A 141,767-nucleotide genomic window follows, 5' to 3' on the forward strand; every position below is an offset into this window, starting at 1 on the left:
GACAGAGGGTGAGCCAGGGCCAGGCCAGGTGGAAGGAGGTGCCCCAGGACCTCTAGCCTTTGGGGGCCTTTCGGTGGCAAGGGCTCTCCAGAGCATTCCAGGGAACATCCTGTTTTCCCAAAGTGGGTCTTGAGGTATAGAGGTGTACAGAGGTGAGGTAGCCTCCGGGGACCCCAGCACCACCCCCAAGGGTGATGCCCATCCCTGGCATTGGGTCCCCACATAGCCCACCTCCACCCCCTGTACTCCTGACACCCACGGATCCCAGTGCTCAGGGAGGCGGAGGGGAGGGGCAGGGGAGGGGCGCCCTGAGGCCGGTAATGGGACAGTGTGTGCAGTTAGTTACGATTAGTTACATGCTGGGTTACACATGTGTGGTTAGTTACTCACCCTCGGGGCAGGTGGGCAGCTCTATCCGAATCTGTTATCATGTCAGGACGAAGGGGAGGGCCAAGGACAAGTGCAGGCTGTAGGGAGAGGCCTGGGAGGTTCCTGCCTCGGGGGGGGGGGGGGGGGATTTTTTTGGGAGAGCCCTACTCTGTGGTATGAGAAGGGAGGCATCCGAAGGTTAACTGTCCTCCCCAACTCTAGCCGCCCCCAGCCTTTCCTTCAGTGATGCCTAAAACCATTAGTGATTTGTTTGCTTAGAATGTTATTCCCCAGAAGGGAGTGTTCATGGGGCGGTTTTAGGGAGATGCAGAGGCCTGTGTGGCTTCCCCAGTGGACATGGAATAGTGCCTGCTTGGCCCGGGGCCCTGGGGGAGTGGCAGCACCTGAGGAGGACTGGCACTCCCCGCCGCTCCCGGGCCCGGGCACAGCTGACGTGGAGCTCACGGGCGTGCTTGGGTGTGAACTGCGCAGGGGACAGGGCCGCTCGGAGAGAGCTGACCGGCGCACGGGCCGCGCTGTGTCACACGGGTTCCTGGTAAATGCTCTTAGCAAGGGCTTCTGAGTAGACTGTTGCTGAGTGTAGACAGCCCAAGCCATCTCCCAGGGGAGGCCATAGCCTCTGGACAGTGTGAGCCCTTGGAACTAGAGGTTTCTAGAAGTGCTTGGTTTGTTTTGCTTTGTGTTTTGCCAGCCACCCTGACAGCTGTGTGTCACAGACCCTGCTTTCTACCCGGAAACAGTAACCGAGAGAGTCCCAGGCTTGCCCATGACGCTGAGGGGTTGGAGACGGAGCTCCACCTGCACGGCTGCTCTGGGTGACGAAGGGGCCAGGGGGCGGGGAGTCAGTGCAGGAAGCAGAGCCCCACTGTCACCTGCTCCTCGCCCTCAGTGCCCCCCTCCTGCGCGGTCCCACAGGTGCCACACAGACTTCCACCCATGCCTCCGGGCAGCCGGGCCCCCCCCTGCAGCTCAGCCCTCTGCGGTCTTGGCTTCTGCAAGGTCCTTGCTGTCCTTCTCAACAGCCCCTGTGCGGGCACTTGGGTTCCTGCTTCCTCTGTTCTGCGAGGTCAGTCAACCCAACTTAGGCCACCTTCCATCTTCCAAGCAACATCTTGCGGGCTGCAGCTCTTAAAAGAAGGGGCAGGTGTTTTCGCCAGAGGGGCCTTTGGTCTTGGGCAGACGAGGAGAGCGAGGCCAAGGCCCCAGTGTCCCTGAAATGTTCCTTCTCCCGAGTCAGCTTCTCTCAGGTGTGGCCCACAGCAGATTCAGAAGGTCCCTGAGCTCAGGTGGCTTCTGCCTGACCTGCATCATTATTATTATTTTTTTAAAGATTTTATTTATTTATTTGACAGAGAGAGACACAGCGAGAGAGGGAATACAAGCAGGGGGAGTGGGAGAGGGAGAAGCAGGCTTCCCGCGGAGCAGGGAGCCCGATGCGGGGCTCGATCCCAGGACCCTGGAATCATGACCCAAGCCGAAGGCAGGCACTTAATGACTGAGCCACCCAGGCGCCCCTATTTTTTTCTTTCTCAACTTTTAAAACATAAACTGTCTTGAAGTGTGCTGTACGTATAGAAAAGTACGTGAGTCATCAGTGTGAAGCCCTGGTGCTTTTTCATGGGATGAATACATGGGTGACGGGCACCAGCCCCAGCAGCCCCCTCGGAGCTTGATGTGCATGGGATCCTGATTAGATGTTCTTTCTCGCCTGGCTTTTTTAGCTGCACGCGGTTTGGTGAGATGGGTCCTCGGGGGCGGTTGACTTCGTCCAGTCTCATGGCCGTGGGGCTCCCCTGGGTGGGTACACTGCAGGGCAGGTGGAGGGCAGCCGGCTGCTTCCCAGTTAGGAGCCACTGAGAACATTGCTGCTATAAACGCTCCTGGGTGTGCCTTTTGGGGTGAGTCTGTAAGCATGTCCGGGAGGGGCTGCACCCCGGGAGGAATTCCTGGGCGGGGGCACGCTCTGCTTTCCCAGGCCTACGGGACCTGCTTCCCATGTGGCTCTACTGAGTCTCGCTGCCGCTGCCCACCGCTCAGAGTTTCCCCCGGGTCACAGCCTCACCGGCACTTGGCGTTTTCTGCCTTTTCATTTTAGCCATTCTGGTGGGTGTTCGGCGGTGTCACACTGTGGTTTTAATTTCCCTTCCCCGATGACGAATGAAGTTGAGTGTTATTTCCTTTTTCTTACATTTATCACCATTTTGGAGATCCTTTTTTGTGAAATGCCTCTTCGAGGCTCTTGCCCATTTTTTCAAAATTGGGTCTTTTGACACTTTTGATTTGTAGGAGTTCTTTATATATTCTGGATATGAGGTCTGTGCTGGGTACCTCCATCTATCTCTGTATCTGCACGTAACTGCACACACACACACACATTTATTCAACAGATCGGTGCCGAGTGCCCCCATGCACGAATGTCACAGTCACGGGGGCATAGCAGGGAGCCTGAATTCTCCCTAGAGGAGACTACCGAAGAGGTAGAGGGAATGTGTGGGCTGTAGAACCATGAGGAGAGAAGTTCAGTGGGTGAGGAAATGCCGCAGCAGAGGTTAAACTCTGTAGATCTGTCACCGAGCACGTGACAAGTCGGTCAGGACCTCCGGGGAGAGCAGAGCAGGCGGAGGGAGGGCCGGCAGGCCTGCGGGGGCTGGCACAGAGTGAGCGAGGGCTGAGTGGAAGGTGGCAGGCCTCCAATGGGGGCAGATCGCCAGGTCACTGGGACTCTGGCTGTCATTTCATTGGGGGTTCTGGGTAGAGGAGGATGGGGCGTGATTCAGGACTGAACAAGGCCCTTGGCCACGGGCCGCTGTCTTGAGCAGGCATGGGTAGAAGCAGGGACACTGGTTAGGAGCTTCTTGCCGTAGGTCTAGCCTCCTGTCCCAGGGTCCCATCTGTCCCAGGTGTATGCACTGGTGAGGATGTCCAGGGTCACCATCATCCCAGACTCAGGCTTCTCTGCTCTTTGCCATCCTCGGAGTGTCCTGTCATGGTCATGGGATGGACACACTGTTCTTGGCCTCATGTGCATCTCCCATCATCTGGGGCATCTCTTCCTGTGTGCCTTGTCTTTCCAGAAGCCCCCAGTAGATGTCTACTGGCCACACCACACCTGGCTCATTATCCACTTTCTTAAAGCCAAATCTGGCAAGGTAACAAGATTCTTCTGTCAGTCCCCACAAGCCCTCCCTACAAGCTCTTACTCCCTGCACCCAGCCACCCCCCCCCCCAGCTTCAAGCAAAGGAACAGCCCGCAGGGGTCAGCCCAGGCATGCCCATCTCCCTGCCTCTTTGGGCACCGGGAGGGGTATATACACACGAATGCTGCGGTCACACCCGTGAGCAAAGGAGAGCATGCTATCTGTGTCTGCAAGGACATTCCCATTGTGGTGACAATGGGCAGAGAGGCCCTCCTTCCTCCTGGGGAAGCATCTACCTTATTGAGATCCTTGGGGACGCTGGTGAAATCTGTGGGTGAGCACCTAGGGAAACGGCTCTGTGACTGTACAGGGAGGTGCCGTGGGGCAGCTCAGCCACCTCCTCTGGGCTGTACCATCTAGAGCAGCAGAGGAGAAGGCTTGCTCTGGGTGTAGGTGGCAGCAGGGGTGTTAACTGCCCACATGGACTCCCTGAGACCACACCGTGGCCACCTTAGGGCCCAGATGTCATGCAGGGTTGTGGGCCAGAGCTGAGGACCACACGGAGCCTGGCAGGCTTCCCCAGGGCAAGAACCCAGTCCTCACCTTTCTTGGTACCCTGGAACCATCTGAAGGGATAGGGTGGACAGGCCCAGGACTCAAAAGCCAGGCTAGTCCCAGTGCCACAAGTCACCTGCCAAGGCCACCATGAGCTTTGTATCCTCCAGCTGGCCTGAAATGAGATGCAGAAGCAGCAGGGGGAAAGGACAGTGCGAAAGCTTGGAGGGCTGATGCGCCAGTGGTCTGTGGCCCTGGCCATTTCTGCCTGGTGCTCCTCCCTGCCCCCACTGCCCACCCACAGGAGCCGCACGAGGCTGTAGTTAACAGTGCAGGTGCTGGAGCAGTGAGAGCTGGGCTCCAGTCCTAGCAGAGAGAGTGAGGGAGTGGTGGGCAGAGCTCCAAGAGAAAGACACCTGTTTCTAAACTGCTGCATCCTCTAGGGGGAGGTGGGTGAGTGGACCCTGCACAGCCCCTAATTACACAAGACAGAAATAACCGTCCCCGGGACTCAGCCTTGTGGCCAATCTTGGGATGGTTAAGAGAGCAGGCAAACAAGAAGGGGTAGCTGGGAGGAGAGATGGCTGTCTCACCAGGCTGCTGGGCAGAGGGTGGGCATCCTGGGACTGGTGTGGACACAGACAGAGTCACCTCTGCCCAATCTTGCCCCAGGGCTTGCTCATGAGCTCTCTTGGGCTTGTCTCAGTCTCTCTCTGGGCATCCCGCTCTCCTATCATGTGTAAGCTGAGAATGTCCCTGATCCTCTCTAGTGGTGACTCTCCCAGAGTCCCACCCCAGCTTGGTCTCCCAACTCAGCCTCTGGGCTCTCCAGTTCCAGATCTCCCGGGGAGGGTGCTCTTGGCTCAGTCCATCTTTTCCATCCAAATTCTCAGCGCCTGGGTTGGGGCCCACCGCAGGCACACGATGGAGGGGTGACCTGTCACCTGACAGGATTCCTTCGCAGTGCTGGGGCTTCTGAGGGTGGAATGATGCCTCATTGTGCCATGTGTGCCAGGACAGCCCCACGCCATGTCTCAGATTAGTCCTCCCACAAAAGCAGCTGCCGTATCCCCTGTGTTCACTCAAGGAAATGGAAGAACAATGATCGGTGTGACGCTTGAGACCAGAGTGAGCGCCCCGTCAAGGGAAGCATTCAAGCCAAATGCTGGCCAAGCACCTGCTCTGTAGTGGATATCTACGATGAGGTGAGGTCGCAAAGGTGGAAGAGATGCCCAAAGGGAGGAGATGGGGTCACAGCGGGGCTCTCCGCGAGCGGGATCTCACCAACACATGTGCTCGCATCCCGCACTGAGTCCCGACCGACAGAGCACCCCTTCGCCCGGTGGCACATAGGCGCCCTGCAGCATCGACGGCTGGTGCGGCCGACCGACTGACGCCACGGCCCCCTGGCCCTGTACTCCCAGCGCCCCGAAACCCAGCACCAGGCCCGTGCGCCCTGCCCTCGCCGCGCCCCTCGCCGAGCCCCTCGCCGAGCCCCTCGCCGAACCCCACCCCGTCCCTTCCCCGCCGCCCTCCGAGCGGCGTCCCCCGCCTCGGGCCCCCTCCCCTGCCCCGCTCCGCCCCGCCCCGCCCCGCCGCGGCACGCCCCACTCCGTCCCCTGCCCCCGCCCCCGCCCCCGCCCCCGGCCTAGGCTCGGTCCCGTTTCTGGCTTGACCCTGCTTTCCCCCAGCCTAACCCCGCCCCTGGCCCCGCCCCGCCCCGCGCAAGGCTGTGAGCGAGCCGGAGGGCAGCGGGCATGGGGAAGCCCGCGGGCGGGGTCAGGAGGCGGGAGCTTCCTCGGCGCTCGGGGAGAGGGGCGGCCGCTCGCCGGGCGCTCGCAGCGCAGGGGTACAGCGCGGCGAGCAGGCAGCCAGGATGTTTCTGGAGCCCCAGGTAGGGCTGCGGCACGTGGCGGGTGCGGGGGGGCGGGTCGCGAGGCGGCGACGTGGGTGCGCACGCAGAGCAACCCCTCGGTTCTTGCGCCGCGGAGAGCTCGGGAAGAGGTGCTGACCTCCGGCAATTAGTGAGACCATCCGGAACATCTCTGGCCCCGCTCGGCTCCGAAGGAGCCTGCCCTGGGGAACCACTCCCTCTGCGCGTCCCCACTGGGGCACCTGCTGCCAGGTGGGCGGCGCCAGGGCTCAGAATGGGTGGATGGCTCAGGCTGCCACTGCCCTTCCTGGCCTGGCTTGCTGATGCCAGTGATCATCTATGGCTGGAGGGCACCTGCAAACCTAGTAGGAACCCCTATGGGGTGAACAGGGCCAGGGAGGCAGGAGACAGCAGCCCCAGCAGCAGGGCCAGGAGGAGGGTCGCTGCCCTGGGACTGGCGGTCAGGCTTGTTAGAGCCAGGACGACCCTGGATCCTTTCCGAGACTTGAGGGGCACAGAACCACCTGTTTGCCCGGAGGAGGTGGGGGAGAGGAGGAGGTCTGCGACGAAGTGCCCGTGGGAGGTGTGTATGTGTGTGTGCCATGTGTGGGCGAGAGTGAGAGTATGTGAAAATGCAGGCATGTTTATATATGGGGTGTGTATGTGTGAGGGAGAGAGGGAGGAAGAGGTGTGGGGGGGCAGGGTTGTGCCTGTGGGCCCACAAATGCCTGTGTATTTAAGGAGAGTGAGCTCCAGGGTGAGGGGCAGCTTGCTTTCTGCAGGAAAGGAGACTGAGAACATGTCCTGGACTTAATCCGGAGCATGAGGCAGGGTGTTGCATTTCCATGGCTTGTTTATTAGAACCCATCCTTTTGAGACGGACTGGCGGTGTGATTCAGGGACAGGGTGCTGTCCCCGTTCCCAGTCCCCTTAGCATGAAGCTGACTGCACAGACCTGAGAGCTCGGGCCCAGTGAGGGCGGGGGGCACAGAAGAGGCCTCGGCTGAGCTGGCCAGCCTGGTGTGCCGAAGATGCAAGGCGTGTTTGTTTCCTCATTCATCACTTATTCAGCACACATTTACTGAACGCCTGTTGTGGGCAGGCATTGTGGCTGCAGCAGGGAACCAAACACCACAGTCCCTGTCCTCCTGGAGTTCACCTTCTAGCAAGTGAGACTGGGGGAAAAGCACAATCAATAGATGCCACATGAGGGGCACCTGGGTGGGTCAGTTGGACGAGTGTGCAACTCTTGATCTCGGGGTCATGGGTTTGAGCCCCATGTTCAGTGTAGAGATTTCTTTAAAAAAAAAAAACTTAGAAAAAAATTAAATACAATGCGGAATGTTGCATGGTGGTAAGTGATAAAGAGAAAAAGTAAAGCAAGAAAGAGGAATAGGACATATGGAGGGTACGTCGGTCAGAATAGTTTAGGTTATCTGCAGAAACAGAACAACCCCACCCCCCAAATCCAGTGGCTTTTAACAGCACAGTGCAATTTGGACCTTGCTCTTGGGGCGCCTGGGTGGCCCAGTCGTTAAGCGTCTGCCTTCGGCTCAGGTCATGGTCCCAGGGTCCTGGGATCTAGCCCTGCATGGGGCTCCCTGCTCCACGGGAGGCCTGCTTCTCCCTCTCCCACTCCCCCTGCTTGTGTTCCCTCTCTCCCTGTGTCTCTCTCTCTCTCAAATAAATAAAAAAAAAAATCTTAAAAAAAAAATTTGGACCCTGCTCCAAGCCTTCTTCACTCAAGCTCCCAGGCTGACATGCTCCATGGCAGAGCGGAAGAGAGGCTCCTGCCCTAGAATGTTCATGTCCCACCTGTCACTTCTGCTTGTTGCTCTTGAGCCAGACGAGTCACATGGCCCCCTCAGTATCACAGTAATGACAATCCTGCCCAACCTGGCAAGTCGGGCCCAGTGTACTGACCACCACTTTGGGGGTGCTGTTGGTGCCTGGGGTAGGCAGTTAGGGGAGACCTCGGCGTGTGTGGCTGCACGCGTGAGGAGCTGACAGAGGCGGAAGGGAGCTAAGCGGCATGGGAGTGGAGGGGTACACCAGGAAAACACGAGGCAGGGCTTTGAACAGGAAGCCACCTCTGTGTCCAGAGGCCAGACTGGAGGCTGGATGTCAGGAGCAGAGCAGGCAAGAGGGAGAGGAGGGGGGGCCCGCACCGGGGCCCGGGGGCTCAGATCGGGGAGATAGCGGTGGAGGAGAGAAGGGCCGATCCAGACACGCTCTGAAGTAAAGCAAGAGACCTTGCTGAGGGCCAAGATGTGCCGCTGGGGACAGAGAGAGGCAGGCTGACGCCAGGAGGGAGGACATTGCCCTCAGTAAAAGGTGGGAAAGGATGCAGGGGGAACGGTTGGGGGTGGGCAGGAGGCAGAAGCAGCTTGGCATCCCCTGGGGAGATGTGGCCCCGCAGTGGGCGGGCAGGCTGGAGCTTGGGGAGAGGTCTGGCAGGGAGTGCTAACTTGGAGCCCCGGCTTGTCCTATCCTGTGGGCCCCTTGCTGCCTCCTGGCCCACCGCCTACACCTCTGCCTGCTGCCCTGGCGCAGCCTGCCCCAGGCCCCACACCACCATCTTGCTGGTTCTAACCGCTGGGGCGGGGGCCCCTCATGTGAGCTTCGCCAGGGGCAGCGAGGTGGGCTTCGGGAGCTGCAGAATCTCGTGTTGACCTGGCTGCCGTGTGCATCTGGGACTGGCCAAGGGCAGGAGTACTGGGGACAGCACTGGCTGCAGGTCCCGTACCTACTAAGCACGGGACCACAGTGGTGCGGTCTTTAAGGGCCAGGCACTATGGAGGGCTGCTTGGGGGAGAGAGTCACATGTTGCTTTGGAAGAGGTGAGGTTTGAATCAGGAATGACGTGGCCTATGTTGGAGCTGGGGTACCTGTGGAAGCTGCCTGTACCTTCCATACCTCTGGCCTTCTGGGGCCTCATCCTCCCGGGTAGCCGCTGGTGAGTGACCCGGAGAGGGCTGGGTCTGTCAGGACTGCTGTGTCAGCCAGGAGACCAGTTCTGTTTCCTTGCTCTTTCTTCTCCTAACCTACTGGAAAACCCCTGGTCATCCTTGGAAGCCCACCTCAAAATCACCTCTTTCAGGAAGCCCTCCTTGACTTCTTCCTATACAGAGTTAGTCCCCCACCCTGTGCTTCCTCAGTATTCAGCACAGACTCTGGTCCTGAGCTGCTCACGCTGCGCCGTGGTGTTATGTCCGTCTGCCCTGGCAGATACCGAGGTCCATGGTTCTTCCATCTCCAAGTGTGCAGCACAGATCTGTAAGGCCTCATGGATGTTGGTTGACTAAGTGAGGGAAGGAAGGAAGGAACAAACACGAGGACTGAAATGGCCCATGGAGACTGCTTAGTTCTATCTCCTTGTTTTACACATGGGGACACCGAGGCCCGCAGTAGCCTGGCTTACTTGAGTTCAGGAAGGAGCTCAGGGGCAGAATTGGCTCCCAGACCAGGATTCCTCCACTGTGCCGGGTTCTGGGCTGGCCGGGTCCTTGAGGGTTCCAGGACAAGGGGGGATCCCAGAGGCCGACAGGTTGAGGGGCCCTGGGGTGAGTGGTCAGGTGTGAGCATATGCATGAAGGCATCAGGGTTTTGGAGTCTCAGGAGAAGGAGGGCAGCCAGGGACCTTTACTGGGGTTCTTCGGCCTCTCCCCTCAGAAGTCCTGCGGCTTGCAAGGGCTCTGGCCCTGTGGCCTCCTGTCACAGGTGGGGTTTCTCTGGCCAACCCACTGCCCTGCCCCTCAGCCTCCAGTGGAATAATCGCGCCCTGACTGTCCTGCTCACACCCGCCTGCTTGACTGGGGCCAAGCCCACGGCATTTCCCAAATGTCAGTGTGGCTGCCCCACCAGCCGCCCCCTGCCTGAGGGGTGGGGCTGGCGAGTGTGAGTCAGAGGACCCCGGGGGCCAGCTTCTGGGTCTCCCTTAACCCTCAAGAGGTCGCTGTGCCAGTAAGACAAGTGGAAACCCAGTCTCCAAGGTCAAAGGCTGCGGAGCTGACCTTCATCCTGGGGCTAACTGATCCCAGAGCCCGGCCTTCCTGTGAGCACCAGGGCCATGAGCAACATCCTTAGAAGAGGGCTGGCAGGTTCCCAGAGGAGGCTGGAAACTGGCAGTGCCCGGCCCAGAGGGCGCAAAGGGGTGGGGTCATGGCTGTGTGGTCAGCAAAGCGTGCTGTGCGCCAGGTGGCTGGCCGGGGTGGCTGACCTGCGTGGACACTGTGTCCCTGGCCAAAGGCTGGGACACCCGCAGAGCTGGGAGGTCCCAGGGCATGGGCTCACACACACCTCTCCCTATTGCTGCCGCTGGAGTGGGCATCACAGCCCCTGCTCCACGTAGACTGAGTGGGGATATCTTTGGGGACAGGGACACCTGTACCCAGGGGAGGTAGATAGGTAAGCTATTCATTTTTTAAAAATGTATGTTAAATTAATTGATAAGTGAACTCTCTCTTACTAGTTTGAACAGATTTTCAGTTTGGCTTCCTGGAAAGCCTAAGAAATTAATCAGATTATCTGCACATAAGGAACATTCTAGCTCTTCATTTCTAATGTATCTTTTATTTATTTTCTTATCTTATTGTGTTTTCTGAAAGGGGCAAAACAACATTAAATAATGGCAGTTGTCCTTGGCTTGATCTTCATTTTAATGAGAAGGCCTCTAATGTTTTACTAAGTCTGAAATTGGCTCTAAATTTCAATAGATATCCTTCATCATGAACAGGATGCTCTTCTCTTTCATTAATTGCCAAGCGTGTACACCAAGAATGGATATTAAATTTCATTGAAAGCTTTCCTATATCTAACAAGATCATCAAATTCCTTTCCTCCTTGGACCTATTAATGTGTTGACTTATTAGCTTCCCTGAGCTAGATCATCCTCATGTTTCTGGAATAAATCCCACTGGGTCAGACTCAATTGTGCTTTAAAATGCTTCTGGGTTCATTCTACTGATAAGTTGCTTAGGGTCTTTTTCATCTATATTCATAAGTAAGAATTTATCTGTACTTTTTATTAGGGGATAGATTTGTCACATTTATAAATCATAGTTATGTCAGCTTTGTAAAACGAGTAGGAAGGGTTTTCAGTATGAATTGTGTGGTTGAAATAGTTTAAATATCATATAAAATTATCTTATTCTCCAAGGCTTGAAATAATTAATTTTAGAAACTGTCTCAGCCAGGAGTTGGTTTAATTTTTCCCTACGGTTTGGTTGGCTGTCAACTTACTTTAATTTGCACTATGGTTATTGGTCTTTTGGGGTTTTAAGCATTTTTCGTCTATGTTGGTTATATATATTTTCTAAATAATATCCCAGTTCAAAATGCTTTCAGATCGTTTAGCACAGATTTATATAGTCGACTCTTTTAAAGTTTCTTCTCCATATCTGAGGCTAGATTCCCTTTTTCATTCCTAGTAGCTGTATTTTTGCATTTCCTCCCTCCTACCATCTTACCCCCCCTTCCATTCCCTCCCTCCCATCCTTCTGCTTTCCTTCCTCCTTCCCTTTCTTCCACCATTTTGTTGATTAGAACTACCAGAGGTTTATCTTTCTATTTTGTGTTTTGAAAAAAAAATGAGCCCTTGAATTCAATCAGCAAGTTCTATTCTCTGTTTCATTAAATACACTAATTTATCTTTCAGTAATTCCTTCTTGTAGTTTGCTTTGCTGCAGGTCTGTTTTGTTTGGAAGCTCTTTTTAGCTTTTTGAGTCAAGTGCTGAGTTCATTTCCATTTTTTCTTGTTTACTTAAAATATATTGAAGTCTATGAATATTTCTCTGAGAACAGCTTTGGCCATATCAAATTTCATGAAGAGTTTTCTTATAAGGGTTATTTCTCTGATGTGTCTGTAATTGGAGTTTTGATTGCCTCTTTAACACAGACATGATTTAGGGAAGTTTTTTAATCAAGTGGGTAGACTTTTCATCGTTTATTAATATCCAGCTATTGTGTTAAGTTGTGTCCACAGAGTTCGGTCACCCATACATTTCTGTTTGGGGACTCCTTTGGGGTTTCATTGGTGATAGGATGTGTGAACACTGCAGGTGAATACTCTGGATGGAAGAATATGGCTTTCTGTTTTGATAGCATGGTTTCCATGTACTGTCTCCTCATGCTTCCATGCCCCTGGTTCAAGGGAATGCACTGCACTCTATTTATTCCTTTCTACCCCTTGTCTCTGGGTATCCACCACTTGTCAGAAACTGTAGAAGGTTCTAGTTGTTGTTCTGCTGTCTGTCTGGTCCATGAAGGGGAGCTCACTGCATTGTGCTTGGACTTGGACCGCTGACCCATTTCCTGGGCACAGCAGGGCGGGTAGAGTCTCCTGTTTGCTGGCGTCTGCCAGCAGGATGACAATTCAAGTAAAGGAAATTGATTTTTATTTGTTTTTTAAACACAAAGGAAAATCGTTGCTCAGCCTAATTAGATGTCATTTAAAAATAAAGGAACTGCGTGTTATTTTTCCAGAACCCAGCAACCCCAGGCAGCCTCGGAGGTGGAGGTTAACAATCATTCCTGGAAAGAAAGGTCTGAGCCACAGCCGGTCCCCCACCCCACCCATCCATGCTGAGGGGTCCAGCCTCCCTGCCTCTCAAGGACCCTCAGCTCTGATGCAGTCCCCTCACTGTTGCCCTCCTGGAACCTGGGCTCTTCCTACCTGACAGGCGGAGCCCTAGTGACGGGACAGGCTCTGAGTGCCAGCCTCTTGGGTGGCTGCTCCGCGGGGAAAGGGGGCCCTAGAGGAGCGGGTGCAGTAGAGGTGGGCATCTGTGCCCATGGGGCACCTTGAGAGGACTTTCCAGAAATGACAGGCCTGGCTCCCAAGTAGATCTCAGTTTGCGCATCCTCCTGTCCCAGCCTGCACCTCGCTCAGCCTCGGGAGTCCAAGCCGCCCACGGGCAGGAGTGCTGGGGTGACCCCTGTGGAATCCAGTGGAATGGGCCAAGGGGGAAGGAGGCCAGAGGAGAAGGGGCGAGTGGCCCGGGTGGGAGGCCAGCGTGCCAGCCGGCCGCCCTGCGGGAAAGGGCAGCGATTCTCTGAAATCCTACCTGCTCTGTCCCTGGGCCTCTCAAGGCTCAATAATGGGATGGTTATTGGTGGACAATGACATTTTGTCTCCCGAGCAGCCACCAGAAGAAGCTGACTAGACAGAAAGGGAGAAAAGAGGAGGGGGGGAGAAAAAAACAAGGAAAAAAGCCGGGCTCGGCGGAATTTGTATTTAGGAGTGTGAAGACGAGCTGGCAAGATTCCTTCACTCAATTCAAATAGTATTTGGTGCTAGGAAGGAATTCAGAAGGAAAAAAAATGAATCCTGCGTCTGTAACAAAGCTTTAATTATCAGCATGGCCCCCTAGGCCGGGCCTTTGTCGAGGCGGCGCCCCGCGAGGTGCTGCCTGGCTCTGGTTCCCATGGCAGCCGCCTCCTGGCTGGAGTCCGGCCCGCAGCCCTCCGCCAGGCCCGCAGGGGACGCGAAGGTAAATATGGCCCTTCCTCACGGCTTTCGTGGTGTGATTTCTTGAAGCTTGGCTGATGTAAAAAATTGTCACTCCTTGCCCTCCAAGAGCTCCTGCTGCGGACCTGGCGGGGTGGACAGACAGGTGGGAGCGGCAGGGTGCTCCTGTGGCCCGACCTGCAAGGATGGGACCAGCCAGGTCCTCCCAAGGACTTCCCTGCTGGAAAGTCCATGGGAGTGCAGAGGGAGGAGGGCTGAGGACCTGTGCACAGGGGTGTGTCACCCCCTCCACTCCCCCAACCCGGGGCAGGGGCCAAGCAGCCACCCCGAGGCCAGAGCCAGCTCTGAGCCCCACTTGCCAGGTCAACGGATGTGTCTGCCTGGAAGCAGGACGTAGCTTCTGTCTACTTTCCTCCTGTGGGCAGGAGGGGCCCGATGCTGTCCTGGGCATGGGGAGGCGACAGGGACCCCAGAGGTGGGGTCAGGGAGATGCCAGCCCTGGCCCCCATAATCTGTGTCTAGGAAGGCAGCAGGTAACTGTGATGACAAGTCCACCCAAATCAGCAGGTACTGAGTATGTCCTGAGCCTAGTGGCCTCGCTGCATGCTTACTGTCCCCGCTGTGGTTTTTTGCAGAGGAGGGTGTGGCTCTAGCTGGTGGGGTGGTCAGACCTCACTGCCAGTCCGCTGGATGCCCAGCTCAGGCTTGCAGCCAGACCCCATATACTTGCAGCATGTGGCCCCAGCAGACAGGACCGGGCTCCCTGGTGCTTAAGGGAGACACGCTGCAGCTCAAAGTTAGGAAGATCTGAGAGCTGGGGCTTGGGGAGGGGGAGGACAGCCCCCTCTCCCCACCCCGTGGGAAGTTCCTGCCTTAGGAGTGTCTGAATTCAGGCTGGGGGCTGCTTCTGTCCCGCTGCTGTTGGGGGCCGTCCTCCATCCCTGGGGTGGAGGAGCCGGAGGATGGGCAGCAGGTCTGGAGGAAGCAGCTCCCCAGTGGCCCGGGATCCAGCCCCCTGAGCCAGATGGCAGGCCTGGGGCCACTCTGGGGGCTGGGGCCACGTGTGGCTTGCAGGGTCTTGGCTCCTGGAAGCTCTCGTACCCACCAGAATCTATGGGAATGACTGAGCTAAGCAGGCCGACTCTCTCAAGCAGGTGTTACCTGTGCCCTTTGCAGATGACGCCCCGAGGGCTTGGCCACTGGCAGGTCACCCGCCGTCTGTCTGCCGGAAGGCCCCAGGAGGGGAGGGAGGCCACCCCCCCGAGAGTGTTCCAAGGCCCAGCGCACGGATGCAGCCCCAGCTCTAAGGAACTGGAGTGGGAAGAGGAGGAGAGGGAGGGAGGGACTCTGAGCTTGTCATGAATAACAGGGGTTTTAGGGTGGTGGGGAGAGGGGGGAGGACCAGAGAGGGGAGGTGGCTGCCCTTGGGGCAGATACTCCCCCTCCCCCTGTCTCCCTTCAGACTGCCCCACCCTTGCCTCTCCCCACTCCCTGGCTGCAGGCACTGTGCCCCCAACCCCGCCAGCCCAAGGGTCTAGCACGCAGCTGCTCCCAGCTAGTCTGGGCTCTTGGGCTTGGGTTTTCTGCCAGTTAGTGGGATCCGGGCACCCTCCGGATCTCTTCCTGTCCCCCAGCACCCTGCAATGAGGGTAGGACTGCGGAGGCCATGGTGAAGTGACCTGTCTGTCCCCTGCGGGCCCTCCGGCTTTGCTGCCATTTTCTGGTCTGTGACTTGGGAAACAGAAGGATCACAGGATAGGGGAGATTAAGTGGGATGATGGGGGGACTAAGGAGGCCCTGTCTCAGCCACCTAGCCTGTCTTGCCTGGGGCTGAGGTCTCAGTCTGGCCCTGTGCTTCCCAGCTGGAGGGAGGGAGGAAGCCCCAAGATGCTGGCCACAGCCTCCAGGCACAGAAAACACAATGCGTGTGTGTGATCGCCTGAGCTTCAGTACAAACCAGGAGGACTCCGAGACCGCCCCCTCCCCCTCCCCCAGGGGTGGCAGAGCCGGGAGGTGAGGTGGGCCCCTTGGCTCACCTGCTGAACATGCAGCTTTCTACTCCTCCGCCATCCCCAGTGGGCAGATTCTTAGTTATAATTTAGAGTCATAACATTCCAGAGAATCGAGGCCACCTTCACCATCCTGATGGCCTTCTCTTGGCAGGGGCAGCCCCCTCCCACTGCTGGCCCCCTTCAGGTGCTGTGACTTGAGGGGGTCCAAAGAGTAGGCAAAAATCTTCCTTGCTGCAAAGGATCCACTAAAGGTTTACCAAAAGATTTTGCATGTGTGCAAGGAATCCTATAAAAGTGTTGGGGGGGGCATGCATTTAAACAAGCATTTTTTTTTTTTAAAGATTTTATTTATTTATTTGACAGAGAGAGACAAAGCGAGAGAAGGAACACAAGCAGGGGAAGTGGGAGAGGGAGAAGCAGGCTTCCCTCCGAGCAGGGAGCCTGACGCGGGGCTCGATCCCAGGACCCTGGGACCATGACCTGAACCAAAGGCAGACGCTTAACGACTAAACCACCCAGGCGCCCCTTAAACAAGGATTTTATTTACAAATTTGTTTTGTCTTGCAACCTCCTGCTCACAGTTCCCTTCTGTGTAAAGTGAGGGTCCCCTCAGCCATTCCTCTTCCCAGCCTGCATCCCAAGGGGGTCAGCTTCGGATCCCAGGAGAGCCTCCTGGAAGGGGTGCTTCATCCTGGACAAACGCCAGAAGAGTCTCCCCGGAGCGCCATGTAGGCAGTGGAGGAAGGCGGGGAGGGCGCCCTGCCCACTGCAGCCCCGCATAGAGCCGCATTTAGCGTGGCTGAAAGATAATCAGGAAAATACTTGTTGGGAGTGAGCAAGCAAGACATGCTCCAGGGAAGATTTCCAGGGAGGCAGTGCGATGGAAGACTCCTAGGTCTTGGGGCCTGGAGGCCTTGGCACCAGCCCTTCCCTCTGCTCACCGTGCTCTTCCTTTTCCAGAAGTCTCTTTTAGGGAGGCCAGTCTCTCCACCTGGTTAGGTTACCATCTGCTCTGTCCCCACACTCCTGATCCCCTTCTCCTCTTCCTCTTCCACAGCACCGATCTCCTTCAAACCCCTAATAGCACACCCATAGATATGGATCGTTGTGCATGGCAGCCACAGTCTGCTCCAGTGGGGGCCCCGTGGGCACCCCCGTGGGCACAGAGAGCCTTGTTTCCTTCATTGGTGGATCCCCAGTGTCTAGGCAGGTCTTCGGTAACATTTGTGGTTGGATGGATGGTTGGATGAATGGGCAAGGAGTAAGGGTTCTGTGGGACACCCCACCTCCTACCGCACCCCAGTGCAAATGATTTTAGAGAAGCAGACAGCCCTAGAAGGGTGATGGGGGCCATGGTGCTCCTGCCCAACCTTGGCTGCCTCAGAGTCCCCAGCAGGGCTGGGCTCTGTGTGTCGCTGGCCCTGGTCCAAGTAGCCAGCATGATTTTCTCCCCAGTTGCAGCCTCTGAGTGCCAATGGGGCTCCTGCCTGTTCCCACCAAGGCTGGATTTTTCTAGAACCAGGATGCAACCCAGGATAGCTCCCTGAATGCACTCATTCTGAAATCTCTGCCAAAGGCTGCCCTCTTGGTTAAGTGGCCCACCAGGGTGGCCCACAGGGCTGGTACCCAGCTCTCTCTAGGAGCACGTTCTCTCTCTCCCTCTCCCCCTCCCCTCCTCCGTCTCTCTGTCTCTCTTTCTCCTCCAGCCAAAAGAGGGGAGACTGGCAAGATGTGTAATTTTCAGTTGCTAATTGTGATGCCCTGCAGCTTGCTGAGCTAAAAATAGTCTTCGTTTTTGTTGAGTAGGTTAAAAAATAGAAGCCCACGTGCTGCCTCTAAAAGAAGCATCCCTTGCGAAGCCTGGCTAGGCGAGGCCGGCGGGGGCCCCTCTTCCACCGCCGGGCACGTCCCTGGGCACTCATGCGGGATGGGCCCCGAAGGCCATTTTGTTCCCGTTTTCCAAGAAGCTGGGATTCTTAACTTCGCATCCGTAGGTGAACTTCTGGGAACCCATCAATCCCTGGAATTACATGCAGAATGCCGTGGGAGTGTGCATTTATCCACGTGTCCAGGGCCAGGGCCTCCGCCTTCCTCTGACGCTCAGAGGGTCAGGCCCCAGCCAGGGACATTGTTGAGCAGGAACGACAGTCCTGAGAAGGAGCAGGGATGTGGGGCTGACAGAGTCACCGCCACCTACCTGAGCAACGTTATACAAGTGCTGCGATGAACCGTGGGGGTCTCTGTGCCTCCCCCTGGCTTAGGGGGCATTGCATCATGTGAGATGTGTGATGCCCAGCCTCTGGCCGGGCTCCAGCTCCTCATGACAAATATTTGAAGGTTAGTCAAAAGAAAGCTTATCCCCGCTTCTGTGTTTCTCAGAAATTTCCAGAATTGCAGACTCCACAATCGGGAAGGGGTTCTAACATTCTGACTGTCCTGGGAACCTATCCCCGTTCTCCCCTTCAGAGTCGAATGGAGGCCTGACACTGTTCCTGTCCTGCTGTGCAGGGGACTGTCCCCTCCATGGGCTCTTGTCCCCACTATCGGCTAGGGCAGAGTTGGCTCTGTCTGAGGTTAGCCAGTTATCTTCTGTGTTCCTCCCTTAGTCCCTCTGGGGCTGAAGGAAGTGCTTGCTTCCTGCAGATGCCCTGGGTCGGGTGGAGCCCTGCCTCCCGTTGCCCAGGACAGGCCTTGGGGACAGAGCTGGTGTGGGGAGCCCCGCAGTGGGGCAGGCCACTGCCCCTCCCGGGATGAGGCTCCTGCCGCATCTGGCGGCTCTGAGTGAAGCCCCTGGGGGGTGCAGCCATGATCTAGAGGCTCCCTCCAGGGCTGGGAGGCCGGGGTGAGGGCCTGTTCGTGGGAGAGCAGACCATGGGCACGCGGACATCTCCAGGAAGGTGGCCGGGGCTGCCCGGACAGCCGTGAACGCGGACGGCTCGGCACACAGCGCAGTCATTGGATGTTTCTCCAGAGTCAGTGTCCTTTATATTCCCTCCCCGAGTATGTTCAAGTAAACTGTCGGTGAGGACATCAGCTCGTCCGCTGGGGGAGTGTTTTACGAGACTGCTGGGCGGTGTCAGGCTCCCCTGGGCCTCGCGGGGCGGCTCGGTACAGGGAGCAGGAAAAGCCCTCAGAAAGGAGGGTGACCCTTACCCAGGCCTGGGCGGACATGGGTGTATGGGACACGCAGTGATGGGCGCATTTTGGGTGCTCACAGCAGGCTCTGGCTGTCGTAGTGAGGCCCTGGCCTAGAAGGATCTGGGCCTCCGCCAGAGCTGCAGCTCCCAGGAGTCCGGGGGGCTCTGGGGGAGACGGCCGTGGCGTGCAGGGTCTGTGAAGGCCGTCTTGGGCACCGCTGGGGTTTGTGAGTCGAAGGACTGTGGCCCAGGTTACAGAAGGTGCACACAGGTACGGGGCATGGCTGTCCCTCCCAGGGCACATCTGGCTTTTGCACACGTGTGGCCCTCTATGTTTTGCTGCCCGAGGGAGGGGCACGCACCCTGAAGGGCCCCAGTTTGCTGGCGCCACGTCAGGAAACACTGTGGCAGTGGGTGGCACTCACATCTCCAGCGGAGGTCTCTTGAAGAGGCTGCACGAGGGAATTTGATTCATAATCCTCTACAGAAAACGAAAACTCCTCTTTCCCCATCTCCGCCAGGTCTCTCGGGCCACCGGGGCTGCCCGTGTGCTCACCCCTTAGTCTCTCCAAGTCTTTGAGACCAGCTGCCCCCACCCGCTGTGCTGCCCTCTCCTCCTCCTGGGCCCTCAGTGCACACTCTTGATGCTTTTGTCCTTTTGTCCGTGCGCGGGGAGGGGGAGCGTGTGCGAGAGGCGGGGCAGCTGCAGCTACTCAGAAGCGAAGTACTTTGGCTGGGTCCCCAAAAGGGGCCTTCGATCTGAGTTGCGTGGATGCAGAGCTCCAGACCGCCCCAGGCGTCCAGGACCACGTGCAGGCAGTCGGTGGCCGGGCGAGCAGAACCCGGAGACCGGGGTGATCTTCTGTACTCTCACGGCCTGGCGTGCGAGCCCTTGTCCTGGGCCGGAGCCGTCCTCTGGGCGTTCTCCCCTGCACTCCCCAGCCCTGCTGTGAAGTTCTGGGGCCAGTGCCCTGTCCCATAAGCTCGGCCATCAGCATGTGTCTATTGTGGGCGTGGCACGGGGGGACAGGAACGAGACAAATGGATGCTCTTCTCTGAGCCCAGCTTCCTCAGAGATTGGAGCGTGAGCCAAAGCTTACGTGTCTGCCACCTACTGGGGAGCGTGGTCCCCAGGAAGCAGGCGGGAGGGGATGGATGCGTGGGGTGCCTTCCTATAGGACTCCCTCTCACTGGATGTCTTTGGAGAGGCTCTGTAAAACTTTTCTAACTCGAACAGTCCATCTGGGGTGAGGAAGGGGAATTTAGCTCTGCCTCCCATGTCCCATTGATCCGAGCTCACCCCTGCGGTGTAACCTGGCCCCCCTGACTTCCGGGTTGTGCGTGGAGCCTGGACGGATGCACAGAACGTGGCCTCAGCGAGAACCCACAGCTGAGGGCAGGAGTCATGTGGCCTGCTGAGGGGTGAGGCCCTGGGCCAGGGGCTGGAGGTCAGAAGCGGTGGCAGCCAGTGCTGGTCACTCAGGTATCACTGAGGTCACTGAGGTCAGGCACAGAGGTGGCGGCCCGTGGTGGCATCTAGCACTGCTCCCGGGGCTACTGGCTTTCATTTTCTCATCTAGCCCTCACCACCACCCTGCCAGGGAAGTGGGCAAGAAACTATACCCAGTTGAGAGCAGAAGAAACAGGCTCAGAGCAGCTCAGAGGCTTCCCCATTGTCCTTGAGACAGTGTGTGTCTCCTGACTCCATTCTGGACTCTCCCACTGAAGTCCCAGACCTGAACCCCCATGAAAGGACCTGGGCAGGTGTGGGTGGGTGGTCACGGGTTGGGGTGCAGACGAGGAGCATTCAAGGAATGGAGTGGCAGGAGGCCGGGGGTTTCCCAAGGTCATGTCCCTTGTTGGGCCTTGGAGGGGGAGCAGAAGTGAGCGCTGAAGCAGGGGTAGCTGCAGGACCCCACTGTAGCCATTTCCTGTTCTGGGGAGCAACAGCACGTATGGCAGATGGAGCGGAGTGGTGCGGGGAGCCCCGGGAAGGGGCCCAAAGATGGAGAGGTTGACAGTGCAGCTTATTGCTTGGCCCACCTGGCCTGCCTCACCTACGGCCAGCCTCCTGGACACGGCTGGTGGCAGGTAGCGGAGGGTCCCTGGGACCAGCCCTCCCTGCTTGCCCCCATCCCACGCCAGCCGCCACGGTGCCACCCTCCCAGGGCAGGAGCAGTGGGCGTGGCCTCTCTCCCGGTCCCCTGGCCCCCCGGTCCCCTGGCCCCCTGGTCCCCCGGCTCCCTTTGAGACTTGGGGCCCAGGTGCAGGCAGGACTCCCCCGTAGACGCTCCCGGAGAGCAAGTAACACCAGGCGCGAGCCGGCCCGCGCTGGCCCGTGGCTGCCGCCTCTACACTCGGGGCCGGGTCTCTCCCGCCTGCGCCTGGGTACCGGGGCCCCGGGCCTGCCCTTGCGCTCACCTGGCCCCGTGAGGACGGTGGGAAGCTCGTGAGGCCCAGCTGCCAGGAGGCGGGCAATCACTTTCACCTGCCTCTCTGTGAGCCACGTCTATAATTGGCAGGTGCTTGCCTTCCTGCCCGAAGAGGAGGAGCCGCAAGGGGCGGAGGAGGCGGGGAGTGTGAGTCCATCTCCCACTCCCCGCAACAGGCTGCTGCTTTGTCCGGGTGGGCCCCAGCCTCGGGCCCCAGGGAAGTCGGTGTGGAAGGCTGGCCCACCCCGGCTCCGTCCTCCCCCGTCCTGGGCCTGGCCTCAGGAGGCTTCCAGAGCTCTCCTCCGAGTGTCCACAGCCTCCGGTCGTGTCTGGGTGTAGCCAAGGGCAGCAGAGGTGAGCGAGAGGCCCCCTGTACCCCCTGCTCCCATTTTCCCCTAGAAAACCCTGAAAACCGCCCGGCCAAGTCCGGTTAAGTCAGGATTGCTGGGGGCGGGTGGGCAGTGTTTTCTTAAACGCCCCAGGTGCTTCTGGAGTCCGGCGGCGGGACTGACCCGGGGGGAGGCAGGCTCTCCTCACCTGCAGGCGAACGCTCTCCAAGGCCCAAGCCTGTCCCACAAAAACGCCGTCTTGACGCGGCAGGCGGGCCGGGGCTGGAACCCGTCCTGCATTTTTGCGAGGTGGCCGGTGGAGGTGCTGCTGGTTGAGCCTCGCCTGGAGCAGAGCCGCTTTCTGAGAGGATCGAAAACTCCCAACTCCCGAGGACCGGTGAGTCCGACCGGGGCCGAGGCACCCCGCGCACCAGCCCCCTGGTGGTGCTGCTGCCGAGCTCGGGCAGCGCGCTGGCCTGAGGGCATCCGTGCGGGCTCGGGCTCTCTGAGGCCCCTGGGGACCTGTGCGTCCTGGGCAACCCCCACGGCCTGCGCCGGGTGCTGAGCGGGCACGTCTGTGGAGTTGGCTCCTCCTGGACGGGGCGGTGAGAGCACGTCTCACGTGCCACACTTTACACAAGTGCCCATTTCATCCTCCCAGCAAACCTCGGACGTAGCCCACCCTGTGCCCATTCCCCAGATGAGGAAGTGAAGGCTCCGAGAGGTCGAGGACCCTGACAGAGCTCCAGGTGGCCGGGCCACGCTCAGGTTCAGGTCCCCCTGACTGCCTTCACGGCCGTCCTGGCACTGCCGCGACCTAGCTGTGTGACCCGGGCTGGTCTCCTAGTCTCTCTGTGCCTTGTCCTCATCTGCAGCGTATGGAGAATAATGGGTTTTGTGGGGGTTCTTGTGGGGTCCGTGAGGATTAGCGAGATGACTCGGTGCTCACATTGGTGTCACTGATGGCTCGTGTGATGGACTCTGTCTGAGCTTGGTTTCTCATTATGATGACACTTGCTGTGTCTCCCCCACCCGAGACAGGAGCCACTCTGAGTGGCCCTTCCCCGAGAAGGGGGCCAGTCAGGGACAGTGGACACACAGGAGTGTGGCCAGTGATGGCAGTTCCTGCTCTTGCTGGGATGGGAGGGGAGGACGCCCCGTGCAAGAACAGAGGGGACCACGGGGCCAGGTGCGGTGGCCCGCGGAAATGCCAGGCAGGTAGAGGGCTCCGCAGGGCTTGTCCCCAGCCCCACTTAACGGCTGCAGAAGTGGAGGCTGGTTAGACTTGGCCAGGGGCAAGGAGCTGGCTGTTGCAGAGTAGGCTTCAAGCCCGAGGGTGCTCTAAGTCTTTGCCCACTTGGCATTGCACCTGGAGACCCCTCAGTGCTCATGGCTGCGGTGGGGGCTCTCTTAGGGACTGAGAGGCCCCCAGGACGCGTGAGCTTGGTGCACAGAGGAGGGGAGAGAGGAAGACATGTGGGCAGGCAGCATCCCTGGGGGGGGTCCCCGGGGAGGGTAGATTCGGGGGTGGTCCTGTACAGCCCCTGTGGGCCCTCCCTGTTCTCTGAGTGGGTTCCAGACCCCTGCCTCGAAGCCTGCCTCTTCTGGGGACCCACGGTGGTCCTTCGGCTCCTGCCTTCATCCACACGCCCAGCCCTGGACCTCATCCTCTCTAACATGCCTTTATAAAAAGTGCTGGTTTCAAAACTCAGCCTCTTTGCACTAAAAAAAAGTTATTTTAAAAGTGACAAAATGGATGTGCCATTTAGAAAAGTTACCAAAGGGCGCCTGGCTGGCTCAGTTGGTTAAGCGACTGCCTTCGGCTCAGGTCGTGATCCTGGAGTCCCAGGATCGGGTCTCGCATCGGGCTCCCCGCGCAGCGGGGAGTCCGCTTCTCCCTCTGACCCTCCCCCCCTCATGTGCTCTCTTTCTCTCAAATAAATGAATAAAATCTTTAAAAAAAAAAAAAGTTACCAAATAGCTTGCAAATGTATAGAATGGAAAGTGAAAGTCTCCTCCTTCTCCAGCTCCCTTGTAGTAAACTCTGTAACTGGTGTGGTGGATGGCCACATGTTTCTGGGCGTTTATGTAAACTTATATTGATGTCATTGAAAAAATGGGCAATATGGGATCTTGTGCAGTTGGGGAGTCCAGTTATGGGGTCCTCAGCCCAGCTGCTCCCTGAGCCGAAGGGATGAGCCTCTCCTGGCAGCTTGTTCCTGTGGCCTTCTGGGCTGGGCAGGGCGTAGGTGGGGTGCACTGGAGGACTGAGACCCCCGTGAGGGTGAGGAGCCTTGGGGGAGGAGCAGGGTGATAACTCCCGGGCTGGCCACGGGCAGGTGGCTGCCGAAGACACATGGACTTGAGCAGCCTCAGAAGCGGCCCCCCGCCCCCACCCCAAGACAGCTTGCTAAGGCACAGATCAAGGGCTGCGCCTGAGTTTCTGACTTGGCAGGGCCTGAGAATGTGCATTCTGCCATGTGTTGAGCGGTGTGTTCTGTGAGTCTGAAGCCCCATCCCAAGTGGGGCAGCTGAGCCTGGGGACCAAGGGCATGTCAATCCCTCGGGCTTTCCTTGAGCTCTTACTCTCCTTACAGAGGATTTTTTTGAGACTCCTAAGGCAGCCTTCGGGTGACTGGCAGGTAAGCCTGTGTTATTTGGGCCGAGGGCACTTTTCCCCTCAGGTGAGGCTCAGCTGATGTGCTGTGGGGTGGTGGTCGGATCTGCTTGTGTAGACCTCAGAGCACACTGGCCCCGGGCCCTCTCATGACTAAAATAATCATGACTACTGTTTGCTCGCACGGTGGGGAAACTGAGGCCACACGGGCTCAGAAGCTTGCGCCAGCTTGGGTCAGAAAGCAGGCTAGGGCCGGGAGCAGCTGCAGCAGGGGTGAGCACTGGGAAGCCCACGGAGGGCGTATGCGGGGCGGCCTCCACCTCTGGGGAGGCAGGGCCTCACGGCTGCCTGGGGAGGCCGGTGCGGGGCGGTGGTGCCTGCTGGCCAGTGCTCACCAGACACGGGAGCGAGCACAGGAAGCCCCGCTCCTCCACTCTGACCCAGACCGGCCTGCCCTCTAAGCGGGCAGATGGCGGGACTGGTCAAACCAGTAGCTCGGGCCCCTCTGGCTGTGGGAGGGAGAGCACGCACGTGGGCACTAGAGGCCTCGGGCTGCAAATGTGCCTCACTCATCCCCGTGCGGCGCCTCCCAGGCACTCCCAGCTGCGTGGGCCATGGGAAACTGAGGCCCAGGCGGGCTGCAGACTCCCCTAGACCTCAGGAGGACTTCCATGAGGCTCTGCTGCAGTGTGAGGCCAGGCCAGGACCCTGTGGGTGGCCCCAGCTCTGGGGGCACTGAGCACCCCCCAGACTGCTGTCTGACATGTCAGACTAATAGGCGTTTCAAATTCAGCATGTCCAAAAACAAGTTCCAGATCTTGCCCCAAACACCGCCCTCATATTCTTCCCCGTGCTGGTCAATAACTCAGGCCCAAGAGCATCCTTCACAGCATCCAGAGTCGACCCTGCTCCCCTCCTCTGCTACCACCTGACCTGAGCGGTCTCTTCCTGGGTTATGACAAAACCTACCAACTGGTTTTCAGATCCTCCCTTGCTGGGTCTCCACACAGCAGAAATACTGACCGTCACCCTGAGTCAGGTCATTCTTGTGCTCGGAGTCCGCCTGCCTCCTGTCTCACGTGGAGGAAGAGCACATGGCTCCCTAGCCCCCAGGTGTGCATAGGCTGGTTTGTTACTCCTCAGACGGTTCTCTCTGCTGCTTCCCTCCAATACACACTGGCCTCAGGACCTTGGCACCTACTAACCCTTATGCCTAGAATGTTCCTTTCTCATTCCAGGGTGCTGCATGACTAACACCATCAGTCTATTCCAATGGTATCTTAGCTGAGGCTGCCTTGACCACCCGTACATTGCTTCGTGTTCTCCTCCATAGTTTCTCTTCTTCCACCGGAATGTAACCCCAGGGGCAGGGTTTTGTGTGTCTAGGCTCCAGGAACGAGGCCTCGTATGCACAGAGCAGGTGTTGAAGAAACATTTATCAGACACCTGGTGGCTGCAGGCCAAGGAGCCTGCCTGCCCACCCGAGCTGAGCTCTAATGCCCACCCTTGGGTGGGGTGCCCCTCCTGGCCCTGCTGGGGCTCGCACTGTATACCTGCACACACTCAGGATGCAGGCTGGCCCGGGAGGAGGAGGGCCTGGCGGCTGGGCCTCTGATGCCTTTTTCTTCTTCCCAGGAAACTATGCCCCAGACGTCCATTGTCTTCTCCAGCATACTCGGGCCCAGCTGTAGTGGACAGGGGCAGCCCGGCATGGGGGAGCGAGGAAGCGGGGCCAGCAGCTCAGGGGACCTCGTCTTCCAAGAGGGACGCCTCATCTCTGGGTCCCTGGAGGCCTTGATGGAGCACCTGGTCCCCACAGTGGACTATTACCCGGATGTGAGTCTCTAGGGCCTGGAGATGGGTGGGACTGGTGGGGGTCACCCAGGTTCCAGGGGAGGTTGCTTCTGGGATGGGGAGGGCCAGGCCATCAGGGAGCCTCAGCCCTACCTCCTGCCTTGCCCCTTGCCCCCAGCCTAGGGGAGAGGAGCCTGCAGTGACTTCCGGGCTGACCCCGGGCAGCTGGGAGAGAGCCTTGATGGCACAAGGAAGCAGATACACAGGGGGTGGGACAGGGGCCTGAGCTCTGGACCGGGTCTTCAGGGAGGATGAGGAGTCTAAGGGGAAAGGCTGGCGCCTTGGGGTCCTGGTGAGGGTCCACCCAGCATGTGTCCTGTCCCTGAGCTGGGAAGTTTGTTTTGTGCATGAACTGCCATAGTCCAGAAAAAGGGGAGACAGCCCCGCCATGCCTGGCCAGCATGCAGACCCCAAGGCACATGGCTGCGTGGGCAGGACTGGCCTTCGGCAGCAATTCAAATCCTCCCTCTTCATTTCAAGATGCCATGGGCACATTCTTAGAAAGATTCCCTTGTCACGTGTGGCTTCCCTTTTGCCTCTGATAAGGGGCATCCCGTAGCAGCAGTGGTGTTGGGCCTGCCCGCTCCCTTCGGAGAGTCAAACTGCGAAGGCTTGTTATCTAATGGTGCTGGAGCCAACTCGGTTTCTGGGTGTTCCTGGCCCCCCCCCAACATGTCAGGCGTCCTCCCTCCCTCCTGGGGCTCTGTCTACTCCATCCTACTAGAAAACCCTCCCAGAGTTGAGCCGGGGCTGCTATTGGTGGTGCGGACCTGGCAGCTGGGGACCAGTGGCAGAGCCGGGGAGAGCGGCGCTGAGGCCCTGAAGAAGCCTAGGGCAGGGCATCAGCGCCCGGGGCTGGCACCTCCAACCCCAGCACCGCTCTGTGGCCTTGTGGGAGGAGCTACTCCTCTTTCAGGTCTGTCCCAGCGGAACCTCCTCAGCCGTTACCCAGGATTATCGCCCAGACACTATGCCCTGGCATCACAGCGGCCTGCCAGGAGAGCGTAAAGGGGTGGTAGAGCAGAAAGGTAGGGCTGGCGAGCCCAGCTGGGCACCAGCTCCCACAGCCTTCCCCCACTGCCCCTGCGCCATGTCTGTGGGCAGCTGGGGATGCATGCGCACCAGTGAATCTCTGTGCTCCTTGGAAGTGCAGGGCTCCTCCCTGTGTGCTCTTCTTGCCTTGGCTGAGAACTCCAAGGTGTGATGCCTGGGTGACTGTCATCACACTTCTGAGCCATCTGCTTAGAAGGGGGCCACCGACCAGCTGAGATCTCTGAGCACCCGTGCCGCTCAGCCTGGGGACCGGACACGGGAAATGTGTGTGTACGTGGTGGGGTGGGGGTGGGGGCGGTTAAGAGGAACCCCTGCTGTTCCCAGGAGAGTTTCCTCCAGTGGCCTCTGAAGGCTGCATGAGGGCAGTGAGGGCCTGAGGCCCTGAGTCCTGTTCCACAGGCCTGTGCTCTCAGCAAACATGGCCCAGCTTGCCCAGACCTGCCCCTTTGGGCCCAGAGTGGAGGCAAAGGTTCCTAGGCGCCCCCCAGCCTGCAGCAGCCATGTAGGGGTAGAATATCCAGGAGAGCCCCAAACAGCTTCCCCCCACTCCCAAGTTGAACCCGTCCGTAGGCAGGGGCCAGTGTGGAGAGCTCACAGGTGCTGACCCGTGTCCGACAAAGTGCTTCAGAGAACCCTGGGCCCTGCTCCCTTTTAGTTCAGATCATGAGGACCCCTCAGAACCTGACCCAGGCAGCCCAGTGACAAGGGCACAGGCTGTGGGACAGAGCGGCCCGGGTGTGCCAGCGGGGAGATAAAGCCCACAGCTGGCTGGTGACTGCTTGAGCGGTCCCCTATTGCCGGGTGCTGGCTCCAAGAGCGCCCTACCCTGCCCCCGGCTGGCCCCCCGGGTAAGGCCAGGGGTGACCTGGAGAAGCACGCTTGGAGCCTGGCCCTGGGGCACTGTGGACTAGGCGACAGGCTCACCCAGGTTGGGAGAATCCCACCAACATCCAGGCTTGGGTGTTCTCTCCCCTCGTGGGGAAGGACCGAGGGTGGGGGAGAATCCCAGCAGAGCAAGACTGCTGGGAGCTGAGCTTGTTAGGGGCGCACCCCGGAGCTGCCGGTAAGTGGGATCTGATCTGTGCCTTGTGGGGGGCTGGGGGGGGCAGGACTTGGGTAGCCGTGAGAGAAAAGGGCGTTCGAGGTGCAGCAAGGCGCGCAGGAGAAGGCGCGGCTGCTGGATGGTGCCGTTGGGCCTGGGAGGTGGCTAGCCAGGCTCTGAGCAGACCTGGAGGGGGCCACACCGGCTATGACCTACTCTTCCTCCTCTCTCCTGGTCTCTTTTCTTCAGAGGACATACATCTTTACATTTCTCTTGAGCTCCCGGGTCTTCATCCCCCCTCATGACCTGCTGGCCCGTGTGGGGCAGATCTGCCTGGAGCGGAGGCAGCAGCTGGAGACGGGGTCTGAGAAGGTAAAGGTGCTGATGGGGGCTACCTGTCTCTGCATCCCCGCTCCCCCCGGCTCACGCTGGGGAGAGAAGCAGGCTCAGAGTACGCCGGCACGATGGGTCTGGCTGACTGGGCCGGGTTGGCTTGTCTCTGGCCCGCTTGGCACCCCGGGGGCATGGCTCCCGTGGGGCATGGGGTACACACAGAGCCAAGCAGTCTTCATGGGATGCTGAAAGTGGCTGCTCTCGGTGGGCACTCACACCTCTTCTCAGGAGTGGCCCGCAGCAGACAGCCCCGCCGGCAGCCCTGGCCAGCGCCAGGCCCCCAGCCGGCAGAACAGCCACCACTCTGCGGGTGGGAGTCGGGGGGCAGCCCTCGCAGGCTGACTCCTGCTCAGAGTGGTTTTCAGTGACTTCGGTAGGGCTCTTTGCCCCTGTTGTCTCTTCTGATTGAGCCAGGCTCTGGGTGGCCAGGACGGCTGGGGGCGTGTGCTTCGGATGAGGCTTTTAGAAGCCCAGTCTGGTGCAGAAGATGGGGCGGTAGGTGTGCGGCCCGAGAACTGGCAGGGCCGAGTCTGGGCTGCGGCAGAGCATGTCCTGCCCCTGTTTGCTGATGACTTTGTCCTCTACCTTCCCTCTCCTGTCCCTGCGGGTTTGCAGCTCAGGCTTCCGGGCTAAGTCTCCTTGTCAGAGGAGGCCATCCCAGGGTGGAAGGAGACAGGCACTGACCGCAGAGGATTAGGAAAGGCTCCTGAAGAGACAGGTGAAAATAAGGCCAAGTGGGGTGGGCGGGGAGATGAAATTATAGGTGGAAGGTCAGCGTGGGGACAGTAGAAGCCTGAGAAGAGCCTGGGGTGAGCCCGCCAGGCTGTGTCCATGGTGACATGCACTGTAGGGCCTCTTGAGTCCAAGGCTCTAGCTCCTGCTGAGTGTGGGGTGCTGTGGTCATCTGGGGGGAGTGCCATCAAGGCCTCCCGGATGCTGCGGGCACTGGACCCTGGCGAGGAGGAATAGCTGCAGGGAGTGAGGCGGCCAGCTGGGAGAGGCCTTGTAGGGCACGAGGTGCCATCGCTAGGGAACCAGCTGGGTACGTAGCCAGGATCAGGCCGGCTGGAGGCAGCTCAGCAGGGGTGGGGCAGATGTGGACAAAAAGATGTGGGGATGAGTGGCTAGAGGCCCCCAGGGCAGCAAGAACCGTCTGGATTGGGCAAGTACAGGCAGGCAGGGAGCTGGTCAGTGCTGAGGAGCTGTGGTGGGCACGGGAGGGGTGTGGGCACGTGGTCATTTCAGAGGGACAGTGTGGGGTTGGGCACTGAGAACCAGCTGGGACACTGCGGCCAAGGCTTCGGCACACCTTCCTCAGACCTTACATGTGTGTGGACCCAGGGCAATAGCAGGGGTGCCTGCCCATCTCTAAGGACATGAAGCCGGGAGAGGGATGCCTGAGTGTCTGCACCCCTTCCCAGGACTTGCCAACCTGCTTTTAACTGAGAGGGGGCAGGCAAGAGTCTCTCATTGTTAATAATTTTGCTTGGTTTTCATTGTTGTTCTTTTAAATGGGTAACTTCTAATTACAGCAAAGGAAACTAGTTTTCTATGTCATGGTAGTGAGGATGAATTTTTTGAAAATGAATTTATTTAAGTGAAAGAGAGGTGAACTAAGGGGAATAGGAAACGAAGCGGGTACAAGAAAACCACAGGTGGACAGGGTGGGGGATGTCACTACCTAGCACCCTCACCCCAATGCCGGGGGGAGGGTAGGTCCTGCAGGTGGTAATGGGTGTGGGGGAGATGGGGAGGCTGGTATCACTTGTCATCTTGTTGTCCGTTCTGGAGGGTGACTTTACTCTATGCCCTGCTGCCCCAGGCCAAGCTGAAGTCCTTCTCAGCCAAGATTGTACAGCTGTTAAAGGAATGGACAGAGGCCTTCCCCTACGACTTCCAGGATGAGAAGGCCATGGCTGAACTGAAGGTCATCACCCACCGGGTCACACAGTGTGATGAGGTGAGGTCTTCCTTGGACCCTGGCAGAGCTCCTTGGGTATATGTTGGGGGGAGGGGGTCGACTCTCATAGGAGGGTGGGTCTTCTGTGCTGTCACCCTTCCAAGATGACTGCTCGGTGGCTCCATTTGTGTCCCTCCCCACAAGAAGACTGCTCAGCTGTCCAGCAATGGGCCAGGCTTGCCCTCGGCACCCTCTGCATATGGGAGACCCTGTGGCCTGAGTGGTGAGCTGGAATGAGCCCAGGCCTCACCCTTTCCTGGGTTTGGGGTGAGTGGAGTGGGAACCTAGGAAGAGGTTGTAAGAACCTGCCTGCATTTCTGGCCCCCAGCACACTCCTGGCCTTTTGTGGAGACAGGAAACCTGGGAAGTGCTGTGTGCTCAGCAGCTTGTCTGGCTGGAGGGCTCAGAAAGCCCAGGGAGAGCTCTGGGCAGGGCCAGGGCTGCTCCCACCCAGGGAGTGAAGGTTCCTGGTCCTGCAGGAAGCCCTTCCAGATACTCTCTTCCCTACTGTGGACGAACCTCCTCCCCCCCCCACCCCCCCAGCTGTGGGAAGGCCAATAGTAGCTTCTCAGCTGGACACCCCTGGGGAAAGCCATGGTTTTCAGACCCAGAAGCCTACCCCTGGCTTTGGCCTGGCCCTCAGCTCCCATCCCCACAGGGTAGCCAGCTAAGCCACCCTCAGCTGTACTCAGAGCAGCTCACACTGTATTTCATTCTGTCTTCAAAGGCCCAAATGCTCATGGCAGGTTTGAGTAGGGATGTGGGTTCAAAGTTAGGCATATCCTTAGGAGATAGGTTCCTTGGGAGAGGTGCTGGTCTTGTCAGCCCACACCAGCACCTTCACTGTCCCCTGCCCCCACAGGAGAACGGCACAGTGAAGAAGGCCATTGCCCAAATGACACAGAGCCTGCTGCTGTCCCTAGCTGCCCGAAACCAGCTTCAGGAGCTGCGGGAGAAGCTCCGCTCACCAGCCATGGACAAAGGGTCTGTCCTCAAGGCTAAGCCACCAGCCACTCAGAAGGACATCCTGGGCATGTGCTGCGACCCCCTGGTGCTGGCTCAGCAGCTGACTCATATTGAGCTGGTCAGTGCTGCCGTGTGCCCTGCCTCGGGTGGGGGTGTATTCACCAGTGCTCACTCAAGGCCACTGGACCCCACCCCCCCAGCATCTTTTTCAACACAGTGCTGCGGGGCCTCCCCAGCTGGCCAGACGGGGGTGTCAGGTGAAGCCCACTTGCCAGCTCCAACCACCGCCTCTGGGTCCCCGGATCACAGCAGCCCTGTGTACATGGGAGGGGCTGGGGTGCTGGGAACTGCAGTGGCCCCTGGATGGAGGACTGGCCCAGGAGGTGAAGGGCTTGGGGGGAGAGCCAGTTCCCCCCACCGTCACCTCATCTTGCCTGTGCTGTGGGCTGGGAAGGTACCCTGCACCTAGCAGCCACTGCCCCAAGGCTTCCGCCTCAGTCCCATGAAGCGCCGTTTCCTCCCTTCCCAGGGGAGGGTCTTTCAGACCCCTGGTGGGGGGTTACACTTGGGGGGGGGGCAGGCAGGGCCTGCCCATTGGGTGGGTGCTCTGACCAAGGCGGGGCTGTGGTACTCGCCTGCAAGAAGGTCTTGACTACTACTCTGAATGTGGCCTAGACGTTGAGTGTGGGGCCTGCCCAAAAATGGCAGGCTTGTCACCCTCCTGTGCTATCTCCTTGCCCATCCTAGGAGAGGGTCAGCAGCATTCACCCTGAGGACCTGATGCAGATTGTCAGCCACATGGACTCTCGGGACAAGCACAGGGTGAGGGTCTGCTGTGTGCTCTGGGGTGGCCTTAGGGTGGGCCTGGTACCTATATATACCCCATGGGAGGTGGGGGCCTCACAACCAAATGGATATGGGTCTGTCCTGGTACCTGCTTCAGAGGGTCAGCAGACAGCAATGCAGGGTGATACATACTGGAAGGGGGCCAGTGTTCCCAGGAGCCTGGGGAGGGGGCGTCCTGGGAGACCTGGACCTGTCCAGCTGCCCACACCCCACCATCGTCTTCAGTCTCTTTTGGCCATGGCTCCCGCTCATTTCTGGGGGTAGGACTGGGGTTGCACCTGCTGGCAGGGTCCTCAGACTCCCTGTGACCTGTCGTGTTCCACCAGTGCCGAGGGGACCTGACCAAGACCTATAGCCTGGAGGCCTATGACAACTGGTTCAACTGCCTTAGCATGTTAGTGGCCACCGAGGTGTGCCGGGTAAGCGCTGCGTGGCCCATATGGGTGGGGTGGCACTGTCACTTCTCTGAACCCACAGGGCTGCCTGAGGCTCTGACTTCTGTACCCCTTGGATGATGAAACTTTGGAAGTGGAGACAGAAGCCTTCATTGCCAGGGCCACCAACATCCCTGTTACCCCTAACCCTCCCCCCCGCCCCCGGCCAATCCACAGTGATTGTGAGACCCCCATCCGTGGAGTGCACCAGCACGGTCCGGGAGTCCATGTGGGGCTCCCTTAGTACTCTCACACTGCTCTCCTGCCCCTCTGCCCAGCATCGAAAATGCCACAGCTGCATTCCTGCCTCTGCAGCCCTCGAGCATCTCCCCAGGCCTGGGTCGGATGGCTCAGGGCCCAGAGTAGCTCCTGTCCAGGCTGCCCTTCAGGGACAGGTGGTGGAGGGGATGCTCCTGTGGTGGGCTCACCCTGAGGCTGTCTGGCTGCTCTCAAGGTGGTGAAGAAGAAGCACCGGACCCGCATGCTAGAGTTCTTTATTGATGTGGCCCGGGAGTGCTTCAACATCGGGAATTTCAACTCCATGATGGCCATCATCTGTGAGTGTCCAGGCCCCAGGGGCTTCCTGTCCAGCTTCTGCATGGCTTGCCTACCCCCGCCCTGACCCTACCTGCTGTTCCCTGCAGCTGGCATGAACCTCAGTCCTGTGGCGAGGCTGAAGAAAACGTGGTCCAAAGTCAAGACGGCCAAGTTTGATGTCTTGGAGGTAGGCACCTCAGCCTCGTCCTACATTGGCCTGAGGAGGGGTGGGCCTCCCATCATGCTCTGCCCCCTTGCTCAGAACCCACTGCACACAATGCCATCTGGTGTAGGGCAGGTTGAGCTGGCCTGGCTGCTCTAGGAGGTGGGTACCTGAAGCCCTCCTCGGCCTTTGGAACTTTAGTCATAACTGGCATTGCCTAAAGCAAGTTCTGGAGAGTGCTTAAGAAACAGTTTGACAAAAGTGGGCCTGTGAGCCCTGTGCTGGGTGATGCTAAGCCAGCTGGCCTTTTCCTGGCTTGAATTCCTGTGGTCCTGGATCATCTGGGTGGCCCAGGAGTGGACAGGCAGGTTCACTTGCAGCCTTCCCCGATGTATTTGATCCCAGAATCCACTTTCTGCAAACGTCTCATGGAGCCCATCAGGTTTGGGAGGTGCTGGTCCACGTAGAGGGGCAAGGAAGGTTTTGAAAGGAAAAAAGGTGAGACCCAGGCTCAGCAGGGCAGGGGAGAGGTGTGTGTGTGAGTTTTGAGACTTCTCTTTAACTCTCCTGATGATGCTTGGACCCAAACCCTGTACTGAGCCAGGTGCTCACTCCTAGAAAGGAGGCCTCTTCTGAGGACAGTCCAGGGCTGCCCAGTGGGGAAGGGCCTTCCCCATCACTTTCCACTCTGCAAAGGGGCATTCTGAGCAAGTCACAGGTGCAGGGAGAACACACTGCCCACCGCGTCCTCCTGTCTGCCCACAGCATCACATGGACCCATCCAGCAACTTCTGCAACTACCGCACCGCCCTGCAGGGGGCCACACAAAGGTCCCAGATGGCCAACAGCAGCCGAGAGAAGATTGTTATCCCTGTATTCAACCTTTTCGTTAAGGACATTTACTTCTTGCACAAGATCCATACCAACCACCTGCCCAATGGGCATGTTAACTTCAAGGTGAGCTCAGCCCCCCTGTGGTCTGAGGGGAAAGGGGGCCAGACTGCCCAACCCAAGGCAGAACAGACCCTCAGCCTCATCCTAGGGCAGGCAGAACCTGGGCCACCAGCACTCCAAGGCAGTGGCCCTGTCGCAGAAAGCCTTTAGGACTGAAAGCTCCAGGGTGGGTTCCCCAAATCCTTCTGGGTGGAAGATCTGGTTATAGGGCTTGGAGCCACAGGAAATTTGTATTTACCCAGGATCCTGGTCCCCAAACTGACCCTAATAGGGAGACCGAGAAGGGGCTGCTCCTGGAGGTTTCATTAGGCAAGAAGGGACCTGAGCAGGGAGGAGGCGGCGGCAGATTTCCAGATGGAAGCGAAGGGTGGAAAGTAGGACAAAAGTGACTGGGGAGGTGTAGGGGAAGTGGGGTTGTCCAGGGTTGACCTCACACAGGTAAGGGTAGGAAGGCGTTAGGGACCCTTACACAGGCCCTGAACAGAGATCATGGCATGTTCTGGTTGGTGCTCTGCTGGGTGTGGCTGGCATACCTGCCTCAGCCTGGAGTCCCAGATGGGGCCTTCTTGGGTCTTGCATAGGGGAGGCACAGACCTCGCTGCAGCCTGATGGCCTAGGCAGGACAGAGTGGTCTTAGGGACACTTACTGGCTCTGATGTTGCATCAGGTGCTGCCGTGGCCACAAAGTCAGCTGAGTAGGGTCACTGTCCCATCTTGCTGGGATGCAGAATGAAATCAGAACCTATATCCCTTGTCCTAACCAAGGATTTCAAGCTTAAGGTGACAAATGAACAGCCAGTTGGTCTTCTGTTATCTTCAGAAATTTTGGGAGATCTCCAGACAGATCCATGAGTTCATGACATGGACTCAGGTAGAGTGTCCCTTTGAGAAGGACAAGAAGATTCAGAATTACCTGCTCACGGCACCCATCTACAGCGAGGAAGGTAAGGCCCAGCTCTCCATGGCAGCACACCCACCTCCCTACACTGTACATGTCACCCTGACTCCCCCACATCCAGGGCGTCTGCCCTCATGGCATTGCCCTGGGAGGCAGGCCTGATCACTGTCCCCATGCTACACAGGGGAAGCTCAGCCCACATGGGTGAGTACATGAGGGTGGGCTGTGGGTAGAGAACAGGATGAAGACGAGAGATGGGGCTCTGGGAGGGAGCCAGAATAGGGCTGGGTTCGTGCTGTAGAACCAGGAAATTTCTCAGTCCCTAAGCAGGAAGCTGGGAGCTCTAGACCTCATGGGGCCTGGAACCCCAGGCAACAGAGACCTGTGGAAAAGCTCAGACCAGAGGTCACTGTCTTTGCCTGGGCCCAGCTGCTCCCCTAGAAAGGAAGGGATAACGTGTGGTAGGCAGACTGACTGTACGTGCACATGGGTTCTGAGGAGCTTTTCATCTCTCAGCTCTCTTCATCGCCTCCTTTGAAAGTGAAGGTCCTGAAAACCACATGGAAAAAGATAGCTGGAAGACTCTCAGGTAAGAAAACCCCAGGGACAGGCCTGTGAGCCTCTGAGACCAGTCCTATGCCTGGGCCTACAGGAAGGGAGAGGACTGGGGAGCATGATGGATCTGCCCTTCTGAAAGGCAGCCAGGGGTAACTCCACACAGGCTGCCAGTCAGTGGGAGGCCGAGGACTTGGGTCTGAGTGTCCCTGACCCTTCCCCTGATGGCTGGTTCTTAGAATCCCGGTCCCCCCCAAATAGCGTGGCCTACCCTCTGCCTGCTCGGGGAAGGGCCTGCCAACCCAACCACCTCACCATTTCCTTGTGCCCTGCCTACCTCTAGGACCACTCTCCTTAACAGAGCCTGAAGGCACGGATGCAGCCTGCCGACGCTGGATGAAGCACACACATGCACTGAGTTTTAATCTTGATTGATAAGGGTTGAGATGAGGAGGCCTCACTGGTTGGGGTCCATTTTGTATATAACTTTTATGGAAAAAAAAAATTATTTCATGCATCAACCTTTGGCACTTACAAAGTTTTTTTTTTTTTTTTTTTGTCGTTTATTTTAAATAACAGGGCAGGGCCCTGCTTCGGGGAGGGGTGGGGAAAGAGTATCATGGGAGATGGCATCCATGATAACATCTTATTCTAATGAAATGTAGATTTTTATTTTCTACTTTTGATTATTAACATCTTATGAAAAAATATTAAAAAAAAAAACCCAACCAAAACCAATGTGAGCCCTGCCTGCTTGGACGCCCTTCTAGCCAGTGTCTCTGATGTCGGGGTTAGTGCCTTAGAGAGTACTGGAGGGCCGGTCTCCCACTCCGTTCTTTTAGCCCTCAGGCAGCCAGTGCCGCCGGGGAAATGCCAGGAAAGCTCTGCCCTGGGCCACAAGGCACCTGCCCTCAAAGCCTAGGCCAGAGGGGTTCCAGCAAGAAGGGCTTGGCTGGCCAGGGGGCCTCATTTGCATACTTCTAGAAGCAAACCTTGAGTACAGGCTTTCCAACGTTTACATTTTCATTTTCCTTTATCAGGGATTTAGGGGATTGGGGAGGGGCAGGGGGATACCTGGCAGCATATTTTCTGTTGGAATACGTCTGGCAAATTGTTCAACTACATTTTAGGAAAAGAGAAAATCTAAAATAATATAGGGGGAAGGTGATGGAATTGTCTGTTTTCCAGGCTGTAACAGGTACACTGAGCTGTAATGACGAGCATATGAGGATGGGGACATTTAAAGCAGTTCTTCAAACTCCACTACAAAGTGAAAAGAAGCAACTCACAAATTGGTATTCTAGTGGACTGCCGCCTCCGTTCCTCTAGGTTGGGGGGCTCCCCTAAGGGAATCTGAAACAGAAAATTAGACCGACTGCTGGAGCCCACTCACATAAAACTGCCCAGCATTTGGAAGTATTTTCCACATCCAAACTTGAGTACACTCCCATTTTCTGTCTTTCTGGCTGTGGGATGGCGAGTCCTGGTTCCTCAAAAGCCAGAGGCGGGCCACCGCTCGGATTCTCTCTCCCTCACAGTGGGGCTTTCATTCTGCACAAGCAGATTTGGAGCTACGCACCCTTGTTGCTCTCCGCACACCTGGCTTCCTCCCACAGGAGCCTGCAGTTAGTTGCTAATTCCCAAAGCTCCTGGGAGAGCCTGGAGATGTGGAGGTGAGGCCTCAGGAAGGGGCGCCCTCAGCCCTGGGTGGAGCAAGAATATTTACACTGTATTGTCACAGTGTTTTCGCACTTTTCAGACATTCTAGATAGTACATATTGTATCTTGATAGGACATATTGCTTTATGTATTTGAGACAAAGAAAGGCTAAAAACTTGAGAATATATATTTGGAATACAATGTTAGAACACTTTCCGTCTTGCGTTAAGGAGCTTTCATGTCAGTGTGCGTTCCACTGGGTCATCTAGTACCTATGGGATACAGTGTCTATGTTTGCTACTTTATTTTCCCAATTTGATACACACCCTATGATGTTTTGGTATTTTGAGATGAGCTCTGAGTACAAAGCTGTACCATAATGCAGGATGTCAGTTGTTGGTGTTACTGGACCTACTTGCATCAATAAAAGAACATGTTGCTCCCCTTGCCTGCCTGCTCTCTCTGCGTAGCTGGCGAGGCCTGATGGCTTGGCTGCTGGCAGGACATGTGGGGATGTCTGGGTCCTCCATGGCCTTTCAAATGAGCAAGGAACTCTCATCTACACAACACATTCTGACAAAGGGCTTTTCAAATAAATAATGCAAAATAAGACAAAGTGTACAAGAGGCATGTTCTAGTCTGCTTTCCTCAAACTAAGATCCAAAAGTGTATCACAAGCTGATTGTATCACATGGCCCTGTAAGTTGGGGAAACCTAACTTAAATAAGATCGTAAAGGCTCCTTTACTGCAGGACTGGTCAGAACCGTCAGTGTCCATGGGCACTGTGGGTCTCTCCTGGGGCAGGGGAGGTTGGGGACACCTCCTGACATCTTTCTGCAGAACAGTTTGCAGAATGCAGTTCTAGATGGTGCTCTTTCATTGTGATGAGTCACATTCAAGAACACTAAAGAAAGGGATTTGTTGAAAGGCACACATGAGTGTGGAATTGAAGGAAAAGAACTGAGACACTAGAATGGAAGGCAAACTCCTACCTGTTCCTCTCCAGCCTGTTCTACTACCACTCCATCAACAATGCTCAGGCTGCATGAGATCTACTCTACAGCTCAACGACCCTCACCCTGCTCCCTTAGAGCTAACTCAGTGCATTTTTAAATGCCCATTGGACCAGCACTGCCCAACAGAAAACTTTCTGTGCTGGAGTGCTCTGTATCTGCCCTGCTATTTACATATAGGTACTGAGCACTCAAATGTGGCCAATGCAACTTGGGAATGGAATTTCTAATTTTATTTAGGTTTAAATAGCTAATGGCCACTGTATTGGACAGAAGGCTAGGCCGGTGGAGCTTTGTCACCTGCTGCCCTTCCAGTGGCTTGTGGAGTGGGTGGCACACAATAGGTGCTTAGGTGTTTGTGGAGCAAATGAGACATCTGTGAGGATGCCTAAGTGAGTTTTGGGTAAATGACAACATTTTTTAGGTCTTTATAATTCAATGGAATTCTTAATTTCCTGGTAAAGTTACTTTTGGAAGTTTCTACCTAGCTCAGCTGAAGAAGGGGCAGCCCATCATTTGGTGTGGGCCTTGGCCATGGAGCTGGGGCTGGGAGTGGGTGCTGAACTCACCTGGCTAGCTGTGGTGCTCTCCTTCACCCACGGGGTGGTCCCTCCAAGGCAGTGCTTCTTAAGTTGTGGCTCTTCGACAGCGGTGTCAGCAGCATTGGAAACTTGCTCAGACTGTTCTCAGGGCCCCACTGCAGGCTCGCTGAAGGGGAAACATGGGGGTGGGGAGTCCAGCACGTTTGGGAAGCTCTCCTGCCGACCCTCACAGACCGCTGCCCCAGGTACAGCCCACTTCTCCCAGGTGCAGTCTGCTTCACAGGCACACTGAACCTCCACGCCACCATGCACCTCCTCTAATATAGCATGGTCCCGTCCGCACGTACATTCTTCCAGAATCTCCTTACAGCTTCCCTGGTGAGCGGTGCTCCATGCTCCTCTGGGCCCTACCTGTTCTCTCACAACACATCACTGGCATCTGTCTCCCCCATTACTCTTGGCTTTCTGTGTAGGAGCCCCTTGTGCAGCTGTGTGGCCAGCGACTAGCATGGTGTGCAGCTCCTACCACACCATGTGATGACTGAATGCTACCCGTCACTTCACACAGACATTTCAGGAATAAAAATCTATGTTACAGTATCAGCTGTGACAGGAAATAAGCTAAGGATCTCTCCTAAGGCCATAGAGACTTCTGTGACAAAACTAAGATTATTTGTGAAATATATACCCACTACACCTGTACATAAAGTGTATGTCATGTTCCCCAGGGAGGCAAGACAGGAGAAGCATATGAGCAAGGAATCAGAAGTTAAACTATTTGGATTTGAGTCCTAGTTTCCTGTTCCTAGCTGGGTATCCTGGAAAAAGTTGCTTACTCTTTAAAGCCTCCATTTTCTCAGGGTTAAAAGGAAATTACAATATTCTCTGTCTCATGGGGTTGTTGTAATGACACATGGCAGAAAGTGCAGTACCTGGTTCATCAGAGGCAGTCAGGGTTAGCTGGGTACTAGCAGTGGCACCCCTGATGAAACCGAACCCCACTTCTCCTGCAGAAAGCAGAATCTCCTGGAAAAAGTGAAACAAAGAATTATAACTGATCTTCTCAAAGGAACAACTGAAGTCCTGGTCAATAGAAATATATTCTAACATTACTAAAGAGTCACTTGTGTTAAATTTAATCAGTATATAAACATATATGGGAAGAAATTCCTACAAATTTGGGATTCAAAACTACTTTCTAAATGAAAAACCTACTACCCACATATAGGCTAGTAACTTTAGATCATACCAACACAATTTCTTTTTTTCTTTTTTAAAGATTTTATTTATTTATCTGACAGAGAGACAGCGAGAGAGGAAACACAAGCAGGAGGAGTGGGAGAGGGAGAAGCAGGCTTCCCGCTGAGCAGGGAGCCCGATGCGGGGCTCAATCCCATGACCCCGGGATCATGACCTGAGCCGAAGGCAGACGCTTAACGACTGAGCCACCCAGGCGCCCCCACAATTTCTATGTTTATTCCCAAAAAGGAAGTCATGATACTGCAAGGAAGGTGAAGGGCTGCCATCCCCCTCTACCAAATATGTATTGTAACATACCTTAAACTCTTAGGTATGGATCTTCAGCAACAACGTTGAGGAAATAGTGTTGTCAAGAATATAAGAAAATTAGGCACCTGGCTGGCTCAGTTGGTGAAGCATGTGACTCTTGGTCTTTGAATTTTGAGTTTGAGCCCCACCGTGGGTATAGAGATTACTTAAAAATAAAATCTTAGGAAAAAAAAAAGAATATAAGAAAGTTATGCACCTGTTTCTGGCAGCATCAGACTAAGTAAGTGCTTGCCTGCTGAAATCAGCTGCTAAAGTTATGCAAAATGTAAATATCCAAGCAAAAACCCAGAGAGGTAAAGAAAACTCTGAAGCCAGCTTTTGCCCTGAGGGCTAGGATTATGAGCTTCCATTTTCAAGTCCACATGGGGATAGAGAAGAAAGTGCTGGGCCTGTTCAAGAAGAGGGGTCAAATAGGAGACCCCAGCCCATAAAGCTGACATCCCAAAGAACCACCCCTCACCATAACAGTGAACTTGAAATAAAATGTTCCTCCCCCAACCCCACCAAAGGGTTAAAGAAAACTGCCTGTTTTTTACCTTGGCACTGAATAGAAGTTGGGAAAACTTATCACTGATAATTTGTAACCACAAATCAGTGAATTTCATTAAGTTTTGCAGCAAACATCACACTGGTCAAAAAAACGTTAAGCTGAAAATCTAGTTTAACATGGCTCTGGACTATGGGTACCATCCCTAAGTTAGCCAGTAGAAGCAAACATTCTGAGATTCTAGTTTAAAAAGTCTCTCCTTAGCTATGTCTGTTTAATCCACCTGTTGGATTTTTAAAATTCATTTTCATTTCTTGAAGAACCAAATAGAGGTTCTTCCTCAAATTCGTTTGGTTGTAATTCTGAAGAAATTACCAGAATGTAACACAGAGAGAAAAGACTGGAAAATATGAAATGGGTTAAGAAACATAAAGGGCATGGTGGACACAACAACAGGTCTGACATGTTATCAGAGCTTTTGAAAGAAAGAGAGAATGATAGAGACAATCAAAATATAATAGCTGAAAATCTTTCAGAATTGATAAAAGATAATAATTCAAGGAACCCAAAGAATCTCAAGCAGGATCAGAAAAAACAAACAAACAAAAAAAGCCAGCACACAGACATATCATAGTGACACAGAACAGAAATAAAGAGGAGATCCTGAAGGCAATCAGGGAAAAAGGTTGATTACTTTCAAGGGAGTATCAACTGTTAAGCTGGTAACTTACAAGGGAAATAATTGAAGCCAGAAGACAGTAGAATAACCTCAAAGTGCTAAAAAAAATAAAAAATAAAAATCCCAACCTAGAATTCTATACCCTTCAAAAAATATTTTTTAAATGAGATAAAGATACTTAAAAACCAAATAGAGTTTGCTATCAGCAGACCTTCATTAAAAGAAATTCTAAAGGTTGAATCATATACTATATACAGAAATTATTTCCAGATGCATCGTAGATCTAAGTATGAAAGGCTCAACAAAGGTGAGAAAGGGAACTTATAGACAATAAAGTGTCTAAAAGAAAATATGAAAATTTCTTCTTTACTTTGGACAAAGTTTTCTTTGTCAAAGTTACTTTAGACAAAGGTTTCTTAAATTGGGATACCAAAATCACTAGCCATATAAGAAAATGATAAAATGGACATTATTAAAATTAAGAGCTTTTGTTTATTAACACATTCATTAAGAGAATGAATAGTCCCCTGCCTAGGAGAAGATATTTGCAATACATAAATCTGACAAAAGACTCACATCCAGAATATTGAAGTAACTCCTACCAGTCAATTTAAAAAAAGGCAATTAAGGGGTACCTGGGTGGCTCAGTCAGTTAAGTGTCTGCCTTTGGCTCAGGTCATGATCCCAGGGTCCTGGGATCAAGCCCCGCATTGGGCTCTCTGCTCAGCAGGGAGCCTGTTTCTCCCTCTCCCTGCCGCTCTGCCTGCTTGTGCTCACTCTGTCAAATAAATAAATAAAATCTTGAAAAAAAGGTAATTAAAAAAAGGCAAGAAAATTTTACTAGGCATTTCACAAAAGAAGATACTCAAATGGCCAATAAGCATATGAAAAGATAATTAATATCATTTCCCTAGTGATAAACTAATAAAACCAAAATGAGATAACTGTACACACTCAACAGGATTAAAAAGTCTAAATTGAAAACACTGAAAATACTGTGTTGGGACAATGTGACACAACTGGATCCCTCATATGTGGCTGGTAGGAATCAGTTATTTGAAAGGACTGAAAAAACTGGCCAGCCTCTGATAAGGTTAATCAAGGAAAAACAAAAGGCACAAATAAACAATACCAGGAATGAAAGAAAGGCTATCACTATAGATCCTGTACATATTACAAAGATAATAAGAGGATATTGTTAAACAACTTTGTGTATTTCATCTAAATTTTCAAATTTATTATAAATTCCTAAAAGATTGCACCTTACCTAAAATAACTCAATCAAAACTGACTTTTCAAAAAAAGATTTAAAATGATGAACCAGAGAGGGAGATAAACCATAAGAGACTCTTAATCTCAGGAAACAAATTGAGGGTTGCTGGAGTGGAGGGGGGTGGGAGGGATGGGGTGGCTGGGTGATGGACACTGCCCAGTGCTGGGCTCGATCTCATGACCCTGAGATCATGACCTGAACCGAAACCAAGAGTCAGACGCTTACCAACTGTGAAAGCCAGGCACCCCAAAACTGACTTTAAAAGAAATAGAAAATCTGAATAGTTCTACAATCATTAAATAAATTGAACCAGTGATCAGAAATCTTCCCATATAGAAAACTTCACGGTCAGGTGGCTTTCAGGTAGTTCTGCCAAATACTTAAGGAAGAAGTAATTCCAGTCTTAAAAAACTTCTTTAGAAAAGAGTAAGAAAGAACACCTGTAACTTACTTTACAGGCTAGCATAACCTTAATAAAAAAAGCCCAACAAGCATGAGAAGGGGCATTCTTACTCATGAACACAGATGAAAAACACCTGAAATATATATACATGTACACACCCATCCACACGAATATATACACAGATATGCAAATGAAGTATGTGTGTGCGCATATGCACAAACACCCCGAATCCAGCAATGTATAATAAGGATAATATATCATGAAAGATTGGAGTTTACCCTATGAATGCAAGGATACTTCAGAAAACTAACTCAATTTAACATATCAAAGATGGAAAAAAATCATATGATCATCTCAACAGATACAGGGAAAGTATTTGATAAATGCTCTTAAGCATGATAAAAACTCACCAAGTAGTAATATCAAATAACTGTTAACTTGATAAAGGGTATTTATAAAAACACCTCCAGCAAATATCATACTTACTGATGAAACACTGAGAATGTTCCCCTTGAAATCAGAAACATGGGCAGGAAGTCCACTATCATCACTTCCAATCAACACTGCACAATAAATCCCAATAAGCACAGTAAGACAAGAAAAATAAAGATATAAAAATTGAAAAGAAACAAAATTTTCACTAATATGATTGCATAACAGAAAAAATACAAAAGAAACTAGAAATACATTACTAGAATTAAGCATTTTGGCAAGGTTGCTGAACACAAAAGCAACTGGACTTCTAAATACCAGCAACAGACAATATAAAAAAATAAAAGATAGTTACAATGGCATATAAAATGCAAAGTATCTGGGAAAAATCTATAAAATAAGACATGTAAAACCACTGTGTGAAAAAGTATAAAATTTAATTGAAAGACAATAAAGACCTAAATAGACATGTCATGTTCGAGGATTAGAAGACTCTATCATAGATGTAAATTTTCCCCAAAGTTATCTTATAGATTCAATGAGATTCCAAATTCAGGAAAGTTTTGTGAAACTTAAGTAGCTTATTCAAAAATTTATGTCAAAGTACCAGGGCTACAAAGAACCATAACAATCTTTAAGAATAAGGCAAGTGGACTAGCTCTCAGAGACACTGACTTGTACAAAGTTATAGTAATTTAGACCATGATGTAATGGTATGGTGATGGACAGAAAGCCTGATTGAACAGATGAGAGCCCAGAACCAGACCTGTGCATTTGGACATCTGATGGGTGAGAGTGGTTCTGCAGGTAAAATATGCACCATGTTGTAAGGTGATGATGGAAAAAAGTATAATGCAATCCTTACCTCATGTCATACACAAAAAGTTCTTCCAGTTGGGTTAAAGACCTAACTAGGAAAAGCAAAGCTATATATGAGGTATTCAGAAGACAATATAGAACAATAGCTTTATCTTTCCTTAATATATCATAAATCAATAATAAAAAGTAGAATACATAAAAGAAAAAAAATCAGTCACATTAGAGTTAATGTTTGTTAATGAAAAAGTACCATCAAGAATGGGAAAAGACGAGCCACATCCTGGGAAAAGATACTTAACCAATAAAAATTGGTATCCAGAATACGTGAAGAATTCCTAAGAACTGATAATAATGGGCAAGAGGACTGAAATGCAAACTGTAACTACAATTCATGCCTAAGGTCTATTAGATTAGCAAGAATTAATAAACCTGACAAAATTAAGTGTTGCCAAGGATGCAAAATGAACTGTCTCACAGTGCTAGAGATGGTCCACTTTGGAAAGGAAGCTGAACGTACACACAATCGATGACCCAGCATCATTACTCTTAGAGAAATTCTTGTACACTTACAAGACACATGTAAAGCAGTATTCATGACAATACTGCTTCTGATAGCAAAAGTAAACAACAAAAAACTATGAACAACCCAAATATCTATAAAAAAAGAATTACTGAATTTTCAGTATATTCATACAGTGGAATACTAGTCAGTAATAAAAACGAATTTTGAGACTAACATGAATGAACATCAAAAATATAATCCTGAATGAAAGTTAGAAAATATATAATGAAATAATGTGCATATAAATTCAGAAACAGGCAGAACAGTCTTTTGGGTAGAGGTACAGACACAGTTGGGAAAACTAAGAAAAACAAATGAAAAACTATCACAGAAATCAGAATGGTTACTATTATGGAGAGTGAGGGTGTGTGATCAGGAAGGGGCATGCAAAGGCCTTTCACTGATAATGTTATCTTAGTCTTGGTAGCTGGTGCACTTAATCTGCATAGCTGTTTGCTTTCTTACTCTTTTTTTTTTTAAAGATTTTACTTATTTTTTAAGAGAGAGAGAGACAGCGAGAGGGAACATAAGTAGGGAGAGTGGGAGAGGGAGAAGCAGGCTTCCCACCGAGCAGGGAGCCCGATGGGGGACTCAATCCCACGACCCTGGGATCATGACCTGAGCCGAAGGCAGACGCTTAACGACTGAGCCACCCAGGTGCCCTGCTTTATTATTCTTTAAAGTACACAATTACATGTTATATACTTTTTTGTATTTATGGTATTTTGCAACATAAATTAATTTATCACATTTTCATTTAACTTTTGGTAATAAAATACTTTATTGGTACCGTTTAATGTCAAAAACACAGTATACACTGTTTCCATTGCTTAGCTTTCATCTTTAAATTAAAAGCTCATTAAGGTAAAGTCATTTGATTCTGTCAAAAAACAAGCTGCAACTTACCTTTGCAAATAATTAGGTTCTCTCACTTTAAATACCTAAACTCACTGGTCTTCATAATAAATAATTGTATATAAAAGGAGATATTGGCCTGAATAATTCTGCAGAGAACATTTTACACATCTTAAAAAAGCCTAAATGCTACCCAACTTAAAACTTGTAAGAATAATTCATTAAGAGTTACTGTAAAATGAATTCATGTAGCACCAAGAAATTTGGGATTTATATTTCAGATGATATGATCTACTGAGTAAAAAGAGTAATGATTTTTCTTCTGTGAATTTTCAGGTGTTTATATACAAATAGAAAGGATACAATATAGGTCCTTTTTAAAAGCCAAAGGTTCAAAATCTGTGCATGCCTTTCACCATATCTCCCAATTTCTGGATCTAGCAATGGACCTATGGTAAAAGATCCATGTGTGATAAATAACATAGTACAGTCCTATCTGAATATAACTTCTTATTCATCTTGTCTCATTAACATAATTTATACCTCAATTAAAATTTTATTCTATCTGCAAACAATATATTTCTTTAAAATATTTTGCAATTCAGATTTCCATTCAGACCATCTTCTCATCCACCTCTTTTCTCAAATCAGTGTAATTTTATGGTATACCTTATTAAATTGTTTTTTCTCCCTTTAGTGAAACTCTGTCAACTCAAAGTATCACAATATTACAAACACAGATGTAGCATATATTAACATATTAGAAAAAAAGGATAATAAATACATATGGATCCATGCTAAATAAGACAATGCAAAGCAAAAAACACGAAACACCATGTGATGTTGATCTTTTCTGAATCTGTAACTACAAGGAGGCCCCGACAGCACCCTGGCTCATGTAAACTGATGTTCCCAGATATCACTAGTGCCCTGTACTCCAACATAATTAAATTTTCTATTAAAGACATTTCCATGTTTATTTGTTTAAAACAATCTACAGAAACTTTGACTACTAATCCTGATAATGGTAACAAAACATTATAGTTTTAATCAAGTCATAGATTCTGAGCTAAGTATTTTCTACTACCATCCATTTATTTAAAAACACATTCAGGGAGCTAAGCAACATTCAGTTTAAAGGGGTTTTTATTTCTGATTTCTTCTGATTGTGAACTTCAGATGTGTTATTTAGTCATCCTCTGCTTCAGTGAAAAAGAATTCTTCAAGCAACTGACTAAAGATCTTAATTTAAAAGCAGGCTGACTCAGTGGTCAGCAGGTGAAGAACCCATGTCTATACACTGCATCCATAACCCTTTCCTCTCTGCAGGAACTGGATGCTCCTGACCTACCATGAGCACAACGCATTCCATCCTCAACCCAGATGTAACCAGGGCACATTAGAACATGGGTGCAGGGTAGAAACTAAAAACTACTTTTGGGGCAAACACCAGATTTCGATTTGTCAGCGATTCTGTAGTACGGTATTCCCACAAAACAGGCTTTGCATTGAAACACTTGATTTTTCTTCTCATATCAAGTTAAACTGCTAAAGTAAAACAATGTCAGAAAGAACACAAAAGATAAGCATGTCTTCTCCGAAAGAGGCACTGCATCTGGAATTGGAATTAAGGCTAAATAAATAGTGCTGGTTTGTGGTTCAGACTAATGTGCCAATGATTACGTTAACCAACAGCTTCGCTATTTGTCCTGTATGCCTGTTTGTGAAGATGCATCTCTATCTCCTCCCTGAAGACCAGCATTCCCAGGTGTGAGTGAGAGGCCTCGTTCATGGCTTTGGATTGGATGCACATACGGTACTGCTCAGGAGTCAACTCATCAGCACAGCGTTTCTCATGCCAGAGGTGGAAAAGACCAGGAACCGGAGTCCGAATCACAATCAGGTCACCATGTAAGTATTTTCGATAAAGATGAACATCTTCTCCACCCCAACCTTTTACTTCCATGTCAAATCCACCTGCAGGATGAAAATTGACACTATAGGTAAATGCCTGACAGCCAGAGCACAGTCAACCCTGATAGAATTAAGATGTTCTGCTTCAAATGAGATGGCACAGTACAGCCTAAAGACACCTGATATAGAGGACTGACATCTGGGTTTGGAAGTCCAGTTAGGAGCTGACATCTAGGAGCTCAAGCCTGTTGTTCAGAGTATCAAAATGAGATTAAATACTTGAGAATGCTTTGTAAATGTCTAAGTTACATAGAAAATCTAGAGAAAGTCAAAGGAGAAGGAAATATAATAATTTCACTACCATTAATATTATAATTAATACAGTTATCCTTTGAGATACAAGTTTTTCTGGGTCACAGACAACTTTCCAGAGGAGAAAACAGAAGAAATGGCTAGGCTGAACATCTACATTTGAGAATGGGCACACAGGTGATTTAAAGCCACAGGAATGGATGAAATTACTGAAGGAGTTTAGAAAGAAAATAGGACCCAGATCTAGACGCTAAGCAATACCAATATCTACAGGTTAAACACGCAGAGAAAGATGAATCAGCAAGAGACTGAAAAATAGCCCCAGGGGATGGAGAAAATTTCGGAGAATGAGCTATCAGAGTAGTCAAGTGAAAAAAGTGTCTTCAGGAAGAAATGGTCAAGTGTATGCTGCTCAATAAAGAACTTAAAAACAAAAAAACAAAAACAACAAATAGACCTGGCAACATATATGTCACTTATAACCTTACCTACTAGAACAATTCTGATGGAGTGATGGGGCAAATGGCTTACTGGACTGGGTGAACACATGAAATGGGAGATAAAGTTGAGACTATTTTCAAATTGGCTTAAGCTGAACAACAAACTTTTTTTTAATTAACATATAATGTATTATTTGTTTCAGGGGTACAGGTCTGTGATTCATCAGTCTTACACAATTCACAGCACTCACCATAGCACATACCCTCCCCAATGTCCATCACCCAGCCACTCCATCCCTCCCACCCCCCTCCACTCCAGCAAACCTCAGTTTGTTTCCTGAGATCGAGTCTCTTATGGTTTGTCTCCCTCTCTGGTTTAGTCTTGTTTCATTTTTCCCTCCCTTCCCCAATGATCCTCTGTCTTGTTTCTCAAATTCCTCATATCAGTGAGATCATATACTTGTCTCTCTCTGATTGACTTATTTCGCTTAGCATAATACCCTCTAGTTCCATCCATGTCATTGCAAATGGCAAGATTTCATTTTTTGATGGCTGCATAATATTCCATTGTATATATATGTACCACATCTTCTTTATCCATTCATCTAACAACAAACTTTCTAAAGAAGCATAGAGAACACAAACCATTTGGAATTTTTTGAAGAATCAGCAAAGATTCTTAAAAACTGAGAACAAATTAATTCTTCAATTAAGAGCTAGGTTTCCAAATTATGTCTTCTAATAATTATATGCCACTTAGTTTCATACTCACAGCATGACAACAATCCCGAGATCTCTGAAAAATATTACCTTAAATAGTTACAGCTTTACTAAATGCTATGTCTAATACATATTGGTTTTTCTTCTTTGTAGACATAAGGTCTTCAAATATTAAAGATGGTGTAGATACTTAAAATAAATGGGGGACTTCCAGGTTCTGGTCCAGCATATACAGAGCTTAGAAGTCATATCATCCTAACAACAAGTAAAAAACCAAACAAACTGAAAAATAAACAGTTCCCTCAGAGAAATAAGGTCACAGAGCAAACTGCCACCTCCAAATTGGAGAGAACACAGAATCACAACTATTAGAGCAGAAACCCACCACTAGATATATATATACAATGGAATATTATGCAGCCATCAAAAGGAATGAGATCTTGCCATTTGCAACAACGTGGATGGAACTGGAGGGTATTATGTTGAGCGAAATAAGTCAAACAGAGAAAGACATGTATCATATGATCTCACTGATATGAGGAATTCTTAATCGCAGGAAACAAACTGAGTGTTGTTGGAGTGGGGGGTGGGGTGGGAGGGATGGGGTGACTGGGTGATAGACACTGGGGAGGGTATGTGCTCTGGTAAGTGCTGTGAATTGTGCAAGACTGTTGAATCTCAGATCTGTACCTCTGAAACAAATAATGCAATATATGTTAAGAAAAAAAAAAAGAAGAAGATAGCAGGAGGGGAAGAATGAAGGGGGGGAAATCAGAGGGGTAGACGAACTATGAGAGACGATGGACTCTGAAAAACAAACTGAGGGTTCTAGAGGCGAGGGGGTGGGAGGATGGGTTAGCCTGGTGGTGGGTATTGAGGAGGGCACATTCTGCATGGAGCACTGGGTGTTATGCACAAACAATGAATCATGGAACACTACATCTAAAACTAATGATGTATGGGGATTAACATAAGAATAAAAAAAAAAAAGAAACCCACCACTAGAAATCTCTAGGGGAACCAGTACTGGGGTAGGAAAAAAAAATCTGAACTATAGATGATGAATGGCTAGAGGTTTAGTGGGCCAAGTCTGAGAGTTGAAAACTCTGGGGGAGGGGCAGTCATAGGAGGGTCCCTACAATTGTGTGAGTTTTACCTTTAGGAGCTCTAGCAGGTTCTCACTGTGAAGACTGGAGCAAAATCCCCTAGTGCTTTCAGCAGGGGCAGTGGGAACATAATCATTCTGAAACATGCCAGAGCACTTTCTTCTTCTTTTTTTTAAAGTTTAATTTATTTTAAAGTTTAATTTATTCATTTGACAGAGAAAGAGAGAGAGCACAAGCAGGGGGAGTGGTAGGCAGAGAGAGAGGGGGAAGCAGGCTCCCCACCGAGCAGGGAGTCCGATGTGGGACTTGATCCCAGGACCCTGGGATCATGACCTGAGCCAAAGGCAGCCGCTTAACCAACTGAGCCACTCAGGTGCCCGCACTTTATTCTTCTTAAGAAGGCCTGCCCTCAGGAGAAACTATTTTACTAGAGTCAAACCTACCTGGGGGAAGGACATACCCAACTCCAGCCCACTCTAGCCATCCTGTCCCACCTAAAGTTGGTGGCAGTGTCTGAGAAACACTTGTGAAGTTAACGGTCCAGATACATAATCTCACTAAAGGACTGAGACCTAATCACAGGACTACAGAATGCTTCTTCTTTCCCCACACCTCACCACCGATTACTAAAGGCTTATTTACTGCAGTTTCCTTTGCCCAATACATCATATTCAGCTATGAAGAAAAAATGAGGCATACTAAAAGACAAAAAACAGATTGAAGACACAGAGTGAGCATCAGAACCAGACTCAGATATGGCAGGGGTACTGAAATTATCAGCCTGGGAATTTAAAACGACTATAACTGATATGCTAGGGGCTCTAACAGAAAAGTAAACAAGTAAGAACAGATGGGTAATGTAAGCAGAGAGTGACAGATTCTAAGAAAGAATAAAAAAGAAATGCTAAAGATAAACAATGTAACAAAGGAAGAATGCCTTTGTATAGGCTGAGGAAAGAAATCTCTTGAGCTTGAGGACATGTCAATAGAAACTTCCAAAACTGAAAAGGCAAAAACAAAGAGGACTTGGGTGGGGGGAGCCAGATCAGAACAGAATTTCTAAGAACTGTATACAAAAGGTGTAACATATGTGTAATGGGAATATCAGAAGGAGAGGAAAGAAAGGAACAGAAGCCCCAAAATGAAAGAGGCCAAATTCCAAACAAGTGCTGCTGAGAGGCCAGGGGCTCCCTTTCTCATCCAGCCCATAGTCATAAGGTAGAGGACACACCCCAGAAGGGAGTGGGACCCCTGACCCTCCACCCCATGTCCTACTCATAATGCAGGGGTGTTACTCTGAGAGAAGTGTGCCACTATCTCCATCCCCAGCTCCAGAGAAGGCTCAGCGATTCTTCCCAGGGGAGGAGCCAGTGCAGAAGAACAAACTGCTTCGAAGCTCTTCCCAGAGGAACTGACTTTATTTGAAACAGTGTACAGAAATTTAAGCCTAAGGGGGCTCTTGAAAATAATGGAGATTTTGGTGATAAGCAATTAAGAGAAGGCTGATAGCTCCATTAGAGCAATAAGCTAAAATGTAGGCGGGCTAGTTTACTGGAGAGAAACAGGGAAAGAGACAGATAAGAAGAACCTTACTGAGGTCTGAACAAAACTCAAAGATGTGCCTCAAAAACTACCTTGCAATAGGGTTCAATTTAATTGGGTCAGACTGTGGAGCAATTTATGCCCCAGAGCATTGTCAAAAACAAGAGAGCAATGAGTGGAGCCTAACAGGTGGGAGTGTTACCAACAGAGGCACAGAGACAGTAAAAGCCCTACTAGGGGCGCCTGGGTGGCTCAGTTGGTTGAGCACCTGACTTCGGCTCAGGTTGTGATCCTGGGGTCTTGGGATCCATCCCTGAGTTGGGCTCCCTGCTCAGCAGGGAGTCTGCTTCTTTCTCTCCTCTGCCCCTCCCCCTGCTCCTGCTCTCTTTCTCTCAAATTTTTTTTTAAAAGAGAGCCCTACTAAATCCATGTCATCCCAGGGTGACTGTGCACATGCCCTAAGGAGTGACCTATTGCTGGGGAATGGGGAGATAAAATTCACTAAAATAGTAAAGCCAAGTCAATAAATAAGCAAGCAAAAAACAGAACAAAAAACAAGCCCAGGAGTCAGGGGGTAATCAATATCCAGACTTGCCACAATATATTACCTAAAATGTCCAGTTTTCAAGAAAGAAATTATGAGCCATATAAAGAAACAGAAAAGTGTGACCCATATACCAGAAAAAGTAGGCCACAGAAACTGTCTGTGAGAGGGCCCAGATGTCAGTTTTTACAAATTTTTCAAAACCATTATAAATATGTTTAAAGAATTAAAAGAAATCATGCTTAAAGAAGTAACAGAAGGCAAGATGACAATGTCTCATCAAACAGACAATATTAATGAGGAGACAGAAATTATATATATAAAAAGAACCAAATGGAAATTCTGGAGTTAAAAAGGACAATGCAAATGAAAAATTGATTAGAGCAGCTCAACAGTAGATCTGAACTAACAAAGAATCAGCAAACTTGAAGACAGATCAATTGAAATTATGCAATCCAAAGAATGGAGAGAAAAAAAATAATGAAAAATGAACAGTCTCAGAGAAATGTGGGACACCATTAGCTATACTGACACATACCAAATAGGAGTATGAGGAGAAAATCATGAGAAAGGAGCAGTGAGAAATACACAGATTAAAAGGCAGTGATGTATCCTTGCTGTTTTATTAAGCCAGAAATCAGGGAAAAGGGCATTAGTTTATTTAATAGTCCTTTTATTGCTATTTGCTGTTTCCATGATTTAAATGTTACAATGATAAAGAGACAAGGTGGAGGAATTTCCAAAATAAGTGGCTGATTATAAAAATGAATGTAAGATGGACCTAAAAAGTACACAAAATATATTCTTTTTTTTTTTTTTTAAGATTATTTACTTATTTGACAGAGAGCGTGAGCACAAGCAGGGGGAGTGGCAGGCAGAGGGAGAAGCAGGCAGAAGCAGGCTCCCCGCTGAGCAGAGAGCCCGATGTGGGACTCCATCCCAGGACCCTGGGATCATGACCTGAGCCGAAGGCAGACGCTTAACCGACTGAGCCACAAAATATATTCTATTATAAATATAAAATATATTTATATATTTTATAAAATATATAAAATATAAAATATATAAAATATAAAATAAACTATAAAATATAAAACATATATACAAATATATGCATGTGTATATATAGATGTGTATGTGTGTGTGTGTGTGTGTATACACACACACACACGCATAAATATATAAAATATATTCTTATATACTGTGGAAATGTAGCCACTGACTGATCAGGAGACATAGAATCTGGTTTCAGCCTGCTTTCTTTTTTTTTTTTTTAAAGATTTTATTTATTTATTTAAAAGAGAGAGAGAGAACAAGTGGGGAGGAGGGGCAGAGGGAGAGGGAGAAGCAGGCTCTCTGCTGAGCAGGGAGCCCAACACAGGCTTGATCCCAGGACCCTGGGATCATGACCTGAGCCAAAGGCAGCCACTTAACCGACTGAGCCACCCGGGCGCCCCTCAGCCTGCTTTCTTAAACTGTACTCTGAAAATGTATTTTTTGCTAGGTAAGGCTGAAGCTAGAGTGGGGCAGGAGGCTTAGACCTGATTCTTCAGGGTCATTCTGGTTTCAAGGAGTGGATGACTAAGCCAATGACTCCAAGTCCCCCACTCCAACTTCAACCAGAGGTAGAAAGATCAGCTGTCATTTCATTTGTTTTAAATACTAGTATTTTCATAACAGTTCAATAGAAAATTAAAGGAGGTTTCATCTCTAAATAAAAAAATGCAAAAGCCCTTAGACTAGGTAATCTAACATTATTTCCAGATGTAACAATCCATGAGCACAACACCAAAGTTATGTAGAGATCTTTCGTAAGAGTATTCAAAACAACTGCAAATAATTGGTAACAAGCCAAACAGATGTTTTTTAAAAACTAGTGTTTTGATTTTAAAGAAACAAGTAAATGGTCTATTTTACTTTTTTTCTTTATGATCTCATTTTTGCTACTTAGAGACATTAATTATAAACTTACTTTGCCTTTCACACCTCTAGATACCTCTTTTTAGCTATTTCATTCATAATTTAATAGGAAAACACTCGATTCTGAGACCTTTGAGAAAAATGCCATAAGGCACTACAGTAAATATGTACAGCCCTATCCTTCAATGTAAGGTATACTTACCAATGGTCAGGAAATCTGATCGATACTGACAAGTCATTCCAAAGCCAAAATCTCGCCAAAAGCCAGAATCTTTTTTGTGAACCTTTGGTTAAAAAAAAAAAAAATTCAATTTAATCCCTTAAGAACTAGAAGAAGTTTCAATCAACAATGAAAAAAATTAAAATACTTTCCAAATAATTTTTCCTGTCATTTATGTGACTGACAATGGATCACAAGCATTCACATGATTAAATCCTTACAAAACCAACAAATATACAGTACTCCCCATCAGCAAAGGGTTCTAGCCACATTCAATTTAACTTAAGGCCTGTACAAGGTGCAAGCTGAGGTTACTAATAAACAGTATGGTGCCTGAGCTCAAGGGAGGATTCCATTCTGGGAGGATAACTGTTGCACAAACTCATACTATAATACACTGTAATTACTTCTACATAGACCTTATAAGGTGCCTACCCTTGGCCCTTACCTGACTGTATACAGTTTTGCTCTGGTAATTACCCAGCCCCATGTAACCCATGAGCTTCAGGGAAGCTCCTTCCACCTGTACCTTTAGATTAGACCATGATTACTCTATACCAGTGGCACAGTGTCACCCACTTATTGTAGGAATTGATTCACTAATGGGAAGTAGACAAAATTCAGGCCAACATGGTAAAAGGGGAGGGTCGTTGGGAACTCTGGAAAACAAAGCCCCTTCATTCCTCTGAGAGAGCGACTAGAAAAGACACTTGCTTTTTTTTGGATGGTGTAAGGCAGGAGTCAGCAAACTACAGTCTCCAGGCTAAATCTGGCCTGCCGCCTGTTTTTGAAAATAATTTTATTGGAATATAGCCACACTCATTTGTTTATAACCTGTCTATGTATATTTCATGGTACAGTGGCATAGCTGAGTAGTTGCAATAGGGATTTAACTATATGGCCCGCAAAGCCAAAATATTTTCTATGCGGCTCTTTACAGAATAAGTTTGCCAACTCCTGGTGTAGGGTGTAGATGTGAAGCTTGGAACTGCTACAGTCTTTTTCTACCACAAGGGAAACAAGCTTTAAAATGAAACTGTCACCACTGAAGTCCAAACAGAGAAAGAAAAAGAAAATCAGGGCTTTGATGATATATAGCCCCAGAATCAAGTAAAAGTTGAAGTCTGATAAACCTTCTTTATTTTATTCATGCATTTAACAAGAGTTTTAATCCATCAGACATAGTACTGAGAGCTGGGACACAGCAGTGGATAGAGATGACAAAGTCTCTGCCATCACAGAGCCTCTGTTTTGATGAAAAAATAGCAAATAAATAAATATATATCTCAGGTGGTAATATACATGCTAGGAAGAAAAATGTAGTAGGACAAGGGGAGAGCATGAGAGAAAGAAAGCCTATTTTGGACATAATGGCCATACGAGGTCTGAGGAGATAATGTTTGAGCAGGGACCCTAATGAAATATTGAAGTGAGCTGTGAAATATCTAAAGGAGATCATTCCAGGCAAAGAGGGTAACATGTATGATGGCTATGAGGCAGGAAGGGAATGAGTGGGTCAAGAGCAGAAAAAACAAGGGCAAGAGCAGAGGAATGAGGTTCTGCGGACAAGAAAGGGCTATTAATATTTTTTAAAAGATAATTATTACAGTGTTTTTGTATGCATATGGTAATGATCTAGAAGAAGCATAATGTTAGGATAGAAGAGCATGATGGCTGGCTGGAGGGGAGTCCTTGTTTAGGCACGAGGGATGAGCTCTAGTTCAAGAGAAAAGAACAGGCTGGCCTTATGAAAGGACGTGCGCAGTTCCTCCACTGGGAATGGAGAGGCTGATGGGTCTCATGATAGAATAAGGAAATGAAATGTCTGAATACTTCTCTATTCTAAGTGAAATACGAAGCAAGGTTTGTGGAGAGTGAGTAGTAGTGAGGGGTGCTGGGTTGGAGGACAGTGTGGCTGGCTTGCAGGTTGGACAGCGGGCAGACTACGGTCAGATGCAGATGTCAGGGCAGCTGCGGAACCTGAGGTCTGTAGTCATGTTTTTAAAGCAGTGGCCCTATAGTGGGGCTGTGTATTTCTTACCCTCCCTGTTCCACTGCTCAGGGGCCTGGGTAAGAGTTGCCCTTAACCAGACTGGGGTTCTTTTTTTTTTTTTTTTTTTAAGATTTTATTTATTTATTCATAAGAGACAGAGAGAGAGAGAGAGGCAGAGGGAGAAGCAGGCTCCCCACTGAGCAGGGAGCCCGATGCGGGACTCGATCCCAAGACCCTGGGATCATGACCTGAGCCAAAAGCAGACGCATAACCATCTGAGCCACCCAGGCACCTGGGCTGGGGTTCTAAGAGAAAACACTGGATGGGGTGAGGGATGAAGGTGAGTATAGCAAGGAGGCTGTGGATAATGACTGACTATAGAGTTGGAATTGGGTAAGGAGAGACATGAGGATGCGGACATGAGAAGGATGACAGAAAGGAGTGAGTTACTTCATCCAAAGTGCAAGGTTCTAAGACAGCCTCCTCTGAGAAAAGAAGTTGGAACTAGGATCTGAGAGATAAGCAGGAGTTAGTCAAGTGAAAGATGTGCTGGGGGAAAGTTCTAGACAAAAGAACAGGTTGTGCAAAGACGAGATTAGAGAGAGCACTGTGGGTGAAGGATGGTGGGACCACATTAGAAACAGAGTAGAGGTGCCCACAAATGTAGGCCAGAGCTCAGCAAACTTCTGCAAAAGAATAGGCAGTAAATATTTTAGGCTCTGCAGAACATATAGTCTGTCACAACTATTTAACTTAGCCACTGTAGTGTGAAAGCTGTCATAGACAATAGGTAATCAAATGAGCATGCTGTGTTCCAATAAACTTTATGGCTGCTGAAATTTGTATTTCATGTAATTTTCATATGCCATGAAAATTATTTTGAAAATATTTTTCAACCATTCTTCATTCATGGGCCATAGAAAACTAGGCAGTAGGCTGTTTGGCCAGCAGGTCATAGACTGATGACCCCTGGTCTAAGAGACCCAGGGGGCCACATCAGAGAGAACGGGATACCTGGTCACATATTTTGGCTCTATCCTAATAGCAATGGAAATTCTCTGAAGAGTCAAGGCAGAAGGAGTAATGTGATCAGGTAACATTTCTGAAAGATCACTCTGGCTAGAGTATAGAGAAGAGATATAAGAGGGGACAAGAAGGGAGGCTGAGAGGCTGGTTAAGAGGCAACAGTTATAATCTGGGATTGGGAAGCTGGTGGTTTAGAATATCATGATATATTCGGAAAGAAAAAATTGCATGGGGGTAAAAAAAAAAAAAGACTGAGGACAAAGAATTGATAGAAGTCAGGAAGTGACTGAATGGGCAGGAGTTGGGGTGAGAGGGAAGGATCAACCAAGGGCGACAGCAGGCTGCTGTCCTGACTAATGGGTATGTGATAGTGCCATCCCCCAAGAGTGGGGGCACTGAGGAAAAGACCCAGAGCTGAACGATGCAAAGCTGGGTGCTGAGCATAATGAATGTGAGTGATCTGTAAGGCAGCCACATGGAAATTACTGCAGATAGCAGGAATGAAGGGAATATACAGGTCTGTAGAGGAGGTAAATCTTGAGAGGAGTGGGAAGAAGAGTCTGAAAAAGCTGCTGTAGGTAATGGGAGAATTGGCTGAAAAATAGAATAACAAGGCAGCCCTGAGGACTCAGCTTAAGTTGGAGCTAATAAAAGAGGTATGCATTTTCCTTTTTTTTTTTTTTTTTTTTTGCAGGGGAGGGCTTTTTCCCCTTCTAGAATGTAAAGCTCCTGGAGGGCAGGACTTTTTGTTGATTTTGATCACTGTATATCCAGAGCACCAGAACAATGCAAGGCACATGGTAAGCTTTTAATAAACATTTGTCAAATGAAAAAAATTTATAGAGGGCATAATTTCTGTGGCAAAACCAGGTTCCAATTTTCTTATCTCCTTAGTCAAAACATAATCCTGGTGCAAAGTATTAAAACAAAACACTCCTCCTCACCCCCCACCCCCCGTGCGCAAATAAAACACTCACTCTGACATTTCTACCCTACGACAATTCTGATTTTACAAATATCAAGACTTCCTTTATAACTTAGTTTCTTTAAAAAAAAATCTCCAAATATTATCACACTTGGGGAAAGGAGTCATTAGTTTTGATTTTTAAGCCAACACATTTCCACTGTCTATAATCCCTAATTGTTAATATTTTATTGCATTTTTATCTGTCCCTCTCTTAAGCACCTGGGGGATGCAGCTATCTACACGTAACCTACATCTCCAGCCCCCAGCCCCTCACAGGCTGCCAGGTTCACAGATCCATTTGGCAACTTGACACCTTCCCTTGGAGGTCTAATACACAACATACACAACCATGCTCAAGTTGAATCCCTGATCTCTTGTTCTGCCCTTCCTGTCTTTCATTCCTCACATCTAATCCACCAGCAAGTTCTGTCAGCCAAATCATATCCCAAACTTTCTCCACAATTACCATCCTTACCCAAGCCACGGTCACCTCCCTGGTGCACTGCAAAAGCCTAACTAGCTATTTGCAGCTGGAGCTACACACCATCCGTTCTCCACAGAATCAAAACCCTCCCAAGGTTTTCTATCACATGGAGCCTAAATTTAAACTCCTTATAACTCTACATGACTGGCCCAGCTTTGTGCCCTGTTGCTCACTGTGTTCTAGCCACCTTAGGAAACCCATTACCTGTTCCTTCTGCCTGGAACTGCCTTTCCCCAGTCACTAGGTAGCAGGTTCTTTCCTGTTATTTGGATGTCCTCTCCAACAGCCTCATCTCAGAAAGGCCTTTCTGACTAAACACACCACAGAAACACCTAATCACTTTTCACAACTCAGCCTGTTTTAATGATCTGTATGGTATTTATTAATTGACTTTATCTTCTGTCTCTTCCTACCAGAATAAAGATTCTTGTGAACAATAACCATGTCTATACCGTTCTAGGTGCTGGGTAGTGAATAGTGAATAGTGGCTGGCATAGAATGAACCCTATTGGATGAATTAAGGTAACAGAGGCAGTTTGTGCAGTGGATAAGAATGGAGACACACTGCCCTGGCTCCTGGCCCCATCCTTGCCCGCTGTGCGTCTGGGCAGGCACTCAACCACCATATGGCTGTGTCCTCATCTATAAAATAGGGGTAATAATAGCATATACCTCAGAGGTGTAAGGAGGATTAAATGAGTTAACATGTATGAAAACCAGAACAGTACCTTACAAAAGAAAAGGGTGGATAAAAAATTAGCTATTATTAGCATTAAAATATCATCGAAAATACACATATATAATTCCGCTTTTTAAACATTGTATTTTCCTCTACATTTACACTGCTGTATATATCTACATATCATGAACATTTTCCTCCTGCTACATATTCACCATCATATGTACTATAATTCAATTTATTATTTTATTACTAGAGTTTTACTTGCTTCCAATGTTGTCAATATTATTATATGTATTGCTGCTCTATGGTTCTGTTTCCTCAGGAGAGACTCCTGGGAGTGGAGATTACTGGATCAGAGGGATGAACCGGTTTGAAAACTCCAGACCCAGAAAACTTGCCTGCATTCCTACACAACCAGCATGGATGGAAGAACTCCCACCCCACCAGCCTCACTTGCATGGCTGTTTTAAAAACTGATTTTCAGCAGCAAAAAAGTATTGCATTGTTGTTTTAATTTATTCTTAGTAAGGCTGGTTATTTAAATATCTTTATTGTGAATTATTACCGTCTTTTAGCCTTTTTTTTCTATTGGTGTATTTCCTGTTTATTATACATTAAGAAGAGCAAGTTTTCGTGTTGTTTTAAGTGGGATGATTGAAGTTTAGAAAGGGTAACTTGCAAAGGTTACAAAGTAGTGAAACTACAACTTGAAGTGGAAGTATTTAAACTTTTGTGTGTAACATCTAGAATGAACCCACATTCAAATCATTCTTCTCCCACATCCTCCCAAACCAGACAAGAATATTAGCATGCTTTAACATTCCTCTTCACCCTCACATATTGACTCCATTTAGCACTTTGTTTACCAAGTAATTTTTTTTATAAATAAATTTTTTATTTTGGAGTAATTTTAGATTTACAGAAAAGTTGCATAGTAAAGAGAGTTCCCATATACTTCTCACCTAGTTTTAACTTTCCCTAAATGTTATTATCTTACATTGTTGTGGTACATTTATAAAAACTAAGAAACCAACACTAGTATATTACTATTAACTAAATTTTATTTTATTCATTTATTTTTAAAGATTTTATTTATTTGAGAGAGAGAGAGAGAGAGAGAACATGCATGAGGGAGAGGGAGAAGGAGACTCTTTGCTGAGCAAGGAGCCCAATGCGGGACTCAATCCCAGTACCCTGGGATCATGACCTGAGCTGAAGGCAGATGCTTAACTGACTAAGCCACCCAGGTGCCCCACTATTAACTAAATTTTAGACTTTATTTGGATGCAATTTTTCCTTTAATATCCTTTTTTCTGTTCTAGGATCCAGTCCAAGGTACCACATTGCATTTATTTGTTATGTCTCCTTGGTCTCCTGAGAAACTGTCATAATTTCTCAGTCTTCCCTGTTTTTGATGATCTTGACACTTTTTTAAGTTTATTATTATTTTTTTAGTAATACCTACACCCACCGTGAGGCTCAAACTCACGACCCTGAGATCAAGAGTCGCGTGCTCTTCCAACTGAGCCAGCTAGGCACCTTTGACCTTGACACTTTTGAGTATTGGTGGGGTATTTTGTGGAATACCCCTCAATCTGGGTTTGTCTGAAGTGTTTCTCATGATTAGGTTTTTGGAAGGAAGGCCACAGAAGTGAAATGCCCTTTTTGCTACATCAAATCAGGGGTGCATAGTAACGCTGGTAATGTTAACCTTCATTACTTGGCTTAAGGTGGTGTCTGCCAGGTTTCTCCACTGAAAAGTTCTCTTTCCATACTCAATTCTTTAGAAGTGAGTCACCTAGCTCCACCTACCGGAAAAGAAAGTATCAACATAAGTTATTTGTAATTCTGTAGCAAAGATTTAGCTTTTCTCCCTTATCTACTCTTATCTAATCAGTTTATTATTATTATTTATTCACTCGCTAATTTATTTATATCAGTATGGACTCATGGATATTTATTTTATGCTTGGGGTTGCAATCCAGTACTATGTTATTTATTTTGTTGCTCAAATTGTTCCAACTTTGCCATTGGGAGGGAGTTCTTTCAGGCTCGTGTGTCCCTTTGACACACCCTCATCCTTTTGTTTTTTTTGAGTACTGCCTTCCTTTCTGGAGCTTCAGGCTCCTTGATTTCCTGTCCCTGCACTAAGATCTGGGAGCTGTGTATGCTTGTTACTCTTACCTGCTTCTAGGTCCTCTCAAGGGACAGAGCTAGGTAATACACATTTGTGTGTACCTTTGAATTTTAAATCCCCAATTGCTATTCATTTCTTTTTTATTATGTGTCTCATCAACAACTATTTAAACAAAAGTTTTACTGGGGTTTTGGTGGTGGTGACTACTGTTTTATTCTCAGGTCTTCTTTCAAATGGGTTCATTTCTCATTCTGCTGAGGAGGTCTGTAAGAAGTAAACTTTGAGTCCTTAAATATTCAACAATATCTATTTTGCCCTCAAATAGGTCAAATGTTACAGAATTAAAGTTATTTCTCTCACAACATTCAAGGTATTGTTTTATTGTCTTCTAGCACCAATATCATCAAAAAGGCGGCAAATGCCAATCTGATTCGTACTCCTTTGTAGACAAATTCTCAAATGCCAGACTTGTCTTTCCTTAGCTCTTTGAAGTTTTCTTCTATTTCCTCCACTGTCTGTTCTCTCTTTTCTCTCCCTTCTGGAACTCCTGTTAACAATTTTGGGAGCTTCTTGAGTGATTCCTCATGTCTCATTTTTTCTCTCACATTATCTCTTGGTCTTGTGTGCCCAGGTGGCTGGTCTTCTAGTTTACAAGTTTGTTTCAACTGTGACCATTCCACTATTCAGCCCATTTAGTGAGTTTCAGATTTTCACAATTTCCAAGTTGAACTTTTTCAGCAACAAATCTGGTCATATGAATTTAATGTTTTCTCTCTCTAAAGACATATTTATCTTAAAGTTGTTTTCATTCTGTATTCATATTCTCATGTGTTCTCTTTTCTGTTTATTAAAATTTGGTGCCTCTCTTTCGTAGTGTTGGTTTGGCTACTCTCGGTTAACTGCTACTGATTTTTGTTTCAAAAATCATTGTTCAGGGGCGCCTGGGTGGCTCAGTCAGTTAAGCGTCCAACTCTTGATCTCAGCTCAGGTCTTGATCTCAGAGTCTTGAGTTCAAGCCCTGTGTTGGGTTCCAAACTGGGCGTGGAGCATACTTAAAAAAAAAATCATTGTTCAAAAACCCTTGGCTGTTAGCTATGATTACAGGGGCCTATCTCCAGTAATAGTGGAAGAGGGGCCGAATGTGGTCTTGGGCACAATGTGCCAGCAGCAGCTCCTTTTCAGAGCCCGGGGCTCCCTATCCAACCTACAACTCAATATTCCCCAAACCCTACACTGCCTTTCTTGTTCCAGGGACCACACACACTGCCGTAGCCTGCAGTCCAATCCCTGTGATGCCTGTTTCTTAGCACACGCCCAGAAAATAGGTACTCCACCACTCTCTTCTATTGAGCTCAGAGGATACAGAGCAGCCCCATCTTGTGTTCTTCTGAACATGTTCAGATTCTTCTTTCCTCTCTCAATCCTATGCCAACTACTGCCATCTTACATAAATTTCTCAAAATTTTCTACCAATGGTACTTCTCTCATTTTCCAATGCTAATACATTTTTTTCTTTTTAGTAATTCACTTTTACAAAGGATTTAGTGTTAGATAAGGCAAATGTGGGTACTTGGTTCTCCATTTTGATCCCATTTGTGTCTATACTCCTAAGTAATACTGGCCTGCAGATAAGGTAGAGGGGTGTGTGTATATAGACACTTTGCCAGGTGTTGATCTGAAGATAATGTTGGCTTCATAAAATTTATTAAGTAGATCATGTGGTACTAATTTAACCTGTTCTTCGAAAGTTTGGAAAAACTCACCAGTAAAACATCATACCTATGCACCTGCAGGGTAATTTTTTTGGTAACTGTTCTAATTTTTTAAGTAGTTCTTAGTCTTTTTAGAGCTTCCATCTCTTCTATTTATAAAATGCTAACACAAACTTTGCTTGTGTTAATAGTTTATAAATTCTCAAATCTTTTATTTATTATTTTTAAAATGTACCATATAAAATTGATTTCTCTCAGTTGTATTTTCCTTTTTACTCCAAATCTGCTCACTTTGGTTAAAAAATTTTTTTGCACATAAAGAATAAGCTCCTATATATTAGTCAAACTATTATTTTTGGTTCATTAATTTCTGCCTTTATTTCTTTCCTCAGTTATTCATTTTTTTAACATCTTAAATTGACTTCTTAGTTGTTTCCATTTTTATTTAATATTAACAATAAAAGACTAAGACTTTTAGCCTTAGACTAAGTGCAATATAGTATTCTGGACTGGAACCTGGAACAGGAAAAGGACATTAGTAGAAAAACTGGTGAAATCCTAATCTATAGTGTAGTTAGCAGTAACTTGCCAACGTTAATTTCTAATTTTGACAAATCATTATGTAAGATATTAATCGAGGGAAAACTGGGTGAAGTACAGGAACGCTCTATACTATCTTTCCAACTTTTCTGTAAATCTAAATTATTCCAACATAATATGTTTATTTAAAATAAAAAAAACTTATAACTATCAATAACTGTTAAGTTGTTACGTGGCATTCCCACTCCATGACTTTTTAAGTAATTTCCTACAGAATATTATTCCTTATTTTGTAGTTTTAATTTCTAGTTAATAAGGTTTTAAAATTAAAATTTATTTTTAGTATTACTGAAAATACACTGGCAGAAGTGACTGTAAAATCTTCATAGTCTAGAACTTTAAGTTTTCTCTGTGGCCTTAATTTTTCCTTCCCCCTCTAGAATGATATTTAATTCTAAAACAGTAAGTGGGAAAGCATCTTATGGGATACTATGATACTATGAAAATGTGTTTACAATAACTACAGGTTTTTGGGGCTCCTGGGTGGCTCAGTCTGTTAAATGTCTGCCTTTGCCTCAGGTCATGACCTTGGGGTCCTGGGATTGAACCCCGAATCTTCTCCCGCTCTCTCTGCTGCTCCCCCTACTTGTACTCATTCTCTAATAAATAAATAAATAAATAAATAGATAAAATCTTAAAAAAAAAAAACAACTACAGTTTTTTTTTTGAAACTTTCTTTTCTACTTGTGAAACAAACATAAAGGAACCTAGCAAGGAGCTTTGTGGCCTTCCGTAACTGACAATGAGTCTTACCAGCTGTTGCTCCACAGGTGGTGGCACATCCTGACTGGCATAAACAATGGCAGGGTTGTAAAGACTGAACACCACAGGGTAAAACACCTTTTTACCTATAAATTAAAATATATGGTTATATCACACAATGAAGTCATAAAACGAAAGACTGATCAGTACTGCGTTGTCAATATTTAATACTGATATTTCTTTGGTCATATATGATGAGTTTATCAATATTGTATTTTGTCCATTTTCAGGCTACCAAACATCATGGTGATTTGATGAACATGATGATGATTTTATAACATATCAGTAGGCCAACCTACAAAGTTATAACCTAAAATAGACTAAAAAACAGACTAAAGGGTGTAACACACATTTACTCCCCTTGACTTTGGAGAGACACAAAGGTGTTTGCTCAGTTATTCAACAGGTGAGCTATTTATTACTCATCATTTCATCAAATTAGCAGTGACAGATGTAGGTTACCTTCTGACAATCACCAAGAACTTAGAAACATCTGTTAAATCCACCCTTTGAAATGAATCATAGAAACAGTAAATCCAAAGAATACGTACAATGAACAGATTTGTACAGAATAATTAAAATACAGAACTGCAGATAGATTTGGTAAGATGTGGAAAAGTTGAGAAGAGTTAAAAAAACCTGATCTAACAGACTCTGCAGAAAATCTTGTCATTAGTATTCAAATTGAAGCAGTGAAGGTACCTGTAAAGACTCAGGAGCCCATCTCCCCTCCACAGAGAACTCCTTGCTAAGACTGGCCTCAGTCAGACATGATAATATGAATGCCAAGTACCTGTGGTTTTGGCACAGGTGTGCCATGTGGCAGCCTCTCTATTACAAGATCGCTACTAGATGCTCATCTCACCTTTGTTAAAACTCACTTAGGGATGGACGTTCAATTCTCAGTGACAATGTATTTCTTTTACATTGAGCAAATATGTTTCCCTCAACTTCCGCATTGTGAACTTCATACTGTCTGGTGCAACAAAAGTAAACCTAACCCTCACTTATTCACTAGGTGCTCCAAGAGTTCCTGACAATTATCCCTCATGAAAATAATCAGTAGGGTAATAATTTGCATAACATGAATAGTTCTACACAAAAAAACATTTACTAGGGGATTATTTTTGGCACAGAAAACTTCCTTTTCACATTAAAATAAGATTTGAGTTATAAAAATGTCATTTGCTCATACATTTTCAAAAAATACCTACAACATAAAGCAAAGTATAATAAATGATCCCCAAATACATAGTATGGATGCCAAGCACCGTCTGTATCTGTTTCTTCATGTGTGTGTGCCTCTGTGTTGGCATCACCTGCCTGAGGTAGAGTGCTTCTCTCACACACTCCACGTTGTCTGCTTGGCTCTTTTTCTGATAAGTGCTGCTTCCTCCTTGTCAATTTTAAGACATTTTCTTTGCTTTTGTTTATTTGGATTCAAATTTTGGCAATGGAATTTGGCCACAAGAGAACAGGGGTATGAACTGCACAGAGGCAAATTTTCACTTTTCTGCTTAATATTCCAGTTAAAGCATGCCTATTATAACTTTAAGAAAACATAATTAACTGGATTCAAAATATGGGACGTGCTGACACTGTTCTAAATTTCTACACTCAGCTCATCTACCAACATTTTACGCACCTGGCTCAGCATTTAACCGGCAGCTGTTAAGGAATTCGGCTGAGAAATATATATCAACATCACAGAAAAACATCAAGACCTCTCCCTTGTCCCAAGCTCTGGCACCCACATTTAGTCCTCGTCCACGATTAAATTCTTCATTCAATGAGACCAAAGTGTAATTGTGAAAGTTAGACTCACTAGGAGGAAAGCATATACAACAAAGGATAAGTCTCACTTAAAGATTAACAACTCTCTTCTTTCAACAAGACTTACAAAATATGTTTTATACTTCAAGTATTTTTTTATTTTGGTTCTACAGTCATACAGGGAAAGGAAATCATCAGATTCACATGTATGATCATCATCAGGAACAGATATTACTAAATGCCCATATCTGAGGCAACATGCTGGTGGTGTGAGTTTAAAAAGTGTTAAGGGGTCACTGCGCTCCAGGATCTTAAAAACTTATCGGGGAGATAAGAAATATACTCATGGAAAAATGGCCATGTTTGGTAATAAACAGTGCATTTCATATGAATGGTACATTCAAAGAGTGCTCTTGTGTTTTTCGGATCTTTGCTCACATGTCCCCTTATCAGAGGGATCCCCCTCGTACCATTTGTGAAGTTGCCCCGAACCTCCTTCTCTTTAATCTTTATCTCCCTGCCCAGCTTTGCTTTCCTCAGCACCACCAGACATGTTTGTTCGAGTGTCTCCTCCCATTGGAACGTAAACTCCAGGAGAGCAGGGATTATGTTTTGTTCATTACTGTGGATACAGTGCACCTCCTCAAAGAGTAGGAGTTCAATAAATATTTGCTGAATGAATGAATGAACAGCAGCTCTGAGAAAAAAGATTGCTTTTGTCTGAGAGTAGTTAGAGACTAGAGATGTTAGAAGCAGAATTTAAGTTATGCCTTGATTAAATTCCTGAATTCAGTAGTGAGTTTAAAGGTTATTCCAATTAATTATTCTCAAAGGCAAAGAGGTAAGAAAGTAGAAAGCATTTTAGAGAACAGGGATTAGACAAACTGGATTAGAACAAAGGGATCCTAAAATGGGAACAATGAGAGAAGACCAGAAAAGGGTCAGACTGAGGAGTGCCTTCTGTTAGAAGTTAAAGAAGTTGGTCGGTGTCCTCGAGGCAAGGAGGAGTTTTTCTGCCAGGGCAGTGGTTCTCATAGTAAAGTCCCTACACCCACAGCATCAGCCTCCCCTGGGAAAGCATTAGAAATGCAAATTCTTGGGCCCCACCCCAGACCCCTGAATCAGATACTAGGGGTGATGCTGAGCATCTGTGTCTCTCTTGGGACAAGTCACTCCAGGTGACTCTGATGTTAAAGTTGGAGAACTGCTGCGCTAGGGTATGGCCAGATCAAAAAGGGACATTTTAGGAAGATTACTCCTTATAACAGTATAGAATGGGGAATGGAGAGATGGAAGCAAAGGCTCAAATAGTTTATAGAGTGGGCTCCACATGCTCTGAATGGCCACACTGCCCTTCTCATGGGATATAAATCTCTCCCTTCTTTTGGCAAAACTGCTGATTACCACCTCACACTCCCAGCACCTGGTGGAGGAACTAATCATAGAATACCCCAACCACAGTAATTTCCTAGGGGCGGGGACCAGACTAAAGCTGGGCCAATCACAATACCCCCACCCCACCTGGCCATAGTGACCGGCTCAAGAGTGGGCAAAACTCCTTCCCTGGGCTTTTCTCAACTGGATCTGGGAGAAAGCTCTTTCCTCTCTGATGGCAAAGCTGAGAAGATGTGAGCCCAAAGCCGCCAACAGCCATATACCTCACATGTGGAAGAAGCCAATCTGCAACAGGAGAATGAAGTCAACATGCAGAGAAAAACAGACAAGAAGACAACAAGAGAATTTTCATGGTATTCAAGTCTCTGGTTCCAGTCCCTAAGATATCAAAGCTGTTTTGGTTTTCTTCCCCAAATTTGGCTGTAATAATCCCTTTAGTTTGGGAGCTATCCAAGATTCTTCCATAACACTCCCAGTTTCCTTAAGCAAGTTCAAGAGGGGTTTCCATCATGTGCCACAGAGGAGTCTTGGATTAATGCAGGGACAGCTTCAGTAATAACAATGTAAGTGCCTGGCACTTAGTGGGTGACCTGAAAATGGTAAAGAGGGAAGAGAAGGAAAGAAATGAAGGGAGGGGGAACCCGGGTTAGGGTGGTGGCAGCAGCAAGGAGAGGACAGGGAAGAGGTCCTGTGCAGTAAGCAGGAACTGACTAGAGGTAAAGAATGAAAGATGCTAGCTCTCAGACATTAAGCCCAGGGGATCATGAGAATGGTCTTAGTCTGAACTGAAAGAGGGCCACCAGGAGAAGCAGCTAGTGTGTAGGGGGAAGAAAAGACAATATTTGTTTTTTACACATGTGCTGTGAGAGTCCCTTCAGGGGAGGGACTGTAACACCCTCTTCTGTGCCCATCTATTCCAACCACCCCAGTCAGACTCCCGAGCAGTGTACCTGGAACATAGTTGGTGGGACTCAAGGAATGTTAGCTGAACGATTCGAGAAGAATGGCCGGCCAAATCTGGACTCTTAGGGAATGGCCACAACTAGCAGAAAGGTAAAGAAGCAGGTAAAAGGATACAGAGTTGGCTTGGTCCAAAAAGACAATCAACCTAATATCTTACATTGTAACATATTTACATTTACAAAATATATACATTTTACAAACATCAGAGGAACATGTCAAGAAGGAAGTACTGGTTAGGCATCAAATGTAAAAAAGTGATCAAAGACGATGACAGAGAAAAGGTTGAATTTGGCAGTTAGGTCATAACTTTGGGCCCATAACTTAGAGATGAAAAGGCTGAAAAGCTATAGAATTAATAACAGAGTATTAAGGAATTACTAATTCATTCATTCAAACCTCTGAGTACCTACTATGTGCCAGGTACTATATGAGTTGCCTGATTAGAGAACTATTGCTCTGTGAGGTGTAGCTATGAAAGGACAGAAACTTACCAGTAGCTACTGCGTACTACAGAGTCAGTTGGTGGTGGCTTAAGGACAGGAGAGACCTAAGCATCATTTGCAGGGCAAGAAGAAGGAACTTGGGAAAATGGAAAGAAAGGTGACAAGTGAGAGAAAAGCTCAGGAGATGGTATCAAAGTGCAGGGATTAGATTTAGAGAAAGGGGAAGAGTCCAACAGAAGGGAATGAAGAAGTAATAAATGGAGGCAAATAAACAGAAGGTGGGCGGGCCACAGAGTGAGAGGGCCCGGATAATGCCAGGCTGTCTGCCAAGAGAACAGGGAAGATGAATCATTTAGAGTTGCATGAGTGAACTGAGGGGTGAAATGAGGAACTTATTAGCACCACCACTCATGTGCTCAGCCAACTTTTAAATAGCAGCTATTAAAAATTAACTCATTAAATATGTGAAATTCTCATTCTTCTAATGTTATATATCAAGGACTTCAATTTGGACATGGCTCACCAACCTTGTGACAGATTCTAGGATAGACTTGACTTTAGATAGTCCTTCTTTACCAAAATATACCACTGTGAGATGAATTCTCTTGTCCTGATGAATACACACATCCCTAACAGAATTGAAAAATAAAGTTCATTCAAAAAAATATATAAGGCACTACTCATTCAGAAAGCAATCACATGGAGCTTTAACAAAACAAATGAGGCATTACTCATATAGAATGACACTGCATGAAGCTTTAAGTAAATATAAAAGTGGTAATATTGCTGAATTATTAAAGGCATCAGAGCAAACGAATAACAACATAAGCACATGAATATAGCCCTTGGAGGTCCATGGAAGTTGCCATATTTCAAAATATTTTTGGAACTTTTGCTTTGGTATTGCCTTCAGAAGCAAATTACAAGCTACTCAAGGAAAGAAGTCTAATCAGTTCAAAACCAAATAAATATTCAAGTTGTTGGTCAAGAGTTATTTTGTCTTTAGACTGGCTAATTCCAGAAATTATACCTATCATCAAGGAATAAATATTTGTCATGGCTGAGATTACTTACTGTAAAGAATAATGTAGCATCTGAAAGCAATTCCAAGAAAAGCAGTAAAAAATGCTTTAGAAAATCAGATCTCAAGTGAGCTATTTCAAACAGGCAAAACTCATTTGGAAGCATGATTTCTAGATAGTCTACAGAACAGCTACAGAACAGCATTAACTTTTAAATCCAATGATTTCAATATGAGAATAAAGACTGAGATTATAAAGAATCAAAACTAGCATATTAAAATATTAAAAGCATGGCAACTGTTAAATTAAAACAAAAAGGTAAAACTTTCCTCAAATAGCTACCCTAATATATACTTAATTTTTTAACACTTCAGCATTTTAAAATATCCAAATTTAATGACAAAAAAAGGAAAAAATTCCTTTAAAAATTGTTAAAATCTCTGCTTCTCAAGATGGAGTAACTCTCTCATTTTTAGTTAAATGTTTATATTTCTAAAATTTATTTCAATTTTAAAATTCCAATTGTTCTCAAGGGAATTTTATGGAGAAATAGCAATGTCCTATATGTTGATTGGGAAAGCAATTATGAGTGTACAGGTTTGTCAAAAGTCACGAAACTGGTATCCTTAAAATATGTGGGTTTTATTGTATGTAAATTATGCCTCAATAAAGTTATTTTTAAAAATTCAACTCATCCTAAAATGAACTCACACACAATTATAAAGGTCATCAAATGTAGTTTCTAATAGTTGTCACTCTCAATTTACTTCAAAGTTTAAACTGTCAATAACACAATATATTATACATGCTTTAAAAAAAGAGAATATCAAAAACTAAATTACCCAAAGCCTATAAAATTACTCTGTAATTCTAAGTAATCACACTCAGTGAAGATAAATTAAGTAAATCTGCATGAAATGTGATTTTTTTAGGAGTGCTTAGCCAAATCATTAAGTCCTGAGAGTTACCTGAAGTTCTGCATGAACTGCACAAATGCTTCAGTTCTTTCAGCAAGTGGCACAATGATATTAATAATTGATCTAGTAATGTCAATCATCTCGCTCTTCACTTTCATGAGAGGTCCAAAAGGGCGGAAGAGGGTCACATGTCTATATTCCATAAGGTCTGCTTTCTTAAAAAAGAGTTCATACTGTGTGCCCTTATCTCTCTCGGTGCGATAATAACCTAAAGGAAAGAGTTAGGGACAAAGATGTCTCCATGTCAAAGTTTATAATTTCAATGTGAATATTGATTTTACTCAAAGATCAAAAGTGCAAAACCAGACATGTAGTGTTTTTAATCATTTTGTGAAAATAATGATCTCCATTGTACAGTTGTAAACAATAATTTCTTTAAAAGGAGAGGTTAAAAAAAACGTTCACTGCTCTATTATTAGTCAATCCATAAATATGTTCCAAATCACAATTATTCCTTTTTACATATGACTTTTTTAGTAGAGCCTATCAACACAATAATCATACGATGAAAATAAATTACTTCTACCAATATTAAATTCTAGACCTGAGCGTCAAAACTTCTATTGCTTGGTTCAGTTCCATTAAATGAATGGAGTGCCTTCGTGTCACTCACTGGTGGTATAAAGAGGGCTATATAGTCCCGGTTTTGAGGAACGGTCAGTCTAGTGAGAGAGACAGAAAAATAAGGAAATAAAAACAATACAGTGATATATATTTCACTCTACAAACACACACACACTTTCTCTCTCTCTCTCTCTGAAGAGAGTTAAGTCAAAGAAAAATTAGTACAGATTTAAATATGGTGACTTGAGATACCTCCAGGAGAAAAGTTTGGCAGTCTACTGGGCAATCTGATTTTTAAGTGTGACATTCAGGAAAGAAGGAAGACCTATAGATGTGTGAGTCAGTCAATATCTGGGAATAAAACAATGAACAAGATAGACCAATCCACTCTCTCCTGAGGCTTAAAGCAGAAGAGGAACTACAAATCAGGAAATGGGCAACACCATATACTACGACAAGTGCTATGAGAGGGGACACAAGGTAGAGGTTACAAAAGAACACAGGAAGTACTGTTATCTTAAGACTTGCAGGTTGGAGATGACTTCTAAATGAAGCAACATCTAAGCTAAAGTCTGGAAAAGGAATAGGAGTTACTGAATAGTGAGTAATTATTTTTTATTTTTTATTGTTGCCAGGGGGGTAGCAGAGTGGAAGAAAAGTGGGGGACAAAATATGTTCCGTGCAGAGAAAAATCCTGTCAGTGAAAGAATCCAAAGAGAGTTATAAGATAAGCAGAAGCTGAGAATACAAAACTGACATGGCTTCCTCTCTTTTTTAAGGCAGATGTGAAGACATTTTATACTTTAGTGAGTTATTTCCTCAGCAACTTTCAATTCTGCCATAAACTACAAATATGGTGAAAAGACAAAAAGTTGAGCTTGCAGAAAAATTAGAAGAGTTTTGAGAGAAACAACCCATCCAAAATTGCAGTAAGTGACAAAGAAAAAAGAAGTGGCTACAATGAAAAGACAGCTGAAGTACCATGGAAAAGCACAATGCCCTCCCTGATGGCCTCCAAAAGTCTCAAGGTACTACTATCATTTTTTTTTTTAAAGATTTTATTTATTTATTTGACAGAGACAGTGAGAGAGAGAGAACACAAGCAGGGGGAGTGGGAGAGGGAGAAGCAGGCTTCCCGCAGAGCGGGGAGCCCGATCCGGGGCTCGATCCCAGGACCCTGGGATCATGACCCAAGCCGAAGGCAGGCACTTAACAACTGAGCCACCCAGGCGCCCCTCAAGGTACTACTATCTTGTAGTATAGCAAGTACTACCCATGATGATTCAAAGCCAAAGAAACTATATGTGGTATACTGTTCATAGAATCAAGCAAAGAGAACTTTGAAGAGAGATTTATATCCAAAATGGTTTTAAGTTTGTCATTAAATACCTAGCAGGAGGTATTAAGATGGAGATGGGTGCAGATCTGTATTTCTATTTATATCGATCAGCAAATATCTTAAGTTTACAGAAGTGTTCCTCAACTTTTGAGTCATACTCCATCTTGATATGTACACATCCCATGCCCCTTCTGCAGTCTGTATTAGGAAAACAGGTTTCTTTACTTTTCCAAACACCAAATATGCTTTTCAAAACTATATATGCCCCCTAGATGTTTTGACATGTGCTTCTCCTCCCTTTAAAATATAGAATAACCATCAATCTACTAAATTAACGTTTTTTTCTTTCCTTTATCAAATGGTTTTCGAATCATGAACCTTAGTTCATACATTTTGAAAAATACAAAAAAGGAACATCAAGACCAGATAAGAGAGGAATGCAAAAACATACATGTACAAATACATACATAGCCCTAAGAGCCCTTCAACTTGAGCCCTATATAGTATTCTTCTATATAAACTTAGATTTATTCTATTTCCCTGGTCCTCTATTTTATTACGGTCACATTATAACTTTTTTTAAAAAGCCACTTCAAATTCTTGGTGGAGTGAAGTGGGTAAAAATTCAAATATTTCAATACTGTAAATAATGACTGACTTATATTACCAGCATAGAATAAAAGCACTGTCATACTAACATAACTATGGACCAACATATTTTTCACATTACCTTCTATGAAGTCATTTTCATTAAATATCATTTTCTCTCCAAGGGGACCATCCTCATCTTCCTGTTCATCGTCTTCATCAGGATTATTAATGACCTCCAAGCCAGCTTCAATAACTTCTACCAATTCATCTCGCTTGTCTTTTCTAACTGGCTTTTCCTCAGGATGGCGAGTGAGACCCATTTCCAACTGGAATACTTTCATTAAGGTGAAACTTTCAAAGGGAATGACTCCATACTCACTAGGTAATTTGGCACCTCTGCTAACTTCAGCTTTGTCAATTTGGGAGTGAAGAAATTCTAAAAGATCACTAGGTGTTTGTTCTTTGTTGCCTTGATAGCCTATCCCATTAGCTCCTATATTTTTTCTCTCTTGCAATGATCTCATCTTCTCACTCATTTCTTGCAATTCTTGCTTTAGTTGGGCAATTTGACGTTTTAGACTGGTAGCCCTGGTTTGGTAATGTTCTTCTTGCTCCTGTAGGAGGGCTTGATAATACTCTTTACCATAATTTTCCCCAATAACACCAGGAAGAGGTGCATTTCCATCAGTCTGGGGGGCACATTCCAGAAGGTACAAAAATAATACCAAACTGCAGAGTAAAGCGAGACCCAACAGTAGCCAGTGGGTCCGGGTCTGAAGAATCAATCCTCTTCTAGGCATTCTTATTAATGTGGACTTGCCTAACAAGATAAGTTCTTTGGTTGTTCATACCTTTAGCAAAAGGTTATCAAAAATTAAAAACAAAATCAGAATTTCCATTAAAGGTACCAAGATGAACTCTGCTATAGCTTAAAAAATTTCTTCCTTCAGCAGTGAAGACTAGTTGCAGAAATGAAAAATAGTGCATACTTCCTGTATTGTTATGATATCCAGAATAAAGAAATCTGATCTACAGAATCAGATAAAATTCCATTATATGGGTGGTGATTTTTCTGAAAGAAACAGATAGAATTAATCAGAATCTTGTTTCCTTTAGCAGATCAAATTGTTGGTAGTTTCAATAAACTTAGCGATGTGACTATTATATGTAGAACACCAAGAGAAGTGCTAATACAATGTAGAATATGCAGTAAATGTTGGGAGAAAGTATTAAGAGAAATATCTTACAAAACACTAAAATGCCACATGTAATACCTTTAACCAGAATGTCTACACAACCATAACCTCCTGAATGAAACAAAGAAACATTAAAATTATGTTTAGCATACTTTGTGTTATAGAGATACTACGGTTTCTAATTATTTGAAAATCTTAACACTTGTAACTCTTTATTAACAATATTTAGATTAATATGCCATTTCCCACGGAGAGCATATCAGCATTTGGGAACTGAGTTTCCATAAATTGTTTTTGTTACATTGATAATGGCTTACTAGGGAGAGATATTTTCTTCCAGTTTATTTAATTCAAGCATTCTACTTCATTAATTTCTATGGCTGAACCCAACCAATTTAAGAGCCTTACAATTAAGTGTGTGTGTGAGGGGAGGGACAATTCCAAAAGGTTACAGACATCTGGAAAACACATTAAGAAACATTTTTACATCCAAAGTCCTCCCATAGATTATTTGAGCATTAGATCACATAATTCTTTCCACTGTATTACACAGCAACAGATTTCTTACAAGTCTGGAAAGGTTTAGAGTCTATTTAAAGAAAAATCATGACCATTTTAATGTTTATCTACTGGGAAAAAAATTCAAAAACCATTTATAAATGTAAAATCACACACTACTGTTCATACCCTAACCAGTTGTGTGCGCTCTTCCATATTTCTTTTTAAACTAAGGATGCTTAATTCTATAAATAGAGAGCATTAAATTTAGGAGATAGGAGGCAAAGGAGGCCTCCGCTGCAGAGAGAACTTTCATTCTAACAAAGTATTTGTCAAGAAGGATATGTGATACTCCAGCAGGCTTTTAAAAAAAAAATATTTTATTTATTTGTCACAGAGAGAGACACAGCGAGAGAGGGAACACAAGCAGAGGGAGTGGGAGAGGGAGAAGCATGCTTCCCGCTGAGCAGGGAGTCCGACGTGGGGCTCAATCCCAGAACGCTGGGATCATGACCTGAGCCTAAGGCAGATGCTTAATGACTGAGCCACCCAGGTGCCCCCCAGCAGGCTTTTAATAGAGATGGTTTCTACCAGTGCAGCAGAATCTACGGAAGATCACTGGGGAACATCAGTCCTAGTCACCTTAGTGATTAGGAAAGCCTGAATGCCTTTTTCTTTTCTTTTTTTCCTGTGGCACATCTCTGTATAAAAATGTAGGATAGATTCAAACTTCTTATAGCTAGTAGACCAAAAATGATGGACTTAACTACCCTTGAGCCATTTATTACTTTCATTAACCAAATGATAACCAAGTATCATGAAAATTTTAATTCACTACAAGGAAGTTTTGATATGATGGCATCTGTTTTACTGATTGTAAAGCTTGTTTCAAGTGATGTAGAAAAAAATAGGAAAAAATTTCGGTATAAAGAGAAGTATCTAATTAAAAAATAAGGATGCAAAGTTAATATTAGCCCTAGGACTTTACCATGTCTCACAACCATAATTCTTAGCATAAGAAATGACTGGGAAGTCATTATTTGAAAGATAAAACTCAGAGGTATCTCTTTTAACTATTTATAAGTTATTACTAGCCTGCTTATTAGGGAAAAGAAAGACTAAAACTGAAAATGTAGAGTCATAATCTTGTATTAGTTATTAATAAAGTTATACATATTTAACTAGGTTCCAGGTAGTTTTGCTGTAAGCATCTTTGCCACAAGCATTTTCACTGCATAGCTAATAGGCCATAAGGCAATTCTGCTGTAAAAGATTAAAAAATAACTGGCTGACAGTTTGGTTTGACAGTTTCTTTGTTTCATCGACTGGATGACAGTTTGGTTTCACCTCTCCATTGATGCAGTACTCCCGTTTTTATATCATATAAATCTTAGCCCTCATAATGATCTATACAGTGGCAGAATTTTGAACCCACATTTCCCATAGAACTTTGGAATGTCTATCAGTGGACACCTGACAATATGCCAAGAATAAACAACAGTGTAGAAGGCTCTCACAATACAACAGAAAGCTAGTTACAAATATGTATCCTAGTATTTGGAAATTGATGCCTCTTTAATGAAGGAAAAAATTTTTGGGAAAAAAGAAAGTGCAATGCTGAACAAGGGCATGAATCAATAAGCAAAAAAAAAAAAAAAAAAAAGTATAACACTATGAACAAAAGACTTTGGGGGCGCCTGGGTGGCTCAGTAGTTAAGTGTCTGCCTTCGGCTCAGGTCATGATCCCAGGGTCCTAGGATCAAGCCCCGCTTCGGGCTCCCTGCTCTGCAGGAGGACTGCTTCTCCCTCTCCCACTCCCCCTGCTTGTGTTCCCTCTCTCGCTGTGCCTCTCTCTGTCAAATAAATAAATAAAATCTTAAAAAAAAAAAAAAAAAAAGACTTTGAAGACAAGTGCTTTGGTACAATCCACAAAATAAAATCAGTTATTTGTGTAATACTGCCTTGAATCTACACACATTTTAAAATAAATATTTTGTATTTTACAGCAGACTTTTAAATTTTGTTCTTTATTTTTCAAGTTTCATTATGTCCTTTTTAATAAATGTCCTTTTTTTCCCCATGATTTTGCTTTACGGCCAATTAGCTATGCAGCAAAAATGCTTATGGCAAAAATGCTAATGGCGAAAATAGTGACATGATTTAACTATACTACACTCAAACTATTTTGAAATGAAACTTGATAACAGAACTAACAGTATGTAATCTAAGTACCTCTACCTTTTATTAATATAGTACTTCATAGTTTTTTTTTTTATATAGACAATATATTTTAAACTGTGAGATGTGACCCATTTAATGGGTCACTACTAAATAAGGATTACTTTTCAATGAAATAGAACAGGAAATATCAGTGTATACCACATATAGTGAGTTTTGCATTGCAGTTATATATATGTATATGTAGGAGATCTCTACATAAAATGTATTTATAAGAGGGCTGCGGTCCAAAAATCCTGAAGAATACTGGTTTATAAAGTATTTTTATACATTTCCTATGTCATCCTTTTAAAATGGTGTGGATATTATCTTCATTTTGGATAGGAACAATAAGCTCAAAAATTAAAGGTTTAAGTAAGGTTCTATAACTATTAAGTGGTATTATTAAAGTCAAGTTCGTCATTTTCCCCTCCCTTATGCAAAATACAGGTTTTGAGATACCTTACATGCTTATCTTCCAGTTAAATCTTTTACAATTGAATATTACCCACTGAAACGAAAGAAAAGTTGCTGTAATTACTTTAGAATATGTTATTTGCATACCTCTGTGGTTGTTAAAAATAAAAGATACCAATTAAAGTCTTATTTGCCTAGCTCCTGAAGGGAACTCTTTAGCCAAATCATAGAAGACTAGATTAGAACAGTTCTAAATACATTATGTTGGAGAAAACATCCATTTTTCAGCTGTTACACCTTGATTGCTATCATTCTATGTAATGTGTTTATATCATAAATAAGTTTCATTCATAACCCAGAGTTAATCCCAAGCAACTTTCTATGCACAAACTATTTCTTTTATTTTTTTTTAAGATTTTATTTATTTATTTGAGAGAGGTACAGCGAGAGAGGGAACACAAGAAGGGGGAGTGGGAGAGGGAGAAGCAGTCCTCCTGCAGAGCAGGGAGCCCGATGCGGGGCTTGAGCCTAGGACCCTGGGATCATGACCTGAGCCGAAGGCAGACACTTAACGACTGAGCCACCGAGGCGCCCCTGCACAAACTGTTTCTAAGTAAACAGTTAAGTGTTGTGAGGAGAGAATGAGATAACTGTGGAGATGGGAAAATGAGCTGTTAAAGATATATAATACAGGGCGCCTGGGTGGCTCAGATGGTTAAGCATCTGCCTTCGGCTCAGGTCATGATCCCAGAGTCCTGGGATCGAGTCCCACATCGGGCTCCCGGCTCAGTGGGGAGCCTGCTTCTCCCTCTGACCCTCTCCCCTCTCATGCTGTTTCTCTCTCGCTCGCTCTCTAAAAAATAAATAAAATCTTAAAAAAAAAAAAAAAAGATATATAATACAAAATCAAAGATCTCAGAGTTGAAAGAAACCTTAGAAGCCATCAGTTTTCTTACTCTTTAAGACAGACTAAAGAGACTTCCTCTATAGCCTGGATAGAACAACAGGGACCAGATTTACTCCTGCAGTTGAAAGAATAAAAAACCAACCAATAAAATCCAGAACCCACCCCTCCCAATATAAAACAATGGTTTTCAAGATACTGAACATTAGGTAATAAAGGACAGTGGTCTTTAGGAGAAACAAAAAATAAACGATTGCCCAGCTTACTGCCTTAGGTTCCACACCATAACACAGGGAGTCCCCTCCTAAGCAGAGCCCAGCTGACTTGCTGAGTTGAAGAGATGGAGCCAACAGTCTGAGGAGACCAAGGCAGCTAGGCTGAAAGGTTACAGTACCAGAGGAGAGAGCTGCACAGAGAGAGAACTCCAGAGATCTGAAGAGCACACCCTTTAGGTATTGAGCAGAGCGCTGACCAGTGCAGGCACTGGCACTGGCACTAACTGAAGCTAAAAAAAAAAAAAAAAAAAAAAATTAGAGGACACAGAACTCAGCATTCATACAGGGCCAGGAATAATGTGCATGTTCCCACCAGACAGACTGGAAAACCTCAAATTCATGGGGCACTGGGTAGAATATTCAACAAGGTCTTGCCTCAGTAATGGGAAAAAATTAACTCTAGACTAAACATGGCTCTGGTCTTGCCTAACAAATCTTAAAAGCAAGACCTGAAAGGATCAAATTGTTTTCATGTAACTGCACAACAAGCCTCAAAATATTTAGAAGAATATAAAAATATCTAGCACTCAGCAAAATAAAATTCACAATGCCTGACATCCAAACAAAAATGATCGGGCATACAAAGAAAAATAAAAATACAACCCATAATGAGAATAATCAATGACTGAAACTGATCTAGAGCTGACACAGATGCTAGAATTCACAGAAAAGGGACATTAAAATGGTTACAAGTGTATTTAAAAAGATATTCATGTTCAAAAAACTAAGCAGAGACACAGATGACATAAAAAAACTGAACTTCAGGAGATGAAAACGTCAATGTCTGAGATGAAAAATACATTGAATGGAATTAACAGTAGATAAGATATTTCAGAATAAAATATTAATGAATTGAAGACATTGCAATAGAAATTATGCAAAATACAGAAGGAAAAAAGAATGAAAAACATTAACAGAGCACCTAGAAAGCTGTTTGACAGATTCAAGCAGTCTAGTACATATGTAATTAGAGTCTCTAAAGAAGGGAGAGGGGACAAGGAGAAATATTTAAAGAAATAAGTCTGAAAACTTTCCAAATTTGATGAAAAGTATTAACACAGATCCAAGAAGCTCAATGACTACCAAATACAAATGCCATAAAGAAAACTAAAACCAGGCACATGATAATCAACTTGCTCAAATCCTATGATAAATAGAAAATCTTGAAAGTGGCCAGAAGAAAAACACATATCATATTTAAAAAACAAAGAGAGTGGAGCAACATCTTTAAAGAACTGAAAGGAAAAATAGGTCAACCTAGAATTCTATATGCAGAAAAGTATCTGTCAAGAACAAAGGCAAAATAATTCTTGGGGCACTGGGTGGCTTGGTCAGTTAAGTGTCAGACTCTTGATTTTGGTTCAGGTCATGATCTCGGGGTTGTGGGATGGGGTCTGCTTGAGATTTTCTCTCTCTCCCTCTCCCTCTGACCGCCCTCCCCCTTCACCCGCAAACATGCAATGCGCTCTCTCTCAAATAAATAAATAAATCTTAGAAAGAAAATAATTCTTTAGACATTAAGAAGCTAAAAGAATTCATTGCCATCAGACCTGCACTACAAATTCCTTAGGCAGAAGTAAAATGATACCCGGGGCACCTAGGTGGCTCGGTCGTTAAGTGTCTGCCTTAGGCTCAGGTCATGGTCCCAGGGTCCTGGGATGGAGCCCCGCATTGGGCTCCCTGCTCGGCAGGAACCCTGCTTCTCCCTCTCCTACTCCCTCTGCTTGTCTTCCCTCTCTCGCTGTGTCTCTGTCAAATAAATAAAATCTTAAAAAAAAAAAAAAAAAAGTAAAAGATACCAGATGGAAAACACAAAGCAATGAAGAAATCAGAAATGTTAATAATATGGATAATGATAAGTTTTCAAACTATTTAAATCCCTTTAAAATGTAGACACAAACCACTGAAAGTGACTCAAGAAGAAACAGTAAATATGAATAGACTTATGTTGGGACTAAATTAATAATCAAAAACTACCCACAAAGAAAAATTCAGGCCCAGATGTCTTCACTCGTGGATTCTACCAAGCATTTATAAGAATTAATACCAATTCTTCACAACTTTTAAAAAAATGGAACACACTTCCCAACTCATTCTATGAGGCTGGTATTACTTTGATACCAAAATCAGATAAAGATATTGAAACTACAGACCAATATTCCTTAATGATACAGACACAAAATCCTCAACAAAATATTAGTACACTGAATCCATCAACACATAAAAAGCAGTATACAACATGACCAAGTGAGCTTTATCTGAGAAATGCAAGATTGGTTTAGCATCTAAAAATCAATTAATTTGGGGTGCCTGGGTGGTTCAGTTGGTTAAGCGTCTGACTCCAGCTCAGGCTGAAATTTCAAAGTCTTGGGCTAGAGCCCCGAGTTGGGATCCCCGCTCATTGGGGTCTGCCCCTCCCTCCACAAGTGCTCCCCCCAATAAATAAGTAAATAAAAAAGATAGTGTGGTACTAGCATAGGAATAGACATATAGATCAATAGAATTTAGTGTCCAGAAATAAGCCCTCATGGGTGCCTGGGTGGCTCAGTTGGTTAAGCGACTACCTTCAGCTCCGGTCATGATCTCGGAGTCCCAGGATCGAGTCCCGCATCGGGCTCCCTGCTCAGCAGATAGTCTGCTTCTCCCTCTGACCCTACCCCATCATGTGCTCTCTCGCTCTCAAATAAATAAATTAAATTAAATTTTAAAAAAAGAGAAAAAGAAATAAGCCTTCACATTAAGTCAACTGATTTCCATAAGGTGGAAAGGTAATCCAATGGAGAATGAATAGTCTTTTCAATAAATGATGCTAGGGCAATCAGATATTTACACACAAAAGAATGAAACTGGACTCCTACCTCACCCTATATTAAAAATTAACTCAAAGTGGGTCAAAGATCTAAATATAAGAATTAAAAATATAAAGCTCTTAGAAAACATAAGTGCAAATCTCTGTGGTTTTCAATTAGGCAATTATTTGTTAGATATGACACCAAAAGACCAAAGACAAAATAAATAAATTGGACTTCATTAAAATGAAAAACTTTTGTCCTGCAAAGGATATCCTCAATAAAGTGAAAAAGACAACTACATAATGGGGGGAAATATTTGTAAATCATGTATTTGATAGGGATGTGTGTCTAGAATATATAAAGAACTCTTACAACTCAATATTAAAAGGATAAATAACCCAATGGGCAAGAGATCTGATTAGACATTTCTCTAAAAAGATTAAGAATGGCCTATAAGCACATGCGAAGATGGCGCAACATCGTTAGTCAACAGGGAAATGCAAATCACAACTACAATGAGATACTACATCATATTCACTAGGATATAATTCAAAACGAATCACAGATCTAAATGAAAAACCTAAAACTATAAAAGTAGTAGCAAGCACAGGAGAAAATCTTTGTGACCTTAAGTTAGGCAAAGGCTTCTTTGATCTAACAGTAACAGCATAACTGATAAACTGGACTTCATCAAAATTTGTTAACTTGTGGTCTTTGAAATACACTGTTAAGAGAATGAATAGACAAGTTACAGACCTGTAGGAAATAGGTGCAAAGCATATATCTGATAAAGGACTTGTATTCAGAATATATACTTAAAAACTATCGAAATGCACTAATAACAGAACAAACACAACTCAATTAAAACTTGGCAAAATGTTTGAGTAAACACTTCAAATATGCACGTGAAAAAATATTCAACACTGTCAAACCACAATGAGATACTATTACATAGAATGGCTAATTTTAGAATGGTTAAAATTAAAAAGTGGTGTGTTGGTGATAATGTGGAAGAACTAGAACTTTCATATACTGCTGGTGGGAATGTAAAATGGTTTTATGGTTTCCTAACAAGTTAAACATAAACCTATTATGACTGAATCATTTCATTCCTGGATATTTATCTGAGAGAAATGAAAGCATATGTCCATACAAAGACTTGTACACAAATGCTCATAGCAACTTTAGATGTAACAGCCAAAACTAGAAACAATTCAATGTTTATCAACAAGTGAATGGATAAATAAACTGTGGTACAGCCATACCGATACATGCATCATCATGCATGAATCTCAGTAATTATTCTCAGTGACAGAAGTTCAAAAACAGAAGAGTATGTATTGTATGATTCCATTTATATAAAATTCTAGAAAATGTAAGGTAATTTGTAGTGACAGAAAGCAGATGAGTCAGTGGTTGCCTGGGACCAGGTGGGGGTCCAGGGAAGTGGTAACAGGAAGCAATTATAAAAGGGCACAAGGAAACTTTTGGGAGTGATAGATATGGTCTATCATTTTGACTGTGGTGATGATTTCACAGGTGTATACATATGTTCAAATTATCAAATTATATACTTTATGTATAGCTTATTGTATATCACTTATACCTCAATGAAGCTATTTAAAAAATAAAACCAAATCAGATTTAGTTTTAGTAGTAGCACCAAAGAATCATTTTAAAGAAAACTCCATTTTGTTCATTAAGAAGATGAGCATGAAGATTTGTTGACTCCAAGTTTGAATTTATTTATTTATTTTTAAAGATTTTATTTATTTGAGAGAGAGAATGAGAGAGAGCATGAGAAGGGGGAGGGTCAGAGGGAGAAGCAGACTCCCTGCTGAGCAGGGAGCCCGATGGGGGACTTGATCCTGGGACTCCGGGATCATGACCTGAGCCGAAGGCAGTCGCTTAACCAACTGAGCCACCCAGGCACCCCCAAGTTTGAATTTAAAAAACAAAAATAGGGGCGCCTGGGTGGCTCAGTCGTTAAGCGTCTGCCTTCGGCTCAGGTCATGGTCCCGGGGTCCTGGGATCGAGCCCCGCATCGGGCTCCCTGCTCCGAGGGAAGCCTGCTTCTCCCTCTCCCACTCCCCCTGCTTGTGTTCCCTCTCTCGCTGTGTCTCTCTCTGTCAAATAAATAAATAAAATCTTTAAAAAAAAACAAACAAAACAAAAAAAAAAAAACAAAAATAAGAGGGGCACCTGGCTGGCTAAGTTGGTGGAGCATACGACTCTTGGTATTGGGGTTGTGAGTTTGAGCTCTACACTGGGTGTAGGGATTACTTAAAAATAAAAAACAAAAACAAAATTAAGCAACACCTGCTCTCTTACAAAAGTAGAACACATATTACTCTGAAGGTCTTATTATATCTTTTCTATTTGCCTTGTGATTTTGAGCCATATCTTTAGCACTAAGATAAAGATAGTTCATTCTATGACATTGATCCCTACATAACAATATGACCTTCAAGCAGTTTCTACTCAATTTTTGGATTCTATAATTTTATAGTACTACTCATACATATTTCATACATCATTTCCATGATACTTACACCACAGTGTGCCAAAATAACTTCTGCAGTAAGAGTAACCTACTGCCTTTTGCAAAATACAAACAATCCATTTGAATCTATTTACTTTAAAAGTTCTATTCTGTATAGTCTTCCTAAATTTCTGTACAATTTCTTACTAAAGTTTTCAAAAACTAAATTTATAACTTTTAGTTCACTTTTTACACAACAAAAACAAAGTCACAAAATTATTTGGAAAACACAAGCACCGTCAGAAAAACAAAACTAAAACATTATGAAATATCAATATTTATAAGGGAAGGAATTAGAACCTTTTATTTCTTGAGCAATTGATGAGTTACAATGATACATGGATTTTAACATGTTATTGAACAAATAGTTTGTAAGTATTTAGAAATAAAAGTACTGATCACCAGAAGGTAGTACTCATTAAAAAAAAAAATTTGAGTACCTAGTGTGTGTTAGGCACTGCAATGGACTTAACGTTTCTCTCCCCAACCCCCATTCATATGTTGAAATCCTAACCCCCCAATGTGATAATATTAGGGGATGAGGCTTTTGGGAGGTTAACTAGGTCATGAGGGTGCAGTCCTCCTTAATGGGATCTTAAGAGATCCCAGAGAGCAACATAGCCCTCTTTCTGCCATGTGAAGATACAGTAGCCCTCTTTCTGCTATGTGAAGATAGAGTAAGTTGACAGTCTATAACCCAGAAGAAGGCCCTCACCAGAACTCAACTATGCTGGCACCCTGATCTCAGACTAAGAGAAATAAGTTTCTATTGTTCCTAAACCAGTCTATGGTACTTTGTTATAGCTGTCCAAATTGACTAAGAGATACACTGTGTTGGGTGCTAAGAACAAGTAATACCAGATAGATCATTTTGAGAAGTGTTTCTGGATTAAACTACATTCAAGGTTCCCAGATTGCAGCAAAACAAATGACAGTAATATTCATGCTATCATTACAGGTAAAACAGAAAAATGTGTCAAAAGCAGCCTGTGGCACAGGAAAAACAACTAAAAAAGTCAAGTGTAATAGCGGTGTAATCTTGGGCATAATACTTAACCTATCTGGCCCTCACCTATAAAATGAGGTAATTTGTCTGGATGGCCAAGATTCCTTCCAAGATGTTTCAATTCCTTTGATTAAAGATAAACTAAAAATAGACACACACACATACACACACCACACACACACACCTTATTTTTTGGAGGACAAATTTGATTTAATGCACATTCTTTTTAATCCAGCAATTCACAATTCCATTTTTAAGATTTTAAGACTTTATACTGTGGAAATACTCATACTAGTATATGGTCACATGAATAAGATATTTATTACTGCTATATGTAACTACAAAATAAAAGCATTTTAAAGTCTATCAATAGAAAGATTAAGTAAACTGCAGACATTTATACAATATTCAAAAAGAATGAGGTAGACCCAGATGTGTTGACATAGATAATACCTATAAAATGGTATTAACAGATTATAAACATTTCTCTTACTTTGTCTTGTCCATATAATTGCCTTGGGAGCCAGATGGCCTAAAATCATATATCTGCTCTACTACTTTCTAATCTTCATTATAGATAAGTTTTTTAATCTCTATAAGCTTTAGTTTTCTCATCTGTTAAGCAGGAATAATTACAGGACCAACCTTTCAGTGTTATTGTAACAATTAGTCAAGTAAAACATGACAAGCATTAAGTGCTCAATAAGCGTTAGGTGTTATTTCACCTATGTAAAGTTTTGTTTTGTTGCTGTTGTTAATGGAGTCAAATGGTCTCTTCCTGAATGGCTTCTCCATTTTAGTCTCCTTACTGGAAATAATCCTAATATAAAACTTATTTTCTCAAATAGCCAATTCTTACCATTTATTTAATAATCCATGTTCTTGTCACTATCCGAAATCCCATTTTTTAAAAAATATTTTTATTTATTTTTTTCCAACAGAGAGAGAGACAGCGAGAGAGGGAACACAAGCAGGGGGAGTGGGAGAGGGAGAAGCAGGCTTCCCGCGGAGCAGGGAGCCCCATGCAGAACTCGATCTCAGGACCCTGGAATCATGACCTGAGCTGAAGGCAGACGCTTAATGACTGAGCCACCCAGGCGCCCTGAAATCCCACTTTTATCATAAGCAAAATTCCTATACATATGGAGGTCTATTTCTGGCTCTAAACCAGGGGTTAACAAACATTTCAGGTAAAGGGCCATGTACTAAATATCACAACCAGTCAACCCCGCCTTGAAGCACAAAAACAGCCACAGAAAATGTGTAAATGAATGAGCACAGTTGTACTCCAATGGATACTGAAATTTGAACTACCTATAATTAATGTCACAAAGTATTATTCTTTTGTATTGTTTTGAAGTACTTAAAAATATAAAAGCCACTCCTAGGTCACAGGTCATACTGAAACAGATGACCAGCCACATTTGGCAACCTGTGCTCTGAATCTTTACATTTTCGTACACTCTTAAATTTTTTTTTGACATTTCTAAAATTCCATGAAATAAATACATGTGAGAAAAAAGTTAAAGATGATATAAAGGTATAGAGTGAAACCTCTCCCTTCTATCCCAGAGGCCCAGTTCTCTTCACCAGTTTTTGTGTATCCTTCCAAACCTACTGCTACTATTAAACATCCCAGCATAACATGTGGAAACATGTTATTTCACCTACAGGATAAATCTCTGAAAATGGAACTACTAAGTAAAAATTCCTTAAAGTATTCATTCCAGCATGTAATCGGTCAGTATCTATAGCTTTTCCCTTGCTCAGGATAAGCCTTCCAACATGGCTTTACCTATTTCCCACCTTGACAACCAACTTTTAAAATCATGTTAAGTATTTGTTCCAGATTATAGACTTTAAACTATAATTACTCTGGTCTGTGAATCCTTCCTTAGCATTGCATTACATGTCTTAGCTATGGTTATTAATGCCTTGGAGTTAAGAAATAAGTTATACTATTTTCTTTGGTCACTGTTTCTTGAATTCCACATCTATTTTTCTTGGATTAATTTTTCACTTGATACAGTATGTCCTCTGGTATTCCTAGTGGGTGCAAATGACTTAATTTTGCCCCTACCCCCCCCCCTTTTTTTTTTTAAAGATTTATTTATTTTAGAGAGAATGAGAGAGTGAACAAGCATGGGCAGGGGCAGAGGGAGAGGGAGAGAGAAACTCCAGCAGACTCCTCACTGAGCTTGGAGCCCAACACGGGGCTTGATCTCACAACCCCAAGATCATGACCTGAGCTGAAACCAAGAGTCAGATGCTTAACTGACTGTGCCATCCAGGGGCCCCTATTTTGCCCCCACTTTGAATGACAGGTTGGTTAGGGATAAGTTTCTTAGTTCAGAGATAAGCACTTTTTAAATACTGTTCCACTGTTATCTAACATTCCATATTCCAGATTAGAAGTCTAAGTGCACATCTGATTTTCACTCCTTTATTAGGTAACCATATGTTTCTCTTTGGAAGTTTATGAGACTATATTAATTTACCCATGAAGTTCATAAATTTCACTGGAATCTAGGTGTGTCTATCAATACTCTTTGATGACTCTCAGTATGGGGTGCCTGAGTGGCTCAGTCGTTAAGCGTCTGCCTTAGGCTCAGGTCATGATCCCAAGATCCTGGGATAGAGCCCCCATTCGGGCTCCCTGCTCAGCGGGAAGCCTGCTTCTCCCTCTCCCACTCCCCCTGCCTGTGTTCCCTCTCTCGCGGTCTCTCTCTCTCTGTCAAATATATAAATAAAATCTTAAAAAAAAAAAAAAAAAGACTCTCGGTATGAATGGACTAGCCCATTCATAAACTCAGATACTTAGAGAAATTTCCTTGTTTCCTTCCTTTCTTCTTTTGACATTCTACCATAAGTTAAGAATGGGAAATCTGGCATCTATTGTGAGTGGCGAGGGGAGGAGAATGGGAAATAGAAGCTGTTAGCATAGCCAGAAACCCTTAACCAGTGCCACATCTTTCTATAAGCTTGCTGGAAAGGTGTACTTATTGATCATCCCCACTATACAGATGAAATGGAGACCAGAGAGGGAAGGGCTGATTTACATTTGCCAGTACTTTGTCTCCTGATACATCTTTCTGTTTGGCTCTGGATGCCCAAGATTCGGCCTGGATACTCCTACCCTCATGATCTCTGTGGTTATTTCTCCTCTTTTAATTTCTATTCCTTCCTGGAACTGCTATTAGACGTTCACTGACTCCCCTGGATCTATTTTCCATGTCATAGCTATTTTTTCCTATATCTACTTTTTAATATTCAAGAACTGATTCTTTTCAGGGCAGCCTTTATATGTTCAATAGGCATGATGCCCTCCCAAATCTGAGCATACTAATATTAATTTTTAAGTTTTCTTCTATTCCTTACATCAACTCCATTGCTTCATGTTCTATGTATCTATCTCTCACATGCTACTCATGGAAATCACTGTATTCCTGCAGTAAACTCACATTTGTAACTAACCCTGTAATTCAATTTTACCTTTATACCTAGTACTTGTATAGTATGACAACAACAAGATAAGTTCTTTGGCTTGCAATCCCATGATTCTTCAATCCATTTTTTAGTCATATCCTTTTGGTGTTTCGTTTCCCCTAACAACCACCAACTTGAGTAACACAATTCTTACCTAAGTGTTATGCAATAAGCGTCAGGGACAGATCATCACCAGCTCTAACAGACTTATCTAACAGTTAAAAGTAATGACAGTCTGGTAGAAGACTGTCATAGGTGTGCAACCCAAGAAATAAATAATAATACAGTAAAGAATCACTTAAGTCTTGAACTCAAAATAGTTACGCTTTTTACCAATCTTTACAGAAGTTAAAATAACAAATTCTACTGAAAAAGAGAGACTCTGTGTTGGTTAAAACAATTTTCTGCCTAATTTATGATAGTTATTCCATAGCTGACAGAAATGCACAAAGGTGTTCACCAAGAACATTTATATGAATGTTCATAGCATTCTTCAAAATATGTAATAACAGAAATTGAAAACACAAATATCCATCAACAGAATAGTCACAGTCATACCAATGGAATATTAAACAGCAATAAAAAAAGAATGAACTACTGAAACATGAAACACCATGGGTAACTCTCACAAGCAATGTGCTGAGCATTCTGCATGACTCCATTAACATCAAGCCCAAAATAGACAAAACTAAGAGATGATGACAGAAATCAGAACACTGATTGGGAGGCAGGAGTAAAACTTGGAAGAAGCAGAGGGAAACTCCTGGGATGATGGAAATGTTCTGTAAGTATAATTTGGTCTAGCTTGTGGTTACACAAGTTAATAAATATATAAAAATCCACACAGCTGTACAATTAAATTTATGTACCTGATGACTTCATATGTATTTTATACCTCAATAAAAAAGTTAAGAAAAAAATGTAATTTCCAAACTGTCAATATTCAGTAAATATTGGAATAGTTAACCATATTTAGCCATAAATATTGGAAAACCAACATCCTTTTTACATTCTTTCAGTCGTAAGACAATTTTAAACAAATGGTATCAGAATAATAATACAAAATGAAGGTTAACATTCGGAGTCATACAATACTTGGTTTCCCACCTCCAAGTTTGGAAACACTGTTTTAATACAACATTTAAAGACAACATTAATTCCACCAGAAATTAAGACCCAGCTCCTGAGAACCTTCAATGAGGTTAAATGTCCAGACACTGCATATAAATCTCAAGAACAGGCTGAAGGATAAAAGATTCAGATTTGTAATTAAATTTTCATTCTGCCAATAATGTCATCACAAATAAAAGCATCACTATTGCGTTTACAGATTATTCCTCCGCAAGCTGTTCAGGAATAGCGCAATTTTCCAGATGAAGACTGAAAATGCAAGAGGCTCCCTGTCCTGTAGTCTCCTCGGCCCCACTAATTCCTACACAAATATGCATCTTTAAAGGCGCCTGGTGTCTGGCAGATACAGCGAGGGGCTGCTGTCAAGAGAATACTACTTTAACGCCATCAAGTGGTAACAGCTGACTACAAAGTTTATGCACTGAGAGATGCAGAGAGGGTGGTGAGTTAGATTAAAAAAAAAAAAAGTGATAAAAATAAAAAACACCCAAACCAACGGTCCTCTGACAGCATCGTTCTCAAGAGAGAACTCAAACCGCTCCGAAAAACTGTGACTTTTCCTGACACCACAGCGGCCTCCCGGGGGCTCGTCCAGGAGGCGACCCCATCCGGACAGGGCCCCCCGGCGGGCTCGTCCGTGAAGTGACCCGACCCGGACAGGGACCCCCAGCCCTCCGCCCGAGCCCCGGCGCCCGCACTGCCCCGGCCCGAGCCGCGAGAGCCGCGGGCAGGAGAGGCCGGGTGGGGCCGGGTACTCACCGCGCTCACCAGTCCGCGCAAGGCCACCGCCGCCCCGCCGCCCCGCCGCCCCGCCGCCTCCTCCCCGGCCGCGGGCATACCCGGCGGCGCCTCGCACGCAGGCGTTACCACCGCCTAACAACCCACCACACGCCACCGCGCCGACAACAGCCACTTCCGGCGCGCGTGAGGAAATGAGGCTGCCGCCGCGGCGCGCGCCTGCCCCGCCCCGCCCACACCCAACCCGACAGCCCCGCCCTAGCTCCGCCCACTTTCCCGCCCGCGCCCAGTGCCAGGTTTGGAAAGCTCCGTAATTAGCATACAGTAGTGATTAATCGATTATCTGTTTAAAAGATGTGTGTGTAGCTCCAAAAACGATTTGTGGAGACTGGGAGAGCGCCCCAGGCAGAAAACCGTTCTTGCCGGAACAAGGGTCTGCAGGGACAGGAGTACCAGCTCCAGCGGACCGCTGACTTAGAGGGAGGGAGGGACTTAGCCGAGGATGGCAGCGCAGTTCTGCCCGGAACCCCGGTCCTGGGAGCCCGAAGGGGCGAAGAGTGCCTTCATGGGCACTGAGCTAAGGACTGACAGGTCGCCAGAGGTGTCCCAGCATCCTCGAGTGTGCTGGGCTGCGCGTGAGGCCCCCAGTGAGGAAGTCCCGGCTGCCACTGGCCCTCCCCTCCCAGGCTGCCACTGGCCATTCCATTACTTTGGATCTGGGTTTCGTTATATGTGAAACGAGGTAGACATTGTGGGAGATGGCTTGAGATCTGACATTGTATGATTTTAGTGAGTGGAAAAAAAGCAAGCCCTCCCCAACATCCCTTCCACTCAACTGCTTATTTCAGAACATCCCCCAAGGCACTTTGTCCTGCCCTGGGGAGTGATGGCCTGAGCAGGGGAGGGGATGTCAGGTAGCACCAGCCCCTGCCTGTGTCTGGGCAGGACACGGAGGTGGTAAGAGCGGCTCTGGGGTCTGCTTCCCACTAGGCTCTGCTTTCCTTAGTGGCTACCTTGGCAGGTTACCACACTTAGCCTCTCATAACCTGTTTCCTCAGCTGTGTTGTAGGGACAGTAACAACAGCATATGCTTCCTAAGGTTGTTATGAGGGTTAAATGCAATTAACATTTGTGTCTGAAGTGTTTGGCACTCTGCCCGGCAGGTGGCAGGCAGTTGGACTCACGGTCACCATTAAGTACATTAGTTAGAGGAAAAGACTGGGGTGACTATGGGATGCATCCTGTAGAAGTGGCATTCCTAGAAGGGAGGATTTGCTCCTAATCACATCTATCTTCATTGGACGATGGTTATTGGGATGTCTTTAACACAGATGTTCTCCTCAGATATGTCTTGTGGGAAATCCCACCGGTAAGAGAGTGGATAGCCTACTTCTAAACCAGGCTTGCTGGATGTCCAGCCTCTTCCTAATATCAAGGTGTCATTCTTCTCTCATGTCATTTCTGAGCAACTGTAAATGTTTACAGTTTTAACACTCCTTCCCTCAACCTGGCCCAAGAGTAAATAATTCATCTAGTCATAGATTCCATGGGTCTGTGACCTTGTGAATATAAGGACCATGTCTTTTTCATCTACCACTACTTTGCACGTAGGAAGTATTCAATAAATGTGAATTGAATTGATTAAAGTAAGAACACACAAGGATTATGTGTTCATAATCCAGAATCTCTCCCTTATCCAGAACCTCCTTTATCCAGAATCTCATGCCTCTCGAGCAAATGGCATGAATGATTAAGTTTACTGTCTGACATAATAAAGCTTTCTGTCTGGATGCCTCGTTATGCTCTAATATGGTGATCAGCCTTGTGTGAGTCTATTTAGCGTAAATTAGTTATCTAGTGTTTAAGCCTGCCATGGGTGTTTTTGTCCTGTAGGCCTGAGGACCCAATTTGGGAGTGTAAATGCAAATGTAAATTCTCGTGGGAGAATTAGAGAGTGGGTACAGAGCACAGCATTGGTGATTTAAGAGGATAAGACAGAAGTTCTTTAAATACTTAAGGCGTTACTGCAAGTAAATATAAATGGCAGGCCACTGAACTGTCAGGGGATTATGTTCCCAGGCTGGCAGCTTTGAAGCCCTCAATCCAAGTCTAAGTCCACTACATATTGTTAGTTAAGACGTTGTAGTCAGCCTGTACCTAACATTCCTGCTGATGGCCCTTAGGAAGTCTACAGAAAAAGGAGTATCTGGACCTTGTTCTCTAGTCTCATATCCAGTAATGGCAAATGCTTAGGCTGTTCTCTCTTTCTGCTGTCCCTAGACACTTTAAATTGGATGAGACTATCTGCTCCCCTAGGGCAGGGACACGGCCTCTCCTTATCTCTCAGGTACCCCTAAGCCAGGCACAGGGCCTGACCCATTATACATGCTCACTGCATATCCACAGATGTGTGAATGAATGAAGACTGGTGAATTCTACAGCTCTAACTTTCCTCTAGTGGGGGCCAAAGTAATAGCAAGATAAGTCTCTATTTCCACTAACCAGATGCAAAACAGTCTCACCTCCCATTGTGCTGCAATGCACAGAACCATTCCCCTCCACATTAAACATTGTATTCTTTGTCTACCTCCACTAGCCTTTTAAGTGTTGGGTTTTCTTTTTATTTATAACATTTGTTTTTCTTCCTTTATCCTACCCTTCCCTTACTGATCATGCTGTGTAGCCACGTCTGGCACAAGCAGCAGGTGCTTCTCCCAGTGCTCCCTCTGTTTTAACCCCTCTAAACCTCTTGACATCCTTATGGAGTAGGTTATGGTCCTCAGTTTACAGTGGAGAAAACAGAAACTCAGAGAGAAAACTGCAGAGGCTCTCCCAGGACAGGAACTGACATGAAACTGACAGTGGGGTTAGGGTTAGGGTCACTTCTTGTAAACTGCTATTTGAATCCTTCATTAGCATTGTTGTTTTTAAAACAATTGAGGTTCTACCATCAATGGATTTACATTGTTAGCTTTTTATTATTTTTTGAATTGCTAAATCAAATACTAAATGTATAATTTAAATTTGGAGAGGCAATAATGCATAATTCAAGTTCTGTGGCAGATAACGGGTGATATGCATAAAATAAATCATGAGAAAAATACTTAAGTACTGTTGTGGTATATTAATATCAGAAGAATGTAGTTTTTTCCCCAGTAATCTCCACTCTGAGGCTTTTTTTTTTAAACTACAAAGCTTTCCCACTCCCCTAGCCTGCTTTTGAGCTCCTGCCAAATGAAAGTGATGGGGACTGACTCCCTTGTTATAGCAAGCTCTCAATAGCCTTTGCCTATTCTCATTTGGGCCATTCTTTGTTTCCACAGTTTTCCTAGTGGCACCACCAAGATATGGTCTTCACTGCTTTATTGCCTCAGACCACAGCCTTCAATCAGGCATGGTATTCACAGAGGCCCCTTGTGCCTTGCCGTTCTTGGTTTATCAAGTCTAAGGATATGGTAAATTGGCACTGGGTCTGATCTCTTCTTGCTTTGCATTGGGTTCCTTGGCTGTTTAGTCTCAGTTTGGGAATCTGGTTTTGTTACTGATTCCCATTTGTTCAGCATCTTTGATGGAGTCAGTCCATTCCTTTCATCCCCTTTTGCTGTCTGTTTCTGTGCTTTCTAAAAGTGTTGTTTAACATACGGAGAATCATAGGACAGAACACTGGCATGGGCCCTAGAACCCTGTTGCTCAAGCTGGTTCACACACCTGAGCTTGGGGTTCTCTCCAGACCAGCGTCTGTCTGCATATGGTATTCTCCCCTGTGTCCTCCTTGTGTCCAAACTTCCCTCTTCTTAGAAGAGTACCACTCATTGGATTAGGGGCCACCATAATGCAGTATGACTTCATCTTAACTTGATTGCATCCACAAAGACCCTTATAAGGTCAAATTCACAGGCTGTGGAAGTACAGACTTGAACATATCTTTTGGGGGGGTCAATTCTACCCACTCTAGATGGCAACCTTATCAATTTCTGGTAGATTCAGGTGCTCCTCTTTCTGTATTAAACCCTGCCACTTATGCTCAATCTTTTCCTGGGAGTAAACATATGGCAGATGGTAAGCATTTCAAATAACCCACAGATTTTCTCTATTTCCTAGATTGTAACTGTAAGCATTGAGCCCTTGATTGACAAACATTACTTCCTGCTCTGTGACATTGTCTCTGCAAATGTAATAGGGAGAAACTTATTCTGCGATACTAAATGCACACCAGACTACTTGGGACTATTTGTGAGATTCCATAGGATCCTTTTATTCAGAAGCAAGTTGATTCTCCTCTGGATATACCTTTTGTCTTCTCCATTATATTTGATACATACACCCAGATAATTTTCTTGACACTGTACCTGACATTCTAAAAATTCTACCGTAATAGAAAAAAATAATTGGAGCAGAACCTATTGAAGTTTAGAGAAAACCTACCAAACCATTACCCAAACTTTCTCAATATCCCTTGAAATCAGAAGCAAAGGAAGGGATCAAACCTATAGTTGAAAGCCTTATATCCAAAGGTCTTCTCATACCCTGCCCTTATAATATGCCCATCCTGGCAGTAAAGAATGGCCTCAGGGCCATTAACAGAATTGTTATTCTTCACTTTCTAACCCACATATCATCCTGTGAGTCACTTGCTGAAGCCACTGGCTGTAGTGAATCTCTGCTCAGCTTTTTACAGTTTGATTCTAGAACAGGACAGTTAATAACTTTTGGTACATATTAATAGCAAATCTCTGTAACATAAAACCTATAATTTTAACCATTTTTAAGTATACAGTTTGGTGGCATGAGGTACGTTCACTTTGTTGTAGAGCGAGCTCCACTATCCAGCTCCAGAACTTTCTCATCATCCCACACTGAAACTCTTCCCCTGTAAACACTAACTTCCTACTTTTCCTTCTCCCAGCCCCTGGCAACCACCATTCTACTTTCTGTCTCTATGAATTTGACTGATCTATGTACCTCATGTGAATGGAATCACAAGAATATTTGTCTTTTGAATATGTTTGAATGATGACAGTACCTTTCTTGCCTTCACCTGGGGAGGACAACTGTCCTGAAGGACAGTCATGCCCCCAGGGTTCGCTGAAGTGCCCCGCTGTTTTTCCCAGGTTGTTAATCAAGATTTAAATGATCTACATTTCCCTTGTGATTGTTATGACATGCTATGTAGATGATCTCCTATTCTGCTCAGAGAAAAAGGAGTCCATTTACTTATCCTCAGCCTTAGAAGAAGAGGGTCGTAAAATTTCAAAAGATAAATTACCATTTTGCCAGAATGCAGTCTATTATTTAGGGCATGATCCATCTAGAAGGGGGAAAACATTGTCTTCTGATAGACTAAAAACTACTCAAATCTATGGTAGACCCCTCACAAAATGACATTTGAGAGGATTTAAAGGTTTAACTAGATTTTGCAGACAATTGGTGCTAAATTTTTCTGTGATTTTGATACCTCTTTATGAACTAAGTTCTTAGTAAGAGAGTATTTCCTCTGGGAGCTCAAATATGAACAGGCTTTCTGGAACCTGCAGGTGGCTCCTCAATGGCCTCCTTCCCTAGACATGTGAAACAAGAGAAAGCCCTTTTGCCTATTTGTACAAGAGCAATCTGGACAAGCCCTTGGAGTTTCATAGGAATTATCCAAAACCCATCATTTACTATAGCCTTCCCTTGACAAGCCGTAAAGACTTACCCCCCTAGTATTAGGGTAAGTGCTCTGCTACAAAATTTGTTGATGCTTCTGCCGAGCTAGTTCCAGGCTCCTTGCTTGACCTCATGATTCTTCCTGAAGTAGAGACATTACTATTGACTGGAAACACAGCACTTCTCAGCCAGCTGATTAACCTTTTATGAAATTCTATTACTCTCTCCCTCTCAGGTACTATTTCCTGCTACAACACCCTGAATCCAGGCACTCTCCTTCCTCTATCAGAAGAAGGGAAGCCTAGTGATGATTTTAACTCAGATAATTTGGGATCTCTTTACCTTACTCACATGTATTATAGTCTCATATTGAGAGCCCCGTGCTAATCCTGTTTGCTGATGGATCATTCTTGAAGCTAGAAGTTATCAAGTAGCATATACTATCATTAATTGAAGATCTCCTTTAGAATATAGTCCTCTCCTGAGGTAAAATCCGTCCAAATGGCAGAATGTATTGCATTTACTAGAGCTTGTTAACTAGCCAAAGACTAGAGAGTAAACATATACATAGATAGGAAATATGCTTTTGGAGTACTACACGACTTTGGGATGCTAGAACCCCCACAAAAATGGACAGCAAGTTAAGCAATTTTTATATGCACTCTGTTTACTACAAAGGTGGCTATTATGAAGTTCGAGAACCATGCAAAAAGAGACAATGTTGAAGCTAAAGCAAACACTCTGCAGATCATCACGCCAAACAGCTAATTTTCTCCCTGAAACTGCTCATACAGCACAAATTGATTACTACCTTAAATCAACACTGGAGAAGCTGTAAAGAGACAGTTATGTTGTTCTAAATTTCATGTGGGTTAGTCATGGCATGTGCCATTCCTAATATTGTACTTGGATCAGGGACACAGGGAAGGTGGGGCAGGCTATATAGTGCCTTAACAGCAAAAGCTACTTGCTCTGTAAGGTTGACCCTCATAACCTATATGGAATTTATTCTTGGCCTGGGTTAGGGTTCTGGGTTCAAAGCATCTTACAGAGGTTATTAATTGTTCTTGTTCTTATTTTTGTTACAGTGGTCATGATACTGGTCCACTGTATTCTATCCAGGGTCTGAAATGCTTCTGCACAGCTACCTCCTCATCAGATGGTCCCCATGATGATACAACAGAAAGGTTGAGAAGACCTCATGATACAGTTGGCCATGGAGATGACCGGACAATCGATCTCACCACAAAGTGGTGAAAATCTGGATTTCTAGACTTCCCTAAATTTGCCAACTTCTCACAAGCAAGAAAATGATCAGAAAGGAGGACTGAGAGACTGAACATGCAAACAGACAATGATCAGACCCACATGTGAACTGAGAAACTCTGACCCACACCTCTGCAGGAACCAGCCCAGAATGGTCAGGGCTTGGTCAATGACTGTTAATTTCTCCACTTTTGCTATTTCCAAATCAGGACCAACCAGAGAAAGCCAAGTGTATTTCCCAAAGCAAATCCCAGAAGATGCCCGGCTTCTAGGTAGCCAATCTCCAGCTTCCCCATGCCAACAACCTCCAATCACAACATGCCTGAAGTCTCCCTCCCTCACCTCCTTTTTTTTTTTTTTTTACTATAAAGCTTTTCTCTCCTCTGCCCGTCTTTGAGTTTCTGTCAAAAGCAAGTGATGGTGGTTGACTCCCTTACTATAGCAAGTTCAGAATAAGTAACCTCTGCTCATTCTCATTTGGATGGTCTTTACTTATTTCTATGAAACTAAAGATTATAGGTAATTGGACTTGTCTTAAAAAATACAATTTCCTACCACAATACTTCTTTTACTTCTTTCAATGACTATCTTATGAGAGACTAGAATCCTTGCATCCTGTGTCACTCCTTTTCTTAAAAATCATTTCTGATAATCTCTTCTTTCCACACACTTAGGAAGTCCCCCAAACCCTTGGCATGCACCTGGCCTGCCAGGCCCTGTGGGCACAGAACCTCCAGGAAAAATTTCAAGCTCTTGAAAACTCTCAGGAGGCACAAAACATGCAGCACATCATAGGCCGTTGTTGAGAGAAGCGTCTGAGGACAGGGACTGTGATGCAGGTACCGTGTGGACTCCCTGCAGTCCTCCGGGCTAAGTCCCTTGCCTCAGTTAGCAAGAGGCAGCCTTGCATTCTTCCTTCTCCAGGGCTAGACCCTTTCTGACACACAGGAATGACTTTCCTCCACGGGGGAATGACAGGTGCAGAAAAGGACTGGCGCGGAGGTGAAAAATAAGAACAGCCAAAAAGCGTATGGCTTACTCTGGCACTGTTTACAAAATTGACCAAGATAAACAGAAACAGGGACACTTAAAATGAACATCACATTTTTATTCACGAAATTGACTCTTTTCATGGCAAATATTGTCTGTGTATGAAATATCAAAATGATTTCCTTCTCAAAAAAATTTTTTTTGTTCTTGTGTTTTTTTAGTTTTGGAATGTACTTACCTAGCTTGCTCATGCTAACTTTGAACTTGAATTGCTCATTGTCCTCTGAAAGGATGCAGGATTATGGTGCCTCCTGGTGTGGACTACAGAACTCCTGACATCGCAGTGCTTGGGGTGGTCTCGGGCTGAGACTCCTTCCACGCTGCCTGGCCCAGTTCCCTGTGACACTGATGTTCCTGTGGTCACCACATTCCTGTCGATGGCCTCCGTGTCATCACTCTGGGCCCGGGCTCCCGTTGAGAGATGTTGGTTGGCCAGGTCCTGTGATTTACCACATCCTATAAACATCTGCAAAAATATCTCATCGCTTAACACAGCCCTCAAAACCTGAGTGGCAAAGATTGACCGTGACTTCTTCTGGGCCCTGAGAGCGTGTGCCCCTTAACCCTGGGCATGAAGCGTATTCTCCCTGCCGCCACACTGCCACCCATGGGGCCTTGGCTGCAGACGTGGAGAGGGGTTCCACGTTGAAAAATGCTCTACACAGAGGTTCTGATTTTTCATGATGTCAGCTAAGAATCCTTCCTGTGAATCCCTACAGTTCTAACAAGGTCATCAAGCCTGCTGCCTGTGGAGGAGAGATGAGAACAGAGCAGGTGGCCTCAGTGGAGAGGGGTGTTTTCTGTTCGTATGAGGGCAAGAGCAGCGGATAAGCTCCGCACATATCTTGATGCCGAAGGGATGAGGAAGCCCCCTGACTGCTGCACTGGCCTTCAGACCAAGGCTAGGTCTTTCCGGGGCCACGGAGGTAAGGATTTCTTAGGCACCTTCTAGAACGACCCTAAATGCCACCTGCTAAATATGCTGCATGTGAATATGCTCAAAGGAGGAGAGGAAACCATTAACTGGGGGAAAAATGCTTTATTTATACTGGGGAAGCTTATGCTTTTCCTTTGAATTTTCTTTTATATATGAAGTATTTGTCCAAGCCCCGTTCTCAGACATTATCTTCAACTAAATTTCCACCCTTAAAGTAAGCAGGCCTTATGGTGGGAAAGCATCCTTTGTGGGAGTTGGTGGAGAAATGTGCTTTTTAAGACAAATAAACCAAACACACAAACACTCCTGATGGAAGTTCAATGCTCTTGAAAAAGGGGCTTTTCTCAGCATGGGTTTCTAAACATTCAGAGGAAAAGAATGTAACAAATAGTTCACCCTAGAAATTACATTTACTTCCAGTTCCTATGATCCAGATTGAAGGAGGACACCAAGAGCAGAAATGGGTGCTGAGGGCCAGGAGCAGCTCGTGTGTGTGTGTGTGTGTGTGTGCACGTGTGTACATATGCCCGTGGGAAAACAACATGGGCCCTAAGCATCTATTGCACGACACAACCATAAGTCAGATTTATGTTGGTAACGACTTGTGTTTGTCAACTGGCCCACCTGCTCCCTGCCAGGCATTCGCGGAGGAGTTCAGAGAATGCCTGCCTAACCCAACAGGACATACACAGAAGCACTTAGTCTTTTAACCTTCATAGTGGTTCAAAACGTTTCCTCTGACCGTAATGGGCCTACGGTCATGACTATGCATTTTACATCCTCTCTCATACACCTGTCCAACTCTGGCTTCAAGAAATAAACCACATTTGCTGGAGAACCGAAAAGACCCGAACTTGACATAACTGCTGCTCTATTTTGGGAAGGAAACATAAAGGAAGGAATTCCCTGAAGGGTAGAATTAGAAGAGTTTTAACAGTTACCCTAAATGTACCTATTCACACACATATTGTGCAAGACGAGTCAAAGGTATCGCCAAGTGCCTCCTAGTTCTTTGAGCATTGTTACTTCCTCAGTGGTGACCACAACAGATGTCCTTGTGATAGTTCAATCCTTACATGGAAACTTCAAAATTAGAGACCTGATGTTTCCAGCGAGGAAGTTAAAAAGAGAAAAGAAGTTTACACATTTTATGATACATGATTTTATTTACATAACTGAAATTATTTCCTTAGTCACCTTGATTACAAAAGCAAATTCACATGGTATGGTTTAATAACCTTTCATAAATAGATTTTACAAATTTTAATAACGGACAGATTGCTACTTAATACTCAGTAATACTTAATACCTAGTAACTTCGGTGTATATGCATACGAAAATTGTCCAATAGGACTAGTAAGTGAGAGTGCTTTTAAAACTCAGGATTAGACAATTAGATAACTGGTCAAGGGTTAATTCCCCATCACTGGGTCAGCCAGTTAGACCTGGAATTCTCACCCTGCCAATAACAAACCTATGGTGGCAGCTCGCACTTATTGAGTAGGTATTTTTTTAACAAGTTGAGAGAGTTTATTCTTTTTTTCTGCATTTAATAAGACTATCATTAAGCACATCTGAAAACCAAAAGTTGACCACAACTAGGTATTTCTAAAAGAACTTACCACAGTGTGTCTGAAAAACGGCCTCAACTAAAGCCACGTTACCGCTCTAGTAAGTGTTTTTCCAGCTCTCTCTCCGGGTTTGTGTGCACACACATATACACACACCCCGTGAGGCTCTGATGCATACTCATCCAAGCTACAAAAATGCCCTAATTTTACTGCTTTTGTGAAATGCCTATAAGATACAGTATTTGGACGAGACACTGTCAGTCCCTCACCATGCTTTAAGTCTGAAGACCAGGCAGGGTGTTGGTAACTGACTCTCTCCGGCAAAGTTACAGAAAGAAGAGCTGCTGGGGACTTCCCAAAAGCCACCCCCACAAGATGGGAGGAGTGCTGAGTGTCCGTGACCACAAACAAGCAGTGAAGAATGACAAGAAGCTTATGAGTCATGGTCAGAATCTAGTAAACAAAAATGTCCTCCTAGAGCAGCATCACGTTACAAACATAGAAAAGAGTGGATACACGTACCTTTTCACACAAGCTCTATGAGAGCCAAAACATTGTCTTTTCCACATCAGAACTGTAATCAGAGGTACAGCAGTCCTCGGTCATTGTGAGCGTTACTTCTAATATAACTGGCTGAATTGTCCCTTTTAAACCGAGCACTAACCCCACCCACTCCTCCTGGGTGAGATGAGCCACTGCTTTTGGGGCCCTGGACGTGCGGTGCGCTGAAGGCTGGCAGCAGTGGGATTCACAGCAACCAAGTCTGCTGTCAGCAATCCTTGGACCGGAGGCCACTCCACTCAAACGCCCCTTTCCTTCACACTGTTCTTGTCAGGGGCCTGTGATCACTCAGTGATGGGGACCAAAGTGTCTGGTGAGCCCTCTCCCCTCACACTGCCCCTCTACATCGCAAATATGGCAGCCAATCTCTCCATTGTGCTACATTTAAGAGTCATTTAAATCATGGTAAAAATCAAATGTCTTCCTAAGAAAAGGTGCCATGATTCTAAAAAACCGTTCTCAGGATCTCAAATGCTGAGGGGAGGCCTGTCCCGAGGTCCCCTCATCCCCCCCCAGCCCTGGCGGGGCTTTAGACCCCACTCTAAGGCCTTGCTGGGCTCTTGTTCTGAGCCAGGACATGTCGTTTGGGCCAGTTTTTTTTTTTTTTTTTTTTCTGTTGCCCTTCTGGTGTGTGTGCTTCATGTTTAAATCTTGTTGCCCTGTTTGGCGGCAACCAGAAAAATCAAACAGCTCAGGTAGTGAGTGAGGCACCCACGTGTGTGAGCACAGAACGTGTGGTTGTCGCCGGTGAACAAGGACCAACACAGGGTGCTGCCGAGGGCCGAAGAGGAAGGACTAACTAAGGGCTGGACTTGCAACTCTGGTCCAGTGGCTACGTCTGCCAGGAGGGAAAATCACCAGCCAAGTGTCAAGTGCACAAAGGAGGGGCCGGCACACTTTCCGTTCTCGGCATGTTTCTTCCCCTCGGGAGTCCATTACCTTTCACAAAGAAATGTTAACTATCAAATGCGTCCGTTAATTGTGCCGCTGAGGGTGAAACCATCCAGTTAGCATATACACTATCATTTGCATATCTTGGACACACAGTGTTAGTGCCATCAGCTCTCGTGAGTGGTACAGGACTCTCTTCAGGCCAGTTCGGGTCTGACATGCCTAAAAATGAAAACAGATCATTTGTTCTGCACTGAAGAACCAAAACTTCATGTGCAGACAGTAAGGCCTTGGCAAAACTCCCTTTGAGGTTCAAACCAAACTTTCTGGTTTCTGTGCCAATTACATGAATGCTTTCGTGCTCCAGGTTTCCAAAACACTGTTATAGTTTTGGGGGAAAGATCACGTGTTCTCTTGGTAACTGGAACTTAACAGAAACTACCAATTTTGCCTTTTTTATGAGCTTCGAACTCCAAAATCTGATATAAATATTTGTTGACCTGCTTAAGTCTTTTTTCTAAGACAGCATAAAGCATTGCTGAATTAAAGGGCTTACTGCAGTGGGAAGCTTCTATAGAAAGTTCTCTAATGTAAGAAGCCTACTCATCTTCCATCCAAGCCCACCACGGAGGAGAGAATCTTCCAAATCAGGGGTGCACGCGGGCGAGCCCCACAGCGTCGACAGGACAAATGGTGTGTAGCGCTAGACCCAAAGCCAGCAAGGAATCAGTGACTCAGGAGGCATGCAAAAGGAACAATCTCGGCTGAAAAATGCTTGAAACTCCAAGATTTAAAAACAATCAATGATCAAGTTAGGAAACAGAAAAATTTTCAAGTATTTAATCAAAGACAAAAGAAGGAGTTTTGGCAAGAACCATATTTACTGTCCATTGCAAGACCACAGCACCACAGACTATGTTCTTTCAAAAGCATTTGCTTCAGCTTTTAGCACTGACTTTATGAGTGACAACTGTCATGACAGTGTGTAATGCAAAGGATGTGAAAACAGCAGTCTGCAGGTGTCCTCCCTGATAGTGGGCATGTGGGCGGGGCTCAGGCCGGGCGGGCCAATGCTCCCTAGTACCAAGTGGCCTCTGAGAGCCACCTGCCCGCCCAGATGGGGTCTGGGAGTGACCACAGGCTGTGCCCTCAGTGCAGGCAGGGTGGTGCTGGCTCCTCCTGTCTCAATTAACTGCCTCCCCAGATTGGGTAAATTTATCCCAGTAGTTAAATTAGAAGTACTATGACTTGATACATACCCACCCCAGAGACGACTTATTTATCATCTTCTCAATATCCCCTGAGAGTTCTGCCCAGCTCCCTTTCTTCTCCATAATCATAAGTAGCCGGGCAGTGTGGTAATTATACTTATTTTCACATCCTTTTAAAAAAACATAGTTTCAAAAATGCCCGAATGTAAACGGATGCAAAGTCAGACATTTACAAATAAAAAGGTTCAGGGAGAACTTTGGTTTCATTCAGATCAGAAACACTCTTAAAAAGCATTACAGAGAGTAAGGATAGTGCAGAGAGGAACGATGTTGCTAGAATCTAGTAAATGCATGTGAAATTCTACCATAGAGTTTGTTTTCAATCCACGTGGAGGGGAGGGCTCGAGGGAGGGGAGCATTATTACAGTCCACCAGGGGCGTCTCCTCCTCCGAGAGGCCGTCGTCATAAAGCAGGGAGTCAGATGGGGTGGACGCGGCCAGGTCCAAGTAGTCCTGGAAGAGAGAGACAGCCGGTCACCCCGGCGTGGGCCACAACCAGACTTGCGCCCTGACTCTCCCCGCCTGAAGGCAGAAGCCCTGGTTAGGTCCCACCCTGTGTTGGCTTACTAGCCTCTCTGTGAGACCTGAGCCCTCGCCACAGAGCCCCCTCTCCCAGGCTCTGCTTCGCTGGCTCTGCTCCACAGCCCTTATTGCTTCCCCTAGAAATTCACCTTCTTGGGGCAGAAATGGGCTCCTTCATTGCCCTAGTGCTACCTCTTGCAGCATGACGGGGGCACCACACCCAGCGCCGGGGAACTGGCCTGTTTACCAAACCCAAGGCTCTGGGAGAGCTCACTGCAGCCCCATTACTCATGTGGGAGTGCCAAGAAGCATCTCCGATTTGCTGGACACTTTTCAGCTTTCCTCTGAGGACCCCTACCGTCTAGAACAGCATGTCAGGACTCGGAAATCTGAAGTCCTCGATGTGAGTTTTGCATAGGATGCTGCTATGAGCTTTAGCTCCTAAGCCTGATGATTTCCCAGAGGCTTCCACTGCCGCCGCCCTGGTTAAATATGTCAAGAACAGTTCTAGCGTTTTCCTGGCTGTTTCTCAGCTCTGTTCTAGGAAGGCTGGCTCTCTTGGCATCACCTGTTATTTTTATTTAATGTAACCCTGTGTTCACAGGATTTGGAGGCTTGGCCCAAGTGGTACACTGATGTTAGGTTTTATTACAAGCAGCCTTCATACACAGTTTTTGTGTATGAAGAAATGCCACCTTTTAGTAAATGTGTCAATGCTAAGATGAAACCCTGAAAGCAAGATCTGTGCCTGTGTTGTTGACTTGTATTTCCAGCATCTGAGACAGAATATGATACACAGCAGTTGCTCAATAAATATTAGTTGAAACTTGTTGGCTTTCTCATTTACCTTATAGAGTTGTAAGCTGGAGGCACATGGACTGAATCTAGCCTCCCAGATATGCTTTATTTGGACCAGACTGAGCATTTGGAAATTTAAATGAGTTATTAACATTAAAGACTGGAAAACTTAACATAAATATCCTTTAAAATTCAGAAGACCTGACACTCTGGCACTCATATTCCTCTAGATTGTGTGTGGCTACAGTGAGGGATCCTTCAGAGCGGCTGTGCGCTCCTGGTCGCCACAGTCCCCACCACTCCCTAGCCACTGCCAACCCCCAATCAGGCCCCTCACAGCATTTGAGTTTAGAATACCCACTTCAACTCTACCCTCTCATGTTCCCTTACTAAAAATTATTTTGACCTTGGAATATTTGCCTCCCACACCTGTCTGGAGAGTTCTAAGTATAAAGGGAAGAATCTTGGTTTATGATTTGAGAAGGGGCCTGGTTCAAGGAGAAGGGTTCAGTCATTAGCTGCCCTTGGGGGACAGCACGACCATCTCCCTTTGCACAGCCTCACTCTGCCCCTGCACTTGGAACTCCATAGAACTGGGGTGAGGTGGGAACCCCCCACTGCCACGTTCAGGCTGCTGGTGGCCGACACCAGGAATTGGCTCCAGGTACTCACTCTGTTCTTAACCATCATCTTCTCCAGGTCTTTGCTGATGTCAGCAAACACTGGCCTCTTGTCTGGTTCCTGCTTCCAACACTGCAGCATTAGACCGTACCTGGTGGGGAGCACGGATGGGCAGTTAGGACCCAGCTAGGACTGCCCCATCATAGCCGACCCAGCACTGTGCCCTGGGCCCAGAGGGCTCTGTTCTCAAACCCCAAAGCCATCTCTGCGTCATTGACATCCTTCTCTGAGCTGGGCCAGGATCTGAGGGGTCACTAGGCGCTTAGGGTGCCTAGTGCTGTGGTCCAGCATCTTGTGAGTCTCCTTTCCCTTGAGAAAGATTTGTCTTCACTTCCCTTTCAGAGATGCTGATAAATAGCTGATGGGATGCCATACCCACTATGGTGGCTGAGGGAGCAACACCGGTCTTTCAAACTCTAATGAAGTATGACCTGGTTGTAGAAACAAAACTTCTGCCAGTCATACCTCTGTCTGGTGCCTTCCTCACTTCCTCATTTCCCTGGGTCCCTGGCATGGCTGCAGGGCCCCCAGGGCTGCCATGTGACTGTGTGCTAGGCCAGCCAGCCTCCAGCCCAGGCCATCCAGGGAGATGGCACCTACTCACCCCTGCACTCCCGCATTTAGCTCTGAGCCAGGCACATGGCAGGCACACAACAGATTTTGTGGGATGAATGGACAGCATGTTTCTGCTAGTGATGGCCCCTTTCTTATGTGTTCTCAGCCCGTCCTCTGAGAATCATCTGCTGGAACCACCGTATGTGAAGACTCTGGCGCTCTTGGGCTGTGGTGCCAGGTCTTTTTGCCTGCCCCCTCCCGACCTCTCTATCTCCACGTGGGCACTCCCCAACATGCACCCCTAAGGTCATCCTGAATCACCTGCCCCTCCCCAAGGGTCCTGTGGGGACAGGCCTCAGGCTTAATCTGCTCCCTGGGCCTGAAGCATCCTTTGACCCTTCCCACTACTTCTTGTTGGCCCTACTCCCTCTCATCCATGTAAGTCTCCCCCCGACCCCAGGAAGCTCACTCAGCCCCCAGCAAGAGTCAGGATGCCCAGCATCTGCCGTCGTGCCCAGTGGTGGTTCTCTGACTTCTGCCTTGGCATGCTCTGCCCTGTTCCTACCTACCACCCGGTTCACCCTGGTGCCCAGGGCTGCTCGGGAGCAGGGAGGGAGGGAGTATGTTGTCTGTGTCTGAGGGAGGCTGGGCCAAAGCAAAGCCTGCTCACATCTCCTCACTGCAGTTGTCGGGCCTCTCCATCCGGTAGCCTGTCTTCAGAAGGTTGAAGAGCCGCTCCGGAGGAATCCCGGGGTAGGGGTTGCCCCCCAGAGTCACAATCTCCCACAGCAGGACACCGAAGGACCACCTAAGAGGGGCGAGACAACCAGTGAGTGGCAGACCAGACATCCACCCTCCCAGCAGCTGTTGACCCCATCAGCCCCCGGTGCAAAGAGCCAGCCAAGGCCTGACTGTATGGACGGATGTGGAATGGAGGTGGGGAGAAGCCGTCTGCCTGCCCTGCTCACCTCTGCGATGCTGAAGCCCCACCAAGCCGCTGCCCAAGCTCGGACCCCACACCCACAATGGGTACTTGGTTGGCCCCGTGAAAATGCGCCAAAGCATCAGAGGCAGCAGAGAGCTGCTGAGCAAGTCAGCAGCATGCAGGGCGGGGACCTAGACCACGGGGCACGGGGTTGCCTGCACAATCCCTTCCCCTTTCCTGTGGGCTTGGCAATTTTCAAAAATCTTAGAAGAAAAAAGGCACTGCCACAGAAAAATATTTAACTGTGAGGGAAAATTTACTGTGAAGTGGGAACAAAATCGTATCACAAAACAGCATTATCACATGAGCCCACTTACAGCAATAAAAAGCATATACCTGCACACCACGGAAAACACTAGAAGACCCATGTATGCCGGGACCTGCAGGAGTTACGTAGGGGCAGTGGGATCCAAGTGACTTCCAGTGTCTTCATTACCCTTATCTCTGCATTTTCCAACTGTCTACAGTCAGCTTTACGTAATCTGAACACAGCTGTTCAAAATTGTTCAGGAACTGCCTTTCCTCAGCCCACATTATTCAAGACATGCATGTCTGTTGATGGCAGAACACTTAGAAACAAGTCTGTTGTGTTTCTGGAAACTATCAAGTCTTGTGATTTGACCTGAAAGGCCAAGTTTTGGTTCCCTAGTGAGCAGTTTGGGACACACCGGCCTAGCAACTCACTCAAGGCCACCCTACCTGTGGGTGGGGACCACTCCACTCCCAGGGGACCTTGCCTGAGCCCAGCCCACAGTCAGGTCCACAGAGAGGAACTGTTTGGCTGGGCCTGTGTGGCACTAAGATGCCCAGACAGGAGAGGGAGGGGCTGGGAAGGGGAGCAGCGAGCGAATTTGCAGTTACCTGCTCACTGCTCTCACGCATTTCACTGCGACTCTCAGAACCACTGCGTGGGCCCCTGCCATTTGCTGCATGAATACATGAAGCCCCTTTAGCTTGGTCATTGCAGATGGATGGTACAAGCCAACAGGCACTTGTCCCCCAGCCAAGCTGCCCAGAGAGGCATCATGGCGCACTATACATGTAACCTGGACCCCAGGAAGGCAACACCCACACTTACACATCACTTTGGGTGGTGTAGATATGATCGAAAAGAGACTCAATTGCCATCCATTTGACTGGAATCCGACCCTAAACAGGGAATGAAGGAAAGGCATTAACATCACTCTGACACCCTGGAAACCAGAGGTCGGGGTTGTGGAGGAGGGTGAGGCCATGTCCCAGGCATTTCCAGCTCTGGAGGGACGCTGAGTAACGACGTCCAGAGTGCGCCCAGATACAGAATTGGCAGCATGGCCTCAGAGGGGCTGCAACTCTAATCTGGGGCTCCCAGGCACGGCTGAGACGCTAGAGGGAGTCAGATGGCCTGCTCACAGCTACACAAGGCGTCCTTGTCATGCACCACATCCCTGCTGAGTAGAAACCCAAGGAATCATGACCATGCCCAAGCCAGGTTTCCCTACAGACAGGTCCAGAGGGCTCTGGGGTACCCTGAGTGGTGATGCCCAACGTGTGGGCCAAGAACACCATCCAGCAAGATCTCCCCATTTCTGAGGGGGAATGAGTTTGGGAAACCAATTTCCAGCGTTTCCATCTTGGGGACTTATGACGCAAACCAACACACTAAAGTCTTTTCCGAGAAGCCCTGAGGGAAGGAATCTGTTTCCATGTCTTGGGGCTGCTTTTTCCCCTGTCACTTTATCCTGGAACTCTGTTAGCCTCCTCTGAGAGAGTGCCCCCACTGTAGAGGCACTGGGGTCAGAGCTAACAAATGCTTTCCAAGGCGACTTGAGAAACAGCTCAAGTAGGTAGGTAAGTCTTAGGACACAAACCAACCAAAAATGCGTGCATTGCATTTTAATGCAACATGTCCCGTAATTTCTTTTTCTCTCAAAAAGCCTTCTTTAGGATTTACATCTTTAATGAAGTGTGATTTTCTAGGGCATGTGTTTATAACAATACTGCCTGCCGCCTGGGCTCTCTAGGGCGCCTTGTGCTTGGACACCTGTAGTTCTCTGCTCCATGACATGGGCCGTTCTTGGGGGACTGGTGCATCAATAGGAAGACTCTGTCCACACCCCTGCACAGGCTGGGACGCAGCCCCTCTCCACTTCCCCTTCGGCAGTTCTGAGATATCCTGTCACAACGGAAACCCCAGAAAAAACGAAACCTCATCTTCACAGCCTGTGGCAGCACGGGCCTTCTCCTGACCCCTACAGCAGATCTGAGGTCTACACAAGTTGCTTTTTGTATGTTGTTTTGAGCAGTGTCTGTTCTGAAGGCCAGTCAGCCGTGACTCCTGAACGACCCTGTCTGTTCTGTCACAAGGAGGCTGCAGGGGAGTGACTAACAGGGCAGTAGAACTAGGAGGGTTAGGAGGGCCACAGGGAACTGGACGACACAGCGAAGCAGATTTCCGCGGAAGGACCCCAGACCACCTATTTCAGAGGTTTGGAGAAAGTGTTGAGAACCCTACACAGGGTCTCTGGACTCCATCTCCAGGGCCTCTCTGTGAGCCTTCCAAACTCACCCAGCCAAGGGTTCCCAGGCCCCCGGCCCAGGGGAACCCCCACCTGTAAAGCAGTTCATTCCTTCCTGCCCCAGAATGACTGCCGCACTCAGGTGTATTGACTTCAGTCTCCTTTGAGCGAAGAGCTAAAGTTACACAGAGAGGAAACGGGACTTTCATCCTGTAGAAGCGAGAGGACAACTGCAGAGACAACTATCATTTCTGCAGCACTAGGTGACCTTCAAAAGTGGTGGTGATTAAAAGCAAGAGACGCTGCGGGGCCCCGGCTCCCTAGTAGGTGCTCTGAAAGGTAGGGTGTGGCACTCAGGAAGAGAAGGAACAGACCTGGGGTGAGCCCTGAGCTGGGTCTCTGGGGACCCAGGAACCAGGGAAGGATTTGAAGATGAGGGCTAGAAGTTCATACCCTAAGACTCTGCTCTCTGTTCCCCGATGTTCTAAGGGCTCTGCCCCCACCCACTGTGGGAATGCTGCCCCCTGCCCTCCACTCTGCCCGGGAGCCCTGGGCCACCCCCCGGGGACCTGGTACCTTGCTCCTCTTCACGTAGGAATCCTCTTCATAAACATCTCGGGATAGGCCAAAATCCGAAATCTTCATCTTCCGCCCCTCGGCTACCAGGACGTTTCTGGCGGCCAAGTCCCGATGGACAAGCTGCGAGGAAGACAACAGCAGGGACCCCTGAAACCTAGGTCCCCATCACAGGGAGTGGGGGCCCCAGCTGGCGCGGCACACACCTTCATCTCCGCCAGGTACCGCATCCCCCGAGAGATCTGCCAGGCGAAGGAGATTAGGTCGCCCATGGTCAGGGCCCGCTCCTCGGGGTTGTCCAGGTAGCTGGAGCTGCGGCTGCCTCCACTGCCCACGTAGCCCGGCCCCGCCTTGCGGCTCTCTCGGAGGAAGCCCCGCAGGGAGCCGTACTTGGCATACTCCACAATGAGGAAGAGTGGCCCTGGGCGGGAGGGGGTGGTGAGAGGGGGCTGTGAGCTGGCTGCCTGCAGAGCCCTGGGCCGTCAGAAGTCAGGCCAGCTCTGGGAGCACGGGAGGAGGGGGCAAGGTCCCCACACAGGCTCTGCACCCTACCAGAAGTGGGCAGAAGGATATAGCCCTGCTCTGGCCATTGGCCTGGGCTTCACGCAGCACAAATACATGTTTCAGTCCCAGCTCACTCTTGCACGGCTTGCTCTCCTTGGGCTGCCCATGCCAAAGCGGGCTCCCAGGGTGGATGAGTACAACGTTCTGGGGTGCCCATGGCAGGCGGCCACTGTGCTCAGTGCTCCCCTGGGAGGCACGCCCCTGCTGCTAGGATGTCATGTCTTTCTACTCCCTCGGCCCTGCTGCAGCACAGGCTGGGGACGGCAGATGCAGGCAGAGGATCCGAAGCCTCACATGGTGCCTGCTCCCTGCTCCCTGTTCTCAGCAGCTCTGAGGCTGCCGTCCTGGCCCAGGCCCAGCCTTGATTCCTGCTGGTGCCGACCAGCACGTCCTTGCTGCCCTCTCCCTGGGGCACCCTGCCCTCTCGTACTCACAACATGCACATCTGTGCACACGTGCACACACACGGTGAGAGGCCCTCGAGTGGCACAGACCAGGCCAATCTCCTGTGTCCTTATGTGAGAAATGGTGACAATGCCTTCACCATGCAGGGCTGGGGTTGGGGTCACTTGAAGGTCATGGCACGCCTAGTCCCCAGGACACATCATGTTTCTAGAGCTCCCTGCCCTGGGGCTCCACCTGGAACAGGGTGCTGACAAACCAGGATGTCACTAGAGGCCTCTGAGCAGCTACAGCAGGCCCAGGGAACACGCTCGGAGCAGAGGCCTCATGCAATGCTCCAGCGGCAGCCCCTCCTGGTCCTCTCCCTGACACGGGAGGACGCAGGCTCCAGGTGGGGGCTGGAGCCACAGAGGACAAGGAAGGGGAAGGAGGAAGAATGAGGCAGCCCAGAGCCCTCAGCCTGCGCTGGGCAGTTGCCTGCCCCTTGGCCGGCCTTACCATCCTGGCTGCAGGCCCCGTACAGCTTGATGACGTGCGGGTGGTTGACCTGCTTCAGGAGGTTGAACTCTGACAGCAGGTCCCGCAGCTCGCTTGGGGAGGCGTTCTCTGAAATGCACATCAACACAGCGAGTTGCAAACCAATCCCTTCTAGAAGCCCCTTCTGTGAACACCCTGGGTCACCGGACCTACATCTTAGGTCTGCACAGACCCTGGTTATCTCCTTCCCACACAGCCTACCCAGGTTTAGACAAGGCCCCCAAGGACCCTGCTGCTCGGGACTTGTCTTTGCCTGTAGGATGGTCAACAGTGGCCTCATCTGCCTCCAGGGAATAATAACTCTGACGAGCAAACTTCTGCATCAGGAAAGTCTTTCCATGGAAACCCTTCCTGGACCAGGCTGTGTGTGTGTGGCAGTATTTCCCTGCAATTGCCATCTTTCAAGGACAGAAGTGCATAGAGACCGTCCTCACAAGTCCTTCTGGAAGGTAGGAGGACTGTCCCATGTCCTAAAGCACCTGCTGACCAAGCACTCAACAAGAGGGTGAGGCCCTGGAGAAAGCTGAAGGTGATGGGACTTCACAGAGGTGGCCTCCTGCCACGCTGAGCATATGCATCCTGAGTGGGGCAGAGCTGTGCTTGGGCTCCCACCAGGAGCTGATGCCTGAGGGGAGGGATTTGCAGTCAGAAGCTGTGGCTACACAGGCCTCCCAGGGCAGCTGCCCCACAGCCCCCTGCCAAGCGGCACCACATCGCCCTCTGGCTGCACGCTTGTCTGGAAGAGAGAGGACAGCTGGGAGAGGGTGTTGGGACCCATACATGGTGGCCTGGGGGCTGGTCTCACTGTGACCCCTTAGTGCCTGGGGCCTCAGGGGGGCATGGGGAGACCCTAGTCTGAGGGCCTAGGTAAGCATTCAGAATCACCCTGCACAGTGTAGCCCCGAGTGTTAAACTAGAATTCTCATGTGCACCTGCCAACTTGTACCCACTGCATGGCCACTGGGCCCTTGGTCCATGTGAACCAGAGTCATGGCAGAGGGCCGTCCACCCAGTCTCAGCTCAGAAACACCAGTGAGAGAGTGTGTGTTTGGGTGAGTATGTGCCCACTTAGAGCCGGACTTATGGCACGACTGGTCACAGAGGCAGGGCAGATCCGTGGGGGGCCACCGGGGATCAGGCCAGGCAGGGCCCCAGGGGCCAGGGGCCAGTCCTTACAGGTGACTTCTTCACCAGGACCCCAGAGGCACTTGGCTGAGAGGAATGAATGGGGCAGACTAGGATGGGAAAACTGTCAGTTCTTAATTTTTTAAAAACTCAGCTCTTTACCCAACATTGGTGCAGAAGCAGCACCACTCTAGAACCTTCCAAGTGAGGAAAGTCCTCTTGCCCTGTTTCTCCAGGGACTACCCTGGCCCATGTCATCCATGGTGGTGGTCTCTAGAATGCAGCCACTCAAGAAGAGCAACAGGGGGGGCCTCTTTAGAAGGCCCCGGGCTGGCTACCAGCACCCTGGTTTTCAGGGTACCTCTATCCAGCCCTCGGGGCTCCAACAGAGCCACCTGTTCACACTGCCCGGAGAGGTACCTTTCAGCATCTTCACGGCCACGGTCGTGTATCCTGCTTTGCCTTTAAGCCGGAAGGCTGTTGCCTTAACCACTTTTCCAAATTCGCCTTCTCCCAGAGTTTTTCCAAGAACCAAGTTCTTCCGAGGGAATTCCCACTTCGGATCCTCCTATGTGGGGTTGAAGGAAGGGGAAGAAGAGGAGGGAGAAAGTTGGTGAGGATAAGAGAAAAGGAAGAAGACAAGGCCCATAAATGAGCCCCCAGCAGAGAAGCTCCAGTGTGCAGACCACTGCCATGTAACCTAGTGGGCACTGGTCATCCCCCTGCACCAAGGGCAGGACCCCACAGTTGGGCAGGATCCTACACCTTATGGGAAGATAGCTGTTGGCACAGAATGGCCTGGACTCTGGATGCCTGAACCCTTGCTTGTCCCTGGTCTACCAAACATGGCCTCAGCCTTCCCCGGCCCATGTTCTTGTCTCTCAAACAAGAAGTTCAGGGCTTACTTAGCACCCAGGGGGTGCTCACATGGGTGTGGCCTCTTCCCTCTACCGACCCTGCGTTCCCACTGAAATCCCACTCAAGATGACTCTGGGACAGCTTCCCAGACCCCAGCCTGGCCTCACATCCTTGAACTCTCTGGGGATGCCAAAGCCTGTCCCGGGGATGCTGGAACCTCCCCTCCTGTGCCAGCACTGGGCGTCCACTGCCCCAAGCCTCCCTGCAGCTGGATGTGGGTGTGGCCTGGCGGTGCTCCTATGATGCACCCTGCCAGACTCGCCTGACCCACAGATGACACCACTGGGCCTACTCTGCTGCTGAGCAGAGCCATGCTTTCCAACACCCAAATACAGGTGCGTGAGTGCGCTCCTTGTGGGCAGAGGCGGCCTCCTCTCAGCACCGTGTCTCAGGCTCCTGCTGGCCAGCTCCTGGGCATCCTGGTGTTGGCTCAGGTTCCCCAGGAACCCACAGTCGGGGGCAGAGTTGACAACATCATCGTTAGCCTGGTGTCCTTACCTCCTCACTGCACTGGATAAGCATTCACTGCACATGGAAACTGCGCTAAATCTGTGCAGAGAGCACTGACTTGATCTTCTTAAAAGACATTAAAAATTCTCCCTACTTTATATAAGAGACAACTGAGGTCAAGCAGTTGAGTAACGTGTCGTCAGAGCTGGTCAGCGTAGCCCTTGGGCCTCAGGCTGGGCTCTGGCTTCTCTGCTGCGGGCCCAAGCTGACGTAGGCTGAGGGTGGTGTGTGTCCACTTGTTCGAGCACGCACCACCACTGCCCTTCCTGTGACCTCTCCGTAAACTGCCTGCATTTATAAAGGAATCAAATGGCTCATCCCAGACGCCTCCTGTGGAGGCCGAGATGCTTCCCGGGACAGGGGTCATAGACCCCGTCTGCTGAGCGACTGGAGCTAGGAAATCTAGGATAGAGGCCGCGGTGTCTACCACATGTGGGAATGGCTCCCATGGCCCAGACCCACACTAAGGGGTGAGCACCCTTGGGTGGCTCCTCCTACAAACCATGGCCACCTCCCAGCCCTGGTTGGGTACTGCCAAAGGCCTGGTGACTCCTGAGCTTTCTGCTTGGAGGTACCTGTCAAGGGGCGATGTTCCCTGCCAGGCCTTGGAGGTGGAGCTTCTGTTCACACACACCTCTCCTCAGTCCCTCTTAGAATCTGGCTTCCAGCTCCTTAGCAGTTGCCAGCAGGGACACAGAAGAAGCACGGCAGGCTGAGGGGAGGCCTAGGCAGGATGGGGGCTCTAAGGAGCACACAGTAACTGCAGGCCCAGGCCCTCGCATGGAGAAGGGGGATTGGAGGCCCGCTGGCTCTGGCCAGCACGCTCTATCAGCCCGCTGCTTACAGAGTCCTGGGGCCGGCCTCTGCCACAGCCGGCCCAGAGGCCCCATGGTAGCCCTTTCTCCACTCCCCAAATGAACTCCCCACCCTGGCCCAGCCCCTGCCTGTTGCCATCTTTTGCCTGGATGAGGAGTGCCTCATCACAGGGCTCCCATTTTTGCACTCACCCCATAGACTCCCCAATACAGCAGCCTGCAGAAATGAAGGCCAAATATCGGCCTCTTCCACTGAACCCCCAAACCCCAGTGCCCCACCCTCTGAGAATAAAATCCACAGTCTTCCTCAGGGCTTCTCCCCCCACCGACCCCCCATCCTTGGGGCACCTGCAGGACCCTTTCCTATCAGGTATGGCGTGGCCCACCCTCCCAAATCTCAGTCCACCTAAATTAGCACCTAGCACTCTCTACTCTGCTAAACTGCCCCATGCCCTCTGCAGCCCTCTGCCCGCCTGCCCTCCCTGGAAGGCAGCTCCGCGAAGACTCGGGGCTGCTCATGGCGTCTTCCTGGTAGGCGAGGATGCATTAGCCGCTTGTATGCTACAGGACACTCAGCACCAGGGAGCCCCGTGTGCCCTTCCCCACACCTCCCTGCTTCCCCAGGCCCAAGGCCAGTGCCCCCTGCAGGGCCTCCGGACGGCTGCCTCTCAGGCCCAGGCCCTGCTCGGAGCCTCACCGGGATCTTGAAGGCGTCCACAGAAACCTGGTTCTCCATGGAGTCCAAGGAGGGCCGGCGGGCGCCCGACGAGGAGTAGCTGACTGGGAAGGCCTGGGCCGGCCGGCGGAAAGTCATCTCGGCGGAGGCGACGGGCGGCTTGTGGGCATTCTTGTGGTAGCGGTGAATGCAGAAGGTGGAGAGCAGCATGGAGACGATGAAGGAGAAGAGCACGGCCGCCGCGATCACTGTGCGGCAGAGCTCATCGCACAGCGGGTCTGCGGGCAGGGGTGGCCGTGAGGGACGGCGCTCTGGGCGGGCCCCGGTGCCCACCGTGGGAGGGCTGCCCTGGCAGCCTGAGCCGCTGGCAAGTGCTGCTGGAGCCCGCATGCGAGGGCAACAGAGACGCCCACACGGCACCCGCCGCTTGGCAGGCACGGTGCCGTACGTTTTCCCTACGGAGACGGTTGTCACCCTCCTACAGAAGGGCCAAGAGGCCCAGGGAGTGTAATCAGCCTGCCCGAGGTCACATGGCAGAGGCAGCGTATGCGCCACATCAGGAGGAAGGCGTGGAAGGCCGCACCGAAGCCAGCGGGCCCCGAGCGCTGGCGGGGAGGCAGAGTCCCTCTTCCATGGGCCCGATGTCTGTTCTATTTTCTCTACAAAACTGGGAGAGGGAAGGGAAGTGGCTCCCGACCTAGCATCATGCAGCAACAACTCAAATACAAGAAAACCGTCCTTGGGCTCAGGCAGGAAAGCTCCCCGGGTGCGCAGGCCCAGGCCACCCTTGGCACCTGCTGGCCCCGAGGCACACCCGCAGGCTCTGGGTGGGAGGGTGGGATCCCGGCCAGGCAGTGCCAGGGCCCAGAGAAGACCCTGCCCAAGGACCATCTGAGTAGATGCTCAGTTATTGGGTGGAAGAACTTTCCAGCCCAATCTTTCCCATAGAACTTTCGGCTGGAAGTCACTCTGTACAGAGGCCCTGACCTAGACCTGTCTGCACAGATTGGGGAACCGAGGCCCAGAGAGAAGGAAGAGGGTCTCCTGGGTTTTACCAGCCTTCCTACAATTTTCCTCCCTGGCTCACTGGGACTCAGGGAGGTGTGAGGAGCCCTGCCCTGCATGTGACCCCAGCAGTGCCCCCCACCCACTCACCCTGGCTGTCTTCAGGCTCACAGAAGCACTTCTTCTCTTCAGGGAAACAGTTGCAGATACCGAAGCCAGCTTTTATCCCCCAGCGGTCCCCTGGCTCGTGCCCACCAATGATGCTGCCGCCCCCTGGGGACAGATGCAGCCCACTAAGCCTCCTGCTGTGACCACACAAACCAGGACCACCTAGGCAGAAGCATGAGAGGTCCCTCCCCACACGATGTCGGCATGCTCAGGCCCAGAGAGGGCAGTGAGCTCTGAAATCTGGGTCACCTGGGTAGGAATCAGCACAGTCTGCCCCCAATCCAGTTCCCTGGCCCCAGCAGGTAGGAGGAGGAACCCACAGGCTGCCCAGGACCCTTGCTGAGGTCCACACATGGTTACTTCACAGAGCAGAGAAGGGGCAGCAGGGAGCCAGGAGAATCAGGGGTCGGGAGCTGTACCGTGGCCAAGGAGACACTGGAGAGTGGGTCAGGGCACCAGGCTCTAGAGTTTTGACGGGGCAGAGCCCTTCGTTCAAAGGAAATGTTAGAAAAAGTCTCGGCACATAAAACTCAGGAATGAGGCTGGTCTGGCTGAAGTGCAGGTGGGAGTCCAAGCCTCTCCCTCTGGCTACCCCTACCCACACCAGGCCCTTGAACTTGCAGGCCCAGTGGTTGCTTACGGAGGCAGTCCTGGGGGCAGATGTTGACATTTCTGCTCTCCACAGCATCACAGTGGCCATCGGGGCAGGTCTTGATGCTGGGGGAGCAGGTGGAGAAGTTCCTGGTGATCCCTATAACACACAGTGGGCCGGTCACCACCACGTGGGAATACCCGCCCTGGTCAGACTGCCAGAGCCAGAAGGACGGCACCCCAGGGCCTCCCCGGCCAACCCTGCCCCCTCCCAAGGAGCAAATTGAGGCCCCAGCAGAGAATCCGTGAGTGGGATCTTTGTGGTGGTGGGCACAGCTCGGATTTGGCTGCTGACTACGCCCAAGCCCTACTGTCTGGGGCCACATGCCCTGGCCTGGGACCTCCCAGGTAGAGCCTCTCTGTCCCCTGCACATCCCAACTTTGGCCCAGATCTTCCCAAACCCAAAGGGGCCTGAATGTCCTCGTGCTGTGCCTACTCTGCATCCATGCTCACCCTCTCCCGACATCAGGACCTACAAATGTGGACCAGGCTCCGGGCAACAGATGCGGAGAGGGGAGAGCCATCACAGTGGCTGGCAGGGCCCACATGGACCCCGTTTCCACTCAGCCACCATGACCCCTCTCGACCGCCTGGTCGCAGGCCCCTGGCTCTGCGTGGGGCCTACCTTTGCCATCTCCCTGTCTCCACTCGCACCTGCCCGTCAGAGAGCCCAGGCCGCCGCACTCCTCACACTCAGGCCGCCTCTTGCTGACTGCACAGGACAGGGGGCAGCCTGGCTCCTCAGCCACATCTGTGGGTGGCAGAAAGCTGGTCATGGGGGCTGGTCTGGACCCAGTGTCCAGCTGGCATCCAGGGGCAGAGGGAAGCACTGGCCAGGCTCCTCTCATGGGGAGGTGTGCCCTGCCTTAGCACCGGGGCACAGGGCAGTGATGGGGGCCACTGAGGAAGAGGGCTGTCACCACAGTCACGGCAAGGGGGGGCAGTTACTGGGCTGGGCTAAGTATGGAGGGAGGATGTGAGGAGGCTAATGGCTAGACTCAGCCCAAAACACACATGCCCAGTTAAACCTGTATTTCAGATAAACACTGGCCCTTGCTTTGTGTAACTGTGTCCCTAACATTGCATGGACATACCTGGAAGTTTGTCTTCCAAGAGACTCTGCAAAGGGACATACTTACACCAAAAAATTGTTTGTTGCTTACCTGAAGTTTAAATTTAACCAGGGTCTTGTATTTTCTCTGACCGCTCTAAAGCAAGTGCATGTACTGAATGCATCGGCAGTGGTGACAGGGAGTAGCGACCGTATGCTATGCGGTCACTCTGGGCTACATTGTTTTATTCTTTCTCCTTGTCACCCTCCCAGCCAGCTCCGCAGGGTGCACTGCGATTCTCATTTGATAGGGAAGGAGACTCAGGCTCAGGGACGCTGCCATTAGGTGAAGGGGAGCAGGCCCGGGCCCCTTCTGTGTGGGGGAAGCCTGTGGCTCTGCCACACCCTGCCTGTCCCGACCCTCCACGGGGCCCTGGCACTCACACGTCCCCTCCACGGTGACGACCAGCGGGGCCTGGGTCTGCCTGCGGGTTGGCCGGTTGGTGGCCACCACCGTGTACTGGAGTTGAGAACAATCGAGCCGCTGCAGGGCTTCCGTGTCATTCACGAACAGGGTCCCCGTGGTGTCCTCGGCTGAGGTGACCACCCCCAGGACACTGCAGTTGGTGCTGGACAGCTGCAGCTTGTACTGCACGTGGATGCCGCTGAACTCCTGGCAGTTGTCCACACAGACTTTCCCAATCTAGGCATGGGGCACAGGGAATGCCTCAGCCGGGTGGTGCACCGGCCTGTGATGGTGGCTGGGGGGGCTTCTGGGCAGCCCAAGTCCTGGAACTGTCCCCTACTGAGTCCAAGGATAACAGATCCCCCCTCCCCACAAGTCCCCATCTTCCACGTCCCTGGAACCTGCAGACCCATCCACCTGCCTGGCCCTGTCCTGCCCGTCACACCACCGCCCACCCCTGCTCCTGAGAGCCAGAGGCAAAAGAACACAGGGCACTGAGGTTTGGTTTAGTGACTGCCTCGAGAGGTGCCTGTGCTCCCAGCTCGCTCTTTACTCACTCACTCGTTTAGGTACGAAGGCTGATTGGGTCCCTCCTCCTCACCTCCCTCGCTTCTTCTGGCCAGGCCAGTTTTGTTCTGGGGACCACCAACTGCCATCCTCAGTGCATGTGGCTGGGGTGCTCCACCCCCTGCCCAGGTCACCTGCCCGGGCAGTCAGAGCATTGCACTGGGGCCACAGGATTCATGCAGCATTGCTGCCTGTCCTACCCGAGCCCCAAGGGACCTTCCTGGGACTCTGGCTGGAAGCCCTGGGGAAGAGAGGATGCTTCTCCTGGGGATGCTAGGCTGGCAGTGCCACTGCTGGGGCCCAGAGCTGGGCAGCTGGAACTCTCCTTTTTATCCCTCAGCCATATGAGTTAGAATGAGAGTTTCAGTGGCTTAAAACCAGAAAATCTGACTAGTCAAGTTTTGGGGCAGAGGGCAGGGGTGGGGCAGGGTGAGGCACTGCCTGCAGCCACTTAGCAGGTCCTTGCTCAGTCTTGCTCAGGCCCAGGGCAGAGCCAGGCTCCTCCACACCCAGGCCTGACACCGCAACCAAAGCACCTCCCGGATGTCCCAGCACATCCCCATATAAAGCATGCTCACTTCCACGCTCCCATAGGGTCCTCCAAATTACCCAAGGTCACTATCCTTAATTTTCAATCATAAACACTGGGGAGTGGGGGTGAAAGATCACAGCGAGTTTGAGGCTGGATTGGGACTCAGGTCCCTGGGATCTTTTGAGTGTTTTGGGGTAGAGGTGACACATCTCCTGCAGTGCTTGCTCTCATCCAATATCCCCTTAGACACCCTTCGGGGCACTCTGCCTTGTCACCTCCCACCATCCTGGACCTCTGCCTCCATGAAAGGCCATGGGTGGCAGATCAGGGAGCTTGGATATGTCCAAGGGTGGGGTCCTTTGTGTGTGGGACCTGGGTGGCTATCAGGAGTAGAGGGGGCATGGGAACCAACCACAGAAACTAGGACAACTGGAGATGGCCCTAAGCATGACCTTCTGAAGAGGATGTATCTGAAACTGCTCCATTAGAAACGAGCAGTATGTGAAGTCATATGCATGCTGCAATTGCAAGTAAAATTCCAGACGTCCTTAAGAGAAACGTTCTAGAAAAAACTGTACCAAAATGCTAAGCACTAGTTGATACGCGAGAAGGGGTCAGTCCTCTCTGCCCTTCCTCTTCTTTAATGGGTACTTCAAGTTTTTTCCACTTCTAACTGTTATTTCAATGACAAAGGCAAGATAAGCTCTAATACACGCACTTGTAGAAGGCAAAGAGGAAGTGTTCCTCACCTTTCCCTGCAGAGGGCGCAACTGTTAACCGCTACCTGCATTTACATACTGGCAAATTCAATCAATGAAAATTTGTTTTTGAACATAAGGAGGCATGTGAGGCCAGTATTTTTACAAACCACTTTTCACTTAATAATCCACCAGGAACATCTTTCTAAGTCACCATATGTAGATTCAGCTGGCATTGCTCTCACGTTAGGACAAAACAGGCTTTAAAGATACCAAGAACAGAGAGGGCAAAAAAGAGGCCTATGGTGCCCACCAACCCTGCCCATGACTCTGCCAACTTCGCCATGGCCCCAGCTTCCCTGGCCCTGTGCCCGTGGCTTCCCTGGGCCACTCCGTGTACTGGTTAGGCGAGAAGGACTGTCTCTCACCCCCAGCCCTGCTTGCAATCTGTTAAACAGTGTCCCACCCTGGGGGTCCTCCACCCCTCCATGCCCCTCCCAGGCAGGCATCGGGCTGTGGGCTCACCTGGGCAAAGCGGCGGGCTCGCCTGCTCACAGTGAAGGAGTAGGCGCTGGGTAAGTGCAGGCTGACGGGCAGCACGCTCACGTTGAAGTGGAGGCGGAGGACGCCCTCCCCCGGGCCCTGGAAGTCCGAGTCATTGACCAGCACGGCCAGCTGCAGCGAGCGGCACTCCGAGATGGGGAGGCTCCGGTTGAGAACCAGCCCTGTGGGTGGGGGCACAGTGATGACTGCCTCGTTGCTTCGGGCCTGGGACCGTTGCTGTCCTACGCCACTGCGCGGTCCTCCCAGCCACACACCTGGCACATACACACACGTGTGCAAACACAGATTTCACATGTGTGCTGTGTGGATCACAGACTTGGCAGGTGGGGCTACGTTGGAACCACTGTTTAAATGTTGGCCGTTGTGCTGAGCTGGACGCCGAGAGAAGCCTTCTCAGCTGGGAGGTCACCTGTAAGTATGGTGGTGTGTGTGTGTGTGTGTGTGTGTGGTGGGATGTCTGTGTGTTGTGTATACATGCGTGGTATGTGGTATGCATATAGAGTGTGTGTGTGTGTGTGTGTGTGGAGCATGTGTGTGGGGGGGTGTGCGCATACATGAGATAAAGATCTATCACCACTGAGGCCCTGGGATGACTATACTGGTCTCTGTCCCCCCAGAGAACTCTCCCCAACAGCTGCAGCCTCCCCTGGAGCCTGGAACATACCCGACCATGGCTATGGTTCTAGTTTTGCAGAGACACAAGGAAAAGGGTGAGGAGGCTTTGGTACACATGGTGTACAGAATGAGTGGGCCTGGCAGGGATGACATTTTCCCTTATACAGGGTAGGAGACCATCAAAGGCTCAGTGGGGGTGGGGAGGATGAGAAACAAACAGGATCTGTCCAGGCAGAAAGGAGTAACACTACCAGCGATTCTGGGATCCTTCAGAAGCAGATCCCAAATCAAGGATTCGAGTGCAAGTTGGGTATTTGGAAGGTAATCCCAGAAAACATGGGCAGGAGGGTGGGGGCAAGGCAGCTGATGAAGATGCCCCATCCTGCAGGTAAGCACAGTGGGCCCCTGGAACTTAGTCCTGCAGTACATTCCAGGAGCCAGATAGGACAATCTCTGCGGGATCCTCTGGCTCAAACACACAGAGCTGCCATTGTATACTAACCCCTGTTAGTAGAGAGCTGTGGGGACAAGGGAGAAATAATCCCCAGGCACTCAGGTACCTCGGGGGTTGCAAAGCAGAGGCCAGAGGAAGGCCTCAGGCAATGATGTATATACCTGTAGTGGGCAGTGAGCCCTGGCATGGTCAGCATGGGGAAGTGTGGTAGGGCCCTACCAAAGTCTGCCAGGAGGCAGTTCAGGGAGAGAAGAAAGCCTGTAAAACCCCACCAAGGTGGCCAAGGTGAGCCCAGTAGAGACAAGGAAGGGCGGAGAGGAGTGGAAGGATCTGTGGCCTGGGGCTCGGAGGGCCAGGACAAGTGTGTGTGTGTGTGTGTAGGGTGGTTAGAGAAGAGTGGACTGCCGGTTCCCTAGGGGGCCCAGCCAGGCCATGCCTGGCCCCTCTTACTGTAGTCATGCACAGTTGCCCGCACAAAGCTGCCGTTGGCCTGGGTCAAGGTCTCGTTGGGTGAGTGCTCGACACGGAAAGTCTGGAGGGCCCAGGCATCCCCAGGGAGTAGTGTGCTTGTGTATCGCCTCAGCAGCTCCCCAGATGCTGGCACCACATCTGCGTCGAAGACACGTATCGTGGCCACCACAGTGCCCTGTGGAAAACAATGGGTGTTAGTCAGAGCTGGTGAGAGGGACCCCTCAGAGACCCTGCAGGCTGAGACCTCCGGAGGGCACATGCCCCACAAGTGGACCAAGAGTGTGCAGTCAGAGCAGGCTCTAGGGACAGCCTGAGCTGTGTTAGAGTTCCCTCCCTGGGCCACTGCGCCTCACCTGTGCAACAGGTATGATAGGTACCTACAGACTTCCCGTCAGAATGGATTAAAGCAGCTGCCCAGGTGCTCCACTGACAGACTTCACCAGGTCCCACAGAGAACAGCAAGCTGGGCCCCACAGGGTGGAGTTAGCTCCCTGTCACATAGCGATAGATGGCAAAGCCAGATCCAAGCCCGCTCAGGTGTACGCCAGAACGTTCTCCTCCAAACACCTTCTATATACCAGGCTGGAGGGGATCACGAGGAGAGTTCTGAGCAGTCACAGGGCATCTTTGCTTTCGCTGCTAACCAGACTCCTTGTTGTCACCCCAAGGCAGCCGTTCAAGCTTATGTGATCTTTACCAATAAGATGTACTTTCTTCCCGCCGGCCCATCCACCAAACCAGCACCTGGGTTACCCAGAGACCCAACCACACGTCTCCCATTGCGCCCTTGGCCAGCGGGCTGCAGGATGGCCCAAGGCCCAGCAGGTGGCAGTCACGCTCCACCTGCCGGACCAGAGCGGGGCGGGCCGAGGTGGGCGGGGCCGTGCTGGGCGATCCCAGCCCGAGCCACTCCCGGTCTTGCTGCACTGCTGGGCTACCCTCCAGGAGTCTCTCTGACCCTCCAGTGAGGGCTGACAGCGGTGGAAGGGGATGCCTCCTGGCCGCTGTCCTCTCCCCCTCTCCAACGCGCGCCCTTGGCCTTGCCAGCCTGGTCAGACTCATGCTAGGCATCCGGGGTCCCCGGACACTCGTCGGGGGCCAGCTGGGCTGACCTCCCCTCTTCTCCTCCCCTTGAGACACGCAGAAAGCCCCAACACACAGCTGGGTGGACAAATGAAAGACAAATGGCTGGAGGGATGCTCAGCCACATGGCTGGATGGCTAGACGGACAGCTCAATAGACCAAGAATAAATGGTGGACGGAGTGGCAGACACCCAACAGATGGACGACAGACAACAGACAAGCACAGCGGTGGCAGATAGGCACCTCCTTCCTCTTGAACTCCACCACAGCGCTGGCGGTGTCGAAGCCCCCGAGGAAGGTGGGCGCCGAGTCGTCCTCATCATACACGGTCACGGGGAAGGGCACCATCACCACCTCCTCTTTGCGCGCGCCGACGCGCACCGTGCACGCGGCCACCAGCTCATACTTCTCCCGCAGCTCGCGGTCCAGGGCCCAGCGTGTGCTCACCTCCAGGCTGTCCGGGGCGCAACGGAAGGGCAGATTCTCACCTACACACCAAGCAGACCAGGAACCCCAACATGACTCCTGGGCCAGGGAGCAGGGTGAGCTGCCTTTTTCAGGGGCCCGCCCGGAGAGGCTGCAGGGGAGGGTGGCCTCTGTGGGTCAGAGTTGGGGTGCATGCTGGCCCTGCCCTGAGCTCCTCCTCCTCGGCTCCAGATTGGAGAGGGGTGGGGCACAGAGCTCCAAGCACTGGTTGGCAGTGATGACTGTGCACTAATGAGCTTTCTTGGGCCTGCCAGTTTCACTCGCGCTGATGGGGAAGCTCGGGGAATCAGAAGGCCTGCATCAGGTCCTCACCCTGATGACCTAGGGAGGGCTGCTCACATCACGTCCCCAACCTTGCCTCCCCTGGTGGGGATGGGGGTGTGGGGGACACCAGCTCAACCAGGCTGCAGGCCCAGAGATCCAGCTCCCAGCATTGGCTGGCTCTTGAAAAAAATAGTTATGCAATTTTAAAATTATGGAAATAATATGTGCTCATTTTAGAGAATGTGAGAAATAAAGCCACTATTCCACCACATGAAAACAAACATGGTGGACATTTAGTGTGCGGTTTGAAGTTAACACACAAATATTTCCAACTGCCTTCTTTGCATGCCCACTTTATACCTCCTGGCTGTGTGACCCCAGATTGGTTGTTCCGCCTCTCTGTGCCACTGTTTCCTCACCAGAGGATGGGCTAGATGAAGCCCTGCTGTATGGTCAGTGACTCGTGTATCTTCCCACAACCTGGTGAGGGGAGGACCAGTCGGGATAGTACACTCTTCAATCCAAGCCTGTACTGAAATTCATCCTCCAGGAATAACTGAGAGAAGGGGGAAATGCTGACGGCTTGAGGGTCAACACTGACCACCCCCACAGCCAACCACAGAGGTTACGTCAGCTCCACCCGGCAGGAAAGCAAACGTCCCTCGGTCCCTCACGTCAGTGCCATGTATTACATTACACGTGGGAAATGCTTATCATATAATGTTTCTCTCTGTTGTTTATGGTTACAAAAACATGCTCAACAAAATTTAATTACGCAATCTTCATGAGGAAAGGCAGCTTTCTAAACCTGATATTTGGCTGACAATCTTGCACAAAGACATTTATCCCTGCTGCAGGGCAAAGGTAAGGATCCTGGGGGAGTGGATGGCTCCTTTTCTTACTTTACTGAGATTTTCTTTAGCTCATTACCATGTGTGTGCGATAAACCTGGTGTGAATCCAGGTTCCACTGCAGTCTACCTTCCGTGTCCCAGTTCCTTGCTTTTGAATATTTCAGGGGTGCCTCTTGTCATCAGTCTGCTCGGGTGCGTTCTCTCACCTCCACTGGGATTCACCTCCTGGTCCCCCCTTGGCCAGCCTCCCCAGGGCCATCTTGTGGCTCGGTTGGCTGCCCTTGCAGCTGCTCAAGCAGAGTCCTAGAACCACGCTGGCTCCCCTCTTTCCCTCAACACCCACAGCCAACTCATCAAGAAATCCTGCTGGATCTTCCTTCAAAACATGCCCAGAAGCCGCCTGCTCCTCACTGCCCTGTGGCTTCCATCTTTCTTTCAGTTTCCATCCTGCTGCTCAGGGATTTCTCAGGTAGCCTCCTGTATCCTTGCTTCTACCCCACACCACCCTGTACCGGATCATTCCTAGCACAGCAACCAGAATAATCCTTTAAAGGTAAGTCAGGGCTTGTCAATACCACCCCCTACAAGCCTTCCATGACTCCCCAGTCCCTCAAGGAGAAACCCTCAGGAACTTCTCTGTCCTCATGGGCCTCTGGTCCCCCCACCCCAGCTACCCCGGGGCCCCACCGCAGCGATCTCAAAGGGGCTAGCCCAGCTTGCCTGGTGCCCTCCCACCTTTGCTCCAGCACTCCCCTTCCTAGCCATGAGATATAAGACTGCAATCTCCACCACTCCACATCCTTGGAGTTTTACTTCCCAGATAGCATGTTCCAGAGGCCACCCCAGGGGAATGGAGGCTCCAGGCAGGCAGGATTTTGGCTTGTTTAGTTCACGGTCACATCCTTAGCCCCTAGAACAGTATTTGGTTCATGACAGGCACACAAGAAGTACTTCTGGAATATTAAATGAATGAACGAATGGTGTGGTGGTGAAGAGTAAACCAGATGGCTCATGTCAAGGGCTGGCGGGGCTGTGCCTGGCACTGAGAAGACGCTGAGGGGGGCCCTACGAAGCCAGCACTCACCTTCTAGGAGCCTGTAGGACACACTGATGTTGGGGCACAGGAACTGCACAGGCAGCAGCCGGAATTGGTGGAAGGTGCCAGGAGGCCTGTTCTCTCTGATGCGGAAGGAGACGCTTGTTTCGGGAAAGCAGAGCTCCCGGGGTTTGAGGGAACCACAAGCCGGGAAGGAAGTGTTGATGAAGGAGAAGTACACCCGGGCACAGCCTGGCCACTGGCACTCGCCCTCACGCAGGGACGCAGACAACAGGAAGACCTGGAGGTAGATGGTGAGCACAGGGAAGCCGCCATCTGCAGAGAGAGAAGTCAGGCTTGGTGGGGCACCAGCCACACCCACAGGTGGTGGGGAACGGAATGGGGACGGGGCAGGAGCTCCAGGGTTGGTGTAAAGCCCAGTCCTCTCCGTTGTCCACAGGGCTCCACTGGGCTCTCGACCCTGGCCAGCCACCTTCCGCTTGCCCTGAACTGCCCTAGACCTGGGGTCTGTCTCTGCTTCAGGATCTCATGGTTTTACTCCCTCTGCTTGGGGGTGCCTCACAGGCCCACCTCTCTTGTCATTCAGGTCTCGGCTCAAATACCACTCCCTCAGGTGCGCTGAGCACTGGGGTCTATTGTCCCCCCTATTTCTCCCCACCACCCTCTGGCACATCATTGCCCCCTCAGAGGGGTACCCTGAGTCCCAGGTCTAACAGTAGGTAGAGCACTTCCCCAGGCTGGCTGCTTGTGGGGGCTCTTCACCCTCCCGAGGGACTGTCCTCCTGGAACGCCTCTGCAGAGACACACCCATGGACAGACTTCCCCAGCACCTGGAGGGGGAATTTCCAGCAAACTCCATCATGGAGGCTTTCTCCAACAAGGTCTGGATCTCTCTCAGCCCTATAGTGGTTGCTCTCCCACATTTGCTCTTCCCATATTTATCAGAGTTCTCTTTGCTTCTTCCTAGCCTGTCCTTTGGTGCTTCAATCCCCGGTTGTAGTTAAGCATTTTCTAGACGAGCCTGCCCTGTTCCAGTTACCGTGTGGTTTCTCTCCTGACTGGACTTAACAGGTGCAATCATGAACAGAACAGGCCTCCTAGGAAATGTGGACCCTCGGCAAATTCCACTCTGGCCTCTACCCCTGGAAACCTAGTTTAAGTTCCCCAAAGGGGCTTGGGATGGAGGCGGCAGCAACCAAGTACAGGCAGAACCAAGACCCATCTCAGATGCCACCTCCAGAACTGGGGGTGCCCCGGTGGTGGGCTCTCTCATGTGACCTTGGCTTTCCTTGGCAGACAGGGGCGCAGTCATTCTGCCCCTGCTGGGCAGTGCGGCCCACTCTGCATTCGCAGGCATGCCACAGGTCTCTGGAGGGAGCTCAGGGCTGGTGTGAGGGTGCAGTGAGGCCATGTCTTCGGAGGAGATGCTTGGAGGTGGGGAGCTATTGGGTGTGCGATCACCATTTTGTGCCACAAGGCAGAAAGCTGCTCCACTCCCCAGTATCAGGGTCACATGTGGCCTTCTCTCTGCTCTGACTCCTGCTCTGAGGAGGCTGGCCAGGTCTTCCTTCCACGCCACTTTCCTCCCCGGCACCAGGCCTGAGTCCCCACTGGGTACCGAGGGCAGCTTGCTGCTGATGGGAAGACAAGCTTTCCGTGGAACTGCTACTTCTCTAGAAAGTTCCAGGTCATTTGTTAAATCAAAATTTTCCAATTTTTCCAGGCCCTCTTAACCCCTCTCTTGTAACCCCAAATCCTATATACCCAAATGGAAAAGCCATCTAAGTCCAGCATGGAAAGAGCACCCGATTCTTTCCAAGGGTTCTCCAAAATCCTAACAGACTCAGAAGGCCAAGGGTCATCAGCGGCCCCCAAACTCATCCTGGTGTCCTGGCCAGGCTGGACAGAGAGGCAGGCCAGCCTCACCTCACCCTTCACTCTTACACAGCAGGGATGGTCCAGGAACCACCCTCTTGAGCCTCACGGTGGGTGTGATGTGGGCTGTGGGAGGGGAAGTCAGGGTGGGGTTAGGTGGCTCCCTTACTTTGGATGCTGAGCTTCTCCCAGGCGCTGCGATCTAGGCTCCGGTTAAGGTAGAGAAGGCCTGTGTCCTCCTCGATGCGGATCCAGTCGTTCTCATGCAGCCTCGCACGGTAGGCGATGCCGTAGAGATGCTGACCCAGGCGGAAGCTGGGCACCTCCTCGGGGACGTCCCGCAGGGCATGGACGTAGAGCAGGGGCATGCCAGCTGGCTGGTCCACATACAGTTTCTCCCAGTAAGCATCCCTAGAGAAGTAGAGTCCTAGCGGAGCTGCAGAAAGCAGGGAAATGTGTGAGCGCGGGAGGAATGACGATGTCCCAAGCAGGCCTCCCAGGTAGATCAGCACTCTCCAGCAGCTTTATTTCACACTTTAATAAAAGCTTCTTTGTGGACCCCAAAATTTACTAACTTAAAATTCCAATCTAGCATAAGTAATAGTTTATAAGCAAAATTGTATGCAATTTTCTTGTTCTGAAATTATAAGAAAGAAATCTCACCCTCCATAATTTACAGGATTAAAGACTTTTATACAGAAATAAAGAAATAATAAAATTCTGATCTGAGTAGGACTTTCTCACTTGTAGACCTAAAAAGATACAACACACACCTATCTGCGTACCTAAAAACAAGCTGCAGATGGACTGCCTTAAAACAGAAAAAGAAAAGAGAGGAGGAGGCAGTACAAAACACCTGCAAAATTGTTCTCAATTACCCAAGTTTGATAAGCATGTGAACCACACAGAGCTGGGAGTTCACTCAGGTTTCTCAGAAAATCACCTGGATTCAGAGTTTTCAAGTGTACACAGTGATGCCAGACAAGCAGGGCAGGCAAGAGTCACCAAAAATGAAGGAGGGCACTTTACTGCTTTATTCACAAGATTTACTTATTTGAGAGAGAGTGTGTGAGAGATCACGAGTGTGTGCGTGTTGGGGGAGGGGCAGAGGGAGAGAATCTTCAAGCAGATTCCCTGCTGAACGAGGAGCCTGTACCTGGGCTTGATCTCATGACCCACGAGATCATGACCTGAGCCAAAACCAAAAGTTGGATGCTTAACCAACTGGGCTACCCAGGCGCCCCTGAACCAGGGCGCTTTATAAGAGAAACAAATCTTTATTTATTTATTTTGCAGATTTTTAATTTATTTTTTGACAGAGAAAGAGACAGAGAGAGAGGCAACACAAGCAGGGGGAGTTGGAGAGGGAGCAGCAGGCTTCCTGCTGTGCAGGGAGCCCAACGTGGGGCTCGATCCCAGGACCCTGGGATCATGACCTGAGCCAAAGGCAGCCGCTTAACCAACTGAGCCGCCCAGGTGCCCCAAGAGAAACAAATCTTTAAAGTTAAACATACTCCTACCATTTGACCCTGAAATCCTACTGAATTTATCCAGGAGAGGAACACATATGTCCATCAAATGACTTATTCACAAATGGCAGGGTTATTCACATAGCCAAGAACTGGAAACAGCCCAGATGCCCTTCAACGGGTGAGTGGATAAGCAAAGGGTGGTTTTCACACCACGCAATTTTATGCCACAATAAAAAGGGATGAACAATTGATACACACGGCAACGTGGAAGGATCACCAAGGGACTGTGGATAGAGCTCTGATTGCCACAAGGAAGAGGATATGGACCATGGCCTCACTGGGTAAGCCCACTACTCTGCTGATTTTGTGTAAGTTCAACATTTTTCATAATAAAAGGTTTTAAAAAATAGTAAGAATTTTCAAGAAGCTGGATAAATAAGCGAACGATGCTTGAAAAACCACTAAAACCCTGTCAACACTCTATAATGCACAGAAAGTACCCAACATACAACACAAACATTAGAACTCATGTATTCGCTCACATGAAGCCAATTTCTCTTTTCAGTCAGCTTCTTTCCACCTAGACCCTACTCTTTTCATAGCTGTCGGGGTAAGCAGTCAGGTCAGACTGCACCAGCAGAGGTATGATACCCCTGGCACCGCCTGGGTCCTCAAGGACACGTTTGGGTATGGGAAACAATCAAGTGCCAACTGGAGTCAGGTGGAGACCACAGGGAAGACCTTTTTAGATCCCGAAGCGATAAAACGGTAAGCAAACAGGAAGGCTGCCTGCACCGTGGAATGTTCTCCAGGATGACTTCAAAAGGCAGCCAGACTACGAGTGCCACCTTGGGGGGGAAGCATGCCCTTGGCCCAGTCTGCTCCCTGCCAGACAGGCCTGGGCTGGGAAGGAGCAAGGGCTCCGGAAAGGGAGGGAGAGGGAGAGAAGGAAGGGAGGGTGAGAGAGAGAGAAGAGAGAGAGATGCTCTGGTCAGAGCCAAAGGCCTGACCCTGCACACCCCGCACTCAACACAGAGATGGAGGGAAGCGGGGGTGTGGGTGGAGGAATGACAACACTTAGAATGTGGCCTTTTGGACCTCTGGAAATCTCCTCCCGAGGACAGGTGTCCCTGGAGTGGGACCTAGAATTACTCAGTCCCTGTGGGTGCAGTTCAGGGAGGGGCAAGCCAGGACCTCCAAGGAGCCTATCTTGTGCTCTGAGCTGAAGTTTACTGGGGGAAGGATCCACTCCAAAGTGTCACATTGGCCGCCATTCAAGGGGGAGGCAGGTAATGGAATGCCATGAAATCACACTAGGGAACTCGGGTGGGAGTGCCGAGACCATGCCTCCCCCACCCTGGGGTCTCACCGGCAGACACGGGCAGGAGCTGCCTGAATGCCACCCTTCTCTTCCCACACCCTCCCCCCTGGCCCAGGAGGACACAGGTTCTCAGATGCATTCAGGGCTGACCTCCTTGGGATTTAGCAGCTGATGCTACGAGGGACAGGAGTGCAGCTCAGAGGGCTGTGTTGGCCCCACAGGCCCCACAGGGCCACAGCCTCTTGCTGCCCCTATTGAAGGGCTGCTGATGCACCAGCACAGGGCTGAGTGATGGGCCATGGCTAACAGGTCCTCTGAGGGCCCCTGCACACCTGGGATGCATTCCAGAGGCTTGCACGTCCCAGGAGAGGCACCCACACTCCCCACAGTGTGGAGCCCCAAAGAGGACCCTACCAACTCATCAAGTCATGACTCAGACAAAGAGAGGAATGCTCCCTGTGGGTGAGGAGACACCCACACGGAGGGGACAGTGGTAGGGGAGTCCCAGATGGGGCTTGGCAGCCACCCCCCACCAGGAGCGTGCCAGAGCCTGCTCGGTGCTGCCTGGCAGGGTAACTCCTGGCTTGCTCTCCTCGGCTGGCCCATCCAGTCTCCCCCACAGAAATCGGATATTATAGGGGCTCCCAACCCACCATGGCAGCATCTCAGCATGGCCACGTCCTAGACGGCAGGCTCAGAAGGGGGATGAGAGCCAGGCCCAGCACTGCGGCTCCACCAAGGGCCTGAATCACGAGCAGCGGCCCAGCCTCCTCGTCCTCCAACATTCCCCGAAGTTCTCCACAAGGCAGAGCATCCAGCAAGAGCTCTAGGGGAGGGACTGAGTGGGGGGCTGCCAGGGAAGGCAGTGCTTGCTGCCCCATGGACAGGAAGAATGATTCATGACTCTTTCCACCCCCGCCGGACCCTGTCCCGACTGCACAACTTTTGGAAGGGGCTGGCCCCCTGCAGGGCTGCCGCCTCTCAAAGGTGGAGTGTGGGGTGGGCACAGCCTGGCTGCGTGGCTCTGGGAGTCAGCACAGCACAAGGCCAATCCCCCACGCATACACACTGACCTTTCATCCTCTCCACAGCCCCAGCAGCGGCACCGTCAGGACCGCTGCTCTGCAAACACAGACACTGAGGCGGAAAGAAAGTCATTTGTTTGCTCAAGGGCGCACACACAGACAGCAAGAGAACGGGAATTTGTAAAGCAGGGTTCCAGAGCGGCACATCCTTCACCAGCCCACTCACCTCCCGGTGCCCCTACAGCTGCCATGCTCTTGATCCCCAGCTGACCAGGCCTGGGCCCCCACTGAGGTAGCCCTGCCTGCTGGGACACGCTTTGTTCCCCCACAAAGCCCTGAGCAGTGACCGAGGCTCCCTGCAAGTCAAGAATACCGGCTCGAGGGGGAAGGCAGTCCTGATGACTCACCATCTCTCTGGGCAGCTTGGCATTTCCGGGCACAAAAAGGAGGAGAGACTAACATCCAGGGGCCTCACAGGGTGGTGGCCAGGGGCAGCCTGGGCTTGTGACACCAACACCGGCTAAGGAGGGGACTCAGCCAAGACGAGTGCTGCCAACCTCCTCAGCACCCTGGCAGAAGGGCACGCGCCAATCACTCATGATCTGAGAGGCTGCCGTTGGGCCTCAACTCCTGGAGCTGCAGGGAACGCTGCTGGGTCCACCAGACTGGGCACAGACCAGAGCAGCCCGTGTCTTCCAGAGCCCATGTCACCAGGCCACCAGCTTTCCTTGGTGTGTTTGACCCCTCCACGGAGAGGTGACGTCTGCCTTCTTGCCCCCAGAGGCCCAGCAAGGGGTTGCTGCATGTCAACAGAGCTTACATCCTGAGAGGCAACACTGCTCCTGCGGGTGCTTTCTCTCAGGACACGCATTTCTGGCCCTGGTCAGCAGGGTAGAACCGAGTAGAACTTGGCTGTTCTTGGAGACACTGTGGGAAGGGACTTTCGGGGGGTTCTGGTGACCCCTGGGGGCTGTAGAAGACAGGTCTTGTCAGGGGGAGATACTCTCCCCACAGCACCCCACTGCTGGGTAGGTAGGAGCAGCTCCAGAATTGGGCTCCCCTCTGGGGGCCTCCTTGACTGCACACACTTTCAGTGGTACCGGGGCCAGGAGGTAGGACGGCCTGAGCTCCCAGAGCTCCCCACCCCCAAGCTGGTGCAGTTCCCACCACGCAGACCACATGTGCAGGAGAGAATGGGTCCTGCCTGCTCTCATCGCACAGAGCCCAGCCCTACGGGATCTGTGTGGGGCCCAGATGATTGCTGCCAAAAGGGATTTGTGGGTTGGGCAATGATTGTGAGCAGAAACAGACTTAAATGCACTTAAGTACCTCCCAGGTGGTCCCTGTAGCCAGGCATGGCTCCCTTAATGCTCCTCAATGTCACAGACACTTCTAGATGGGAAGGCAGGGAACTGAGGAGGTGGGTGCAGGGCCGGCCTCGGGCGGGTATAGCCTGGGCAGTCCCAAAGGGCCCCACACTTGGTTTAATGCTCTGACGTCACTGTTTTGAAATTCTTCACAATTCTAGAACAAGGGGTCCACATCATCATCCTACACTGGGCCCCACAAATGTTGCAGCCAGTCCTGGCAGGTGGATGAGGAGAGCCTGGGATGGGCCACTGGTGTCCACTTCCACAGGGCTGTGCAGCCTCTGCAGTCTGCTGGCCTCCACTGCGTCTCAGCTTCTCCAGCTGCGAATCAGAGGGGGGCATGCTGGGGACAGGAGCTGACACAGCAGGTTGCAGACAGGCCTCGCCTTTGCACAGGTATGTATTATACAAAGCTCGTACTTCAGATTCACAGCTGCTGTGTGTGGATCCCCTTACTACCCCATTTCACAGTTTAGAACGCTGAGGCTGGGAGGTGAGAAGCCTTACGAAGGTCAGTCGGCTGGTGGTTTTGAGTCTCGGGGTTTGGTACACTGGCTAACAAAGTGGCAGTGGGAGTCAGAATGAGGGCAGATGCTGAGCCCACCAGGAGGCTCGCTGCTGGCACCTTTCTGCCAGGAAGGGCTGCCTGGCCTATGGGCTCATACATAGCAGGACTTGATCCCCAGCTGACCAGGCCTGGGCCCCCACTGAGGTAGCCCATACCTCCCACCTCTGAATGCCTCGGGGTGCCAGAATCCTCCCCCACACCTAGTCTACGGTTTCTGCCTGGATAGGGTTGGCCCGCATCACCCCCCAGTGGCACCCCATGGTCCTGGTTGCTCAGGTTGCCCCGTTGCATGGCAACGTGCTGCAGGGCGAGGAGCTGGCCTTTCCTCTCAGAACAGTGGGTCCCTTGCAGCTCATGGCACCCCTGCCCAAGGCTCAAGTCACTGCTCACGTTCAGGGAGACCCCATCTGCTCCCACCCTGCCTGACCCCGACATGGAAAAAAGGTGTGGAACTCACGTCTGACAGGGCTGAAGTGCTGTCCGGCTCTCAGCAGGGCCTCGCCTGACATCTTGTTTACAAGCAAATCCACCACAGTGTCTGCCAGGTGGGTGGCTGGCTACATTCAGTGCACTCGGTCACCCAGCCATGGTTTTGCCTTTACCTCGACCATTTTGTAACCTGCAAAGGTCGTTTCCGAGGCTCCACATTTGGTTGGCAGATTTAATTTATTCGGATTTGGATACAGATGGAACCAGGCCCACTCCCCCCCTTCGTTCAACCCTTCACAGGGCACATGTGCACGCACACACTCACACGTGTGCACTCACACACACTCTGCCCCGCGTGTGCACGTCCTCGTGCCCACACTGGACCCTGAGCTCCTTCCTTTGCAGTGAGCAGGATGCTGAGCCTCGCCGGAGGAGGTCACTGCAGATGGTCAAGGGCTGGGCTCCCGCCTCTCGTTGCTGTCCCTTGCTTTTTCGGGCTCCTGCCGCCTCGGGGCAGCCAGCAGCAGAGAGGTGTGGGGACATTCCGAGTGCTCCACCTCATCCACCTGCCCAAAGTGCAGTCCCGTGGTGCCCGCACAGCCCACACCTGAGCCTGGTGATCACCTTCCCGCCAGACCCATCCCCAGCCTTGGCTGCCCTGTGCCCTGGAGGGTTGTCTCCAGCCGGCCCTGAGGCTGCAGGCCAGCCCCGGCCCTAGCAACCCAGCTAACTCTTCCATGAGGGGTGGGCTGCTACCCAGCTCTGCCAGCGGGCTCTGATCCCAGCCTGGGCGGCGGGGGGGGGGGCTTCCCTGGGTGCCCTCAGCCTGAGGTGGCCCACGGAACTCCCCTGTGCCCACCGTTGTTCTCTCAACACACAGCTTAGGTGAACTAGGTGAACCTCTCCTGCTTCCAGTGCTGTGTGAGGGCTGCATTCTCGGTGAGCCCATATTGATACATGCATCTCTCCTACACATACTCACTCTCTTACACGCACACGGTTCCGTACTCACACTTACGCACTGGCCCACTCAGTGTAGAGTAGCACAGTGTGGCCCGGTCCCAACTGTGGGCTCACCTGCACCAGCTCTCCGTGGTCCTGGCCAGCCCTGGCCATCGGGGCCACACACAGCTCACCAGAGGTGCCCCTGCCTTCCCTGTCACTCTCTGCAGTGGCGGTGCTGCCCTCTGTGCCAGTCCGGATCTGGCTGGGCGCCCCTGCCCTGTGACCCCACCTCAGGGCCTGTCCCCCACACTGCTATGAGCACCGATGAGTCACACTCACCGTGGCACACAGTCGCCCTGCCAGGGAAAGGCAGAGAGTCCCCAACAGCTAAAAATGTCCTAGCATTGCAACAAGGAAGCTGGAACTCAGGGCTCCTAAGGAAGAAAGAAAAAGGTGCAACGGTGCGATCTAAGAACGGGGTGGGGTTAGGGGCAGCGCCTGCGTGTGTGCAGGGCAGGCCCTTCCTGCAGACCCCACTCGCCGGACAGCCCCCGCTCCGCCCTTGACGAGCGCCAGATCGCGTAGATGACAGTTTTATTATAACACAGCAGAATCTCCTTAACAGACGATTTCCTAATGCCATCATCTTTGCTGGGAATGGGAAACAGACCCCACCGACTTCTCCCCAGGGGCGGCCCCTCCCCCTGCAGGCCAGCTGTCCCTGTCGGGGGTCCCTCCAGCCCCAACACCGGCGCTGGGCACTATCGCCCTCTCAGGACGTGGCCTGTCCACACCACGGCCCCTCCTCTCTAGCACATTCCCGGCTGCTCTTTATTCTAGGGGCATATTTGATACACACAGATGCATCATGCGCAATGCTTACACCGAAGGTAAATCCCACAACGCACGGCCAGCCTTACTGGACACTTAGCACTGCTGCTGCCCCGCCCGGGCCCCCACCTTCCACTTCACGCCGCTCATTTCGGACGTGAACCCGGTGCTTGGGTTTCTCTTGCCTTTTCTTAAATTGTTTTTTAAATAAGCTTTCTACCTCCTTCCTGGAAGGTACTTTTGCTGTGTAGAGAATTCTGTAGGAAGGTTATTTTCTTCTCTCAGTCCTTCAAAGGACTTTTTTTTTTTTGCTTTTGTTGCTGTTTCAGAGAATCCTATACTCGTTCTACTTGTCACTCCTTGGTATTCTCCCTTCTCTCTGGCTGCTTCTAGGACCTCCTGTCTGGTGTTCTCTCCAGATGCGCTACAATAAGCCAGCTTGCCAACCTCCTGGGCTGGGTTCCTCCCCCTTGCCAGCCCTCTGGATGGCAGAAGCTCCTTATTTTCTCTCCCTGTTCCCTCCAAGCAAACGGCAGCCAGTCCCACAGCATTCATAACCCATGTTCATGAGCCTCTGTGCTGATGACGGCCACGTTCGCCAGCCCCGACCTCATCCTCAGTGCCGGGTGCGAATCTCCACTGTCTTGTTCCAGCCCCTCCCATGCTCCAGTCCACTTAGAGGAGGACCCAGGCCACCCACCCCCGCCTACTCCTCCCATCTGCCCGCCCCATTCAGGGTACCATCCACCTCACTGCTGAGGTCACACACCTCAGACTCACCATGGGCCCTTCCATCTTCTACCCCTCCCACCAGCCCACAGACTGCCCCCTGCCATCCCCAGTCCAAGCTGCCATGCTCCCATTCCTCCCTCACCTGGGTGATACCACACTGCTCAAGGGGCCTTCCTGAGCCCACTCTTAACCCCCCAGGCCACTGTACAGAGCCCCCAGGGTCAGTTGGGCCATGTCAACCCCTGCCTGAAGCCCTGTATTAACTGCCCATTGCTTACAGAATAAAACACAACTCCTAACCAGGGGTGAGGCCCCAACTGTCCTCCCCCCAGCTCACCTCCTCCCTACTCTCTCGGGCACCCACCTTCCAGGCATATCAGCCAACTCACTACTATGAGCTGAAAGAACAGACTAATGAGTGACCCAATGAAGGCAACAATGAAGGAGCAAACCAATAAACACATGGGTTCATGAAGGGGGGGCATGCTGGAGACTTTTGGGAAATGGTCCAAATCTGGGATGAGAGAGGGGGTGGAGCTAAGATACTCTGGCTTGGTCTGATGGGCACTGGGAGCCACAGGTGGAGAGTCAGCAGCAGAATGAGCGAGAAGAGCCACACAGATGGCCCTCCTATGCTCACAAGACTCGTGAGGGACGTGCGGGGCCCTCTAGTGCACTAGCCATCTCGGGGAGGCCAGTGGTGGGTGCTGAGCAAACAGCCCCCAGGCTGAGAACAAAACCTCAGATCCCTGCTCAGGAGATGACTTACTGGTGTCTGAGGAGCACTGCCAACTGGAGATGGTGGTCAGAACGGGTGTGCTCACTCACACACACTCACACGCACACACATACGTGCGTGCATGCGGGGTCACCCTGCAATTACTACGCTTTGTCTCAGTGGGAGGCTCTGCTTTTACAAGGGATTATAATGTATCTGCTTTTAGGAAAAAAGTATAGATCAAATTTGCAAATCGAATTTATAAATAACAGATTTGGGGGGAGGCATAAAAGGGAATCCCAGTTTTTAAAATTAATTGTGGTAAAATACACATAAAATTTACCATCTTAATTATTTTAATTATTTTAATGTCCCAATGAGGACACCAGTCACCGTGATCAGGGCAGTGCCGCCTCGGTTCCAGTCCTCCATTCCTTCTTCCCCAAATGCTGCCCGAGTGGCCAGCCTGTGCCACCACCCACAAGGCTGAGTGGCTTCCTGGTGTGGGCTGGGCACACAGCAAGGGCGAGCTGGATAAGCCCGCACACAGTGAGGAGCAAGTGGACATCCCGGCCCACACTGGGTGCCTCAGCTTCCCCTAATGAGCTCCGGGGCTCTCCATGTTCCCGGAGGTTGCATCTAGCGCAGAGCCCAAGGCTCCGGCCTGCCAGCCTGGCCAGGAGCTTCACACAGAGCTCAGCTCTCAGGGCCCACCATCGTCCCTCCAGCCTCAGTCCTCACTGTGTGGTTCATGATGGGGAAGGACAGGGCACCCAATGCAGGGTGCAGTGTCTCCCCAGACACCTGTCCTCTTGGGCCTTGGCTGGGAAACATGGACGGCAGCTTGGGAGAGCCGCTGGATGGAGAAAGAGACCTGGGGGCCCTCAGAGATACCACTCTGCACACACAGGCACAGCCTTCTACCTTTGTGAAAAGCTCTTCCTTGCACACCTCGCCTGAGCTTTTGCTGTAGGCCAGGGACATCCCTCCCCCGACTCGATGATGGGAAAAAGAAACCGAGGTTCACCTCTCACATTCATGGTAGAAGTGCAGTCAGCGCCCAGGTGTCCTGACCCTGCCCACATCATCCAGGTAGCCATCTGCCAAGAGTGGGGAAGGGGTCTGGGCATGGTTGAAGTCTGGGGCAGTGAGGTCAATGACTGAGGTCTACAGCCCAGGCCGTGTGGGAGCTAGTAGCCCGGACTTGCCCTTTGGGCACAAGTCTCAGCCTTCTGCTCCGAGGGGCCCGGGCCCCAGGCCACACCCTGCATGCACCCGCAGCCACCACCCACATGGCCACGTCCGTCCAGGCCAGCTGCAGTGGCCTCACAGAGATGATGGACGCTCCTGCCCAAATGTGATTTCCCAGCTGCTGTTGAGTTAATCACCAGCCCCATGAGCAGTTCCTTCCGGCTTCTATGCAAAGGAAACTGCCAATTAGGTTACAATTAATTTCTTACCCAGGGCAAGGCCTGGCTGGAAAAAGACTGGCCACCCAAGTGGCCTGCCGATGACTGTGTGCGGGTCACCAGGCCCCCGTGGCTCCAGGACTCGCATGCCCCAAGGCCCCAGCTGACTTCCGGTGTGCTGGCCCCAGCCTGGGGTGACTGGCCAGGACATTATCAGCTTTGACCCTGGTGCCTCTGCCTGGGGAACTGTCCCTCATGCACCCAGTGGGGCACTGTGACTCAGACTTATACAAATCTGTCACCCCCACCTACCTTGAGCTCCCTGAACAGAGATGGTCCTGCCCATTTTTGTCCCCCTCTCCACCCGCATCCCAGCATTCCTTTTGTGTAACATTAACAGGCCAAACATCTACAGTGCATTCTCTGTGAGAGGTTCTGTTCTAAAGTACTTCACACGCATTGTTCCACTTAATTAACACAACTGCCAGAAGTAGGGGTGATTATGATGCCTGTCTTGCAGAGAGAGAAACTGAGGCAGAGAGAGGCTAAGCATTTTGCCCAAAGCCACTCAGACAGTGAGCCAGGACTTAAGCTGGGTCCCGCCTGAGGTGGTGTGCATGGCCACCAAACTCTTCTGCTTAGTGACGGCCATGCACACACATGCAGAGAAGCCAGGGCCCTGGGACCTGGGACTCTGGGCCACCTACCCACCTGCTTGCAGACCAGGCTGAAAATGCCATCATAAATAACCATCCATACCTCCCTTAGCCTCTTCTAAAAAGCAGGTGCCCCTAGAAGTCTCCTGGTATAAATTTATTAACATTTCAGTGAAATGGGGTGAAACCCAGGTAAGTGTGACTGGGTGGGAGTCTGCTCAGGCAGTATCTGTCTGACACGGACAGACACAGTAATGGTTGCTGCATGCAGACGGAGCACCTGGAAGGTGCCCACCAATGCTAGGAGCCCGACATGTCTATCTCTGCTGGATACAGAAGTGAGCCTTGAGGGATCCTTCCCTCCATCTTACTGGATCCTATTATCACCACATATTCGAAAAGGTAGAACCAGCAAGGTCCGGCTTCTGCACGTGGATAGTGACCCACAACTTGTATCTCCTGGCGAGGAAGGGTCAGGGCAGTCCCTGGGAATGTAGCACCTACACGGGGTAACTGGGACAAAGGCATCTCCACGAGCCAGCAGCGGCCTATCAGTCAGAGCAGGGCCTACTGGGACTGCTCTAGCTCGATGTGGGGCTGGAAGGCCATCCTGTGGTCTGAATGTGCTTCCTTGTCAAGTCTGAGAAGAACAGAAGGGGCCCTCTCAAAGGAAGGCCCTTTTCCCAAGGGCTCTGGGAATAGGCCTGCCCTCCTGCCCCCAACACACACTCCGTCCCATGTGGGTCCCATGTGGGGTGGGTTTGGGATGTCACAGTGCTTCTTCTGGGAGCCCCTCCCACTCCCTCCCTGCAGCTTTGGACCTGCT

At 48.7% G+C, this 141,767-nt stretch overlaps 3 protein-coding genes and 1 long non-coding RNA gene across 15 annotated transcripts in view; 1 reads left to right on the top strand and 3 right to left on the bottom strand.

Moving 5' to 3' along the window:
• The first annotated feature begins 5,906 nt into the window (after positions 1 to 5,906).
• On the top strand, positions 5,907 to 36,099 carry RASGEF1A (RasGEF domain family member 1A). 2 transcript variants are annotated; one of them, XM_035024500.1, is made up of 13 exons: positions 5,907 to 5,976; positions 25,586 to 25,786; positions 28,149 to 28,271; positions 30,115 to 30,252; positions 31,115 to 31,336; positions 31,966 to 32,040; positions 32,391 to 32,483; positions 32,953 to 33,055; positions 33,143 to 33,222; positions 33,964 to 34,155; positions 34,973 to 35,096; positions 35,567 to 35,639; positions 35,949 to 36,099. In XM_035024500.1, exons 1-13 carry the CDS (start codon positions 5,959 to 5,961, stop codon positions 35,971 to 35,973), a joined length of 1,467 nt encoding a protein of 488 aa, XP_034880391.1. In that variant the 5' UTR covers positions 5,907 to 5,958; the 3' UTR covers positions 35,974 to 36,099. The 2 variants fall into 2 exon arrangements, 1 of the variants encoding a protein (XP_034880391.1); XR_004682793.1 differs by having other exon boundaries at positions 34,973 to 35,639; positions 35,949 to 36,091.
• Positions 32,976 to 42,160, bottom strand: LOC118023406. 3 transcript variants are annotated; one of them, XR_004682796.1, is made up of 5 exons: positions 40,378 to 42,160; positions 38,848 to 39,846; positions 36,895 to 36,958; positions 35,943 to 36,091; positions 32,976 to 35,599 (listed from the first exon to the last, which is right to left on the bottom strand). It is a non-coding gene; the product is annotated as an uncharacterized LOC118023406 (long non-coding RNA). The 3 variants fall into 3 exon arrangements; XR_004682795.1 differs by lacking the exon at positions 40,378 to 42,160 and having other exon boundaries at positions 38,848 to 38,986; positions 39,753 to 40,143; XR_004682794.1 differs by lacking the exon at positions 40,378 to 42,160 and having other exon boundaries at positions 38,848 to 40,143.
• Positions 42,161 to 45,995: 3,835 nt separating this feature from the next.
• On the bottom strand, positions 45,996 to 91,401 carry CSGALNACT2 (chondroitin sulfate N-acetylgalactosaminyltransferase 2). Of its 8 annotated transcripts, none has more exons than XM_035024517.1 (9): positions 91,271 to 91,401; positions 74,187 to 75,119; positions 71,545 to 71,761; positions 70,082 to 70,183; positions 66,626 to 66,804; positions 64,972 to 65,066; positions 54,600 to 54,681; positions 47,715 to 47,876; positions 45,996 to 46,348 (listed from the first exon to the last, which is right to left on the bottom strand). In XM_035024517.1, exons 2-9 carry the CDS (start codon positions 74,845 to 74,847, stop codon positions 46,191 to 46,193), a joined length of 1,656 nt encoding a protein of 551 aa, XP_034880408.1. In that variant the 5' UTR covers positions 74,848 to 75,119; positions 91,271 to 91,401; the 3' UTR covers positions 45,996 to 46,190. The 8 variants fall into 8 exon arrangements, with proteins under 8 accessions (XP_034880408.1, XP_034880421.1, XP_034880439.1 ...); XM_035024530.1 differs by having other exon boundaries at positions 91,351 to 91,368; XM_035024548.1 differs by lacking the exon at positions 70,082 to 70,183.
• Positions 91,402 to 101,312: 9,911 nt separating this feature from the next.
• The window catches only part of RET (ret proto-oncogene), a 51,952-nt gene continuing 11,497 nt past the window's right edge, over positions 101,313 to 141,767 (bottom strand). The window contains exons 2-20 of one of the 2 annotated variants that reach the window (XM_035024586.1): positions 129,635 to 129,901; positions 127,618 to 127,905; positions 125,174 to 125,418; positions 123,827 to 124,022; positions 122,269 to 122,468; positions 119,925 to 120,183; positions 119,055 to 119,180; positions 118,418 to 118,528; positions 117,760 to 117,882; positions 116,626 to 116,882; positions 114,106 to 114,253; positions 112,522 to 112,629; positions 111,264 to 111,478; positions 111,058 to 111,180; positions 109,062 to 109,132; positions 107,669 to 107,806; positions 106,435 to 106,534; positions 104,748 to 104,895; positions 101,313 to 103,393 (exon numbers count right to left, since the gene is read on the bottom strand). In XM_035024586.1, the coding sequence (XP_034880477.1) occupies positions 103,236 to 103,393; positions 104,748 to 104,895; positions 106,435 to 106,534; positions 107,669 to 107,806; positions 109,062 to 109,132; positions 111,058 to 111,180; positions 111,264 to 111,478; positions 112,522 to 112,629; positions 114,106 to 114,253; positions 116,626 to 116,882; positions 117,760 to 117,882; positions 118,418 to 118,528; positions 119,055 to 119,180; positions 119,925 to 120,183; positions 122,269 to 122,468; positions 123,827 to 124,022; positions 125,174 to 125,418; positions 127,618 to 127,905; positions 129,635 to 129,901 (3,281 nt within the window). In that variant the 3' untranslated portion in view covers positions 101,313 to 103,235. Of the gene's footprint in view, positions 103,394 to 103,996; positions 104,896 to 106,434; positions 106,535 to 107,668; positions 107,807 to 109,061; positions 109,133 to 111,057; positions 111,181 to 111,263; positions 111,479 to 112,521; positions 112,630 to 114,105; positions 114,254 to 116,625; positions 116,883 to 117,759; positions 117,883 to 118,417; positions 118,529 to 119,054; positions 119,181 to 119,924; positions 120,184 to 122,268; positions 122,469 to 123,826; positions 124,023 to 125,173; positions 125,419 to 127,617; positions 127,906 to 129,634; positions 129,902 to 141,767 lie in introns of those variants that run through there. The other variant, XM_035024596.1, reaches the window with a different exon arrangement.

The sequence above is a fragment of the Mirounga leonina genome, unplaced genomic scaffold (assembly GCF_011800145.1).
Source record: "Mirounga leonina isolate KUSES-001 unplaced genomic scaffold, KU_Mleo_1.0 Mir_114, whole genome shotgun sequence".
Taxonomy (NCBI): domain Eukaryota; kingdom Metazoa; phylum Chordata; class Mammalia; order Carnivora; family Phocidae; genus Mirounga; species Mirounga leonina.

Coding starts and splice junctions, on each gene's coding strand:
- CSGALNACT2 (XM_035024517.1), bottom strand. CDS start 74,847: ATGCCTAGAAGAGGATTGATTCTTCAGACCCGGACCCACTGGCTACTG. Junction 65,067..66,625: donor CCGGTTAAATGCTGAGCCAG/GTGCGTAAAATG, acceptor TTTAATTTATAG/GTAAAAAGGTGTTTTACCCT. Junction 47,877..54,599: donor ATCAGATTTCCTGACCATTG/GTAAGTATACCT, acceptor TTCATCCTGCAG/GTGGATTTGACATGGAAGTA.
- RASGEF1A (XM_035024500.1), top strand. Junction 25,787..28,148: donor CAGTGGACTATTACCCGGAT/GTGAGTCTCTAG, acceptor TCTTTTCTTCAG/AGGACATACATCTTTACATT. Junction 32,041..32,390: donor ACTCTCGGGACAAGCACAGG/GTGAGGGTCTGC, acceptor GTGTTCCACCAG/TGCCGAGGGGACCTGACCAA.